The sequence below is a fragment of the Prinia subflava genome, chromosome 5 (genome assembly GCF_021018805.1).
Source record: "Prinia subflava isolate CZ2003 ecotype Zambia chromosome 5, Cam_Psub_1.2, whole genome shotgun sequence".
Classification (NCBI taxonomy): Eukaryota; Metazoa; Chordata; class Aves; order Passeriformes; family Cisticolidae; genus Prinia; species Prinia subflava.
The window spans coordinates 58,440,317-58,583,282 of NC_086251.1; the positions used below are offsets into that span (position 1 = coordinate 58,440,317).

Consider the following 142,966-nt stretch of genomic DNA (forward strand, 5'->3'; position numbering starts at 1 on the left):
CATTTGAGAGAGCTGCAGTTCTGGACTCAGTACCTGTCTCATCGCTGAAGTTGTTCATCTCAAAGGGAAGCACTCCCTACACAGCTGTTTGTCTGGGAAAGCTGGAAGGGTGGGATCACACCTGCACTTTCTGTGTTTCCTGGGCTTGGCCCATGTTCCTGGCACTGAGATGCTTGTGCCTTCAGAGCAAAGTTGGGTCTAAGATGCACTGGCTGGTGCAGACACTCCAAATTCCAAAGCAGCCTGGAACAGGAGCCTGTGGTGGGTCCCAGGAGGGCTGTGGGGAAGGGGGGGAGGTGGATGATGCCTTGAAGCTCAGGAGTTTTGGTGTACCTACTTCCAGAAAGACCTGAAACACTGCCACAGTTGTGGCAGTGGGAGGAAGAGATGAAAAGGACCTTGGAGAGGCTGCCTGGCCCTGCTTCATTGCCAGAGCTCATGGAGATGGAGAAGCTGTGAAGACCAAAGACCCAAAGGGCTCCCTGGGCAAGATCTCTGTGGACTGAAAGATGATGAATGGCTTTTGCTGTGGGGAGAGGCAGCAGCACCCACAGCCTTTTTTCTCAGGCCTTTTGCCTCTCTGTAGTGACAGCTTTGAGTGGTTTGGCTTGCCCAGGACGAGTTGTTATTCTCACCAGGTTTCCAGACTTTGTTTGCATGTTCTGATACCTCTCTATGTCTTGTAAGGTGGGTGTGTGCTGGATTAACCCGACAGCACTGGGGCTCCCTGGGTTCCTTCCTGTGTCCAAATGGGATCTGACTGGATGCTGCAGAAGGAAATTCATGCATGCTGACCAGCCCAAGGCTGTCACACTCTGCCAGAGGTTTGCCTGTGTGAGGGTGAGGATGTGAGACACATGGAAAGCAGGTGGTGAAGTGAAAAAGTGACTGTAGCTGCTTCAGCATTGAAATATTTTCTGTGGGGAAGGGGAGGTTGTTTTACTTATCTTAATTTTCCCATTTATGTCAAAAGCCTCTCTTTTTTTCCCCTTTCATTTTTCCTATTGCAATTCATTTATTCTAAAACCTCAATAATAAATCCTCAAGGAAGAGGAGATGATTTTTTTCCATTGCTGAATCCCTTGATATACCCTGCCAGGTCCTGTGCTCTTTGCTGGTAATGTTACATCTGAGACCACAAATCCCCTCGAGGTTCAAAGTCACTTTGTCCCAGCATTGTGCAGCATCCCCAGAACACAAAGGGCTATAGTGGAAAGAGAAGCAATTTGTGTGTCTGTGTTTTCAGACTTCATACATTCAGAGGTTTATGATGTCCAAAGGGTAGATCAAGATAATTAAATACCAATAAGCAGAGATAGATGAGCCCTGTGCATGACAGTTTGCTATACAATACAATACAAACTATCAGGAGATTTTGTAAATGCGTTGAAAATAGAAAGAATTCATTTTTGTTACTTGTGCCACTTAAACTCACACCTCTCTTAAACAGGTATTTGATTAAATCTTCATCCAGCCTGATCATCCTATGGGGACCTTAAAAAAACCCTGTAAATTAACTTCATGCAGGACAGCCCAGGTTGTGCCAAGTTCAAAGTTTCCTCTACAGCATGAACAATGGACTAATCAAGATTTTTGTCAAGATATTGTCTTGTTGCTCCTGTTGATTTTTGTTTTCAGTCATCCTGGCAAACCAAAGCTTTGCTAACAGAAATGTACGTACCACATCTGTGATGGTCAGTAGGAGCTCAGGGTTTGTATCCAAGGTTTGAAATCAGACTTCTGGTTTTTCCCTTGCAGTATTACTTGCAATATTGCAATGAATTACTCTGGTGATGAGCAAAGCTGATTGTATTGCATGAGACTGTTCCAGGTCTCCCAAGGACTGTACAGGAAATGGTGAAATAAAGTCCTGGGTTGCATTACATCTCCAGACATGGTGACTCCACCATCTCCCTGGGCAGCCCCTTCCAGTGCTGGACAACCCTTTCCTTGAAGAAGTTGTTCCTGATGTCCAACCTGAACCTCTCCTGGTACAACTTGTGGTCATTTCTTCTTACCCTGTTCCCTGGGAGCAGAGCCTGACCCCACCTGGCTGCCCCCTCCTGTCAGGGAGCTGCAGAGAGTGAGAAGGTCCCTCCTGAGCCTGCTTTTCTCCAGGCTGAGCCCCCTCAGCTGCTCCTCATCACACTTGTTCTCCAGGCCCTTCCCCAGCTCCCTTCCTTTCTCTGCACAAGCTCCAGCCCCTCAAGGTCTTTTTTGACATGAGTGGCTCAAAACTCATCCCAGGGCTTGAGCTGCAGCCTCACCAGTGCCCAGCACAGAGGGACAATCACTGCCCTGCTCCTGCTGCCACTATTTTTGATACAGGCCAGGATGCCATTGGCCTTCTCGACCACCTGGGCACACTGCTGCCTCCTGCTTGTCCCCGTTTCTATTCAATAAGCAGAGCACACAGCCCACACTTTTTCTTCTCAGCCTTTTGCTGCCTGTGTTGGTGGCAGCAGGCTGAGGCCACGATAACCCCTCTGGTCTGTGGAAATGAATCATTCCTGGCGGCAGTGTGCACACATCCTGATGATGCTGAGTTATCACAAGAGCTTTGTGCTGGCCCATTGCTCACACAGCAGAGCTGCCAGGGGCTCAGCGCTCTCACAGCCACTGCACACTCACACAAAGACACTCGTGGGGCATCCCAGAGAGCGGTGGATGCAAAAGAAAACTGGGAAACCAGAACAAGGATGTGCATTAAGGACTACGGGAAGATATATTTTTAAAAACAAAAATACTGTATATTAGAAATTTGATTAATATCAACACTGACATCATCAGAATCTTGCTGAAATCATAATGAGATGTTGTACATGTTGAAGGGGGAACCATGAATTTGAAAAATTAATCTCCTTTGCTCATGAGGTAAACCCTGATGGTATGGGATGGGATTTGGCATAACAACCATGATGAATAAAATTGTTGCTGCTGATCTGCAGCAAACGTCTTCTCTTGGAATAAAGAAATAAAGAAATAAAGAAAATCTAATTAGCCTGGGCATGTTCTTGACTGTGAGGGGGCTGAGGCCCTGGCACTGGTTGCCCAGAGAAGCTGTGGCTGCCCCATCCCTGGCAGTTCCCAGCCAGGTTGGATGGGGCTTGGAACAACCTGGGATAGTGGAAGGTGTCCCTGTGCATGGCAGGGGGTTGGAACTGGATCATCTATGGCCTCTTAGGCTCCTTTCATCCCAAAGCATTCTATGATTCTCAGGCAGCAGCAGGACAGAGTGAGGATAAGGGTGGCAATTCCCTGGGAAGACAACACAAATGGAAATCCTCAAGGCTACTTTTGAAGGCTTCTCTTCTTGTACTGTGGTCTTACCCTGGATTTCCTCCCCCCTTGTCTGCAAAAAAGTGGAAACATGTTCAGTTTTCAAACCCAAGCATAAGCTTGCTGCAGCTGGAGAGGGTCTGAAGCCTGCCTAGGGGTGCTGTGACACACAGATCACAGCTGGAGATCCACTGCTGCAGCAGGCAGAGCCAGGGGGGAATGAAATCTTCTGGCTGGGGCAATTACACTGCACTGTGTAGCTTGACCTGTCCCATGACGAGAGAGAGGCTCTTCTACAAGGCAGGGAACTTGTTTCCTTGACCTGTCAGTGCCAGGACCCTGTGCAAAACAGGAATGACCCCATACCCTTTACCTGAGACCATTTCCTCATCTGTAAAAGGACAGCAAGGAAACTGGTTCCTAGTTCACCTCAGAAGTGGCACAGATTGTGTGAAAGCACAGATCCTGCCCTGTGCTTTCACCTTTGCTGCTCTCACCAACAGCAAAAAATCCCTGACATCTCCCCTCGCCTCGGTACACACACACGCGACTTTGGTGAGGCAGTAAGCGAGCAAATATAATGGCACCAAAAAAAAAAAAAAAAAAAAAAAAAAAGGGAGGGGGGAGGAAAGCCACACATACACCTGCTGCGAGTTTATTTTGACAAGTGCCAATAAGCGCGGCTGCAAACAGAGAGGAGCCAAGTGGGTAAACAAACCCAGGGGCAGAGTGCGGCTTCTCCCGCTGGGGTCGGGGCTGGCGGAGCGGGGAGGAACGGGCCGGTGTGAGGGTGGGCTTGAGAAGAGCTCTGTCCCCTCCCGAACGGGCCGGTCTGAGGGGGGCTTGAGAAGGGCTCCGTGCCCTCCCGAACGGGCCGGTCTGAGGGGGGCTTGTGGAGAGCTCTGTGTCCTCCCGAACGGGCCGGTCTGAGGGGGGCTTGTGGAGAGCTCTGTCCCCTCCCGAACGGGCCGGTCTGAGGGGGGCTTGTGGAGAGCTCTGTCCCCTCCCGAACGGGCCGGTCTGAGGGGGGCTTGCGGAGAGCTCTGTGCCCTCCCGAACGGGCCGGTCTGAGCGGGGGCTTGGGGCTTGCAGAGAGCTCCGCGCCCTCCCGATCCCGGCGGGGCGGGAGGAGCCGTGCGGCGCCTGCGGGATGCTCGGGAGCGCAGGGCTGCGGAGGAGGGGGGCTGCGGAGGGGGAGGCGTGTGCCTGCCGCCGAGGGGGCATCTCCTCCCTCGCCCGCACAAGGCGATGCCTACCCTGCCGAAGCGGTTAAACGGGGGAGAGCAGCAGCAGCCCGGCTGGCAGATTCCTGCCCTGTGATATGCCAGCCACAGGGTGACGCAAGGGCTGGAAGGCTCCGACTAACAAGCCATTTTCACCTGCGTAATAAGCGCTGCTGGAGATACGGCAGCGGCGGCGGCTCCCGGTGCCCGCAGCCGGCCAGAGCCCAGCGCGGCCGCAGCATCAGCCAGCCCGCAGCGCATCCCCAGAGCCGGAGAGCAGCGGCCGCCTCGCAGGCAGCATGTCAGCCCCGCCGGAGCCGCAGGACCTGCTGCTGGCGGGCTCCGGGGCGCGCTGGGCTGCGGACGGGCCGCAGCAGTGCGCGGCCGGGGCCCCGCTGCGGGATGGAGACGGGGCTCGGCAGCGGGAGCAGCCGGGCTGCGGCCCCGCCAGGGAACACCCGCCCGTTGCCACGGCGACTGCATCCCCAGGTAAAAGGCGAGGGGTGCCCGGGGATGCTCAACAAAGGGGCCCTGGCAGCCGCGTCTACCGGTTGTCTCGTTGGTGATGCTTGCTCCGAGCCTGGATGCTTGGGAACATTGCTAACGAGTTAGTGAGTGCGTGTAGGGAAATAGAAAATAGCGAGGGATTGCGGCCTTTGCAAATAGTTATTTTTTGCTGATGTGGGGGAGGGGGCACGCAGGAGCCAGCCAAGTTCCCTAAAGCTCTTAGCAGTTTGTTAGGCACGAGACAACCGGATTTCAGGCAAATGTTGAAAGGCATTTGATTTCACCTGACTTGATGTGGACCTGTCCCCCTTTGTCGTACACCTGTTCACATCTGGAGTGGCAGATCTCAACAGAGTTACTTCAGTTATCCCCCCTGCACCTGGAATTCCTGCATGGCCCCCGATGTTATTTCAACAGGCAGCTTTTAGTGGAGTGCCCATTCTGAAGTGTTTGTACATTTTGTGCATGCTTTTGGGGCTTGTTCATTTATTTGTGGACTCCTTGCTTGCTGTGTTTTTCACCTTTTGAACACTGAGGTGTGTTCGACTTTAGGTGCATTCAGTTTAGGGTCTGCAGGTTCACTGATTTTCAGTTTATTTTTGGGATGTGTTCAATTTCCCTTGATTTAGGGTTGCTTTCTTTAGTAGTGTATTGATAGCAGGTGTATGTCTGTTAATGAACCCCAGGAGGCTTCAGCTCCCCATAGCTTCTGGTAGAAATGTTTGGGGAAGAATGACTCTCCTTCTTGGTGACAATTCCCTACTTTCATTCCCATTGCTGTCTGTCAGAGAACCCAAACAGCCAGAAACCCCAGCCCTGGGGGAGCTGACGCATCCCATCTCACTGGGAAGATGCTTCCATTACAGCGCCTGAAGTATTAAACTTGTCTTGAGTAAGTCGAGGGTCAGGGCTCGGGACGGGGATCGATCTCTGTTATGCAATAGCTGCAGGAGCATTAGGAACTGCGTTTTTGGGCTGAGCCCCTTCTAATCCCTCCAGTCAATCAGCACGAAGAGTGGCTGGCCAGGAGCAGCACGGTGTGTGTGTCTCCGTTTGCTGGGCTCACACCCACACGCGTGGGTCTGGCTGTGCCTGTGTGTGCTCCCGGCACGGATGTGTCCCTGCCACCTGTCTGTGTGCCTGGTGTGACCGAGTTCAGGGGTAAAACGGGCTCCAGCCCCCTCAGCTGATGTGGGAAATGCTTTGCTGTTGTGTTTTGTAGCTCCGGGCAGGCGGCTCCTCTGCTCGTTCGCTGTGCTGGGTTGTGGAACGTGACTTTCTGCTGGAGGCAGAGGGCTGGCAGTGTCAGGCTGCTGGAGTGTGTGACAAGAGGGGCAGGACTGGGGTCTCCAGGCAGGGCTGCCTCAACCATAAAATGGCACAAAGAAGGGGGGGAAAGAATCTTGTGAGCTGTTCCTGTTCGCTGATGGATAAAAATATGGCCATGCTGAATCTTGGTGTACAGAACAAAGAGGGGTGGTCTCTGAAACTGTGTAAATCACCATTTAATGGAATCACTGTGAAACTGCTTACATTTAATGAGGGCTTCTTCAGGCTTGACATATCTGTAGATTTACACTTAGAGAATGCAAAATAGACAGAAAGAAAGAAATGAAAAAGAAGGAAGAAAAGAGAAAAAAAGGAAAGAAAGGTGAAAGTAAAACGCAAAGAAAATTTTCTGCTTTTGGAATCCTCTGCAGAGGGGCTCTAGATGTGCTTGTTTGTGTCAAATTGTGGCAAGGTGGAGGCAAAGTGAGGGATACAGTCCATTTTTTGGTGTTTGCTGGCTGGTGCACTGTCAGGCTGTCAGATCAGCAGTACCATAAGAGCAGTAACGTGCTTTAAACATTTCCCATTTTGTTTTCCCTGCTCAATAAAGAGCCCTTGTGTGGCTGTGCCCGTGTCTGGCCGGCCGTGGCAGACAGAGCAGCATCCCAGGCAGTGCAGCCCTGTGCACGCAGTCTCCCTCTGTGTGTGGCTGCAGCAGCTGCATTTCTGTTCCACGCTACCTAGAGAGCCACGACTCCCGCCCCCTTCACCGGGGGAAGTAAATAATTTCCTTGTTCTCTCTGTGTGACTAAGTATTCATAAGTTTCTGAATAAGAAGACTGTCATACTGTTGAATATCTGAAACTGTCAAGCTTTTCTGATAACTCTTTATTTCTCTTGCTCGGAGTGAAATTCCTGCCTGTTCCTAAGCCACAGGAATGGACCCAGCAGGAGATACAAACCTTCAGCTTTTTTACAGCACTGCCACAGTAAACTCAAACACTCCTGCCACAATGGGCCATCTGGGGACACTTTAGACAAGGAGCAATCCATCCAAACAAGAGTGAACCGGCCAGAGTAATTTTCAGGTAGCTTCCCAACACATCCTGTATCTTCTCCCACACCTGTCAGACCAGTCTTTTTTTTTTTTGTGAAAACCATGGTTATGCTCTCCGAGGTAAGAGCAAGGTTTGGAGTCTGAGATATTCCCTCAGCATGAAAATAACTGAAAACAAATGGTGGGAATTCATCACAGGTTTTGCAGATATTTACTTATACAACCTAAACATTTGCAAACTTTCCCTGATCATGGCTTTTGTCTTAATTTTGAAAACCAGCCAGGGATTGTTGAAAGGTTCAGGAATATTTTCAAGCTGGCCGTGGGCCCGGCTTTGAGCCAAGCTGGCTTTGTGTCAAAACCTGGTGAGTGGTTTCTGAATGATGAAAAGCAATGGATTTCAGTCCCCATTCTTTGGATCAACCAAAATCAGCGGTGATTGAGACTGCAGAAAAAAATTCCCACGAGGAGTAGAAGGCTCAGAGATTTCTCAGGCAAAGTCAGGGCAGCAGGGAGCTGCAGATCCCACATCAGCCTCTCCTCTTGCAGGGCTCCAATGAAGATAAACTCCAGTAGCTTCTGGGCAGGGATAAGGCTGTTTCTCTTGCTTTTATCCTTGGCCCCTGAATTCTGCTGAAAATATCTCTCTTTCTCAAATGCAGAGTTGTCCTCCTTCCCAAAAATGAATTTGGTTCAGGGTTGAGAGGACCTTGCAGGCAGCTCCTGCAAGGGCTGGTGAGCAAAGCAGTCCTGGAGGGCTGGTGAGCAGTTGTTACACGTTGGTGAAGAGAGCCCCATGTCACCCAACACACCATCTGGTCACAGATTCTGTTATTTTATTTTCGTGCACCAACAGTGATTAAAATCCCTTGACAGGAATTATTTCCAAAAATATTACACAGGCTAACAGGTGTTCCCCAGGATAAATACATATGGTTTCCTCCAGAGAAATGGCAAAATGGAGGAATGGACTGTGCCTCCATGCTGGGCATGTTCCTCAGGGAAAAACAGCAGGGAAAGGGCAGGAACTCATACAAGTGGTGATTGGTGTGTAAGGATCTGGGAAATCCCATGGAGCCTGGTGCATGAGAGGGTATCAGTAGGGTGAGACAGTCAGTGGTGTTATGCCCCCATGCCCATGCAGCTGAGATTGAGAGAGCTGCCAGCTCGTGCTCACTGCAGGCCTCCAGGCAGGCCACAGCATCAGGACATCCCTGATGTCCCTAACCCTGGCCTGTTTCCAGCTGCCTCCTAAGTCAGGTCACACGTGGGGTCCAGTGCCACAGGGGCTGGCATTAATAACTGGGACATGTCTATGGGGACACAGTGGGATGGTGAGGATGGCCTGTGGGAACCCTGCTGGATTCTGGAACAGCATCCAGGGCTTGGCTGGGATCCCCTGGGCTGCCTCAGTGGCGTGGAAGCCCTGTGCTTGTGGGAACAACAGCACCCATCTGGTGTGTGCCAGTGAGGGACTCAGGGACTCAGAGCTGCTTGCATGAAGCAGACGAGTTGAGGAGCAGCCTCTGAGGAGCAGTGGGAGACCAAATCCCAGGAGTTTTCATGCTCTGATAGGTGCAGATAAAACACAGATCATGAGGGGTGTTGGCTCCCACTGCTCCGTGATGAGGACAATCTCTGATGTCAGTGCTTTTAGTAAAGCACCTTTTAAAAACCCTTGCTAATTCACATGATTTGTAGAGGCTGGGTTTGAAGATATGTGCTGTGTGTGTTCTTACCATGAACTAGCCCACCAACCCTCTGCTGCAAGGGACTGCAGTGAGGTGCTCCTGCCATAACCCTGAACTTGCATTGGGAGTGCTGCACCACTGAATCTCAGTTTATGGTTTCTCTCCAGTTAGTGGCAGCTCTGCACCTGAGCATGAAAGATGTTTCTGACAGTTTTCAGGCAGGTTGAGAGCCCCTGGGTGCAGAGGAGTAGGCATGGACATGAAACTGCCTGGCTTTGGCACTGACACTTTTTGGGATGTCAGATCACGGACAAATGCAGCAGATTCCCCAAGACAACTGGCTCTTTGTGGCCTTCCCACCCCTTCCCAGGGTTGCTCTAGGAAGATCTCCCTCTCCCCAAGCATCCAGAGCAAGGTGCTGCTCAAAGCCACCACACTGGAAAGGCCAAGATCCAAACCCAGATTTTTCAAGTTGCTGTAGAAAAGTCTCGACATGGTGGATTCCCTGACCTAAGAATGACACAGGGGAGCCTCAGCAGGTGTTTGGAAATAAGTCCTGAACTGCCAGGCTGTCCTGCTCAGATTGAACCCCCCCCGAGGCCAGTCTCACTTTGGAACAGTATATATTCATGCCAATTCTACTATCAACATTTTAATCCTTTCTGATTTAGAGAACTGAATTTAGTTTCTCTCTCCTGTCTGGATTAGCCACTCAAAACTTCTCATCTAGTGCTGTGAGTGAAGGGGACAGGGATCATTTGGTGGAGTTTTCCCCAGTTCCTGGTGTTTTGTTAGTGCAAGCAGATTTTGCAGAGGGACAGAAACAAAGCGGATTTCTTCTCGGGTCTTTCTGTTCTTGTAATCCTCATGAAGCCTGAAAAAGTAGCCTAAGCCCACAGTTAGCCATCCAAAAAAATCCTGTTGAAGTACCATCCTTCATTCTCACTTGGGTAAAGTCGGAGCAATGTCTCCTGTTGGGCTTCTCCAGAAATGCTCTGCATTTGGGGTGCTCTCAGAGGTGCCTAAAACTCCTGGTATAAAATCTGTGCAGCAGTGTAGTTCTCAGCTCCATACAGATCAAAATGCAGCTGGTTTTTCCCTGCTCCTCACAAGGATGCAGATCGTTCTGTCTGCCTTTACTGCCACACTGATGAATTTTCTTCAGCCTTTAGGGCTGCAACTGGGTTGAGGAAGAGGATGAGGCAGATGAAAGAGCAAAGTAGTACCAGGGAGGGTGACTCACCTGCCTTATTTTAATCTTCATCACTCAGTAATGAAATGTTTTATTTATAGGCGAGGAACAGAGGGGGAGAGTTTGGGGAGGAGGAGAATGGTGTGGAGGGGAGAGGCTTTGGGTGTCCCAGTTACTGCAAGTGTTGGGTTCTGTGAGTTGCAGTATTTTCTGGGCTGTGAATATCCCCCTGGGCTGGGTGGTTCATTATCTCTCACTGGTACAGGGGTCCCAGGAGGCACATCTGTCTCCTTTTTTCTTCAGCTCTGGAAATGCCACTCAATGACATGTCTTATGCCTTCTTTTTACCAAGAAACCTGTATTGTGCAGGTGTCAGTCTGTTTGGGGACAGCAACCCCAGAAAATGCCTGCATGTTGTCTCTGTTTCAATCCTCCCAGAAAAGTTTGGGCAGATCCCACAGGAGTGTTTGTCATGTTCTCACAGACCATCCCATGAAGGGATCCTGGCCCAGCTGCATGGCCTGGATTAGCCCAGGATGCTCAGGATTATTTATTAGTATTTATTATTACTTTCAGTCCTGAGGCCTGAGCTGGCCCTGAGACCTAAGGATTTTGTGCACAAGTATTTTAGCTCAAAGTTCCCGAAACTACCAAGGAGTTGTGCTGCAGGTCCCCAGCATCAACAGGGAATGGAGTTTTTTAAATGGGTGACTTCTTAGGAATTTCCTTCACTCTCCTTCCTTGTTATCTAGTACCTCTAAAATGGGCCAAGTATGCACTGAGATTTTTCATTTTTAATGTAGCATTTATATCTGTTCTTCATGTGCTATTCTGACTTATAAATCAGGAATTCTTACAAAATTCTGGGGGTTCTTGCTTTTCTTGGGTTGTTTGTTGTTCGTTTGGGTTTTTTTCAAAAAAGAAGGTGGACTCCACATAGCAAACCATGTTTCAAATAATGAAGCATTATTTGTAATTAGTTTCCTAATTTAGGAGAAGCTGTAGAGTTGGCATGATTCAGCACTCAAGAGCATGCCTCACATTTGGTGTTCTTATTTTTTAAGACATTTCTGATTTATGGTCAGTCTCTTCCTCCAAGAAACCTCACACCTTCAACAGTGAGAATAAATTCTTGGCACTCACCTGCAAGACAAGACTTGAAATAGGGAGGACCTAAATTACCTATTTCAGTCCTCCTTGTTTCAATGAAGTATTTAAGATTCTAATTTTATGGAGCATAAGTGCATTCTTAACTGCTATTAAAATTAGGATGGTCTTAAGCATATGCATAAAGGTGAGCATGTTTTGTTTAATTTAGGGATAAATGATGTAGAAGATATATCATGTATAAATTGGCTTTATTACCCATTAGAGCAGAGTGCTTCAGGACACTTGCATGCAAAATGGAAGCACCAGCACTTACCCATCTCATTACAGCACTGTGGAAATTAACCTCTTAAGAGATGGAAAGCTTAGGATGAAAATCATAATCACATTGCTGTGGTTTATTTTGATCTATCCTGTGTGTCTAGGTGAGAACAAAAATTGTTGGAAATGACTACATCCTTCATAAGCCTGTCCCTTTCAAATATTGAGGTGTTATCTCATAAACACTGCCTTTGTACTTGAATATTCCTTAAGAGCAGGCTTTCCCATCTTTATTTAAATAACAGCTGATAAAAGAGTTATTTGCATGTTTCTTCCACTGCTGTTAAGAGTTGCCTGCCCTTGATGCAGCCTCCTGCTATCATGAGATCTTGGATGAGAGAAGGTAGCTGGTTCTTGAGAGATGATTTCACCACAATTACCAGTTAGCAGCTGCAGCATTCCCAACACTTCCCTCCACAGCACATCCTGCATGCAGTGCAGCAGTGGGGAGTTTGCTTGGGTGCAGGTGATGGAGCAGGGAAGATGCTTTCAGCACGGGGGTGACTCTGCAGGCCTGCAGAGTTCTGTCAGCTCAAGGCTTCTCTGTGCCTTTCAGGACATGAGTTATGTCTTATTTTTCAGCACTGCTGGATTTATTAACTGCAGCTGATTTATTGCTGGTAGCTTTAAAGACTTTGAAGGGATTTATTAACTGGGGCCAGTAAAAAGCAAATGCATGGGGCAGCCTGGAAACTTTCCTGCTTCCAGTCCCTCAGGATCTTGTGTTTCTCATCTCTGAGGGGTTTTTTTGTGTGTTCAGATTATCAGTCCATGTCTTGGGTGTACATGTGGGTGCCCCTGGGTGAGCCCTGTGGCTCAGAAGGAGGAAACACCAAGTCTGGCCAGGGCTTTGTACCCCAAACACAGCCTTGGGTGCTATCCCTCGCCCCATCAGGGCACCCCTGGGCATTTCAAAGCCACAAATGCAGAGGTCAGAGATGCAGGTGACATCCCCAGCTCTCCCTGCACTGCATCAGCCACTGGCTGCAGGATCAAACAGAAATCCTCCCCCTGGGCAGGCTCTGCAGCACAGCTGTGCAGGGAAGGGCTGCAGACAGCCTGAGCCATCTGAGTTCATCCTGATGTTCTCCTGCTCAGCCTGGGCACCTCCACAGAGCTCCAAAACACTCAGGGGCACCTCTGAAAGAGCTGCTGGAGGGACAGACTGTATTTAAGGGTTGTGATGAGCAGATGAGTTCTGCCATTCCCAGGCCTCATCCGTCCCTTATGTAGGATGTCCCCCCCCAAGCATCATTTTGCATCCCAGGAAGGTGGGGGCTCCACCCCACACAGGTTTTGGTGCACAGGTAACCAGCAGAGTGGCTCTGCTTGGGAATTGTTTTAATGCCAAGCTCCTGGGCAGGCCAAAGGGCTGGATCCTGAGCACAGCCTAAAGGTTGCCCTAAATCTGCCACCACCGTTCAGGTGTTCACCTGCATCCAGGTCAGCTGCATCCCTCTCCCTGTGTGAGGCACCACGGCAGGGCTGGGAGGCGAAAACCTGCAGCCAGCAGAGCTGGGGATCAGTGTCTCCTCTCTGCTCTGATCGGTGGAGCAGCATTCCATGGGCTTTGTGGGAAGGGGGAATGGGGTTCCACATTCACCAGCTCTCTCTGGCTGCTGGAGCACGGAGGGGTCTGAACTGCAATCAGTCTTAACTGGGTTTTCATTTCCCTTGATGTCCTTAACGCAGGGGCAGAAGAGATGCACCTGCTGCTCCTGTGCATGGGAGAGGCTTTGCATTTCGTGGCATTTTCATTCCTGTTCACTTCAGCACTGAGGCACGATGCGACACGCTGGAGATGAAATGTGCATTTCAGCTGAGCTGGGAGCGGAGCTGCTCCGTGCAGCTGGAGCTGAGTGAGAGCAGCAGCAGGCATTTGTTACTTGCAGACTGATTTGAGTCCTCTAAAACCAGTCTGCTCATCCTGCTCCTTATGAAAGCCACAGAAATGTGTATTGCAGTTTGTTCATCTTCTGTTTAGTGCTCCTCTCTACCTAAGGATGAAGCATGTTTGTCAGTTTGCTGGGCTGGTTTTTTGTTTGTTTTTCCTTTTATTACACAGGTTTGTAGCTTTGGTAAACATCACTGAGCAAATGCTCTAAACTGCAATATTGCTGTGCACTAAATTTTAATTGAGACAGTTGCCTTTGACGTAGGGCTAACCTAAAGCTGAGGCTGATTCCTCTCTTTTGCAGCTTCTGCAGTTCTTTAAAAACAGACATAATGCAGCATTTATGTAGTTGCTGATTTCTCTGCTGCTCCAGCAAATTATCACTGGAGTGGAATGTAGAATTGATCCCTCAGAATTTCCTGGTTATCCTGAAAGTCTCTGTTTATAATTTGTGATTCTCAGAGCATAATTAGCTTGTAGGAGAGGTGTTGGGCCCAAAGGTGACACTCCAAGATGATGTGTGAGAGTTAAAATCCCAGAGGATTCACCCCCCTCTGAACACATTGTTTATGGGATAAAATAAAATAAAATAAAATAAAATAAAATAAAATAAAATAAAATAAAATAAAATAAAATAAAAAAATAAAGTTTGGAACCTCTGGGCAGTAGCTGTCTTTATCACTTAAACTAAGAAATCCTTATAACAAATTGGCTGGTAAGTGGCATCTTTGTTGCTTGCAAGAGAGGATTTTTGTAGATCCTCAGAGTTTTAGGTGGTATCTATTTTTCTACATAAGAAGTTCTGTGAGTGTTTAATGAGGGTACATTGAACACAGGACCGAAAAGTCAAATAAGCAATTAATTGATTGCATGGACAGATGCGGAGTCATTAAGTAAAACCTGGATTACATTTACATGGATGAAATAGGAACTCTGCCTATGAAATTACATACCTACCTCTGCTGCCAGGAGAAAGGACTGAATTTTCTGAAATCTAAATTTTTTTAGAAATTTGTCATCAGGCAGCAAAAAAATTACCCTTCTTCAAGAGATACATGGACTAAAATAGCATTAATAAAAATAGTGAAATCTTAGAAATAATTGCATATATTTTCAAATTGTTCTCAGATCAACTCATGTTTCACCTTACTTGGCTGGCAGCAGTGTTCAGAAAAGTACCTCTGCTTTTATTGGAAGCCATTTATTCCAAATACACATAAATTCCATTTCAAAAGCACTAATTCCAGGCTGCAAAGTTCTTTATTCTATTTTAGAATTGCCATGTCATGTACATTTTTTTCTGTTGTGACTTTTTTTTTTCCCTACCCTTAACAACACTGCTGGAGATTAGGGAGGATTATCTGAGCAGTTATCATAGTAAAAGCCAGTTGCCATTTTGGGAACATTTATATTTTTTTTTTCCTCAAAGTCCTTTTGACATTAGCCTTTATAATTCAGTGCTGTGTAGTAGAAGTTCAGGTCAGGGCTGAGGAGACAGGCCTGGGGATTAATGCTGTGTGAAATACATGCAATCTCCTTCCACTCTGAACGTGCTAAGCAGACCATGTATAATCCCTGGAATATTTGGTAGATCTGCCAGGCCTTGAAGATGGCATTTGTAATATTTGTCCAGCTCCATGTATTTTCACGTGCTTGTCCCTCCCTGTGCCATCCAAACTCGGTTCAAAAGTGAGGAGAAGGGGCTGAACAAAGACTGAGAAGTAAATGTACAGTTCCTAGGAGGAGATTTTAGAGTTTGGTCTTCTTTTTTTCCCCCCTCTCTCTGCTGTTGCTTTTTAATGAATCGTTCTTCTAACCTACTTTAAATTGAGCTTCTAGCATGCTGGATGTTTTGCAGATGAATCATAACTGTGCAATGCACTTATGCATATCTGCTGTGCAAGTACATTGTCAGCTTGTATTTGATAACCTACCAGCTAGCAGGATCTTTTTTGAAGGAAGCTTGGGATGCTAACATCATCCTCCAAGTGAGAATAATGCAACCACTGCTAATAAATCAGCCTGGGTCCGGGGATGTCTCACCACTTTGGCTGCATCCTTGATTAGCATTATCCTCAGAGGGATAAATTAAAGAGGAAAATATATAATCTGGGAAGCTTTCCAGCATCATCTTTGAAAATGAGAGCTCAGTGCTTTGCTGGGATTTCTTTGGTGGAGGAATGCTAATAGCAATGCTGAGGATGTGCCCTGATTGCACCCTAAAGGGTAGGAAGACACACAGAAAGGCTTAATTTTCTTTCCTTTGTCATCAAGATAACTTCTGATGTGATCTGCACTGGGTGAACAATTTTCTACACGGTTCTGTGGATTGATCCCAGAAGTGCAGCTTCAGTCACTCCCTTCTCTGCTACTTGTTCCCTTTTTCTGACATCTGCAGAGAATCTGGTGCATGTTTTCCCACCTCAGCCTGCAGACACTGCCTGCAGCTGTTGGAGAGTGGACACAGCCCCTCTGAGGCATTGGCCAAAGCCTGAGCTTCAGCAATAAAGACTTGAGGAGTTTCTCCTGACTGTTCCTACAAGGTGTCATCACAGCTGGATGGTAACTCCTGACACCTCCCTCCCCACCAAGGGAAGCAAACTGAGCTGCAGAATGTGCTGATTTGAAAAAAAATATAAATATCTATATATTTCACAGGGAGGGTTTGATTTTTTTGCAATGCTCCAGCTGTGCTAAATGAGCAGAAAGGAGTTTTCAGCATATCAGCAACATCTTGGAAATGGAAATGCCACATCTTCCAGCACTTTCTGAATAAGTTTTCCCCTTTCCTGCCCATAATCCACTTGGGTCTTTGGCACTGACTGGAACTCGGAGTTTGGCATGAGTTGTACTTGGAGTCTTGCTGTATATAATGTCTGTGTTTCTATTTGCTTTCCCTTGGCCAGCTCTCTGCCAACATCTTCCTTTGCTTTCCAAGAGATGGCAAAAAAAGCACAGAATGCAAGACAAAGCTGTTGTTCCTCAGGTTGCCTTTTGGGGAGGCGTAAGGTACCTTCATCACTGATTTCTTGATGGAACATCTACTCCACAGGAGGGTGGAGGGTCTAAAAAGAGCCCCCAGGAGCTGCATTTGAACTTGATCTGGGTCTGATGAGCCCTGGGCAGTGCCAGGCTCCTCCAAAGAGGTTTTTGGCTTCATCATCAGTGACTCAGTTTACAGGCCCTCTCAGGCTGAGGCTCCAAAAAGTCATTTCTCTACCCTGAAAAAATGTAGGGCAGTTATTTTTACTTAGCTCCTGAAGATAGTTATTTTTTTTTCCTGCATGTTATCACTTTTAAATTAATATTGAGGATCCTTAGTTATGTTTTACAAAGGCATTCACCCTTCCAGCTCAACAAAATAGAGGGAATACCATGTATTATTTGCCAGCTCTACTGACATTGGTAGATTTGCTGAAGCAATCGTGTTTCAACATTTCCAGACATTTTTCCTGTGGAGCTTTCTCTTCCATAGAATGGTTTTCTGTTTCCCCTTGATTTGAGATGAAAAGAAAATTGAAAATAATATGAAATTTTCCCACAGGACAGAATTTCTTTTGCAATAGCTCAGCTTCTGGGTAATGTCAGGAATAACACAAACCACTGTGATCAGTGTGCTTAATTTCAATTCTGCATTTATGACTTACTCCTTGACATTTCTCTCTGAAGAGTAACGACATAACCACATTTTACTCTCAGCTAGGAAATACCCATTAAACCTGAGAGCTACTGCAACAGCAAGTAGGGTTTGTGAGCATCTATTTAATGCATTCAGCAGGATTGTGGCCTGGGTTCTCTGTCACTGGAAATGGAATTGCCTCCTGCTCCAGCCCAGCTGTAACACCAAGCAGGTTTTTTTCTCTTTGTGGCAGGTGACTTTGCCAGCACTGTGGTGAAGAAGCCATGAAGTGTTCCCCAAGCCAGCAGCTGCTCAGAGTCTTTGGATTTAAATAATTATCATAGAATCACAAATCATAGAATGGGTTGGGTTGGAATGGGGCTTAAAGACATCCCAGTTCCAGCCCCCCTCTGTGGGCAGGGTCACCTCCCACTATCCCAGGGTGCTCCAAGCCCTGTCCAGCCTGGCCTGGAACATTTCCAGGGATCCAGGGGCATCCACAGCTTCTCTGGGCACCCTCTGCCAGGGCCTCATCACCCTTACAGCAAAGAATTTCTTCATAATACCTAACCTAAACCTGCCCTCCTGCAGCTGAAGGCCATTCTCCCTTGTCCTATCACTGCATACCCTTGTCCAAAATCCCTCTCCAGCTCTCCTGGAGTCCCTTTAGGCACTGGAAGGGGCTTTAAGCTCTCCCCGGAGCCTTCCTTTCTCCAATCTGAGCAGCCACAACTGTTCCAGCCTGTCTTTACAGATGTATTCCAGACCTGTGGCAGCTCTCTGCTGGACTCATTCCAGCAGGTCAACATCATTATATAGTGCTCCTTCTTTACTCATTTAAAAATGTGACTTGCCTGTTGATGCCAAGCTAGGGAAGGAAAGTGAGGGAAGACAGCAAACAAAACTCTTTCTTCTTAGTCTTTATACAAGACTTTCCTTTTAGAAGAGTTCTCCCCTTCTCATGCTGGGTGAACAGGAAAGCAATGCAGCTCCCCATGAGTGGGAAGTGAAACCTTTAGGAGCCATCAGGTTCCCTTTCCCCACCCTGAACTTGGAGCTGCAAGGACAACTGCTCCCTCAGGTTTGCTGTGCTGCTTGTTTTAGTCAGCATTTTGGAAAAAAAGAAAAAGAAAAGGTCTATTCCAGAAGTTTTCAACCAATTTTAGCACCATTCAGCTGCATGGCAGCAACTTCTAGATCACGTAAAATCCAAATCTTACCAGGAGTCTTCTGCTCCTGCCTGCTTCCAGCACCAGGTGTCCCAGGCTTTTGTAACTTTTAGAAAGAAAGAGCCAGATGTGAGCAAAAAACCACGTTGAGCAAAGAATCTGCAGAATTGCTCCCTCAGATTTCTGGTTACAGCTGCTCTGCTGTGCCAGGCACAAGTTTCTGAGAAGATTAATTGAAGAAGCTGGTTTTTAACCTTGTCCAGCATAAAGCTGAGAGGGAAAGGGGTGTTTCCTCCTGGTGCTTGGTGAAAGTGAGAGGAGAAATGAGCTACACTAAAAATCAGTGCAGGCAGAAGGGTAAAACTGTGTAAATGACACAGAAGTGTCAGTCCAGGGAGGTGAGGAAGTCAGCATGGAGGGGAAAATAGATAACAATAAAAGAAATCTCAACTACTCTCAAGAGTTTGGATTTCTCACCAGTTTATGAAGGGATCTAGTGGTGGGGGTTAAGATTATAAATTCACCAGATGCCTTTTGGTCCATATCTCTTTGCTCACAAGATCTGGAGGCGAAGTTTGCCTGCAAAACCATCTCCCTCCACCCTTTGTTCAGTCGGAGCAATTAACATAATCGCATTTGAAAAAAAAGCTTTTGAGTGCGTTTTTGTTTCTCAGTTCTTTCTTTCAGCTGAAAGGGCATGAAATGCCCCTTCTCCAAAGCAGAGACGGATCTGCTGAGCCTCTCACCGTGTGAGCAGTACCTGGAGGGAGCTGTGCTGCAGCAAGACCTGCCTCCTGTTCTGGGTTAACTTTCCAGACCCTTGGAGGCTGGCTGAGCTCTCCCAGCTCCTACGTCTAGCACTGGGAAACTGTGAGGAAGACCGTGAAAAAGCATCTTGGCCACCAGTGTAAACATTCAGAATAAACAGGAGGGGGTTATGCAGGGACACCTCAGCAGGAAGAGCCAGCTTCCTAAACACGGGATGAGAAATCCCAGACGAGCCCATCACAGAAGGACTGGGGTGTTGAGGGTCATGAGCCAAACCCGAGCCACTACAGGCTGCAAATCTTGAGCTGTTTTGCTGTTGCTAAACAGCAGATGCCAGGCTGAGATGTGGTGATGTGGTATTTTATATGCAAGATGCAATAAATGGCCTGGGGTGAGTGTGGTGTCCAGTCTGGAGCACAACACCTCAGGAGCAAAGCAGAAAACCCAGGGAAAAGGGACCAGAGCAATCTGATCAGGGAAATAGAGCCTAGGAGTGAAGATTGAAAGAACCAGGTTTGTATAAGCTAGAAGTGAGAATTGCTGGGGTGCAGAACAAGAGCAGTCTCTAAGTGCTTTGAGTTCATGAAAGCCCAAGCAAAGAGCCTGAGCCAACCTGATCTCCAGGAATGGGTTTGTCTTCAGCTGCAACATTCAGATTAAACATCTGGGAAAAAAAAAAAAAAACATTTGGAGAATGTGGAGCCGTGGGACAGAGAAGCACAGGCTGCAGTGTGGGGGGTGGCTGCAGCTCAGGTGCAGGAGTGGGCAGTGCAGAGGGACATCACCAGGATGGCAGAGGAAGGGATGCTGCTGCCTGGGCCAGCGATGGAATCAGGTCTCTCAGGTCTCTCTGGCCCTGTTTTTGGGGAATTTATAACCTGAGGTGAGGGATACAGGAAATACACTGATTTTTTTTTTTCTTTTTCCATCTTAGTTTGGTTCCCACCTGGTACAAACCAGCAGCCTCTCTTCCTCTTTGAAAATGTGCATCAACCACAAGTCACAGAAAAGTAGGAATGGCTGATATTTTTGTGTTTCTGTGCCTCTTTATGGTATTTTTTTTTAAAACAGAAAAATAGCTTTATATGTGTTTTGCAGGGAAAGGAGTGGTTGAATTGACAAATCTCAACTTAGCATCCAGTTTGCTGGACAAACAGCAAACTTCAGCAGAAAATAATAACAAGGACTTTTAATAAAAGCAGGCTTGGAAGAGAGAAATTACAGAAGATAAAGTGTGCAGTGATAGCTGGTTACTAAGACCACAGTGCCTGCATCCAAGGAAGGAGGAAATGGAAAAAGGTACAGCAACTACAGTCTTATTAAACTGATTTAATTAGTATTGCTGCAAACATAAAGGTAAAGGGAAAATGGGAAAAGTGCATCATTGATTTATAAATGTGGGCTGTGAAGACAGACTTGGTAGTTTACTTCAGTCAGAGATTGATTGTTTTCTGAGAGGGTTTCAGTGAAGTGAAAACCCCAGGACTGCTTGGAGCACTTCTGCTGGGGAGACAGGCTGGGAGATTTGGGGTTGTTCATTCTGGAGAGGACTCCAGGGTGGCCTCATTGTGACCTTCCAGTACTTAGTGGGAGCTTATATAAAAGAGGAACAGTGACTTTTTATGTGGGCAGATAGTGATAGGACAAGGGGGTGTAAATGAAAAGAGGGGAGATTCAGACTGGATATTAAGAGGAAATTCTTCCTTGTGAAAGTGATGAGCACAGGTTGTCCAGAGAAGTCTGTGGCTGCCCCATCCCTGGAAGTGTCCAAGGACAGGATGGATTGGGCTTGGAGCAACCTGGGATGGTGAAAGGTGTCCCTTATGTACCTGGGATGAAGCAGTGACAGCAAAAAGAGCCACATCAGAGAAAAAGAGTTGAAATGTTAAATACCTAACACTTGGTTCCAATGTTTTTTGATTTGCTTTGTAACAGTTTTAATTCAATTAAAAAAAAAAAAAAAGAAAATAGTCCAGTTTTATAGAAATTAATTTTCCCAGCCAATTCTTTTAAGTAAAAAATTTTCATTCTTCTGAAAGGGCGAGGAAATTAATCAATGAACATTGTTTGGAGAAATGTAGCACCTCTTCCCAACTGTGCTAATATTGGTGAGAAAACAGCATTTCCTCAGACCAACTTGTGAGACAAATTTGGAAATTATTCCCTTTATACTTGGACTGCTCATGAATATTAGAAGTGTGAGCTGTGGTGCTTAATTGTAGCTTCTTGTCTGAGTCACATGATTATTTAATGAGGATCCTTGATTGGAGGCATGAGCAAACACATCTCTTATACACACTTGATTGTGCCAATTTTGGGGCTCATTTTCTCTCGATGCTGATACATAACACATTTGTCATTGGCCTTGGCAAACACTTCTTTGCCAGAAAAAAAACATTTCTCAAGTATCAACAAAAGATGATACATGGACTTAGCTAATTTAAAGTGTGTGATAGAACAATAGAGTCATAGAATCATGGAATCATTTAGGTTGGAAAAGACTTTTAAGATCATTGAACCCAGCACTGCCAAGGCCACCATTAATTAACCCATGTCCCCAAGTGCCACATCCACATTTCTTTTAAATCCTTGCCTTCACCACTTCCCTATCATCTCCCCTGTAACAAAATTAAGAAGATAACATTAAGATTCCCTTGTGAGATACACTTGGGTGGCAGCTGTGGGAATCTTAGTAGGTGAAGTCAGAATCCTCTGCAGGAAAGGTTGATCCATTTGCTTTCTTAGCTCTGCTGTAAGTTGGGATCTTGGGGGATTTTTGGTGTTTGTTATGTTTAGGTTTTTCCTGGGCATGAGGGTGGCTGTTAATTCTCACCTCAACAAAAACAAGAGTGGGTGTTGCAGCTCCAATGCAGCTGCTCCAGTGCAACACCTTCTGCCCATCTCTGGGTCTCATCCTGCATCCAGCATTAATGGGATCCACAAGATCCTCAGAAGATCTCCAAAAATCACAGAAAGGCTTGGGTTGGAAGGGGCTTCAAAGCAAATCTAGTTCCAGCTAGAGGAGATGGGTAGTTTTTACCATTTGTGGTACACTGCTTGTGTGACAGTTTTCTCATGAAAGTTTGTTAAATTTGGGTAGAAAAACCTTTGTGTTTCCTGAAGACTCTATTAAAGCACACAGCTGCAGCAGATTTCAGGAGAGCCTTCTCTGAAGTACCTTTTTATTGGATTTAAAGCTGTGTTTCATGAATATAAAACATGACATATGTGATCTTCCCTCTGCCCAGCAGCAAAGGCTGATGCTGATGTAAGACAGAGTCAATGACCTGCCTGGATTGAAAAATAATCTTCATTTTTTTCGCTTTAAAGATCAGTGCAGTTGCACCAGTCCAGGATCCCTGACCTCCTTGATTGCTAAAGTTACAGATATTTTTTTTAAGAGTACAAAAATGAGATTATCTCTTTGGAAAGTGACTCCACAGGTACAATACAGTAATTTTCTCTTCCAGCTATAATTCCACCATTCCAAACACTGACGATTGTTTCCCACCTCAAGTGAATGTTGTAAATTCATTGTGGTGGCACAGTTATTTCCAAAATTCCTTGGTCTATGTGTTGGTTTAAATTATTAACAAACTCTCCTTTCAAACACACTGCCAAGCCAGCCACAACCCCTTGAACAACAAACATCATCAAAATCAAATTCTTTCCAAAACACAACATTGTTTTCTGAATAGATTCACTGACGAAAGGAATGACAGATTAAGGAAGAAAAAAAGAGAAGGGAATAACAGACTTGGAAATCTGAAGCTGGGCATGGATAAACAAGAGGGGATCATGGCAGTTCTTTGAGTATGTAGAAAACACATGTTTGGGAAGAAAAAATGGAGAATGGTTAGGAAAACCTGTGGAAGGAATGGTGCCAGATGGTTGTTTCCTTTTTGATTGGACCAGTATTTTTCTCATAAAATATGAAGACTCAATTTTCATGTTTTTCAACACTTACAGATCTCAGTCTGTATGTAAGGAGGAAAATAAGGTCTCAGATAGAACTCTGTGCATGCTTAAAATAATCTTGATATTTTCTGCCTTGCTGACTCAGCCTAAATGGCGTGAGATTGTGAAGTGCTGGGAATGCCCAAATCTTTTACCAGTTGCTGCTCTGGGAATGCTAAACCCCTATTACAGAAAGGATTTTATTTAGAGAGGCAAACTCTGGCCACTTCATGATTAGAAGATTTTAGCTCATGATCCCACCACAGCAAAATCTTGTTGAGCTGGTAGCAGGGTGGCATTGACTAGAATATTTTTCTGAATTTCTGATTGTGGCTGGTGCTGCAGTTCTTGCTTGAGAGATTTGGTAACATCAAAGATATTTTAAACTGCAGGAATACACCTTCCCCCGTCAACTACCATGAAATGCCAAGGACAAAATCAATTTTTAAAATAAATCCCTAGACTTTTGTTATGTGGCTTTGAGGTGACATTGTTTTCCCTACTTAGAAGGGAACATATGCATTTTATTTAACCTTGAGTAGCTGTAACAGCAAATTACGATGTTTTCTGCAAAATATTTGTGTTTTCTTTCACAGACCAATAGCCTTTAACTTGTAAAACCTGATGTTAAAGTGGTGTTGAATTGTGGGTATTTTTTCATTTCATTGTGTGCAATGCTGAGACAAACTTCCATGCAGCCTGAAATTCAGATGTAGGATGAGAGTGGGGCTGTAGTTAACATCATTATCCCATGGAGCAAAAACATGATTTCTGAGGAATTTAGAAGTTATTTTGCCATTATCCACCTGGGGATTTCTGGAGGATGCTCCCATCCAGCTGGATGTATTTACAGCACAAGATGCTCCCACATTTTAGGGACCCCCAGGAACAACACCACCTGAGAGCCTCAATTTTGGGGATCTGAGGAGAGGACATGGCACAGCTGTGGGTCCAGACTCTGCTGTTCTATTCCAGCCCCGAGTTACCCTCCTGCCACATACCTGGTCCTGCTCTCTGTCCCTGGTGCTGTGACTGAAAGAAAGTCAGAACTCTACTTTATGGGGCACTGAAAGCAAATCACTTCCTACTCAGGCATTAGAATTTTTAGGGTCTTTCTTAGGCTTTAATTTCAGTAATTAAAAGTTCACAGAACTTTTCTAGCATAACCTGAATGATGCATTTATTCAAGCAAACATCCTTGGGTACGCTGCAAACACGTGGTGCAGTTGTTCAGGCTGAATGATGAGCAGAGGTTCTGGTGGTCAGGAAGATGGGCTGGAATGAGCAGTGTGGGCTCAGCCAGGGAGCTGAGAGAAGAGGTTATTCCCTCTAGTCAGCCAAGCCTGGAAAGAAGGAAAATTGAGCTATCTTTGAAATGCATCTGCTTTGAGCAGGGTTTGGGCTGGAGCCCTCCAGAGGTCCCCTCCAGCCTAATTTTTCTTGAAATTCTGACTTTTAAGACTCAGGTTTATCACCTTTATCTCTGCTCTTTTTCCACCTGCTGTTCCTGACCACTTCCACCTGTTTTCCCATTATAGATATAAAGGTAATTAGGGTTATTTTAAAAGATGGCTGCTGGCCCTTGAGGCACTTCTGCACCAACAAAAGGCTTGGGTTGCTTCTCAAACTCAGCAGCATGTCTTGCTCTGCTGTGCAAGTCTCTTCACTCTTTCTGGCTCACAGACTAAATTAATGAAATAAAATATGTGTATTTCTGCCTGAGACTAGGAATTTTCACTTTCCTCGGGAAAACAAACAAACAAACCAAATAAAAAGTTGTTTTTATTAAATCCCAGGTGTTCAATTTTCTCCCTGCCACTTCCTTTCACTTCACTTTGGAAACTACTTATTACTTTTATGAAAAGTCAGCTTGGGAAAAGACACTGCACATAAATTGCAGTACAGTCTGCCACAGCCACTGCACAACAAAATCTTTCTTCTTAGCTAAAATAATTGGCTGGGTTTGGCAGAAACTTCCAAACACTGGGGTCAATCAAGTGTGAGCTTTTCACCCAATCACTTATCAAGACCCCAAACCTCAGCCATCTTCAATTCTGGCAGTGCAGCAGGGAATCCCTGTATTTGTGCTACAAAGGCCAATTTTTATCAGTGAAAAGCAGAGATTTGCACTGGTGAAGCTGCTCCTGGTTTCAAGGAGGAATAATCTGGCAGTGGAATGTTTTTTTCTTGTCTTATAGGAGTGGAAAGCTGGGCTGAAACTAAGGAGAAAGGTGAAAGTGCAGGGATGAGTTTTCTGTGAGGTGATTTGACTGGGCAACTGGAATGGGGACAGCCACCTCTTCTGTGCACATCTCTTTTCCTGTCTTTGTCCCTCTTTTCCCCATCCCCAGAGATGAGGAATGGTTTCCTCTTGGAGCTGGCACTCTTTGCCAGCAGCATTTTGTGCAGAGGGGTGGTGATAACAGAATAAGGGCAAGGTAGTGACAAGAGTGCTGATGTTTGCTCCTGTGCTGTGCTATCAGCTCATGGGTGGAAAACCTGATTAACACTTGAAGTCTTGATTTCTCCAGGGGAAAAGGTGTTTGGCCTTGAATCTGCTGCTCCCAGCTGCACAGTGGTGGGACCCAGCTCACACCAGCTGGTTTGGAGCAAGGCAGAGGGATGAGAGCAAGAGAGTCTGGCCACATCTCTCCTGCTGTGGGTTGGCTTGTTTATTTTCTGGCCTCATTTCCATGGGCAATGTGCACCTCTCCTGCTGTTCTGCTCTCTCTGAGGTCGTTACAACTCTTGGGCAAGGCAGGACAGGAGAAAAGAAGCAGCATTATCTATTTCAGTCAGTAGCTGCTGACACTGAGAGCATGCTGGACCAAGAAGTGATGCTCACTTTGCATTCCTCAGGCCTGGACTTTCTCAGGAGAAATTCCCTCTGTTGACTGCCGTGCTATGAGGACAGAGCGTGATGTGGGGTGGGCATTCCCAGGGAGAGCAGAAGAAACAGCACAGGGAGGATGTGGGAGCTGCAGATGATGTGGAGGCAAAGCAGGATGTTCAGACAGGGGAATTGGCAGGAGAGATGCTGTGTGCAGCTGAAAGCAGGCAGCAGCCAGCAGCTCACTGTGGATTTGCCACCTCTCCGAGCAGCCTGGGCAGTGCCACGCTCTGGGAAGGTGCCACCCTGGCCCTGTGAGCTGCAGTGCTCTGCTGTCTGCACAAAATGCCCCTCTCAGCAGGGCTGGGCAGCTGTGCCCAGGGACAGAGGGGGACATTTGCCACCACCCAGGCTGTAAAAGGTGGATGGGTTTGAGAACAGTCAGTCTCCAGCCTGTGATGGTGACTGGTCTACAGAAGGCTTGGGACACCAGAGGACACTCACCAGGAGGTCCATTTATAGAGGGTTACACAGAGATTATAGTCAAGTGGAAAGTGGGAATGGCACACAAAGGTTTGTAGGGTGAAGAGGTGAAGGTATTGACAGAAAACTCTGCTCTGCTTTGCTGTTGGTTTATAGAAGCTGTGAGCTGTGCAGCCCTGCTAAATAATGTTTATTTCCTAAGTGTTGTTTTCCAGAAGTCAAACTGTGCTGCTGAGCCTTCATTCCCAAGTACTCTAATGCAGTCTGCCCCAAATACAATCTGCTGTGCCATTTATCTGCACAAAATAGTCTTTTCTCATGGCAGAAACTCCAGCAACCCTTAATTGAGTGGAGTGGATGAAAACATGTATTTGAAACCTGAAAAAATATGAAGCCTGTTGTTAAGCCCTAAGTGTGTTTTGAAAGGAGGTCTAAACAAAGAATAACTATTTACCACAGATATTTGCCACCTCTTTTTTGCAGAATTCTGCCTCTCTGTTGTTCATTTGGAAAATCTCTGCTGGAGTTCCTCCAGTAAGACCAATGACATCCACAGCAGCTCTGTCACCCCTGCGTGGGCTGTGCCCTGCTGTGGGGGCCAAGGGTGACATGTGGGGTGGCAGACCTGGACCCTTGGCCACTGCAAGCCAGCAGAGCTCCACTGAAGCCTCTTCCCTGGTTCTCTGAGTTCAGGTGGGCCATGGATTTGCAAAGGCCCATTCCAAAACCCATCTCTGCCCCAAGACTATCCTTGGGAAGGGTGAATCTAATCCCCCAGTTTGCACTTTGTTGAATTTTCCCTGCTACATTCCTGTCTTGATTTTTCCAAGAACATATTTGGCAATTGCTTGGAGGGCTTTTGGACTTCTCTTTCTGTTTTCTTTGGATTGCAGGCATGGAAAACTGCATGCACAATATGCTAAATACTTGCATTAATTTCACACTGTTTGTGAGTTACTCTGTTTCCTGACCCCTCACAGCAGCTGATTAAGCTGGAGCTGAACTTCCTCTAATCTACAAATCGAGAAATTTGTCAGCTATATCCCTTAGTTATGAAACTGGGATTATTCCACTGTGGATAAAATCTGAAGGCCATCAACTGCTGTAGCTGAGCTTCTCCCTAGCTAGGAGGAGGAATACATATCCCCCTGCTATAAAACCAGCTGGGTGGGTGCATTGTTGGGGAGTGTACCCCACCTCTTTTAAACACTGCCAGGATGTCCTTTGTTGATGTTCTGAGCAGGAAAATGAAGAAATACACTCGTTACAGCAGGAGTTAATATGTGGTCTGGTATCCAGGCCATTTCCAAGGAGATGTGATGTTTGCAGGTCATCCCCAGTATCCAAGCCTGTCCTACTTGTGAGCAACCAAGCAGTTCTGCTCCTGCTGGGGAATGTAACCTCACCCTGCTTGCTTTGTAACCTCCCTTTCTCCTCTGAGCACCAGCTGGACATCCCTTTATTTCCTCCTGTAACTCCCCACACAGGAGCCAAGTCACAGGGACCCTGCTGGTCCCTGTTTGTCCCTGTGGTCCTGCTGGTCTCTCTTGGTCCCTCTTGGTCTCTGCTGGTCTCTGCTGGTCCCTGTTGGTCCCTGTTGGTCCCTGTTGGTGCCTGCTGGTCCCTGTTTGTCCCCGTGGTTCCTGCTGGTCCCTGCTGGTCTCTCTTGGTCCCTTTTGGTCCCTGCTGGTCCCTGCTGGTCCCATGGTCCCTGCTGGTCCCGTGGTCCCTGCTGGTCCCTGCTGGTTCCTGCTGGTCCCCATGGTCCCTGCTGGTCACCATGGTCCCTGTTGGTCCCTCTTGGTCCCTGCTGGTCCCTGCTGGTCCCTGTGGTTCCTGCTGGTCCCTGTTGGTCCCTTGGTCCCTGCTGGTCCCTGTTGGTCCCTGCTGGTCCCTGTTGGTCCCTTGGTCTCTGCTGGTCCCTCTTGGTCCCTGCTGGTCCCTGCTGGTCCCTGCTGGTCCCTGCTGGTCCCTGCTGGTCATGATGGTCCCTGCTGGTCCCTGTGGTTCCTGCTGGTCCCTGCTGGTCCCCGTGGTCCCTGCGGGTCTCTGTGGTCCCTGCTGGTCCTTGTGGTCCCTGCTGGTCATGATGGTCCCTGCTGGCTGGCACAGCCCTGGTGGCAGCCAGGGCCCCTCTCCCCCAGCCTGTCACAGCCGGCCCCTGCTGACACCACAACAGCACGTCTGGGACGCCTCCCGCTCCCCTCCTTCCCATCTGTGTGCCAGGGAAAAGCACAGGGAGCAGCCTCATCTGCTCTGACAGGCAGGGCTGTGCAGAGGAGAGCTCCTCCTGGAAAGCAGATGGGGCCAGTTGAGAGTGGACAGGGAGATGTGCTGAATGAATCTGGGCCAGCCAGTGCTTTGGGCAGGCGGTGGGGAGGATACGTGTGCCAGGCATGGGAAGGTAACCAGCACACACAGCCTTGGCTTTTGGCTGCTCTAATCTGCTAAAACTCCCATGCAGGAGCTCAGGGACACTGTTGTAAGCATAATATCTACTGCTGTCTCTCCTGAATGATAAAAACCCCTCCAGATCATCCTGTACGATGGTGTTTCCCTTATGGGAGTGGCTCCAGCTGAATACGTGTGCTGCTGGGTGGGATGTGAGGATTTGCTCTGCAGCTGGGAGCACGGTTTGTGTGACCTTTCTGGCACATCCAGGCACACACCTGAGGCTCAAGAAACAGTTAAATGTATCTTCAGGATAAAGTAGGAAAAATAAATGGGTCTCGAGCACTATGAGCAAGTTTCAGAAATATTTCTTCTTCTTCCTTTAATCTGTTCCAAAGAGGAATAAGCTGCTGTTTCTGTGTTTGGAAATAAACTGTGAGAATGGGCATCCTTCAGAAGATAAAGTTGGGCTCACTCTGGGATGAAGTGTGAAAGTTGGGCTCACTCTGGGATGCTGAAATTGAGGGAAAAACCCCAACACGGCAAAATTCCCACAGGTAGATCCAGAGTTCTGGAGAAGGATAATTTTTTTCATTTTTCCTGATCTTCTCCCCTGTCCCTGCTCTTAGTGAAACCGGGGGAGTCCCAGGATGGTACATGGCAGTACCTTGTAATGTGCACGGGGTCGCTGACCTGGCAATCTCTGAGGGCAACAAAAAACATCCCAGTAAATATAGCAAGGGAATGTTTTCCCTGTCCATAGTAGGGAAAGCTCCTGGAGGTGTTCGAAGAACGTGGAATATTTGCTATAACTTTGCTTTGACGTTTTCCCGAACATTTTTCATGTTGCTTGCAATCAGAAGCAAAAATCTCCAGGTAGTTGTTGCTACTAAAAAATTGATTTTTTTTTTTTTTATCTAGGGCTGTTCAAAGCAACAGAGACACAGTGCAGGACAGGGAGAAGGAGGAGGGTCAGGAAGGGACAATTGAAACAATTTCCATGTCATGAGATAGCAACATTTTCATGCTTGGAATGAAAAACAAAAGGCTTTGACCGAAAAAACCCCCTCTAAGTCCAGCCTGGAATAGTTTATTTTATTTTCTGTGTCGATAGGTTCTTGTCTCCATTCGTGTGTCCAGAGAAGGGCAGTGGAGCAGGGGATAGGTCTGGAGCACAGGTCTGAGGAGGAGCAGCTGAGGGGGCTGGAGGGGCTGGGATTGGGGGTGAGGAGGCTCAGGGGGGAGTTCTCACTCTCTACAGCTCCCTGACAGGAGCGTGGAGCCAAGTGGGGCTCAGGCTCTGCTCCCAAGGAACAAAGAACAGGATGAGAAGAAATGGCCTCAAGTTATACCAGAGGGAGTTTGGATGGGATAATAGGAAAAAATGACCACCCAACGCCTCGGGGTGGTCAGGCATTGGAGTAGATTGCCCAGGGAACTGTTGTAAATGCCATTCCTGTAAGTGTTCAAAAAAGATGTGGACGTGGCCCTTGGGGACCTGGTTTAGTGGTGATCATGGTGGGGTTGGGTTAAATGTGTGACTCAATTATCTTAGAGGTCTTTTCCAGCCTCAACAATTCTGTGATTGTGTGATTCTGTCCCTGTTAAGCTGTGATCACCTGAGAACAGCCACTGCATGTCTGTCTGCCCATCCCATGTCCACCTGCTTCTCCATCACTGGGATGCACAGAAAGGAAACTGCAACAACCAAATCTCCCAGGTCTGCTGGGCTTCAGCCCTTACTGCCCTGTCCTGCTCTGGACTCAAGTGCTTGTAGCAGCCTGTGGAAACCCCTCAGCCTTCTGCTTGTGTCTTTATAAACAGCCAGGCATCTCGAGGCAGACAGGGAAACCCTGCTGGGATGCTGCTGTTTCCCCAGTCCTCTGGATTTGAAGCATTTCCTTTGCTGTTCACCTTTAAAAGGAGAGAAATGCTGATGAGGCTGAGATCAGGCTGTGACCCCTGGTGACACTCAGGAGCCTTGGGTGGTGTTGATAATGAGAATCTTGCAAGCAGGGCTAACACAGTCCAGGGCTGCAGCTCTCTGGGAGAACAGGGATCTCTTGGAGCACAGACAGGGATGAGCATTGGTGTCTGCCTGTGGAGATGAACCTGCAGTGTTGGCCACTGACATTTATTCCCTGTGCGTTGCTCCTGTTAAGGTCAATAGGAGCCTCTAAAGGAAAATTTTAAATACCTTTTTAAAAGGAGTCACTTTTAGATCAACTGGTTTTCATTTGTCTTTAGGGCTGGTTTGCTGGCATTCAGTGGAAAGAGGTGTGAACAGGAGGGGACAGGAGGGTTATAATCCTGCTGACTTTAAAACATGCCCGTGGTGGGGTTTGCCAGGAATGGGGGACTGTTATGTGAAAAAAAGACTCCATCAATCACAAAATCAGAGCAGATGATCACGAAACACAGGGAGGAGGTTTTTTCCACTCTTTTCAGTAGGAAAGATGCCTTTTCCAGCAGCAGTTCTGCCAGATCCCCTGCAACCTGCAAGGAGCTGAACAGATGTAATAAAAAAGAGAATAGTGGAAGCACATCCTGTACTTTTGTTGTGGTTTTGCCCTCCTGGTGCCTTTGGAAAACCACTCTTGTTGAGGTGGGAGTTCCAGTGCAGCTCAGGGACTGCCCAGCAGGGCTGGGCTTTGTGGCCCCAGTGCTGCCTCCCTCCTCCATCCTCCCCACACTCTGTCTGAGCAGCAGGCAGGCCCTGACTGCTGACTCTGAGTGGGCTGGGGGTTCCCAGAGGTGTCTGACATTCCTAACTTGCAGCTTCTTCTCAGCAGCTGAGCATGCCAGGAGCTTCCATCACCTTCCTGTTGGCAAACACCCTCAATTGCTCTCTCCTAGGGTGGGCAGGGAAGGCTCAGGGGGTCAAATGTGGCCCACCACCCCCCTAGCCCAGGTCTGAGGGGACAGGGGAAATGCTGAACTGTTCAGAGCTGGAGGGTGGGCACTGGCAGGCATGAGCACAAAGGGGTTTTTGGGACTTTCTGCTGTTGGGAGAGCATCCTCCATGTGCAGTGGTGCAGGGAGGTGCAGCCTCCCTTTATCCATCAGGAGAGATCAGCCCAGCAGGCTTGGCTGCCTCTGTGATACCCCAGGGTGGCCTCTGCATCCCCAGCTGGTGCAATATTTATGCAGCTGCTCTGGTAAATGGGTTTTACTCTTTGTTAGGTGGGTGAGTGACCCCCCAGCTGTCCCAGCCACCTCCAGAGAGCCCTGGGGCTGCTTGAAGAGAGGTTGTGAAGCATCGTTTCCACAGCCTTGTGCAGGAGAATTGGGTTGCAGAGAGCTCACACGTGAATAAATGCAATTTTGAGGCACACAGGTTAGCAGTGTTGAGGCCTCATAAAACCTGGGGGGCAAAGACACAAGTGTTTGCTGAAACTGCAGTGAGTCTGTTCAAGCACCAAGAAAGGGGAGATCCGTGGGGAAAAGTGGCAGAGCTTCCCTAAAGTCTGGAAAATACCTGAGGAGAGAGGAAAGTGTGGCGAGCAGGACAAAACCGTGCCTCCAAGCCATGATCTGCTGCAGGACTGGGGTGTCCCCTGGAAGCCCAGGCTGCTGCAGCCCTGCAGGGAGGAGGAGGAGGAAGAGGAGGAGGAGAAGGAGAAGGAGAAGGAGAAGGAGAAGGAGAAGGAGAAGGAGAAGGAGAAGGAGAAGGAGAAGGAGAAGGAGAAGGAGAAGGAGAAGGAGAAGGAGAAGGAGAAGGAGAAGGAGAAGGAGAAGGAGAAGGAGAAGGAGAAGGAGAGGGAGAGGGAGAGGGAGAGGGAGAAGGAGGAAAAGATCTCCAAGGACTTCCTTGCAATGCAGTGGGAGGTGTGGGGAGGCCCTTCTCCAAGGGGATGTCCCCAGACTCCAGTGTGCCTCTGGCACTTCTCCTTTCCTGTGCCACACTGACAGCCCAGTTAAACACCAGTGTTCAGTCCCAGGCTGCTCCCTGCAGCAGCAGCAGCAGCAAATTCATCCTTGCCCCCTGCTAGATGTGGATGTGGGACAGCCCCTGCCCTCTCTGGGCAGAGCCTGAACTGCTAATTAGGAGCTCAGGCTGTCAGGACCACCCCAAAGAGGGATTTGGAGACAAGCCCTGCAGTGGTTCTGGTGTTGTTAAAACCAGTAAGTACCTGAGCCTATCACAAGGCTTCTGTCTGCATCCTAATCCTGGAGCTGGGTGTCTGAGGGTTGCCTCTCCCCCTCTTCACAGATTTCCCTCTCTAGCATCTTGCAGGCTGCACCAAACACCTTCAAACCCAGCTTTCACCCCTGGAGAAATTCGTGGGGTTATCTGGTGATGAGCAAAGTGACACACAGAGACCATGCCCTCCAAAATGTCACATTTAACAGTGCACTTGAGGGGAAGACAAGGAAGCATGCTGGATTTTCACTTGTATTTATTACTATTCACCCATGGAGCTGCAGGCCATGAACCAGTTTTGTGCGTAGGCATTCTTTTTTTTTTTTTTTTTCTTTTTTTTTGCAGCCTGGTTTCACATGACAGCTATAGCACAGATAATGTTGCAGCAATAACAATTTGTTGGCATGTGTTAGACCCCAAACCTGCTTGGTAGTGACTCCTCTGGCAGAGGGGGGAGCCCCTTTTTAGCAGCACACGGAGAAATGATGTCGGAGGGTTTCTCCTCAGCAAGCAGAGCCCTCTGAAGCAGAACCCTTATGCAATTATGTGTGGTTTTCTGACTCCAGATCCCAAGAATGTCTCTCCTGAATAGCGTGTTTCTTGCTGGTTCGTTCATCTGTGAATTTCCCTGGCAGGTAGCGTATAAATAGCTCTGAGACACAGGCGATCCACGAGTTCTTTTCAAAATACAGCATTGAGTCATTTTAAAGCCTCCTACTGTAGCTCTTTTGGAGATTAACTCATTATTTTAAGTGTAAGATTTGTGCCTGAGAAAGAAGGATAAAACCCTGGCTTAAGATGTTCTTCCAACAAAGTATCTTGTTTAAAAACCACTGAGTAGAATGTGGTGGGAGCTGGCCTGTGAAGTGAGCAGGGGACATCTGCCCATCCCCACCAGGCTGCTCATCACGCAGGGGCTGCACTGCTTTCTAGAGCCAGGAATAGAAACCAGAGTTCCTCATTCCCAGGAGCCCTTTGCCATGTAGGGCAGAGCAACCCAGCTGGTTCCCCCCAGCCTCTTCTCTCTGCCTGACCCCAGGCACTGCTCAGCTCTGAGTAATTAGGGCAGAATTAGGGCAGGATCCCAGGGGACTGAGGCTGCTGGAGCAGGGCTTGCACAGAGGGCAGAGCTCTTCTATATATCAAGCTGAGCCTCCTTTACCACCTGGAAATGTCCAAAGAGAATCAGGTGATTTGACACACTTGTACAGGTCTGGCATCGCAGCAGGTTACAGCAGCAGCTCTGCCCCTGGGTATCCAGAAACACCAGCTGTGTCTGCAGTGCAAATTCAGATAAACACCTGCTGTCAGGGCACTGGGCATCCAGAGCCTCCACTGGCACAGGCTGGAACACCAAAGTAAGCAGGAAAACCAAAAAGACATCATTTCTGTCGTGCCATTGCTCATGGTGTGTGGTGTTAGCAGCCTGAGGAACAACAGAGTGAGCCTGGTGCTGACTGCACACATCAGATGAACAGCTTATTTCATTCAAGCAGTAGGAGAGCACCCAAACAGACCAAAGTGTAGTGTCCTGCTGTGGAAACAGCACAAGACTCCTCTTCTCATGTACAAAATACCACAGCACTGCCCGTGCTTAATTAGTTAAGGGCTGTTTCATGCATTGTCTTTCACATGGATGTACCCCAGCACAGTTTCCAAGAGCTGGGTCAGGATTCACTTCGCTATTGAGTTACCCCAACTTCTTTCTCTCTCTCTCCCTCTTTTTTTTTTTTTTTTTTTTTTAAGGGAGTTTTGGCAGGAGGGGACAGCTCTGGGACTGTTTATAAATCTGTAGTGGGATATGTGACCAGATTAAACCTGCAAAGACAGTTTCAGTAGGACACCTGGGTGGAATTTTCCTTTCTTTTACCATCAAAACATGCCTGACTGCCCTGCCCAGAGCTGCTATCTCCTTTGCTGGGTGCACTGTGCACATGTATATTGGAATTAGTGCTGTGCCTTCAGTCCATCCTTCTGCAATGTGGCATCAGCATCCTGCCCTCAGCATGGGGTGCTGTGGTGACTTGTCCCTCCTGCAGGGTCGAAGGAACACAGGCAGATTCTGCAGACCATAAACATCTCTGACGTCTCTGAAAGTTCAAGGTGAAAATCAAAAATAGCTGTTTGATGCCTGAGACTTTTGATGCATCTTTAGCTTGTGGTTCTGCTGACAGGAGCTGTGTGAGTCACACAAGCCATCACACCCTGCTGTTTCCCAGGGCACTTTTAGGGGTCCTCCTTGGGACACTTCTGCCACGTCTGCCCTCAGCCAAGGCCCACAGAGCAGCAAGATGCAAAGGTGATGCCCACAGGGAGCCAGTTTATTTGGGGCTCCTGGGCTGGGACAGACACTGTGAGTGGGAATAATCTGCTGAAGATCAGGCCCTGTGCTGGGTTACAGATGGACCATGACACGCTGAAGTTTGCAGTCTTAATGGCTGCTGATGCTGTGATAAAGTCATACAGCAAAGTAAAAAGTGTTCCTGCTTAAAAACCATGAATAGATTTGAATCCATCTATTATTGAAAAGGCAATAAGCAATATGCTGTGCTGGGTCTCTTACAGAGGCTCCCTAATGCATTAGTGCATTGCTCCTTGGCACGGGAGGTTGCACAATTTGAAATTGTACTCACCATCCTGGAGAGTTCAAGTATCCATAAGGGCTAAAAATACCTAGGGAATTGTGGTGGCTGAGCGTGGGCACTTGGGATACAGCAGAGTTGAGATGGAAGTGCAGGAGGAGGAGCACGTGGCCTTCTCCATTCACTGGAACAGTTTAATGGAAAAAGAGAGAAAAAAAAGCAAAGCTAAAGATCAGTTGCACTTCATGGATGGAGGGTTACTGGTGGAAGGAAATGGTCCTCCTTGGATTTAAATCAGAATTTAAAATGGCATCATTTAATCTGACATCCTGCAGAACTCATGCTTAAAGATTTTATCTTATGGTGCTGTGGCAAGGTCAAACTCACTCTGTCAGTAATTGCCTTGGAAGTCAGAGTGTGTTTCTGTGCATGTCCACATCTGAAAGGGATGGGAAATAGAAGAACCCTTCCCATCTCTTCCTAGCTTTTGGTATATTTGAAATAAGTGAATTCCCTTGTGTGGTGTGGTTCTTCAACACTTTTGTTGGATTCTAATTCACACGTGCTGGCTCTTCCCATAGTGGGCATGGAAATATCAAGGCCAAGTAAGTAAACAGATGGGGAAATTAAGTGGAGTGCCCAAAGGCACAGACCTCTCCCCAGAGGAGGCACAGCATGAGAGTTTGCAGCCCTGTGCTGTGTGCAGGCTGCCTGACCCCATCTCTTCTGCACCATCCAGGAGCGTGAAAACACACAGAGACATTTTTATCACATTTTGCTCTGTCTCTCCAAAGCTGGAAACGGTTTCACAGCACTTCTTTTAATCTTCTTTGACAGCTTTTTTGTTTAAAAACAAAGGGGTTATGACAGTGGGATAAAGCAGCACTCACAAGTGTTTGCTGCAGTTCTGATCAAGTGCTAGGTGGCTCATCCAGCAATGCTCCTCTTCATTTCCACGGGGCTGTTCCTTGATAATGTGATATTTGTTATTCATAATCTGCTGCTGGTGACTCTCATCAGATGAAGGAGACAATATAATGTGAGTTAATTGTTTAGTTCCACAGCTTCTAATGAGTAGTGTATATATTCCAATAAAACAATTTGCTGTAGCTCCATGGGAGAGAGTATTAAGTGTTCAGTGACAACATGCAAATAATGAACGTATTTATAGAAAGCAGAACTGAGGGACAATAAAAGGGCCCAGGTTTATGGATAATTTATTCAAAACTAACAGTGTGATAGTAAAGGAGATCCAGATTAAAAAGCTAGATATGCCATTTGGGAACTCAGATGTAATTTGTAGCTTTTTAAAAGTTCAAGCCTTTTACAGATCCTACTGAAAGCAGTGGGAGGACATCTGTGAAAGATGTGGCTGTTCAGTGTTTGGTTAAAAGCAATCCATGCTTTTTGTCTGGCACTGGTGATACAGTTCCCTCCTAAGAAAATTCCTTGCCAACCTGATTTCAGCAAGGCAGTGCTTGATTCTTCCAGCCCTCAGAAAACCATGGATCTCAGGTGAGCACACTCACAAAATGTCTGTCTTATTATCACTTCTATCTTATGATATCAATCAAGGTCAAAGCACTATTGAGATTGGTACTCTGTGGATATGTAATAAGAGAGATCCTCCCTCAGAGGTGCACAGAACCAAAATAGTAAATGGTCCCAGTTCCACTGACATGACTTCTTTGTGTTCCCCATTTCTCCTTCATCTTCTGCCTCTGGCTTTTCAGGCTGCAGCCATTTGGGGCAACACTATCTTCTCAGCTTTCACCACAGAGCAGTATAAATCACTACTGGGGCTCCTATTTCAATGTATTGAAATTCAAATAATTGATAATAATAGTACATGCACAACAGTAATGGATTGTGTCCCTGTGTGTAAGGTTCCTCCATCCCTAAGGTACCAGTGCATCAGATGTGCACCACAGAGGCAGGTGACATTTTTAAGAGCATCTCTCCTTGGAAAGTATGGCTTAAAAGTCAGGCTTGAACCCAAACTGAACCTATTTTGGGCACCCTGCACTTATGTATTCTAGGAACAGTGCTGTGTGGAGACACTGTGGGAGACAATAAACCCACCTGCAATGCAGAGTGACTGAGCATGAGTGGGGAGCAGTTGTATCTCCTCATGCAGAGCAGCACCAGCAGTTGCTGCTGCTCCACCTCTGCTCTTAGCGAGCACAGCAGAGCCTTTGAAGAGCTCGTGAAATTCCCATGTTGCTTCTTAAGAGACAGGCAAGGCTTTCCAGGCTGGCTTTTTTAGAAGGGTATTTCATTGTAATTGTCTGTTAAATCTGGATTATTAGAGGTTTCATTGACCCCTGGACGCAGTGATCAAAGGACATTTGCCACACTTGATGGCTATGACAGCCACCGACTTCAAGTAGAAAGATAAATTAATTAGTTGGGTGATAGATTTCTTTCTTTTAAACACCCAAGCCAGAAATCAGTCCCTATAGTGACAAGGTTTCGTGTGCTAAATTCCCTTGGCATTACAAACTCCCTCTTTCTTTCCCTACCCTTAAAAAAGAAAAAGGAACCAGCCAGATAGAGCTGATGCTGTGTCTCATCCCACGCGCCCGTGTTGCTCCTGCAGTCTGTTGCTTTTTGGGATTCACACACACATTTGCATTTGCAAGCGCCACTATTGCTTTGCAGTAAACACTGCTCACAGCTCTCTCCTCAGAGAATCCAGATGTCTTCCTCTCAGGACTCTGCATTTCTCCTCAGGTTTCTCAGCCCCTTGCTGCCTGCACTGGATGTTCTTTGCTTCTGCGTAAAAAAACCCGATTCTCATCACAGAAATTACATTTCGTGGTGAGGACACTGATGGGGAGGGAAAGGTATTTATCTTCTGAAAACCCAAGTTTCAGTTTCATCCTCCTGATTCCATCAGGCCCCCAGGGATAGGTCTGTGCTAGGAGCACTTTTCCCATACAGCCAGCGCTGCCTCCATCAGCCCTGTGCTCCTTGATTGCTCATGGTATGTGCAGGTATTGCCTTGCTTTTGGGAGATGAATGAGAAGGATTTTATTTTTTCAGCAGCTCAGATGGAGTGGGGGGAGGGCAAAAGGAAGAAAAGACATGCAGCTCATTTTTAGCAAAGGAAGGAGCAATCTGAATGAACAAAGGGTCAAACCCCCTTGGTGGCAAAGAAATGAGGAACAAATCCCCATCACCCTGAACCCTGGTGGAGTTCCCAGTAGTGCAATGATCAGGATATCATCCTGTGCAGTGCTGCTGCAGGTCCAGTGAGATCTGGAGAAGGGTTCATGTGTTTATTCTCCCTCCCCCCCAATCTTTGTGGTGTTCTAACACCTCAGACTTGGCCTTCAGAGCATTTTTCAGAGTCAGAGCAGCGCTGCAGCTGTGATGGCCTGGGGACACGCGAGGCACAACTGGTAAGGAGAGATAACAACTTCTAATGGAGCAGCTAATATTGGTAGGGAAAACAGACAGCTCCCGGGCACAAGTGCTCCCTCCTGTCTCCTCCTGTCTGCCAGGGGCCGTCTCCAGCAGTGGGCACATTCAGAATGAGGATTTGCATCTCCAGGGCACAAAGTTCCTGCTGACCAGGATAAAGGACCAGCTCCTCCAGCTCAGCAAAGGCAGAGGGTGATTGTTGTAACTGAGCAATTCTATAATTCTGTTTGTATCCCTGAGTAGGAACCTTTTCTCTTTTTTTTTTTTCCACATGATTTCCCAAATCAGGACACTAATCAGGTTCAGATTGGCTACTGGGAGCAGAGTCACAAGCTGCCTCTTTCCCCGTTGTGCTACAGTAAAGGAAGAGTTTTCACAATCTTTAGGCTTTTTCTAATCCTTCTAGGTGAGGTGTGCAGGAACTGTATTTTCCCTAACCCCACTGTGTGTCATCCTGCAGGACTGAAGGTATCATAGAAGAGTGGAAGGTCTAGCAAAACAGTAAAAATAACAGCATTATAAAAGAAGCCAGCTGAGGGGTGGCGTTGTGATGTATGCTTGAAGAAGGTTATAAATACACGTTTATGAACATACCAGCAATAAAGTCTGCTGAATGAGAGAGGCATGAGTAAGGAGAAGATCAAGCCAAGAGGTGGTTGCACTCAAGGACATGTTTTTCATACAGGAGACATCTGCAGAGAAGGAGAAAGAGAGAAAAAAAAAGTCCCCATTACAAGATTTTTGGCTGCATGCAACCTCAGGGAAGGGTCTGTGGAGCCACCAGGGTGCTGCAGTCATGGAATGGGAAAGGGCTTTGGAATGCCTCCCCTGTGGATGGAAGCACTCCATGGCACACCTGCTGTGCCCTGTGTGCCCTCTGATCCCTGCAGTGCCACTGGGGCATCCCTGACCCCTCCTGGGCTGCTTCTCCTGGCCCTGGCACCCCTCACAACCCAGCACTAGCCACGGGGTTGGCCATGCCACCAGCATGTCCCCTGCCTCACTTGGACCCTCTGTCTCCTCTCTCCATAACTTCTTGTAGGAGGGAAATCATCTACTGGAGCTTGGCATTTTGCTGTCTTTTCTCCAGAGGTGGGTGGAGATGGGAGAATAGAAGTAATTTGATTTTTGATGCTCTTTCACCTTTTTTGTCTACTTTATAACCTCAATCTGCAGGAGAGGGGTTCCTGTAGGAGGAAACCAGGATGACAACAATGTTCATTACCAGGACTGTGTCAAGGGGAGATAGTTTGACCTGTAATGCAGGGAGGATTTATCTGGAAAATACTCAATGTCACACTACCAGAGGCCAGTGTTTTGCTCCCTGCACAGGCAGTGACTCAGCTGGTCTCATGCATGTGGAAGATCAGGGGCTCAGAAGGGATTTGATTTAGCATGACCTGCTCTTTCAGCTGGTACACATGGCTTCCACAAGCTCACAACTTACCAAAACATGTGCCTGCAATGAGCAGGGAATTCACATCTCCTCTGTCACTGGGTTGCTGGTTTGGAGATGGGGGATGCTGTTGAGGTAGCGTGGGTTTGGGTGAAGATTTATTACAGGACAAATGCTGAAACCATCCAAAAAAAATTGGGGAGATGAGGTTTTCAGTGCATTGCTTGTGGATAGGGCTGCTGACAGCCAAATACTCCAGCAGATAAAATGATCCTTTTCATTGCTGGTTGAGCCAAAGCAGAGGGAGCTCACCTGCCTTGAGTGGCTCTGCCCTCTTACTGCACAGTGTACCCCAGGGATAGTTTCAGTATTGAATTACATCTTCATGTCTTAAAACATGGAAGTTGCAGCCAGTGGATGTGAAATTTGAGATTTGCATTAGCATTCCCACTCGTGCTGCTTTTGGAGGGTGGATCCAATGTCCAGCAGCCAGGGCTGGGCTCTGGGCTAGTCCAACCTCCCCAAGCCATTCTGCCTTCTGCACTTTGCAGCTTCTTTAATGCCTGAAATGGCTGACTGCAAATCTCACTCTTTCCCCCTAACAATTACAGAGCACAGGGGTTTCAGAGCAAAAATCTGGAAACTAAAAAAACATTTCAGATCCTTTACCCCCCCTCCCTTCTTAAGTGGTATTGAGGATTACCACATGTGGTTATATAATAATTTCCTCTCAGCCTGAGCTTTTTAGCAATTAATTAGTCAGGGATTTGAGGGAAAATACATTTCCCTCCCAAAAATGGTTGAATATTTGCTTACTGGTCCACAAATGTGCCCTATTTTGTTGTAGCTGCTGTTCTAAAAGCCCAAAAAAGAGAATTTTTTTAATTGGAAAAATCTATGACAAAACATTTTTGCTTTCATTTTATGTATCTTTATTAAGTGACAATGGGTAGGGAGGATAAGGAAAGCTAACATACAGCAGGAAGAACATCACTGCTAGTGACAACAGGTTATGCAGAGCCTCTTCCACCCAGCCAGAGGTGATTGAAGTACTTCTCTTTCTCGAAATGCTGTTTCCTCACTGTGTCTCTCAGACAAAACACTCCTGTAACCCCCAGCGTGGCTCTAGAACTGCTCAGAGCTGAGGAGTGTGAGATCTGCTTCTTTCAGAGCCCAAGATCAAAGCCCTCCAGGCTGTTATCACCATCCTCTGAGCCATGACCTGCTGAGCCAGCCAAGCCTTTCAGAGCTGCTGGCTCACAACAAGCTCTGTGAAACCTTTGACTGCTTCCAGGTCTGTGAGTGAATTGTGCAAGGTAGGGGCTCCTTTATTTACTGGTGTCTCCCACCAAAACCCTTCTGACAAGGAGAGGAAAAGTCACTGAGATTGCTTGGCTCAGGGGGAAGCTTTCCTGTGAGCTGAAAATTGGGGATGTGCCCTGTTCCAGGTATTTACAGACAGCTTTCAAAGCATAGCTGTGCCTTTTTTCATACGCTTTGTTGAGATGCTCCTTATCCTTTGGAAGATACCACTGCCTTTTCCTCCAATCCCTCTCCTTTCTTTGTGCTAAAAAGGGCTGTAGAACATCTCTGTCCCTAACAGAGATCCCACTGAAGGAGTGTTTCCAGCTTCACGGGCTTCCCATCTTATTTCTGCCTTCAGACACCAGCTCGACGAGTGGGTGCTAATTATGGAGAGCCACATCCGACAACAGAGCCTTGCTGCTGGTGAATACAGAAAATTGCTCATTAGAGCAGCATGGTATTTAGTCAGATTGGCTTCCCTAGATATTAACATGCTGGCATTAATGCAGGCTGGCAGCGTGGTGCTTGGATAAAACCATCTCAGGGTAAGATGTGCAGGAGGGCTGGTGGAATGTTTGTCCCGCCTGTGGGGTTTGCAGGGCATTTATCCCATGTGCTGCTTTAGGAAGAAAAAAACCCCAAAAAACCAAACCAAAACAAACAAAACCCCCCATAAACAAAAAACCACACACACAAAAAAACCCCCACAAACCACTAAAAACCCCTTGGATTTCAGTAACTTGCATATATAATTTCTTGGTGGTTTTTTCTCTACCTCCCAGGACATGGAGCATCATACATGTGATTTATTTTGCTGGAATCAACCAAGCTGTGCTTGATTCTCTTTCTGGACATCCAGCTTTTCCCTGTGCTCTTTGGTGTGACAGTGGTGCAGGTGGCAGGGCTCTGTGCACAGCACAGTGTGTGTGACAGCAAGGCCACCCTGGAAAATGTTCTTTGTACCTGTTGTACAGAATAACTTGACAAAGGAGGCTCAGCCAGAGCTGGTTTGAACACAGCCAGCTGCAGGTGCCTTGTTTTCATGCAGGGGGGCTTTGGCATGAAGGTTTTCCTGTGCTGTTTTACAAGCAGCAAGAAGCAAAGCTGGGGGGGATGCTGCAAGCAGAGGTGCAGAATCTGTCCCTTTTCTTGGGCACAGCTCCTTGTTCCCCTTGTGCAGCACCAGGACACCTCCAGCTTGAACACCAGAGCTTGCTAATTAGCTCGGCCTTATCTAATTAGCACCCAAATGGGGGTGCCTCCCTCAGCTGCCTCTGTGCTTGCAAAGAACCCAGAGCCAACGATTTTTGTGAGGGGAAAGGGTTTTCCATGGAGTTTGCATGGTGTCTCCTCAAATGTCCTCAAATCTCCTCTCCTCTAGCCTGTCCTTACCCTGTTGGTTACCGGGTGTGCCTCCACTAAATTATCCCTCAATTCACAGCCTCTTTCTTGCCTGTGAGTTTACTGTTTTTTGGTTGTTTGTTTTTTTTTTTTTTTAATAATGGTTTCTTGCCTGTGACTTTACTGTGGGGTTTTTCCCTTCTTTTTTTTTTTTTTTTTTTTTTTTTTTTTTTTATAATGGTCGTGGTGTTTTGCCTGTAGTTTGCCTTGGGAAATAGAGTGTGTCCTACATCTGTGTCTATTTTAAGGCTCTGCTCTATTGCCTGCTGCCAGCTGGGGACATGGCTGGAAGGAGTAGTGGATTCATGTTGTAAGAGGGAATACTGGATATTTCCAGGAGCTTATAGCTGTGAAATATGTTTCTAGTCCAGGTTATTATTCTCTTAGGGACAGTACTCATTTCACCTGCCTGTAGTATTTTAAATGCTGCCATTCTGGCTTATCTTGATGGAATAAGATCTATTTACAGATGATGGAGAATAAGACACACCCAGAAAGCTAATTATTGTTTTTCTAGTATTTGTATTTAATTCAGAAGAATATTCTTTTCCTGTGTGTTAGTCTTGCTCTGACCTGTTTGGGTTTAGGGAAGCCAGTAGAGATTTTGTTATGGAAACTTTTAATTGTTGTGGTCTGTCCAAATTAAGGTATCTGGGGGCTACAGCAATTTCTTCCAAAATTAAATCAGACAGATAGAACCTCTGTTTGTCAGAAAAGCATGGGAATGTTTCCACACAGCTGAAATTCAAAGATTTGGAAGTAGGTGCCTTTCTTAATGTTTCACATCTTATGTTTCCCTTGAAGGTCTCCTAGTCCCCAGCTCTGCAGCTCAAACATTGGCTCATTTTCATCCTGACTGCTTTGTTGTGTCCCACGTGTCTTTTATTCAGTGAGTTGAACAGCACGGTTTGAGCTAAATCCCTCTTTAGGCAGGGATGTGGCTCAGGACCAGTTCCACATGGGAGTCCAGGGGTCTGACTCCATCCTCTGTGTTGGATCCTTCACATCCTGGAAGGTTTGATGCCCTCAGAAACCCCTGGGTGCTCTCCTGCCACAGCTCTGGGTGTGCAGTCGTGGGTGATGCTGCACAAACACCACTGTGCTGCAGGCCAGGGGGCTTGTGTTCAAAGATCTAAAAAAACTAAACAAAAAAATCAACAACAACAACAAAAACCCCAAAACAAAGAAAAACAGCCTCTGAACTGACCAACCAAAACAAAAAAACCCTTCCAATAACCCCAAAACCCCTCTCTATGTCCAGAGATGGCCTAGAGGAATCCCAGGGCAAGTGTTTTGTGGTCTCTCTGGATTACTTTTTTTAGTGTTTTGGCCTGGCTGAAAGAGGGACAGGGGTAAATAAATGTCACTTTCTAACTCAAAGGTGAGGAGCTGCTTGGTAAACCTGGCATAAACTGTTCCATGGTTTAGGGTGGCTTTTTCTGAAGTGCTTCTGGTTTGGTTGAAGAGCTCTTTGCTTCACAGAGCTGGACAGTTGCTGGGTCCACGTGCTGTTTGTGAATTACCAGGTGATATTCTGTTTTCTGAAGGGTCTCTTACTGCATTCAGTGATTCTCCAGTTTTTCTTCTCCAGGGAGGTCCAAAACCACTTCTAAACCTACAGGTCACATTTGACACTGAAGAGGAGCAGAACTTTCTCAGGCAGAGTTTTCCAGCCACTTCCATCTAATATTTAAGACACAGCATAAAAGTTACAGTTTATGCAGTAGTACCAGGGAGTGAATTTTGTATTGATTTTAAAATTAGTCATTTTTAGCTTACTGTTTTATGCATCAGAAAGTGGCTTCAGCTTCATTAAGAATGCTGTATATTATTAATATACATCATTAATTTAGTCTTGGCACTGGGCTAGTAAAAGCACTCAAATCATTGCCCTGTCCTTAAAGTTGGACAAGTGAGGCAGTAATAAATGTGATGGGAAGCAAAGCCACTTCAGAAAAAGCTGTTCCCCAGCCCTGCTTTCCTCACCCACCTCTTTTTTGGGGGGTCCCTTGCATCTCCAGCTGGGTCTGCACGAGAGGTGAGTCTGGAGGTGCTGGACCCACCATCTGCAGGACTGATTTTTTGGCACCAAGGCCACTGGTTCAGAGGCTGGGAAGCCCAAATAGTTGGTAAAGCAGCTGATTTGGGTTGAGGAAAAGGGATGGGGAAAGAATCTGCCTTTCCCTAGGACATTAGTGTCTTATCCTTGTTTTCAGGAGGGCTGGGCACAAGCTGCACCCCGGCAGGGTGAGTGCAGGAGCCTCTGTGCAGCCAACTGGAGATGGAAAGTACCAGTGCTGCAGGCAGGCCTCCAAGGCAAAGGACCCAATTTCAGTCCCTGTTCTTGTGCTGCTTTATTTATAAGCTGTTAAAGATGTATAAAGTGGTTTTTGGAGCAGGCAGTGGAGCCTGTGCCTCTCTGCTTCCCAGTGCATGGTCTGATGGACTGGTTACATGCTCCTGCTTGCTTTCCCATGTCCTCTTTTTGGTGTTAGATTCTCCTATATTGGACACTGCTGTTTCTCAACTGGCATAAAAATTAAACTTTTGCAGGGTTTGGACCCATCCTGGCAAGCCAGCAGGCCTTCTGTGCAGGGTGTTTCATGTGACACTTGCCACCAGAATTACTGATAGTTGTATTCCTGCTGACTGGACATGGCTCCATCCTCTCTGCCAGTTTTGTGGGCAAGTGGCCTTCACTAATTTAAAAATACTGTTGGTTGAGGTTTTATTTGGAAAACAGCAGTAATTTCAGCATTAGATGCACATTGATGGAATGGTTTGGGTTAGAAGGGACATTAAAAACCATCTGGTTCCACCCCCCTTCCATGAGCAGGGACACTTTCCACTTGACCAGGTTTTTCAGAGCCCTGTCCAGCCTGGCCTGGAACATTTCCAGAGATGGGGCATCCACAGCTTCTGTGGGCAGCCAGTTCCCATCACCCTCACAGTCAAGATTTTTTTTTTCCTAATACTTATCCTTCTGTTCTAAAATTATTTTGCTGCTCACAACCTGCTTGCTTTTATGGTATCCTGAAAATGAAGTTCTTTATCACTGTTCTGCTAATGCAATTAAAGGAAAAAGGTGGAGAGAGACCCTGCTGCATCTGATGAGTGCACTTGTTCTTCTCTGGCAGTAATCTGTTTAACACAAATGCGTGATTTTGTAGCAGGACCACCTTAAAAATGAAATAAAAACCCCTCAAAGCATTTTGTGGGCATCATTATTCACCCACTTATTTGCTGGGGTCTGTTGTTGCACAGATATTGAGGTGTGACATCTGAGTTGGACTGATGGTGCTTTCACCTGTCCCATCCTTCCTGGTGTAGGTTCAAGAAACACATCATGACAGATGGCATTGTTTTAAGGCTTGAATATGCTGTGTAAAGCACTGAAAAGCCCTGAACCTTAGAAAAAGCATTTTGTAAATTGGCATTCTAGAGTCTCTTTAGCCTCCTTAGCATCACTTACAGCTGGACACATGACACATACAAGCAATGTGGATGTGCCTTTAGGAAGAGAAAAAGAGAGATCATTTTAACCTCTTGGATATTTGAGGATGAGGCAGAAGGTATTGTCATCGTTTAATTTTTTTAAAAGCAATTGTAGTAGAAGTTGTGGTAATCCCTGGTGCTCTGCTTCAAAGCCCCTTGAAGTCTGCAGTAATGGCTCCACGGAATCCTGGCAGCCTTTGAGTTGGTTTTCCCATTGTAGAGTGGCACTGATCAAACCTGGAGCTCCACAGCTCTCCTCAGGAACACCTCTCACTCTCCCTGTTCTCCAGGCGCTCACAAACGCTGACACAACCAGCATTTAGAAAGTTTTCTTAGATCTGTTGATGAAAAGCACTCTCTAAGAGCTCGGTATTATTCTGCCATCACATGTCAGGTTACTGGGTTACAAAGTCTGTGCTACAGTGAGGAGCTGGCTGCCTTGGATGTCTGCATGAACCCGTTTACCTCCACTTTCATGCTCTGATGATGAAGCATTCCTTTTGGGACCAAAATCTATTATGATCAGTCTTTGACCAAGCTCAATAAATGCCTCTCCATTGCCGCTGCTTCGTCTGAATGCAAGAGTAAGGCCCTAAAAGAGGTTTTTAAATTTGAAAATGTGCTTTTGGGAAGACTTTGTGTCTGTTCTAACCGTGGTGCTGCCGTAGGGCTGTGTAAGGCCCCAGTGGTGTTTGCTGTGGCTGTGAGGAATCACCTGCTGAGTGCACACCAGGGAGGGGACACATGGCATACACTCATTTTGTGGGGTGAGCAGGGACCTGAGGTGGCCATTCACTTCCTCAACCCCTCATTGTGGCTTTGGGCACATTATTTAAATGTTCAATCTCACAATTTCTCACCTGGGGCGTGGGAAAGGTGGCTCCTCTCCTGGACTGGCCCCGTGCAGGGTGGCTCTCTCCAGCAGGGATGCTCTGCCCAGTGACTGCAGCACTGGCGAGGAGCAGGCTGGAATCTGTCCCTGCTCTGCCATGCCTGCAGTGCTCCATGGCTTTGGAAAACAGGATACAAACCTGCAGCACTGCCCTGCAGAGCTGGGAAATTCCACTCTCTGTTCTGAGCTGTTTGTGAGCAGCCCATGGAGAGCTTTGCTTCTGTAGCTCCCTCCCTGAGCAGCAGGTTGTTGGGTTTGGTTTTTTTTTTTTACTTTCTTGCTAGCATTGCCAGTCACTTGGTGACACCTAAAAATGCATTTTCCAATGTAATTGTTCTGACAAACCCCATTATTGGCTGATTGGGGAGCTCCTGCTCTGCACTTGGAGGTGCACCATTGATTCAGTGCAGGTCTTCCTAAGAGTGAATTTAAAAAGCAGTGAGCCTCTGCTCTCAAGGAGCAGTTCCTCTCCTTGTTTAATAATGTCTATAGGAAAATTCCCAGCACTTGGCACAGTCTTCCTGTCTGCCTGTGTGCTGTTCAGATCATCCCAAAGGGTCTTGTAGCTAGAAAGTGCCTTTTTACCAGTTCTGGGCTAAGTTCTGTAGAAATTTATTAATTCCTCCCCTGGCTGGTTCCTATAGGGGATGGAGGTGACCTGACTGAAAGCTTTATGTAAGTAGAAACAATTCAGGCTGCCTTTATTGAGTTTTCAGCTAGGTCTCAAATACGTGAATAGCTGCAAAACTGGGATATCCATTCCTAAAAAACTCGACAGGTAAAAATATGATTTGTAGCAGACCTGGACACAGTTTGCTGTGATCATGCAGCTGGGTGTGAAGAGCAGCTTGAGTACATAGAGAATTGTCTGTTATCAGCTAAATATTGTGCTGAGCCCCTGCACCCACATCCAAACCTGTGGCATTGGTGACATTTTCCATGTTCGAGACCCGCTGGTCAGGTAGTTCTGCACAAAATGCATCCCCAGCCTGTGTGCAGTGAGAGCAGAGCCCCTGGGGACTCCTGGGCTGCTTTGGAGGACAGTCTGGATTCAGGTGATACTTGTGAGTAGCTTTTTATTTACAGCTGCTCCCAGCACAGCAGGCAGCATGTAATGAGAGCAATTAAGGGAAGAGGGGACAACCTTGTTGAAAAGCATGTCAGAAAGGTGAGAAGGCACACGTCTGATGGGCTCTGGAAAGAGGAGATGAGGTTCTTGGAGAGGGAAGCAGGATGTGTTTGTATCTTGCCTTCATTATGCATGGAAGAGAAAGTACTGCATTAATGGGAAGGTATTGAACCACTGCTAACTGAAGCTTTTTAAACTGAGTTGGGAGGAGAATTGGCCAAAGAGATTTTTGGGAATGGGGAAAGCTGAAATTGAATCCACTCCGGAAAGCAGAAGACAGAAATGACTGGGGAATTAAGCAAACACAATTGTGGTACTTGCAAATAAGGTAAATGAAGAAGGGTTATCCTACAGCTGAATGGAGTGAATGCTCTGAAAATCCACGGGGAGAGGCCACAAATTTGCTCTGAATTTTGCAGGTGATTCCTATCTCTGTCTTGTCCATTATCCCGTGAAGAAAGAAAAGCTGCCTCTCTTCAGGAGGCAACTCTCCTGGGCCCCCATCCCTGTGTCTGCTGTGTTTGGCTGCTTTGCAGCTACTGCATGGGCAGGTCAGTGTTTGGCTGGCTGCCTTTGCAGGCCTTTTGCTTAGGACATTTTTGGGGCTTTGTTTAGGACTCCAGCCCCGGAGGTGGTTTCCAGCACAAAGATCTGTGGATGCCTTAGAGCATGAGGTTAGTGGAAAACATGTCAATGAGCCTGGGGACCTCTGGGGCAAGAGGGCAGTGAAAATGGCAAAAAAAAAGAGTTTTTATTGAGGCTTGCTAAGTGAAGAAATAGCAGAGGAAGAGAGAACTGAAGAGCAAGAAAATTCTCTGGGTGGGCTGGATGCTGGAGAAGGAAGAGCCTGACTAAGACTGAATTATAGACAGTGAAGGTGTCACTGTAACTCGTGAGTTGCAGCTTTTTGTATTTGCTATGACTTAGCAAAGCATGGGCTTGTATTCTGTCTATTCCTGTGTTTTATGTTAAACATGTAATTAAGAGGTCTGAGTAAGAAACTGTGGGCTCTGCAGAAGGAAGCAAATCAAGTCAACAGAGGGAGAAACTCCTGCAGAAAGATTGGAAGCAGGAGCAGGGCAGCACAGGCTGAGAATTGCAGCACACATTCCAGCCAGGGGTGTCACAAAACACTGAAAGCTTCCTGGGATCTAAGCTTAACATTTAACCTGTCTTGAGTTAAATAATCATGACAGGGAAGATGGGGTTCTGTTCCATGGAGTGCTGAAATCCAGGGATGGTGATAAAATAGACAGTGTCCAGAAGATGAGGGTAGGGAGCTTGTGGTGCCCAGCAGAGCTGAGGGGCTGATTCCTGTGCCCTGGATCTCCTCAGGGTGCTGCAGTGACTCTCCTGGATGTGGGCCAGGCTGCTTTGGAGCTTCCTGAAGTTTGGGATGTGAGAAACACAGCCCAGAGCTCTCTGCTCATGGCTCTGTGCTCCCCAGGCACCTGCTGCTGGCTCAGGGCTGGATATGGGCTGGGGTGAAGGACTTGTCCTGGTGCTGGTGAAATCCTGCCCAAAATGATGGCTTGTCCCAGGGTGTATTAACAAAATCTGGCTGTGAATGTTGCACTGATGCCCTCTGTGCTCTGGAAGTGGGATAGAAGGGAGCAGGGAGTGTGCATCACTGGATGGGCTCCGGGATCTCCAGGGATGCAGTGAGGGTGACAGGAGGCTGTGTCCCCTTGGGGTGGCTGTCCCCCCCAGCTCCTGGGGAGGTGTGTGGGGCTGTGAAGCTCATGCATGGGGATGTGAGGGGCAGGGCAGGCAGCCCCCCACTGCTGCCTTCCCTCCACCTCCTGCTTTCTTGAGAGCCAGAAGGGAAAACTCCTCTGCGTACCTTGGGAGGTGATGCTGGGGTCGCTGGGCCTTTCCCTGCAAATGAGCCGGTGGCTTTGCCAGAAATGACATCATTTGTTAGGCAGATTTCTTCATTAGGAGGCTCTCTGATCCCTCCCCGCTCCCCCGGCGCCGGGGAAGCGCTGCCAGGCTCTGCAGCACGCCCTGCTTATTTATCATTCATGGCATCGTGTTTGCCTCACGACAAATGAACTCAATCACGGTTTTCACACTGGAATACACAGGATAACCATAGCTGCAGGTACAGAAAACCAAACTTAATTCAGAAAGGATATACAGGAGCAGTCTAAGCAGCCGAAGAATTGAATTAATCTAATAAAAAGATTCGGCTGTACATAATTCTTCATGCTGAAAGAAAAGGCCCATGAGATAAGATTGTGCTCAGGTTCTGCATTAAACTTTTTTATTTTGTGCTTAATGCTCAGCCAAATCATTATTTGTTGCTGAAAAGTGCATTTGGGTTTGGGAATAATTTTTTTTCCCGCCTATGTCTTAAAGTAGAGGAGGGCAGGAATTGCAAATCATTTATTAATGCTCTGCTCCACTGTGGTCTTAATCTCCAACAGATGGGCCAGGATACTCTGGCTAACATTCAGTGTGAGCCTGCTGACTTGCACAGAGCTTCCCTTTTCAGGCACAGCGATGCAGGGCTGCAAAAGGCACTGAGTGTAGTGGTCATCCTGAAATGTGATTCCAGCAATTTCAGGGGCTGAGTTAATCCCTGTGCTTGGGAGGGAGGGGGGTGTGCATGTAGGTGTGTGTGCACACATGGATGTGCCTTCCTGTGGATGCTTTGCACTAGCTGGGTTTTGATTCTTTGATGTGGCATTTACTGTGTGGCCATGCTTGCCAGGGAAACTCTGAGAACTCCTTCCTTGGCTCTGGTAATACTGAATGCTTCCAATTTCAGCACCATTTCTGATCCTTATCAGTGTTTCTCTTCCTTTCATGACACCAGAGCAGAAATTATCATGGTTGAACCAGAAAGAATAATGCTTCAGGAGCCACCCTACTGCTAGCAGTGGATTTTTGTGGTGCTCCAGCCTTCTGAAATAATGGTGTGAGCTGCCTGCACTGCACTAAAACACATTTCTGTGTGTAGGAACATCATTAAAGAGTGGCTTAAAGTACACAGCATTAAAGAGAATTTAGGAAAATTCTAAGCAAAAAAGGAATTCAGGACAAAAAAAGAAAAGAAACTTCCTAGAGTGCAGCACCAGGCATCCCAGAGTCTCCAGCAGATTTATTGTCCAAGGGTTCAGAGCTTTCCTTAGCAGACTGGTGACAGTAATTTGTTCAGTCTAGCACAATGAGAGCTCCAAGGGAGGGACTGCTTCCTATGAATATTTTCAAGGGGCAAGGGCTGATGATGACAGAATAATTAATGGATGTTCATCAGTGATGAATAAATTTGGGCTGGAAATCTGGGAGACACCTAAATATCAGACAGGTTGTGTAACACCTTCCTAATGAATGTAAGGAATCAAAAGTCAAATTGCTTTTTAAGACAGATGTTGATGTCCTGAAAAGGGCCCTGTGACAATGTTTGTCATTTGGCAAGGGGATGGCTTTGTCTACAGACCCAAACATTCCCCAATTTAGCTTTGAATTTTATGGAAAACTGCTTCCTTTGCCCATGGAGCATCCTTAAAATGTGTTGGAAAGCAGCAGGGGCCTGTGTGAGGGAGCAGCTTGGTTACAGACATCTGCCTCCTTGGTTTAAAGGTGTGGTAGCTGGGGATAAAGAAGAAGACCCCAAAAAGTGGAGTTGAGAAGAAAGTCGTGGAGATGTCAGACATTGTGGGGATGGAAAGGGCAGGGGCTCCAAGTGTCTCACCTTGTTGTGTGCCAGCCCTTGCCTTGCATGTCTGGAGAGCATTTCCCTGCTTCCATTTGCTCCTTTGAAGAGGCTGCCACTCCCTCCCAGCAGCATCTCCTGCCAAGGGCTGATAGGAAATAGATTTGTTTTTGAGGGCTGAAGTGCTGATGGGCAGAAAGGACTTTCAGCCATTTCCAAGGCTGGCAGCAAACCTCAGATCTGAGATATCCATCTCCTCCTTTAAGTCTGGCATCAGGGCAGGCTGTGCTTGGAGCTCTGCAGCCTCTCCCACATCTCAGACCCTCTGAGGGTTCTGTTCCTGCACTGCCTGTGCTCTACATGGGATGACAGAGGAGCATCACAGGAGAGACTGATTCCCATCTGGACATTTGTGCATTCTCCACCTTCTGCATGTGCATTAGCAATTGAATTCACCAGGAAAATGTGCTTCCAACTATCCAGCAGCACTTCTGCTTCTCCACAGCCTCTGCTGCTGAGCCACAGCCCTGCCAGGAGTTCAGCACTGCTGCTCTCCTTCCACCCAGCTTTGCCTTCCTGCCATCTCCCAGCATCTCTGCCTTATTCCTCTGGCTACAGGACACAGCCCAGCCAGCTAAATTCATTAAAGCCATCTCTGCTGCAGCCAGCCCTTCTGGAGCTCCAATCCCAGAGACTTTGGGAATGGACCAGGATTGGGAAACATACAGATTTTCAAGCAAGGATATGCATCTTCAAGTTGCACATGAATTTAATGAGGATAAATTGTGCAGGCACTCAGACTGTGCTGCACATTACTGATATTTTTAGTGCCTGGACTCTCAGGAGGCTGCATCTCTGTCAGCCCAGTTGCTCTGAGAGGCAGCTGAGTCAAGTCAAATTGCAGATGGACTAAAGTCTTTTGTTTTTACCTCTCATAAAAGTGATGCCTCCAGTGCCAACTTATAAAATTCATCAATGCTCTACTTCATAAACTTCCAGATGAATGAGGCTGCACAATTTAGATAGCCAGTACAATCTAGCAGACAAAGAGAAGGAACATTAAAAAAAAAAAAGAAGAAAAGAAATAAAAAAGGATATCTGGAAGCTTGTTGCCTGAGTCCTGTCAAACAGCTCCTGCATCTCTGCTCATGGGTGTCCCCAGCCACCTCCCAGGGAGAGGGACATGCTTTTCAAAGCAGGCTGAATGTACCTTCTGGTCAAATGGCATGGGGCTGGGGAAAAGGTGGGCAGAAATGGCTTTGTGCATCTCCATGTGCTCCCACTTCATGTGGAGCAACAAGAGTGGCTCCAGCTGGAGTTAGGGCAGCCTTGAGGCAGGGCTAAGCCAGCCTCCAGCAGCCCTGAGGGGGAGAAACAGGAGGTGATGCTTCCTCAGACTCCACCCCTGCCTTCCTTGGTCTCCTACACGAAAAGGGATGGGTGTTTTTTTACAACTTCTGGGTTTTTCCTCTTGTAACTGCTTAAATCATCCCCAGCTGATGCTTACAGTGAGGGGCAGAGTAGCTGTAATGTACAGGGAGCAGGACACAGCAGCTTATTTGACTGATTCAAGCACAGAGATTACCCTGGGGGAAAGTTCAGCCTTAAATCAGCACATTTCTGCCTTAAGCTAGTCCCCTCCCTGCCCAGTTTCCCACTGCAGCACTATCCAGCCCTGCTGATGAGGATGCTCAGAGCACCCCTGCTCCAGCCAAGGTCCCCACACCTGATATGGAACAAAACCAGCATCAGGCTGGTGCTCCTGAGCCTGTCCCAGGCTATCCTCAGGCAGGGTGGCATGGCCATGGTGCAAGGAGCTGCAGCCCTGGTGCAGGCAGCAGGACCTGCCCTGCAGCTCACGTTTTCACCACGTTCCTCTGCCCTTGCACACGTGTTGCTCCTCGTGCTCTTTGCTGCTCCAGACTGGAAAAGCTCATTCCCTGCAGGAGGGCAGGTAAAATTCCATGCAGGGAGGCCACCAGCTCGTCATTCACTCCCAAACATCCTCCTCTTTGGGGCTGTGTGCTGCTCTGAGAATAGCTCCTTGCCACAGCCTCCTCCGCAGGAACAGCGTTATTTATTCCTAGGCGGTGGGTTTGCTCGGAGAGTCCTTCTGAATTTATTCTAAAAAGAGATCTGCCTTGTGCCTGGGAAGTGCCTGGCCCTTCCTCCAAAATGGAAGTGAGAAAAGCTCCTTGTGTGTTTTTTGTGCATGGTTAAAAATAGCCTCCCAGAGCTGTATGTTGGATAAATATGAATGAGGGAAGAACAAATGTAGTAACCTTCAGAGCCTGCAAATGGACAGGTATGTGTGTCTATCCTAGAGCTTCTAAAATTTCTTTTCACACCCATTTCATACTCCAGTCTCTGCTTTGTTCTCTACTTTTCTTTGTCCTTTGTTCCCATGGCTTTGTTTTAATTATCCTGCATAATTTTTTTTTAATTGATCTCTCACTCTGCTCTGCCTGTTTCTCTCCCTTCCCATCAGTGTCCTTCTCCCTGCCTCTGCTTTCCATCCTGCTCCTCCACACCTCACTTTTTTCTTATTTCCCAATAATTCTTCCCTGTATTTAGCCAGTGCTCCCTGTTCTCCATCTTGTCTCCTCTTCCTTTTCCCTCTGGGGACTCTTGATCCCCAAAGAGAGCCCTGACCTGGGCTGCCAGCACAGCCTTTGGCTCAGGAACAGGGATGGCAGCCAAAGGGAGGTGTTCATTGCATCCTGGCTGTGCAGACAGAAATACCTCACTGAAATGGCTGTTTACACCTGTCCTGGTCAGAATCAGACATAAAATCCTTCAGCCTGTATCTGATGTATTTAAATGGGTGAAAACGTTGGAAATGAAGAGTCTGCCCATATGTTGTGAGTGTCTTACAGTGACAGACCTGAATGTTTATCCACATGAAGACCCTTTCACACTAGGAAACAGTGTTAAATGGCTTCAGGGTAAGTGGATTCCAGCCAGAGAGGGTATAAATAGCCTGCTGGAAATGCTCTTCATGCTGTTTCCTGTCCTCAGCTTCCCTCATCTCTCCCATTTCCAGTTTTTAAAGGAGAAAAATGTTGGGATTTGGGATATTTCAGGTCAGCCTGGGAGCTGTGTGGGCCTGAGCAGCTCTTTCTGTGTTAAAACCCCATGGCTGATGTGAGCATCTGCCAGACTCGTGGGCTGTGAGGAAAGAGCCTGAGCCATGTGGCATTTGGGTAAGAAAGCCTCAAATGCTATTTCAAACTTCTTGAAATCCCTAACTTATGGTGGAAAGCCATTGCTTAACCAATTAATTGTATTTAGCCACTCAAAGCCACTTTTCCTCTTGGAAGAGGAATTTAATGGAAGGATGGAGTTATTTCTGTTTTAGAGCATGGGCAGCCTCGTTCTTCCTCCATCCAGTGCTCTCTGCCCATCCTCAGCTCTGTCCTAAGTTAATTTCACGTGTGCTGAGGAATGTGCACTGTTCTAACATTCAGCATTAAAAAAAAAAAAAGTTAATTGTCCTTAGTGAAAAAGAAGTGTTTGGAAAGTTCTACTGAAAAATTAAACCTCTGTAGCATCAAACTCTAAATTCTTGTCAAAAAAGCAGCAAAAAAGGTCTGAGTTTTAACCTGTTTGCTTAGGCTACCAAAAATCCTCATTGCCTGCATTTAATTTGGAGCATATTTTGTTCACTTCTGGAAACTTTGCTGTGGAGAGGCAGCTTTGGACAAGCTGGGCCCTTGGGAGTGGAGTTCCTTTTGCTTTTTGCCCTCCACAGCTCTGTGCCACAACTGAAAGCACTGAGGGGAGACAGGACGTGGTTAATGCAGTGCCTGGATCTTGGGGGCAATGGGAAATGCAAAGCCATTCAGGCAAAGATGTCTCTTACCCCTGCTGCACAGCTCCTTCCAATAGATGGGATTTTGGAGCAGCAATTTATATTAATACTCAATGGGATGTTGCTATAGCAACTATATGATGTGGTGAATAATTTCATGGGCTTAAATCCAAAATGCTGGGAGCTAAGATGGGTCTGAGCATGATTTAGGACTTTGGTCATGTGGGTGCTGTGCTGGAATGACTGGACTTGGGGAAAAGTTAGGGTGGAAGATGAAAGATGCTTCTCTGAAGGGAGCTGGACGCTGTTGGGTGCAGCTGGGGTGGGAGAGTGAAAATTAAGGACACTCCAGAATCCTCCCTGTGCACCAATTTGCATGTGTGGCCATGAGGGACTCTGATGCAAGGCAGTTCCCTTTTGGTATTAGAACTCTGCTGTAAACCAGATCTGACATTTAGCTTCAGGTCAAATGAAATCGATTTGACCTAGAATGATTTTTATTGGTTTGTTTTTGTTTCGCGTTAAAAAAAAAATCATTAAAAAAAATCTGTTACAGCTCAGTTCCAAGCAGAATTACTTCCCTTTAATTTTGTGTCTTGCCAAACTGAAGAGTCTCTTAGTTGCCCAGTTTTCATCTGCAGGGCTGAGTTACAAGGGGCAAAATCAGGCTGTTTATGGTGGTGCCAGAAAAGACATCAGGGACTGTGTCAAACTGGAATTCATTCCCTCATCCAGATGTGCTGTAAAGGGGAGATGCTCTATGGGCACCCCGTGCTCCCTGCTCCACTCCCCTGCCCTTTTCCATCAAGAAACATACCTTGACATGCAGCCTAATTTCATATATTAACTTAAAGTCACTTTTTCTCCCATCCTCTAAGACTGTGACTAATTCCCTCCCTTCACTTATACCTTGGGAATATTTATAGGCTGTGATCCTCACCCTCCCTTCCCTCTGCTGTGCAATATAAATTTATCTGTAATTCCCTCCCCCAAGCTGGCCCCAGGTGTCCTGCCCTCCAGGGCCTGTGCCATCAGCATCTTCTGTGGCTGCTCTGCATCTTTCTGTTCTTGTCCCCCTAAACAGGGAAAAGAAACCACAGAAGTGCTAAAGATTTCTGTGCTAAAGGCCAAGGTACAAACAAATAATGGGGGTCTCTTCCCCCTGCCCTGTCCATCCCTGTCAGGGACTTTCTGTTTTACCTTGCAGGATTAGTGCTTGAGCTCTTGTTTGTATTATTTCTGTCCCTGGGCTGGCTCTGTCCCCCCTCAGTGTCCTGCTGGGTGTTCAGTCGTGCTCAGCACTGCACACAACTCTCACTGCTGAGGGGGGTAACTGCACCCCTGGGCACAGAGGCATCCACTGATGCTTTGAGGTTTTTAATGCAATGAAGGATTGCCAGTGTCTGATACTGCATGTAAAGACCTCTCACTCCAGGACATTTTAGTGTCTTCATTCCCCTGTTATCACTTCATCCATCTGACTGATACCCTGGATGTACATTATGAGTTGATTACCAGAGGGAACTGAATGTTAAAATTACAAGAGAAAATGAAGTTTCCCTCACTCAGTATTTTTCCTGTGCTGCCTAAAGCCAATATTATAGCCAAGAAGGCTAATAGATTTAATTTTTAACACTTTTTTTTTTTTTTTTTTGGGAACACAAGCCAGAGGCTGGGCATGACTGAGCAATACTTGCTGGCAGCACAAAAAGTCAACTGTGTCCTGGGCTGTAACAAAACCAGAGTGGGCACCAGGTTGAGGGAGGGGATTCTGCCCCTCTGCTCTACTCTGGTGAGAGCCCATGTGAAAAGCTGCATCCAGCTGTGGAATCCTCAGCACAGGGAGGACTCTGAACTGCTGGAGTGAGTCCAGAGGAGGCCACCAAGACACTCCAGGGCCTGGAGCTGCTCTGCTCTGCAGACAGGCTGAGAGGGCTGGGGATGTTCAGTCTGGGGAAGAGAAGGTTCTGGAGTGACATAATTGCAGCTCTTCAGTACCTGAAAGGGCTACAAGAGGTCTGGAGAGGGGCTGGTTGTTTACAAGGACAGGACCTGGGGGAAATGGCTTCTAACTGACAGAGGGTGAAGTTAGATTGGAGATCAGGAAGAAATTCTTCCCTGTGAGGGTGGTCAGGCCCTGGCACAGGGTGCCCAGAGAAGCTGCCCCATCCCTGGCAGTGTTCCAGGACAGGTTAGAGGGGTTTGGAGCACCTGGTGTAGTGGAAGGTGTCCCTGCTCATGGCAGAGGGGTGGAACTGGATGATCTATAATGTCTCTTCCAACTCATTCTGTGATTCTAATGTTTAAGCTTATCTAGTAGTGATGCTCTTCCAAATGCCCTCTGGCTCATTGACAGTGATAGACTCTAAAAATGGGCTTTTCCCAGAGGAAAAACTGCTTCACTTGCCCTGAAGTTCTCTGGATCTCCTATATCTTTGAAAACAGCTCAGAAAAAATTGCTTGCCATATTTTCATATTCTCTTTGGACATTTTTATCATTGTGGTGCAAACCTGTGGGTGAATCAGCAATATCTGCAGAGATGTCCTGTCCAGAACTTGTTCTAGAAGCTGCTCTCTCCTCAGCTGAAGTGCTGTCCCTGGGATGGAAGGGTCCTTGTTGGTCATCAGAGATGTGATCCTGATTGCTGTGTAGCTGTTTTCCCAAAAGTAGCTCGTGCTGGAGCCTGAAGCAGGAGGACTGCCCTGGAGGTCATGTATGCACCCTGTCTCTTCAAGAGGTTGCAAGTGAGAGTTCCTTCTGTAACTGCTTTCAAAAACTTTTATTTGCTCAGGATCTGAAACCTTCCTGGGCTGCCTAGGAAATTATTTCGGTGCCCTCTGCCTCGTCTAGGGCCAGAGTGGCATCAGATTGGGAGTCTTGGCTGTTCCACTGGGGAAAGGGACATTCTTTGGAGGAAAACACACCTCCCTGTGACCGGGAATCTGAGTTTCCATTGCAGCTTTTCCTGGAAATCCTGCGGCAGCTGTGGGTGAGCGCTGCCGGCACACGGACGGGATGACAGGCAGAGCCAAAGGAGAGCTCTCTGCTCCTGCCTTTCCCTGCAGCTTCCACAGGCAGCTGGCACCTGAGGCGGCTGTGGTAAAGCTGCAGGAGGTGTCAGAGCTGTGTAATCATCCCCAGCCTTTCCCTGCTGGAGCCAAACCCCGGCTGTGCCAGGAGAAGCTCCTGCCGGGCAGGTTGGTCCTGGCGCTGCTGCCCCCCTCCTGCTTTAATAACACACCTCAGTTCCAGCAAATGGCTGGGTTGCTCCAGCCTGCTCTGCCTCAGCCTCAGAGGCTTTCAGGAATGCAGGATGTGTTGTGGTTCACTCTGCTGAAGGCTGGGATTTAGCCACCAGCCTCGGCTGTGGGGCGCTGGGTGCCCCTGCAAGGAAGGAAGGAGCAGGAGCATCTCCTGGGCTCCCAGGGAGGGCAACAGTCAAATTAACCTGTGTTCTTTGAAATCTTAATTATGCCCCTACTCAGATCTCAGAGTTCAAACTTTCTGCTCTCCTGGGTGGGTGAGTAGTTTTGGAGTCATGTATTGACACTAAAGAGAGGGAAGGACTTGTATTGGTTCTTCCATAATGTAGAATGAAGGGTGAGATAGGTCTGAAAATCATCCTCCAGGAGAGTGAGATGTCTGGGGAGGATTTTCCTGTCTCTGCTTGGAGTGAACTCATCTGTCACAAGAGAAGAGACGCAGTGGCAGGCAAAGAAAGGAGAGACCTTGAGGGCAAGGACATTTGTAGCATTAGTTATAGCACACATGGCCCAATCCTCCTCAAGCAGAAGCTGGAGCCAGCAGATTGATGCTGATTTATGACTGCAGTGGCTCTGCCCCAAATTCTGCACTACTTTGAGAGGTTTAACTTTTAATACACTTCTGAAAACTTCTTGATTGACTTTCAGGTGCATCCTTGGTGGCATCAGAAACAGAAAAAAAATCACCTATTGTGCAAGGAAACCCCATTAGCTCTTGGACCAGAGTCTGCTGCCTCACCTGCCTCTGCAGAACCTCCCCATTTCTCTTTTTTTCTTTAAATATTTTCTGATATTATGTATTCTGTATCCTGCTCAGTGCTGTACAGGGTCTTTTGTCCTGATGTCTCTGTTGCTGACTGTAAAGGCAGACACCAGGACACAGCACACGTGGTCCTCTGGCCTTTCTGCAGCAGGTCGTGTTGAGGTGGGAAAACCTTGGCTGGAAAGAGAGCTTGATGATGATTTTTGATATTTTTCTGTGTCAGCCTGGCACTGCCCTCTCTGACCTAGATTTTTCTGCTGTCCCCTGGGCATTAGATTTGATCCTGATTTATGGCCAGTAATGCCATAGAGTCTCCAGACTCTATTTGTTGGCTCCCAGGGCCTCGTACCTCCTTCCCTGGTGACAGATTTATTCAGGTGTAACTCTTGTACCTTTGGTGGAGTCACTCCTGATTTACCCCAGCCTGCAGTGCCTGACAGCTGGTTTTCTCCCTGAATTACTGTGCTTGACACATCACTGTAGGTGTTAGGCATTGTCACAAAATTAATTTTCCTCTTGAGAGCCCTCAGTGATTTCAGCTGAACCTCTTTGCAATTGTGGCTCTGTCTCCCTGGAAGATTCATGCAGCTGGAGTGGCTTCAGCCTTGGGGGATGGGGAGACAAGTCCAAGTGCAAGACAACCCTTTTTGCCTTTTCTCTCATTTTTTATACCTGACTTTCCATGACATTTCCATGATTTCTTGTGGTCAGATATGAGTGGCATGGAGAGAACTCAGCAGTCCCTCCAGATGTGCATCAGATTCTTACTAAAATCCTTATATTTCAGCAAAGCTCTTCTTCAGCTCTGGGTTTTCCCTCCCTGTGGAAAAGCCTGAACCTGCAGGGCAGTGATTTCTGTCCCAGGTTTATTTCAGCATCAAAAGCAGCTGGCATTGGAATTTCTCCCTTTTCCAGGCTGAGTTGGAATCTGAAGCTCTGTGGCTGGGGATTGACTTGGAGCAATCATGAAAAGCTGAATTTACAAGGAACTGGGACCTAGCAAAGGTGGGGCTGGATGGGCTGGGGGTGGCTGGGACAGGGCATTCCAGGGATGGAATGTGGCCAGGAGAGAAGGTGATTCTTCAAGGGAGATTGCAGGACAACCTGGTCTGCTGCAGGGGTAAAAGCAGTGAGCAGCTGAATTTCCTGAATCATGCTGGAAATGGGATTTCGGTATTTTAAAACTTTAAAGATGAATGAGACACAGCCAAACCCACCCAGATTTTGTGAGATACTTTGGAGTCTGTTGCTCTAAAGGGAGTTGGGTCCCATTTCAGGTAATGGAAAAGCATGATTTAGGTGCTAATTCACTTAGTGCTTGGAGTATTTTTGTTGTGGAGCTCAGTGAAGTTTTATCATTCCAGGGAAAATGTGACTACAGTGAAATAAGAGAGAATTAATCTTATAAGTGGGCTTTAATTATCCCCAGGAAATTGCATTTGAAGGTATTTTAGGTAGTATCTTGGTATCATTGAAACCTATCAACCAGTCATGTTACTATCACTGGAGTGAAAACCTTTTTACAAGAACCAGATTTTTGTTAAATCAATAGATGATTTTTTTTTTAATAACGCTGGACATCTAGCTGCATTTGCAAATTTGTGCACGTTTCAAACCTCCTTCTCAGACCTCCTTTTCAAATGCTCTGTATTTTTCATGCTGTCCAGAGTACTGTGCCTTCCAGTCGTGTGTGTGTTGCTGTATTTGGGCAATATTTGTTTTGTTAAATGTGGTTTATGGGGCTCACTTCTCTCCTGGTCGTGGTTCTGTGCTCCCCTGCTGCTGGCTCTGAGCTAGATATGGCTGTGACGATGAGGTGGAACGTGGGTTTGGAGAAAGAACCATTGGACAAGGATAGAAAGAAGGGCAAATGATGATTGTTTATTGACTATCAGATATATCAGACCCTAACTGGGAAAGAGATCTACCTTTCCCTGGTCCCAGACAACTGCTGCCTCCACCCGAGAGAAGAGGCTCTGGAAAAAGATTCAACAAAATCTCCTGACTGACTGGGAAGCAATGAGACACAAGGCAATAAAGGAAAAAGAATTTGATTTAGTGAGGAACCTTTGTTTTGTTAGCCATGCCAGTCAGATATGGTGGGGGTGGTGCCAATCCGAGGTGGGAACCAATAGATCATGAGGACATCAAAGATTTGAGGAGGGCGGTAAAAGAATCTGGGTTAGGCTCCCCCTATTTCAAACAATTACTGAAAGGAATATTTCACACTGTGATTTTAACACCATATATTATTTGATATATTTCCTCCTTAATACTGACAGAATCATAATACACTTTATATATCTGTATATATCACAATACAAAATTATATCTTTGTTGAGACAGGATTATGAGGGTTCCGGAGGAAAGGAAGCTGCCAGCCTGTGAATTGGGTTTGGGAATCCCGAGCTAGAACGAAGAGCACCATCTCCTGGCAGCTGGGAATGGCTGGTGCTGCTTCCAGGGATGCTGCAGTTCTCCTGCAGGGAGTTTGCTGCTCTCTGTCCAGCCCAGAGCATCAGGGAGAGCTGGCTCTGAGCAAGGCTGATCCAGGGGACACGGGGAGCTGAGCCAGTGGTGTTATCCACAGCACACTGATGCCTCTGCTTGGTGTGAGAGCTCTCAGCCATTTGGGTTTCAAGCTCCACTCGAGTTGACACACAATTAGTAAAATACTTTTGAGCTCTGTTTGGACATTGAAGTGTTCGGAGTTAGAAAATTCATGCAGGAGGGGCTTGCAGAACTGAGAGTGTGACTCCCAAGTGGTACACTCAAATAAATATCCCTGAGGGTGGCCAGATCCTTTTGGAGCAGTGTATGGTTTGGGTTGGGGCTGAGAGATGCCTCTGCCACTCGTGCAAGCTGCCCTTGCCACTGCTAGGAAGGTGCTGGTCAAGGACACTCAGAAATCTGAAGCTGTCCTGAGGTTTGGGTTGAATTTGAAATCAAGCAGAGAGAGAAAACCAGCTTGGTCTGGATCCAAGAAAATGGTGTTCTTTGAATTTGGAGACAGACTTGGGACTGCTGTTCTGTGTGGGTATGGTAAAGAGGAGTGTAAAAGTGATGAAAGACCGAACATCTGCATAAAGTAGTGTATGGCTACAGATGAGAATGCAGGAAGACATTATGAGTTTGAAAAAGGAAAGTAACTGAGTTGAGGAACTGAAAGGACACAGTGAGACATCATGTGTCAGGGTCAAAAACCAGGAAAAAGTCTTTCCCTTTTTCCCCCTCCTTTTTTAAGTATGAGGAATAAAAAGGAGCCAAGGTCAGGCAAAGGCTTTTTACTAGTAACTGATGACAAAGTTGTAAATTTGGTACAGAAAAAAAGGCAGGGCTGTTTAATAGCTACTTTTGTTGTGCATTTGGAAGAGAGCAGGAAGATCCATTTTCCTAATGGTCATGGCTGAATGACGAAAATGAAATGATATCTCTAATTGATTAATTACTGCAGGACAGGGATTGTTGAAATGGAACAGGATGGACATGGGAGAGAGCTGGGAAGATCCTGATTTTTTCATCCCTGCAGTGCTGGGGCAGCCAGTAACAACTCCTGAAGCTCAATATCCAAAGCAGAAAGTCAGAGCCAACTATTGAAAAGACTTACAGGAATGTGCTGGAAGCTGCTTGCTCCCACCATTCTGCTTTTGTCTGAAAAGGTCGCTGAAACCTTGATTCCTCCCATTGCAACCAAAAAGGTTTTGTCTTCTCTGCACAGCTCCAGGCTGTAAAAACTGCATCACCTAATTAAAAATTAGTTCTCCTCTCTCTTCTTCTGAAAAATTATTAATTTTGAGCAAATCAGTGACACACAATAAATAAAGAACCTTGCACTGGGGAGTTGCCAGCTGTTTTGGGGAACTGAAATTTCGTGCCACAGAATCATGGAACAGTTTGAGCTGAAAGGGACCTTAAAGATCATCTTGTTCCAACCCTCCTGCTGTGGGCAGGGACACCTTCCACTAGAGCAGGCCCCTCAAATGTCAGTCTGTCTGTGCCAGTGAAGATCACCAGAGCTGCATGTGAAGCTTGACAGGTTAATAATGAGTTTATTTTATTGAAATTTGAGCTCAATATTCTGAAGTGATCAATTTTAATAAGGCCAAGAATAGTCAAGTTGGGGGAAAAAATAATCAGTTTTATTTAAATCAGTTCTTTTTCCTCACTGTGATCCTCAGCTAACTTTTTGTTCCCTGTTCCAGTGTGCTGCAGCAGTGCAGCTCGCCTTGATCCAAACTGGTCTTCAGCTGCCTTTCTTAAATTAAGAGCTCCTCTGCATGGAACCGATGATTTCCAAATTATTTCCTGTGTCAATTGCTAAATAGCTCTAAATCCAGTTCCGTAGCAGAGGATTTCTGGAGCATTCACTTATTCTGAGCAAACAAAACAGTCATTTTCCAATATTTCCCTTTGCAGTTGATGAGAACACATGTAACTTGCTGAGCATCTCAGCTGGGCTGGAGTGATTGAATCAGACCCATTACTCCTTAGCTGGTCTCAGGAAGTGAAATTATTTCCCGAGGGCTCATGTTACCACAAAGCACAACTGCTGCTCTCAGGAGCTGAATAGCTTTCCTTCACCTGAATTGGCAGGCAAGTTTTTGGGCAGTTTTTGAGGGAAATCCAGATTAAAAAAAAAAACAACAAAACCCCAGCCTTTGTAACAAGGGTAAATTCAGACCTGATACTGTCATCTGTTACCGGTGCTATTCAAGGCTTCTCCTTCCCACGGATATTGAACCAAACAAACTTAAAAGTCAGAGAGGGCAGTGCTTAATCACCAGGCTCTGAGCACACTATTCTTCAGCAAAAACCTGCTCAGCTATTGTCAGATTCCATGTCTTTAATAGCCAGTCTAATAGCTGAGAGATTCACACTTCCCAAATGAGAGGCAGTTGTAGCAATGGCTTTAAATCAATCCCAGTGGAAATGGGGAGTTACATTAAATCCTATTAATTAGGCAATTTCAGCTGTCTTCAGTGCTTCTGACTCTGCTGTCGCCTTGAGAGTTGGGATCCCCATATGTCCTGCTAATGTGAACCCTCCCTTTGCTGTCACTCTCTCTCCTCCTCAACCCCAGTAAGAAATGCATTTTCTATTTTCATTTTGATTTGCAAAACTGCTGCAGGAAAAAACAAAAAGGTTTGTGATTGGCAGTGATTCCATTCTAAATCAGCTCCTGTGTTAACATCTGCTACAGTACCGGGTTTGTACTATTTGAAAATGTGATGTTTTGTGTCGGTGACTATTTCAGGGTCATTTATCTTTCTGCTGAGGAATAACCTAAAGAATAGGATGGTGTTTTCTCAACCTCTCCTTAGCACTGTTGCTGTCCTGTAGGCTGCCCTGGCCATAGCTCCTGCTATGAAGCACCTGACACAAATGCATTAGAAACCATTTCACTGCTCTGCTGATCAGCACTGCCAAGAGCTGCAAATGCTTGTGCATCTGGCTCCCATGTACTGTGGACAAAGCACAAATGAAAGCTGTGAACAGCATCTGTGAATATTGCTTTGGCAGTGACTTCAATCTCCTCTGACTCTGTTCGTGCTCCCTCTCTCCTAGCAATAGTGGGATGTTTGTAGGAATGGGGTTTTGCCCTCTGATGGTGTTGTGACAGCATTTTCCTCATGAGCAGAAAAATATTCCACAGGCATCTTGAGCTGGTCCACAGCCACTCAGAGTCAGTGGGACCTTTCTGGTGAATTCAGTGGGCTTTGGATCAGGTCCAGGAGGCACTGAGGAAGCGATTAATGAAAGAGCAGCCCTGAAACCCTGTGATTTAGACAGCCACTCACCCAGCACAAATAGTAAATTACAAAGAGCAGATAGTGGCAGCAACAGGCACTGTAGTCAGCAATTCGCAGTCTGGAATATGTTGGCGTAAACAATGCATCAGATAATTCCAGCTAACCAACACATTTGTGAAAATCCAAGCCTGCTTATGGATAATTTTCAAAAAGGCAAGTTCAGCAAGAAGAGCACTAGCAAGGAATGGAACCTTTCCCTTTTTGCTTACTGCTGATTTAGAAATGTCTTCTGGGTATGAGCTGTCCTTGCAAGGCACTGGATGACCTCAGGTGGAACCTGGGTGTTGGGCAGCCCAGTTTATCCCTTATTCTGCTTTGGTTTTGCTGTGGTTTTCCACTTAGGCTTCATTCTCACGTAGCTTTGCTGTTGGGACTGAGTTATTTGGAGCAGTGAGGATGGGAGCTGCCTGCAGCAAGTTACAAAACATCTTGGAGCCCTGAGTGAGCTGGCAGGAAAATAGAAGGTGAAATTTGGAGTAGGTAAACGTAAAGGTGCACAGATAGAGAGGGGGAAATAAGCCCCAAGTTCCCATCTCCACAGTGACCCTCACCACCCTGAGGCAGGGGCTTGCCTTGATGAGAAGTGTTCCTATGAAAAGCTCTATGCAGTGCTACACAGCAGTGAGAACACTCAGCTGAAGGCTGGGAATGGCTGGGAATGGCTGGGAATGGCTGATTTTCCACCTGCTGGCTGCAGCACCCTTTGCTCTGTGCTCTCCTGTGGCAAAGGCTGCTACAAACCCCTGGCTGTGGGGATGGAGCTGCTGCCAGCGCTGTCTCTGCAGGAGCAGATTAGCAGGGAGGAGTGGTGGGGAGCAGAGCACCCAAAGCCAGGGAGGATGGGGACACAGGAACAGGTAGGGAGGCTGAAAAGCAAGGAGTGGCAATTTTGGGTTGCTTTTCCCCTATACTACCAGGTTTCCCCTTGTAGTAGGAGGGGCACGTTGTTCCCAGCCTAGAGGCGATCCAGGGAAAAGTTGCTTGCAAGGCATCACAACACTGAACAATGCAGAAATACGATGAGGGAAAGGATCACCCTGCCTTTGTGCAGGGCTTGGGGTGTGTCTGTGTCAAACCCAGTGAGGCTGTGCAGTAAAATAAAGCCTTCAGCTACAACACTGAAGTGTTAGAGGATGGAAAATCTGCTTCAGGGCTCGCTAAATGAGCTGCACATGCCTGGTGCATGGAGGGCTGTGGGGGAAAGCAGTTGTGGTGGTGTCTGGAGATGGTATCGTTCTCTCTGTGTGCAAGCAGGAAGGAAATACTCAAATGCAAGCAGCTCAGGAGCCTTCTCATGGACATTTTCCAGCTTCTGGCTCTGCAGCTGCAGCAGTGTCCCTTCAGTATTGTGATGAAACCTGCACTGTGTGTGGTAGCCCAGGCACCTGTGGAGCAGGTCAGGAGCATCACATCCTTCCAGGTGATGAGCAGAGGTCAGAGAGAGCCAGCCAGGCCCTGAGATGCTTCAGCACACGAGGGGTTAATAGGCAGCTCCCTCCCATAGGCACCAGCTCCTACAGACATTGGCTTTGTTCCTCCTCATCCCATTCCCCCAGCCCCCACAGAAATCCTTCTCTCCCACCTCCCTCGTGGGGGATCTCGCTGTTCCCATCGTGAGCTGTGCTTTGTATGGATGCTGCAGAGAGAGAGTGGCTGCTGTTTCTAATTTAATTAGCATCATCCCCAGGAACTGAGAGCGTGGCAGAGGGAATTAGAGGCAGTGCATGAAAATGATGCATGGGTTTAACCACCTTCATGCCAGCATGATTTCTAGATGATGCACATGGGCTACAGCTTTCTGAACATGCGGAAATCACTAAATGAGGGTGTTGAGTCTCTGCCTTGGTGTTTCACAAATGTAGGGTGGCTACTCTGAAAAGAAAATGTATTCTAAATTGCTTGCCAACTTTCCCTCTCAATTTCTGTCCAGCAGAATTTTTTTCACAACAAAAAGGATGAAACTCCTCCAGTTCTATGTATTTAAAAAGAAATAATTGGTTTAGTATTGGACATTAGATTTCTTTTAGGGATAGTGAATGCTGATCCTCTGGGTTGAATTGTGAGAGATGTTGTGAGGTTGCAATCACAGGAAGTTTTTATTTACAGTCTGAGCAAACACTGGCCAGGAATGCTTGGTTGCTATCAGGATCCCTATAGCTGTTTTAAGATGAGGCAGCAGCTGGAAGCCTTGTGTGACAGATGTGCCACTATATTGCCCAAAGGTACAGAAAGGGACAGTCCCCAAGAGCTTGCAGGCAAAGTCAAGTCTGGTTCACAGATTAAATCTAAAATCAGCAGGGGTGAGTGTGGCTTTGCAGAAAGCTTCCTGAAGGGTGGCTGTATCAGGTGGGGTTGGTCTCTTTCTCCAGGCAGGAACTGACAGAACTAGAGGACTCAGTCTTCAGCTGCACCAAGGGAAATATAGGTTGGATATTAGAAAAAAAAATTTACAGAAAGGCTAATAAAGTATTGGAATAATTTACCTGGGGAGGTGGTGGAGTCACCATCTCTGAATGTGTTTAAGACTGGATGTGGCACTTGGTGCCATGGTTTAGTTGAGGTGTTAGGGCATGGGCTGGACTTGAGGATCCTGGAGTTCTCTTCCAACCCAAAGATTCTGTGATTCTGTGTGAGAGCATGCAGGCATTTGTGTCTCACCGTGCCTCGTTTTTGTGTTTGCTCCAGGTGTCACAGGCTCGTCACACCTCTTTGACTACGGCTCCACTGCCAACGGAGGGGACAACTCCTTCTACACCTCTCTGATCTCGGATGTCCACTACACCACCCCGCGGGACTCCACCTATTTCACGGGCATCTACCAGCAGGAGAACACCTCCATTCCCTGCTCGGGCAGCACGGAGGGGTTTAACGCCCTGGGCCATCCCGTTCAGGATGTGACTGGCTTTGAGTCCCGCGGCTTGTTTAGCTCAGACTCGGGAATAGAGATGACTCCTGCAGAGTCTACTGAAGTCGACAAAACCTTAGCAGATCCCATGAAAGTAGAAGCTTACAAATACATGGACATGAGCAGATCAGAAGAAATAAAGTACCAAGGAAAACACGACTCTGACTCAGAAGATGAGAGCCCAGGCCTTAGCGATAAGTACCGGGGAACACCCGCAGGGTCCAACCACGCCGCTGAACCTCCACGGACGCCTTCGGAGAGCGCAAAGGCAGCCAAGGAGCAAGACCTGCTGGAAGACAGAAAATCTGGGGGTCAGCACAGTCCCTCTGTGGCTACAACCCCTGTCAAGATCACGCTCACTGAGACAGAGAGCACCAAGGAAGCTGCCAGCAAAGATCCGAGCCCGACTCAGGCGGACACTGGCCTGAAGCCCAGCCATGAGGTGGTGCCCACGGTGACGGTGTCGGAGCCGGAGGATGACAGCCCAGGATCTGTCACACCACCCTCCTCTGGCACAGGTAATGCTGGTGTTGCTGCAGGGCACTGAGGGATTTGCTGTTCAATGTGCCCTGCACATTGGAGGATTGCCATGGATTTTTGGAGTGTCTGTAACAGGGTGTGAGAGGGCACTGAGAAGTCTCCATGCCGGAGGTGTTTGTGCTCTGACACCAGTTTGTGTAGCCAAAGTGGAGGCAAACTGTGCTCCCCATCACAACACTCTGCTCAGGATGTGCTGTGCTTGCTGTAGGGGAAGGGGTCCAGGCCTGCTGAGCCCAGTCCTCAGGGATCTCTCCTCCAGGGGAAGCAGTGTGCCTGTGGGCATCACTGGGGTATCTTCATCAAGGCCGTGGTTTGAGCTGGATCCTGGTGGTTTGGGGGTCTCTTGGTCACCCTAGCTGCCCTGATTCCCCAAGTGTGTGGGACCAGGGCAGTGCAACTGACTGAGTTCATATTATTAACATTTTAATGGCTGGCTTAATATCTCTTTGCCCCTGCAGAAAATCAGGTTCAATTGGTAAAATCAGTGCTGTTTTCACGTCTAAGTGCTGCATTTATAAAGTGCTGAGGAGGGAAATGCTGTCACCTCATTTACAAAGGGGACTAGAGGGACAAAGGGCCAGTCTCTTTAAAAGACTCCTGATTGCTATTGGGGGGTCACCAAAACCTCATGTTTATACATTTTCCTATTGTCTGATGACTGCAGTAGTGCATAATACCTATTCTTCATTTTCCCATTTATACACTGCTAAAATATAAAAGTAGCATAGTCCTTTAAAAATGACTAAAGTTCTGTGACAGAAAACAGAATTTTTAGACTGAAAATTGTATTTCAGTGTCCTGGAATCCTTTAATCAAAATCCTTTAACAATGAACATTTGACAAAGAACATCCCCAAACTGAAACTTCTATTGCTTCAGTTTCATTTAGAAGCATTAAAAAAAAAAATTAGACTTTCCTTAAAATCTCAGTCTGGCACCCACACTAATGCCTCCCTTTGGAGAATATTTGATTCCTACAGAAAAGGGAGGGAGCATTTGTGCACTTCCACATAGGAAAAGGAGATAGAGTCCACCACAGCTGTGGATTTATTCTGCCTGCATCAGCCAGAAACTTTAATGAATAGAGTTCAGAGCCACATTTTTCTTCTTCTGTTTGACTGAGTGAAATCACACACTGCTCCTGAGATGTGCCAGTTCATCAATTTACACTTTTTGCTACAAGGTAATTAAGGACTTCGGGCACTGTTAGTTATTCAATCCGGGTGACTGTTCAAGGCTGCCTTGGGGATGCTCTGTATCTGTATCCCATCAAAACTGCTTATCAATTGTGTTAAGGAAAGAAGAAGGCATCTTCTTCTCGAGGCTGGCTCCCAAGGGGTGTTTCCTCTGGATTTTCTCCCCTTTCCTGCAGCTGGGAATGTTCCATGCCCAGACCCCACATTCATAAATGAAGAAGAACTTTAAAACCTGCCCTTGCTATTCCCATGCAGTGACCCAGCAAAGCCGTGGCTCCTAGCGACCCCTCAAGCATTCTGGCAAAGCTGCCAGACCCTGCTTGGATCAAGACTTTTGAAAACATTTTGCCTTTAGTCTCTGGCCCTCATCTTTCTGGGGAAGGAAGACACGCTCTGTCTCTGCGCTGGCGCTGAAGGGCGAGGGTATTTATCCACTTCCAGTGCCAGGGGTGAATGTGGCACCCTGCTGCTGGCCACAAAGGACTGTTTTATTCCCAAGGGGAGTGCCAGGGCTGGGAGTTCCACTCTGCCAGCACAGGGAGGAGCGGGGTGAAGCCCAGGGATGGCGCGTTGCTGTTCTACAGGGGCTGGAAGTCCCATGTCCCTTTGGACTCAGTCGTGGCTCAGGGAGAAAATGCTCACATGTGGTGATGCAGGAGGGCAGCGCAGCTCCCTGCAGCCAGAGGAGGATGCACGAGCTCCCAATGCACCTGGAAATTCCCAGCATCCAGACAGGAGTGTGTTGTAACAGTGCCAGCACCTTAATCCTGTCTGCAGCCACAATCTGGGGTGCAGGAGGACTTTCGTGTGTCCTCTGCAGCCACGGGGGTGGAAACCTTCCTCCACTCCACTGTGGTACCCAGCCCTGTGGATTCCTGCAGGCACTGTCCTGTCATGGGCCTCTTCACCAGCATCCACTGGAAGATACCTGGGGATTTATTTTCCTTTCTTGACTCCTCACAACCTGCAGTGCCATGTAGTGACTCCCATCACATTTATAATGACTTTAAATTAGGGAATGAACATATAAATCAGGATTCCAGAGCACAAATTTCCATGTGTGCTTAATGGCTGTTTTGATGTGACTGGGGAACAGCAGTCAGAAAATGCAGACTAGGTTGTTCATCTTTTTACTTTTCTTTGTTTCAAATTTTGGGTGGCGAGATAGTCATTATTTTTGTTACTATAGTTCATAATGATATTAAGAATTAGAGTGGAAAAAACTGATTTCATTCTTGGACCCAACTGAGCTAAAAGCAAACAGAGAAATTTTGCCACCGATATGCTGAGAAAAAAACAAACAAAAAAACCCCAAATTAATAATAATAATAAAAAAAAATCTAGTCAATCAACAACAACAACAACAAAAGAGAGAGGGGAAAAAAAAGAATAAATAAAAGTTTCTGATCTTATATTTTCCACACCTGAAAGTTAAAATTAGACAAAACTACAGGTGGGTTGGATCAGCAGAACGTGTGTATTTGTCCCCAGAACAGATGAATATCTGTTGATGACAGTCTGATGCTGTCATGTGTGTCCTGAGCCCGTGTTCCTCTTCACTGATTATTTTCCTGGTAAAAACCACGTTGTTGAGCCACTGGTCAAGCAGTGACCAGCACTGCCCTGTACCTCAGCTTTTCCTTCTTTTATAAGGAGTGCCTGCATGGGAAATGCTGTATAGGGTCAAGCTGTTATCAGTGTTAGTCACGCCACACTGGGAGCCTTTGTGCCTGTGCTCCCAGCCACGCTGGAGGGACACGAGCTGCTGTGAAATCTATTGTGTTTGTTCCCTAAACTGCTAGAAAATAAGATTAATATATTTTTTTTCTCCTGTACGGCAGAACCGTCCGGCTCGGAGTCGCAGGGCAAAGGCAGCCTGTCTGAGGACGAGCTCATCAGTGCCATCAAGGAAGCGAAGAGCTTTTCCTTCGAGCCCCCGGAGGCGCAGCGGACCCCGGCGGCTCCCGCGGACCGGAGGGAGCAGCGGGCCAAGCCCGGCCGCCCTCCCTCCTCCTCCTCACACGCCGACCACGAGGCCAGCAGCGCCGAGTCCGGCGACTCGGAGATCGAGCTGGTCTCGGAGGACCCGCTGGCCGCCGAGGAGGCGCTGCACTCCAGCTACATGACCTTCGGCCACGCCGGGGGCCCGCCGCCGTCGCCAGCCTCGCCCTCCATCCAGTACAGCATCCTGCGGGAGGAGCGGGAGGCCGAGCTGGACAGCGAGCTCATCATCGAGTCCTGCGACGCCTCGTCCGCCTCCGAGGAGAGCCCCAAGAGGGAGCAGGACTCGCCGCTGATGAAGCCCAAGGTCATGGACATCATCAAGGAGGAGAACAACTCTCGCGCTGACGAGGCCAGCAAGGTGGCAGAGAGCAGGATGAACAGGGAGAACCTGGCAGAGTCCTCGTCCTACCTGAAAAGCTCCTTTGTTGCACCAAAAATAGGAGCCGAGCCCCCGACCTCTGCCGTCAGCACCGAGGAGCTGAAGGAAAGAGTAACCCTGAAGAAACCCATCGAAGAAACTGTTGTTAACCAAAGTAAAGTGTCTTCCAAGGACTTGGGCAAAAAGAGTCCGCTGGCTTCGTTCCTGCTGCCGTTTTTAAATAAGCAGAAAGGTAAATGCAGGTGTTTTGTGGGGTTTTGCAGTGCTGCTGAGAGGAGGGGAGGGAGAAGTGCCTGCTCCTTGCTGGGGGATGTTTGGAGTGTGGAGCAGGGGAGCTGCTGGCACAGGACACCCTCAGGTGGAAGCTGGGCATGCCTGTGACAATCCACACATCATCACTGACCTGCCCATCCTCTTAGGTAAAAAAAGAAATACCAGCAACAATAACTTCTAGGCTTAAGCATAGATACAGCATGGTGTAGTACCATAAGGCTGATGGGTACATCAGGCATCTGGAGAACAAAGAGGAACAAATTATCATTTTACTTTTTAAATACTACTTGCCTTGTCCCAGGGAAGGGATGCAATCAGGGATGTGGCCCTGCACCTCTCAGAAGTGTAAGGATAAAGATTTTCAGGATGCATTTATGAAAAAAAAAAAAAAAAGCAAGATTTGGAGGAGGAGATGAGTTGGATTTGGTGAGTCTGGGTGTTTCTGGAAGTGTTCAAGGCCAGGCTGGACGGGGCTTTGAGCAATCTGGTCCAGTGGAAGGTGTCCCTGTCTGTGGATGTGGGGTTGGAACTGTATAATATTTAAGGTCCCTTCCAGCCCAAACCAGTCAGTGATACTGAAGCTGGTGCAGTTTAAACAAATCTCTCTCATGGTGGCTGACACCCTCCATTCTTAATAATGAGGATGCTTCCAGTGCAGGGAAGTGGGTGGCTCATCCCAGCTCTGCAGGACTTAGGGGACATCCTGTGTGCTGCTCTGGGATCCCCTTCCTGAATCCAGCAGTGCGAGGAGGAAGGGCAGGACACTTCTAGGTGAGCTTAAGTTGTCTCCTCATGGGATCTCTTCAGAGCCAGTGCAGAAGCAGCCAGGTCCAAGCTGGCTGTGCCAGGCACTGTGATCTAACAGGACCCACCAAACCTTTAGAGACACCACCAGGTTTTAGTCTGAGCTGAACCCTGAGGACCAAGAGGCAGCGTGTGGTCACTGCATGCTGACACTGCCAGGGTCCCCAGAGCCTGTAAGGGGCTTGTGTCACAAACTGCACACACACACAAAATTATTCTTTGCAAGATGCCAGCTTTAAATAGCACTTTAATTAGGTGTGGGAGGGAGGGAGGGACACTGGGACTGCCCCACACCTGCCTTGCTGCCCCTCTGCCATCCCCTGGCTGGGCTGGAGGGCAGTGACTGCCCACGTCCCTTGGCAGATGTGTTGTTTTGGGAACTCAGGGAGCTGCTGCTTCCTTGCAAACAGCTGGATAGAGATTGGAGGAGGGGCTTAAAGAGCATTTTTTTCCTCTGTGTTCGTGCAGGCATGTCCCACATGATGGCCCGGAGATGTGGCAGGCGTGTGTGAGTGGCACATTTAAAACCCATTTCCTCTGTGCTGGGAACCCAAACATGCAAGTCTGGTCAGGAAACAGCCTGAACTCACACGATGTGCTGAGGGCTGCAATCTGCAGCACAAACAAAATATGTTAATACTGGCTCTGAGTGGTAATGCACTAATGACATTAACAGTCTGAATAAGAAACATGATTATTGCTTGTAAGTGTGTTTTCCTGGCAGACTCTCAGAGCTCCCAATGTCATGCTGTGCATCTCATCTCCCTCACAAACAGTCTGAGCTTGAAGCATTTCTATCCCCCTTACCAAATTCCTATTTTTCAGGACTAGACAAGCCTCTGCCCAAATCCTACAAGTTGTAGGGCTGATTAAATTAAGTTTAAACACTGCTCCTTCAGTCTGGCATTGGATCTCTGCAAATCCCAGTGTGTGTGTGTGTGTTGTTCTGGACAGAACACTAAAAATGTGGTCTTGGATTTGGGAAAGTAGTTGGGGACTATCACGTGGACAGCTATTGTTCTGTACCTCAATTTTGAGATTTCAGGATCTGTTACAAGTGTTAGTACCCCTCTGTCATATTCAGATTTTTTGGCCTAAGTTTCACGACTCTGTTTACTTCTGTCATTGCCTAAAGTGATGCTAACATCCCTAATCTCATATGGTGGTCAGAGAAAATCCCTGTGTATGTGACTTTGTCCCTAGGCATGTTTCCTATCTTTATTCCCCCAGGACAGTAGAGGCAGGAACTTTACTTCACAAGACAGCTAATTACTGCTTGGTGGTGCAAAGAGGAGTAATTCAGCGTGTGCTTTTTTGCTCTCAAGACACCCTGGTGCCTTAGGCAAGGAAAACAAAAACATAGAGCATCTTGAGAGTATTGTTGGTAAAACTTGTGTATCTTTTTAGAAAGCTGATTTCTAGGTATGGGGAGGCGGGTTCAAGATCAGAAAGTTTGGATGATGGTAGGATTCAGTTTACAAGGCCTTCTAGTCATGGGTGTGTTGCTATATTTGGGCAATATTTAAATTGTTGTGTTAAATGTGGTATATGGGGCTCTCCTGGGAAAGGAGAGCTGGTGCCTGTCTGGGAGAATCCACATGAAACCCACAAGAAATCCATGTGAAAGCCAGCACTTTATCAGTTATCAGAGGTGAGCTGAGGGATGTGTTAACTGGCTTGGTTAACTTGGTTAACTTGCTCTGGAACCAGAGCATCCCTGTGGGTCCTCCCAAGGCACATTGTCTGGCAGGGAAATGATGTGGCAGAGCAAGTCCACTGGGACAGGGACTGCTTTCATGGCATCAACTTGAGGTCTTGGCAGAGCTTGACATCACAGCATCATATTTTTGTACCACGTGCCAACTCAAAGGCACCTGGCAGGCATTTGGCACAGGCCACATTGAGCCAGAGTGACAAGAACAGGGACAGAAGTGGCAGTGACACACAACAGAGGTGCAGCAGAGTGATGTCACCCAAAGCAGGAACAGTCATCATTCACTAATTAGGAGAATTATCTTAGTCACAGTTATCTATCATTAAGAGAATACTAACAAGATGCAACTATGTACTTGTTAGCTATAGAACTCAGAAAAGCCTTGGTTGTTTCCCATTACTTGTCACACAAGATCAAATGAAGCTGTTCAACACACCTGCCTGTGTTTTTGACACCCTGCTGTAGATCCTTCTGGGGCCCTTGGCCAGCTCCTAGCCAGGTATATGTAATTTTAAAACAGTCACCCATCAAAGTAAGCCTTAACCATTTCACAACGTGGTACTGGGATCCCACCAGGTGTTTTTTCATCCTTATCCATGCCACTAATGTATTTTGCATTGCTCATCAGAATAGTTTGCTCTGAGCTGGTGAGACAAAAGTTGATTTTGGGTGCAGGAAAGGCTGTGCAAAGGAAAAGCCCAGCGTTCAACCCAGCCTCAGGAACAGTCCTGCTGGTTGTGTTGCTGCCAGCCTGTGGGCTCTGAGCCTCTCTGGTGTGTCTGCTGGGCGTGCTGAAAGCACACAGGCCATCCCCCTGAAGAGCAGGGTGGAGCACAGCAAGTGCATGTGTGGTTTGCACAGAGATCTCTGCTGAACGTCTGTTGCCATCCAGTGGCAATAACAAAAATGGGCAGTGACTTCCCACCTCCATTTCACTGGAGCTGCCAGGATCTGGTGGAGGGGAGCTGTTCCCACGCTGGTGATCACCAGCAGCCTCTCCTGATCTCTGGAGGATGGCTTTGCTTGGCGCACCCCAGGCTTGGCTTTGGCCCGAGATGTGCAGTTGTTACCTATGTCAGTGCTGCCAGCTCCTCCTCCTCCTGCAGAGCACACAGGGGAAGGCAGAGCTGCAGCCCAGCAGCCCTCACATCACTCCTGGCATGCCCTCCCAGGGGTGGGCACAGCCTTTACACAACAGGCCTTGGAGCATATCTGACTGTGGCACTGCAGGAAGGGAGGATGCCAGCTCAGTTCCTTCTTCCTTTTTTTTTTTTTTTAATTTTTTTTCATTATTATTATTATTATGTGCTAGACTTGCACATGGCTTGAGCACACAGGGAATTTCAGAAAAGACCTGCTGTCCTGGAGACACGAATCCTTTGGCCTGGGGCATTTTGCAAGAAGCCCAAAAGAAGCCTGGATCAAGGCAAGCTGAGAAGGAGCTTTTGGCTGAGTCCTGTCCTGTCTCCTGCTGTGGTACCTTTTGGCCACTCTCTGCCAGGGTGGCCTGGCTTACCTTGTGCTGGTGTCCCAAAGCCTTGGGAGCTGGTCTTGGGAGGAGATCTCCCTTGTGCTGGAGGATCATGTCTCTCCCCAGCCGCAGTAGTAGAAAATTCCTTCTTCTTGATCCATTTAATGAAATATGCAGCAGCTTGTTACCTTTCAGATCAGATGCCTGATCTCAGGACATAAAAGAGAAAGAAAGAGATGTGGACATTCATAATAATAGCTATTTTATTTTCTTTTTTGCTTTATGGCAGAATTTCACTTAAGAAAAGCAAAGCCCAGGCCTGAGGCTGTGGGCTGTCACTCACAGGTTAGGTGACACCATGGGCAGGACCCAGGCTCCAGGCAGGATCCTGCTGGACACACAGTCAAATAAAATTAATCATTCCAAGTGCATTATTCTGCAGCACAATCCTGTGCCAACCTGCCATGAAGCATGTTGATTTTTATGCCTTGTGAAAGGCTTTCACAGCACTGCTCCAGTCAGTCCCCTACAAATGTGTGCCCTCACCACACACCCCTGGTGGCTGCTGTGGCTCTGGGCACCCATGAGGGACACCAAGGTTCAAGGCCACCCATCTCTGTGTGGTACCCTGGTGTCTCCTAGGTAGTGTCACAAGCTACACTCAGGGTCACTTCTGGTTTTGGGGTGACAGTGACAAATGCCCTGGGTTGAAGAAGGTGTTTTCCCTCCTTCCTGGTGCCTCCTGTGCTGTCCCATGGTGTCCTGGGACAGCATGTATCCTGCCACAGTGGACAAACACTAAGCAGTGTGGGCTCTTCCCCCTTTTGGTGCCACAGACAAACTGATTTTACAGAGTTTCTCGGGGAAATGGTTTTCCAGCAGGGAATCTGGGAAAGACCTGAATTTGCTGGGAATGCTTTTTTGTTCAGCTAAACATCATCTGCATTGAGTTAGCACATCCCTGCTGTTGGAGGAGCTGCCAGTGAGGTATTTTTCCATGGGAAAGGGATGTTTGGTTGGGTGCTTTAGCAATCTAAGGCTTGTTTCTCATCTGCATCTCTCACCAGGCTGGCTCTGCAGTCAGCAGCAAGCCAGGCCAAGGCTTAAGCATACGGTAATGTTAGTTTAATATTTTAGTGCCATCTGCTGTAAGTGCCTCCACACTCTGGCCCATCTGTTTTCTGTGCTTCAGTTTGCTTTTTATGGGGCTCTGGTAGCTTTGCATCCTTTGGAAAGGCCCTGCTTGGAAAAGGTCTAGGGGAGAGGGATGTCCTGCCTGGGGGTGGAGTGTCTGCACCTTGTGATGCTCCAGGAGGAGTGGGATAAAAACCTGTCCAGAGAAGTAAACATGTGAACCTAGTCCTGGTCTTGCCATGAAATCTTGGAGTAGTTTTGTGAACCTCTGTGGACTTTCCTCTCACATGGAACGATGCAGGTGGGAAGGGGCTGTGGAGGCTGCTGGTCCGACCCCGTGCTCTCAAAGCAGTTTGGCCAGGTGGCTCAGGGCCTCCTCTGCCATCTCTGTCATCTCCTGTCCATCCTCTCAGCAGAGGCAGAGGTTTGGGGGAGCTGAGAGTTGGAGCCTGGGCCAGCCCTGTGCTGGAGAGAGAGATCTCAAGGAGAGATCCACTCAACACAGCCCAGACAGAGCAGGCTGGCAGGAGCTCCACGAGGTCCCAAGAGCCCATCTCCTGGCCCACAGCCACCACTCCTGGTAGAACACTCTTGACAGATGCTTGTGACTCATTTGGAAAGGCCTCTTGGCCTTGGCAAGATGCTCCACTAGTTCCCAGGTGCCTCTCAAAAACTGTTGACACTCTTCCATCCTTTACTTTAGGCTAAGCAATTCTGCTTTCTTCATTTCTATTTCCTCTGTGGTTACGTTTTTGAGCTTCCTGACCTTGTTCCCACTGTTCTTTCCTACCATGGGGCCCCAGACACCATTTCCAGCCACTATGACTGGAGGAGTTTCCCCATACCAGCCCTGGCTCTTCCTCTGCCCGTGGAGGAGGAGAGGGAGAACTTCACAGATGCATTTTTCTGCCCCACCTCCCCACTTCTGGCCATCTCACGCAGCTCAGCTGCCACCTGACAGCTTGTCACCCATCAAGCTGTGGCAACTCAGCCAGAGCTGAGCTGGAGAAGGCTGGGGATGTGCAGGCCCTGGTGGTGGAAGTGAGCAGTGTGCACGCCAGCTGTGCAGGATTTGTCCTTCACTCCTTTTCTTTTTCAGGAAACAAGGAGTGAGTTTGGCCCCTTCTGCCCTTAGGAGTGGTTGCAGTATCATCTGTGCCCTCTGCAGAGGGGACACGGAGAGCTGAAAAATAGTCATGTGCTGTGTTTGGAGTTCTTCCTGGAGTCCTGGTTTGATGGGAGCATAGCAGGGTCTCCTAAGTGAGGAGCGGTCACTTAGAGGAGATGCCTGCACCCTGGAAAGGATCAGAACAAGGCAAAGAACAGGGGATTTTCTCTCTAGATAATGGTTTGCTTAGGCAGTGGCTGGGATCAGTGGTGATTACTGCAATAATCCCTCTCACAGTGAGCACCACGAACATGACCAGAGCATGACCTTTATATGACCTTCAGAAATGTCTCAGTAAATCTCACCCCTTCATTCCACAACCTGTGTTATCCATAGCCTGAGTATTTGGCCTGCTTCACCTCTAGCATCTCTTTCCTTCCCTGATTTTTGTCTCTGTCTGTAAAAACTACTCAAATCTATTGGGTAAGGTCAAACTTTTAATGCATGTGTGTCAAAGCATCTTAAACACAGCGACTGGATGCTCAGAGGGGCTTTGAGAACTGGGTATAGCTCTAACGTGGGAGGATCACATGTCTTCTCCTGGGACTGCTGTCTACTCCACTGCCTGTGAGTGTTAAGGACTGAGCTATAAAAAATTACAGCTTTATCCTTCCGTTTTTATCCATCTTCCCTTTGAGAGCAAGGGACAGCCTCTGAAGAGCTGTCATCAGTCCCAGCACTCAGACAGAAGTGTACCTTTCTGACAGAAATGACACATGGTGGTGTTTATAAACTCTTCCTGCCAGATCAGGATTACATAGTGACCAGCAGAAAAACAAACAAAAAAAAAATACAGAAAGCTACTTGTTTAACTGTATGCAGGGACCTGATGGTTGTGTCAAATATTTAAGTGTCAAGGCCAGGAATAGCAAGGTCCAGGCCAGGCACAGAGAGGTGGGAGGTATCTGTACACAAACAAGGACCTGCTAACAAGAGGGATGGAGAGAAAAGATGTGTTGTGTGCAAAGATTCTGTGAGTCCACAGCTTGCTATATCCATATCCATGTCTGTGTCCACGCCACACCAAGCCGAGCACCCAAAGCTGGCTCAGTTCTGCTCCTGGGAAAGGCTGCAAGGAGACAAGTGCTCTTTACATGAGTGATTTTTGTGTTAATTCAGGCCCACCTCAAGTGCAGAATCATCATAAACACATTTTAAAAGCCAAAATCTTGACACAGGGTCCCTTTTGGTGTCTCTTTATGTCAGGGATCAATGACTCAGCTTTCAGACAAGGCTGTGACACTGACAATCTGAGGGTGGCCAGATTCTGCAGATGCCTGGATGTAAGGATGCTTTCCCTGGATATTCCAGCAGATTTGAGAGATTTAATGGACAAAGAAACATCTAGCACCTATGAGATAGCAATGATAGATTTTCTGTGGCTGACACAATATATAGGTGAGAGGCTATGTGTGCTCTGGGCATGCAGAAACAGGAAGAAACCCAAACCCTAAGTCATAAATAATGAAAGGGTGAAAGTTACACAACCTGTAAGGGTTTTTGTAAATGATATTAAAAGATTTTTTGTAGAATCACAGAATGGTTTGGGTTGGAAGGGATCTTCAAGATGATCTTGTTCCAACCCCCTGTTCCAGGGGTGAGGCATCCATACCAATTCAAGGGTTTAGCTCAGAAGGTGCTTAGGGAAGTTTTTACAGTGGAATACAGATTAGATGAAGGAAAAATCAAATATATTTCTTTTGTTAACACAGAATATTTTTGTTATTAATGCAGTTTTCTCATGAATTAGTGGTTTGCAGGGAACTCCTGCAATGATTTGTTTTCTGATCTAGAAATGCTGCTTCTTAACCTCTCCAATGCTCTGTGAGCTGAGAGTGATTTTTTTTCACCAGTTTAATTGATTAATTCATTTGAAGAGTTTGGACTCATTCCAGGACAGATTTAAATTTAAGATTAAGCTACAGTGATACAAAATATACCTCTTGGTCTCACTGGGAGGTGGAATACAAATTCCTGAACCTGTTGGCTCTAATTCCTCAGATGTTCAGCAGAATAAGGACTTCCTTGGGTATTGCTATTTGTGTCTGGTAGATGGCATGAAATTAAAATTAATGTATTTGACTGTAGTGAAGGGCGTGCATGTGATAGATTTCCAGTGGGAATAAAACCTGGAGGTGGGTATTGATTTTCCTGGTGTTTTTCCTTACCTTCCGAGGGTACACTGCTGATTGGGGCATAATAGCTTCATTGACTGAAAGGGGGATTTATTTTTCTGTTTTCCTTGGGGAGCTGCTGAGTTCATGTCAGTTCAGAACAATATAGAAATTAAGGGACCTGTAATGATCCAACATTCAATCCAAAGGGCTTGAATTCCCCCCTGAAGGAAGCATCTCATGTCCTCATCACTTTAGCTCTCAATCTTACCTTGGTACCACATTCCTTTGTTTTATTCCTCTGCAGTATATATTTTTTTCTAACTCTCTTGACCTTTACACAACCTGGGCAATTTAGTCTGCTAGTCTGCTATTTTTTTTTTCCAGAGAGATATCAGAAATACTCTCTTTCCCCTCTGGCTCTGGGAGCAGCTCGGTGGTTTCATGGGAATGTGGCAGTGAGAGGTCATTCTGGTGTTCTGGTTCTGCTGTGTTTCATTTGTGTGTGAGGAATACAAACAAGTGTGGAAAAAAACCCTAATGCACACAGAAGACAGATTGGTTTTGTTGCCAGTTATCTCCTGCTCCCACCACAGGTTTGCCAGATGCAAGCCTGCCTGTGCTGGGAATGTGAGGTTTGCTTAAATCAGCTGTAGAAACGAAGGTGAAGGTTTGTCTTTTCAGTGGTGATGACCAATTTCACAAGTGCTCTGGGTCTGGGAGGGACCAGCTGAGCCTTGTTGCTGAAAATTTGGCATACAAAGCTCCTTGTGCTTCTGAAATAGGTGTCTCTCCACTCAAAATGGCTGAGGGATTGTTTCCTGCATGTCAGAGCTCAGAAGACACAAAACATGATGGATTTGCAGTTAACTCACACAGCAGTCATTTTTTTGTGGGGAAAACTCCCTGCCAGTTGGGTTGCTTTGGTGCCAGAACCTCTGGTTTTGGGGTTTATCTTCATTGCAGCTTCCACTTGACCCACTGTTCAAGTCTATGCACCTTTGATATCACTTGCTCAGAGAAACCTTTTCCCAACTGATGCCATGAGATTTTATATGGAATTAGTCCTCCAACACTTTGCTGCAACTCTCCAACATCACTGGAAAAGCTGTACAAGATTTCTCCCAGTTCATATCAAAATAATTCACAAGTCAGCTTATGGGAGAGCAAGCCATAGTAAGAGGTGACCTCAGGAGTCCTCTGAGCTGGGGTAACTTGAGAGGCACTAAAAGGACACAGATAATCAGTATTACCTTTGCAAAAAAGCCATGTCTTAGAAAGGGAGATACAAGGCTTCCAAGGCAGCAAATTGAGCTTGCCTTAAGGATTTGTCATTAGACTATCTAGACTGCCAGGTCATGTAGGAATGTCAGTAAAAACTGTCCTCTTTCGAACTGGATCCTAAAGAATAATTTGCCAGGGAAACAGCTTTTGATGTTGCTACATCATCCAACTGGGATGAGAGCAATGCATTTCATAAAAATGAGGAAAGTGTAATTTTTTTCAATAGCTTCTTATCTTTAGAATAGAAGGTGCAACGAGACTGCAGAATTCAAGGGATAAAACTAATCCAAATTTCCAGGGTTTGGTACCACCATGGCCTGGCTGTTACAACCTCTCTGCCTTGCTTGGTGCTATTTGGGATCCACACTAAGATCAAAATCCAGCCTCTGACAACCCCAGAGACACAAAAGCAGCTCAAGACCTCTGCTCTCTCTGTTGGGACAGGCAGGCATTGCACAGACAGGTTTTTCTGCCCTCTTTTAGGAATAGGGACAGTTCCTTACAGAGGAGTGTGTGAGGGGGTCCTTGCAAACATCCCCATGAAATGCTGATAGCATCAACAAAACAAGGTCTGTATCTGAGCAACGAGCCAGGGAGGGGAACCTGAAGAAAAGCCAGCAGAGATTAATAGCCAGGATTTCTGAAGGTTACTTTATCAGCTAATGTAGCATTGAGACACTGAAACACAAACAGCTGGGCTTACCTGCTTAGCTTAAATGTGAGCATTCTTCCAAAGAATTAAAGTTACTTCCCAAAGAGGGAGAACAGGCTGTCTTCCCTGTTTGTCTGGGATCCCTGCACTGGAGCTTTGCTGCTGCAAAAACAGGGCCATGCTTCACCCTTAGCTGAAAGGGAAAGGCTTATTACTCCAGCCAGGGAGGGATAAAATGAGTGGGATTTAATAAAAGCCATAGTAGCAATTGTGCCTTCTGAAATGAGCACTCACCTTGACCTTCATGTGCACAATTATTGCAGCTGGATGTCACACACTGACTCCACTACACACGCACACCCCTTTTGTCTTGAAAAGCTGCTGAAAAAGGACTGATTTGTTGTGTGAGTAATTGATTTGTTGGGTGCGATGAATTGCTTTCACTGCAGTAACACCAGGAGCACACAACAAAACTGGGAAATTACCTCAGGTATTTTTTTTTCTCAATTCTGGTTTGTGAGATTATCTTTGTTGCATGGTTACTGAACCTTATATGCAATAGATGTCTGTTAAAAAAATAGCTATTTTTTTTCCATCATTAACAGAAGCAGTGAGCAGCACGGCACCCAGCAGAATGATTAGCAGCACACCATTCCTATCTAAGAGGGAATTTCCATATATATTGTTATATTTCCATATAACTATGGCACTGTGCTCTTTACTCGTAGATCTTGCTCCCACAGCAGCATTGAAGGGGAGATTATGTTGGAATGAAGTTTAAATGCAGAAAACGACCAAAGGACTGATCCTGCTAAGAGCTGAAACAGCTTTGGCACGTGTTTAATGTTGCTGAATTATTCATCGAGCTGGCTGGGCAAACTGACATTGCAAAAGGAAATAAATGAGGGTGCTGGAGGAAAAATGCTAAAGGATGTGTTAGCCAAATGTCCTGGTGTCACAGAGGTGACAAATGTCCTGGTGATCCCACCCTGCAGTGCCAGCAGCTGTCAGGTGCAAGGTAAAGGAGAGGGTGGATGTTTTGGCTGTGCACACAGAGGTGATTTTAGTGATGTCTGTGGGCCCAGATGAGCTCAATTTGTGATGTGAGACCTTCCCTTTGAGGGGAGGCATGGCAAAGGGCTGGCCATGGCCAGCAGGACACTGCTTGGGGTCAGAGGTGTTGATGGATGGGGCAGCTCATGGAGCACGTAGAGCCATGCAGACTGAAAGATAGACCTTTGTCAGACACACCTGGCTGGGGAACATTCCACCTCTGAGCCCTTTTAAAGGAGCCTTGCTTCCTTCTGTTCCTGCACCCCTTGTTGTGTCATATCCACGCTTTCCCTCAGTGCTTCTTCTCCAGGTGGGAGGCCCTTTCCCTGACCAGTCTGGGCAGTGTCTGCAGCTGTTCCCCCTCCTCCTGCACTCCAAATCCCACAGAAATAGAGCAACAATGGCTCACCCATGTCCTGCATGGCACCACTACGTGTGAAGGAGGGAGGGAACTGAACCATTCCTTACCGTGGTTGGGATCTGGCATTTCTCAGAGACAGTCTGAGCAGGGGCATTGCCTTTGCAGTGTTTGATGCCTTGGAAGGCTGGCCTGGAGCAGAGACTGGACAGAGCTGGAGAATAAAGTAGGGATTTATTGAAAGGCTTTTAGGGTACACCTTGGGCAGGACAGGGCCTGACCAGGGCTGCACCCAAGATGGACCCAAAATGGCCACAAAATGGACAAATGGTCATGAGGTCTCACATTTTTATAAGTTTTGATTCAATTTGCATATTGGGGTTTAATTGTCCAATTACAGCTTCAGGTTGTGAGGTCTCATCCTTCTTGTTCCTCTCTTCAGCCCTCCGTTGTTTGTGCTTTTGGGCCTGAAAGTTGTACCTGTTGTCCTTGGTCTCCAGCAGGAAAAGGATTTGTTTTGTCTCCCTGCTCCCTGAAGAAAGCTCACTAACACTTAATATGAGGCTCAGAACTGCACCCCTGGGCAGCACAGAACCTGAAAAACACGAAAGCTAAAACTTAAGGCATCGTGCTCACTGCACTACAACCCACAGCAGCAGCTAACAGGAGTGTCTGGATGAGCAGTGGTCACTTAGCTCATGCTTGATGCTACATGAAGGGGGGTTAAAATGATCAATGTGATAATCGTGGCCTCCCAGGCCTGCCTGTGCTGGGGTTTGAATCCTGCCCAAGGAGCAGAATCATTTCCTGGCACCTCTGTGTCTGTTAAGAGTAGAAATGCTGCTTCAAACACTCTGTGTAAATATCTCTGTTACATATAGCTGTGCTCTCCTGGGTATTCTGCAAGGAAATATTCAGAGCACTTGGCTTGAGCTCCTGTTGCTGCTGCACTGGTTTGGAGATGCTGGCAGATGAGATTTTCAGGATTTATTCAGATGAGAGCTTTGCTTTTGCCCTGTGGGCAAGGCTGGAGTTCAGAGCTGCAGACTCTGTGGATTTGAGTCAAGCACAGACCCATATCATACCTGTATGTATAAACCTCTACCTGCAGATTTTAAAAATCAGGGTTAACTGTAGGGGTTTGAATCTTTCCAGAAAGGTGAGGTTGCAACACACTTTCAGCTGTCACCCCCACAGGATCTCACTTTTGCTGACCAAAGTGAAGAAACTGTAAAATGCTGAGGCATCCCCTATGTGTCCTTTTAGCATATTCCAACCCAAAACAGGAAGAGAGGGGATGTAAATGTTTACTGGAATTGTGTCTCAGGGAGCACCCAGGGATCTGCATTTGGATAATCTGCATTGCAAGGGAAGTCAAGGGAATAGCAGATGACTTTGAAAGGCCACAGTGCTGGATGTGTTTCTTAACACGCACAAATTGCTCCCTGATTTCTAAGGAAAAAGCAAGCTCTGGGCTGATTATTGTTTTTAGATCTTCTTTTAGATGTAGTGCCTGGAGACCCAGTCAAGATCAGGATCTTTTGTTAGCCAAGATAAGAGCAGGCAGTAAGGTCCATTCCTTGGAGAGCTTGCAGGAGGAATCTCAGTGTGAGGAGGATTATTAAATGCAGGAATCATTTTTTTAGTGTTGTCTGAGGGTCAGCCCTGCTTTGCCTGTTGCCTTTTCCTTTTTTCAGTCCCCTCACTATGGTGTTACCCTTTGGGTGAAGTGGTGGGTGGAAAGGTGAGGGAGAGGGGAGAAAAACGAGGGGTCTGGGGATCTGCTCTGCTCTGTCCCCAAACCTTTTCCCTACTTAGATGCATTTCAAAGGTGAGAATTGGCAGACTCGTGTGTTAGTGAGTCAGTGCATGCCTGACAGTGCCAGTCAGCCCCGTGTGCCCCAACAGCACTGTCCCATCACAGAGAGGAGGGATGCCAAACATTTGCTCTATAACAGCCATACAGAAGTCTGCCCACTGATGTTGAACACAGAGATGTGTCTCTCCTCCTTTTCAGGAGCTGTTTTGGCCCGTTGCCTGCAGGTAACAAAGACAGGACATTATTTCCAATCCCCACATCCCAGGCCTCTGATCAGTCTGATTCGAAGCTGCTCCTATTCCCATTTTATTTGAACTCAGCTTTAAATATAGCTCATGGAGAAGGATGCAGTGGGTTTGGTAGGAGATGAAGCACAGCCAGCCCCTGTGATCACAAGATTCCTCCTGCCACAAACTATAAATGATGCTTCTGCTGTGCATTAGAGGAACGGAACTACGCAAGGGCCTGAGGACTCAGTGCTCTGCTTTAATTATTCATCATTAGCAGTAGCTATTATTATTTAAGAGCCTGACATATTAACTGCTGGCCAGTTTCTTTCCTTGGTTTCTACCATCCAGTATCCTCCTCTTTTTGCTCTTGGGCCAAAGCAAAACCCTTCTCCTTCAAGCCGTCTCCAACCCTTTGCCATATCCCACACATCCAGGCCCCCTGGACCTCCTCTCCAGGCTGTTGCTTGCAGTTTTTCATCCCAAGCCAGGCAGTGCTTTGCTGCTGGTGTTAATCCCAAGTTTGTGCTGGGTTTCCCATCAGTATCCCCCTGAGTCTGACTCAGATGTTTCACACAATACATTCATGGGAACTGTTCCCACCGGCGGTGCCAGCACGCCTTACTATCATCCCCATGTCTTCCTGAGAGGCACAGGACTTGTTTACTCCTCTTTTAATAACACAGATGGTTTTAATAGTTCTCTGTCTTCGCCCCCAGTTCTTTCTCCTTGTCTGTAGTCTGTTTAATGCTTCCTTCTAAGTGATGGCTTTGTCACTTAATCTCATTAAAACTTCTCTCCATCGAACTCCGTGAGCTGCTTATCAGACTGTAAGCCTGATCTCCCGTTTGTAATTAATTTGTTCTGTGCCTCCTACAATTTGGCATCGTTAGATAATGGCACCACCCTCAAGGTCACTGATGCACAGGGTGAGGTAAACACCCATGGCTCCAGCACAGGCTGCCCTGCTGGCCTCCCCCTTCCTCCTCCTTCCTCTTCCTCCCTCCCTCCTCCCTTTGACACAGGGCTTGATTTTATTGACATGTTTCTCCCTTTCCCTCAGCCAATTTCTGATGATGCTTCCTGTCCAGCCTGTGCTGCTGTGTGACTGCAGATCAATATCTCTGGCTGTCTAGAAGCAAATGCTTTTCTGATATCCTCCTAGTGCAGGCTCATCTGCACCAGTTTTCTGCTCACCTTTCAGTTCCTTCCTGCTTAGTCCAAGAATTTATTTGCAGCGTTCTTCCTTTCCTTACATGTTTTTAAAACTTGCACATCCTTTTCATAGAATCCTAGAATCACAGAATCCTAGAATCCTAGAATCCTAGAATCAAAAGGGACCTTGAAGATCTCCCCGTTCCAACCCCCTGCCATGGCCAGGGACACCTTCCACTAGACTAGGTTGCTCAAAGCCCCATTCAGCTTGGGCTTGAAAATTCCCAGATGTGTCCTGGTGGGCCTGGAGTTGGGAACAGGATACAGAAGCCTTTCATCTTTAGGATTTTGGGCCCAGTGGACACTCAGTGGCTCACTTATCAATAGCATAGTTAGAAACAACCCATAAATCACTATTATAGTTTGATCAAACCATAATAATGCACAAACCATATTTTGAAAAAAAAGGAAAAATCCCAGATTATCTCAGTTTGTGGCACCAGCCAGTACCACCAGGCCATTTCCACTGGTGAGATGAGGAATATTAAGCACTAGCCCGAGATGAAAACCAATCCAGTGCACCCTCCCTTTAAGCCATGTGTTCACAGGCTTCTAAAGGAAGAAGGATACCTTCTGTGGTACTGCCATCTGCCCACTGGGATTTGCTGGTGTTGAGTTCTCTGGGACCCTTACAGGCTCTGGAAATAGGGTCAGTCCTGGTACAAGCTCAAACTCTTCATTTTACCCAGCAGATTTATTTTTATCTCTCATATTTCCCTGTTTGCATGTAGCTTCTAAGAAACTCAAATGGATTTGATCCATCCTTTCAATTTTTCTTGCCTCATTCTCTGCCTGAGAACAATCTACTAAACCTAAGTCCTAGATGCCCACAGAGCTGTCATTAGATCATAGGTATCGTTATTCAATACAGTATTGACCACAGTATTCAGAAATTCAGCATTCAGGCAGCTACAGAGAACAGCTCCAAATCCATTGCACACAGAGCTGTGGGGAGGAAATCTCCAAAACATAAAAAAACTCAGGATTTTTGGCTCACTGGAGTCTGCAACTCTGTTTCCTAATTGGCAGTTTTTATAAGTATTCCTAATTTCTCCTGCGTGATAGCCAAGAAAGAAAAGAAACCCAAGCCTGGTGGGAGATTCTGCAGCCTTTTGGGATGAGGCAGGCTGCTGTAAAAGAGATACATGTTTTTCTGAGGGGGGTTAAGTGCAGGAAGGACATTCTGCATTTGATCCTGTAATGGCTGCACGCAGATCAGCCCTGGTGCCTTGCTGGGAGCTGCCACGAGGCCACCAGGTAGATCCAACTTTGTCACTCCAGAGCAGCTACAATCAAGTCACCCAGTGCCACATTTGGGGCAAGAGGCAGCTCTCACCTGGGCATAAATAGTGATTACTCCCAGAGAAATGGGCCTGGCTCAGCAGCAAAATGTATTTGCAACTGGCCTGCAAAATGTTGTGTGCTTTCTTTGATACCTCAAGGTGCTCATTTAAGGCCAGGAAAACTTCATGGGTATGGTCAGAAACAAGTTCATACTTCCAAAGACATGTTGATGAGTGACTGACTGACAGGTTGGCTTCAGGAGATTAACTCCTGAGATCAGAATCAGGTTTGATCAACAGATAAACTTTTCCTAAACAATCCGTATTTCCTAAACCAGCCTTGGTTTGGTCTCTCTCACTCCTCCAAACCATGCTGAAAACATGTTTTTTTATTCCATTTATATAACTGCCTTTGTGTGCTGCGCTGCCATTCTCTGTGCTCACACAATCACTACACCAGTGTGACCAACAAAGGAGCAAAAATCATTTTATTTGGCATATCCTCTGTTTCCTCTGAGAATGAGCCCAAGTTTGGTTTCATTCAGCTGTGATGCACTTGAAACCCTGTCCCTGAAGAGAACGTTGCAGCACTAAATACCAGCTATCTGCTATCAAAAGGGATGTTTAAAATTTCAGGTGTTTTTTATTTTTAATGATCCATTTATCTTTTCAGGCTCATGAGCAGGCAGTGAGATTGCTGTGATTTGCAGCCACAGGCTGCCCGTTTCCTCCTCTGCTTCCATGGAAACACATGCTGGATGAGGCAGAACCAGGCATAGGCTTAAAGTACATTATTTCCAAACTATTTGCCTTTCCTTGCAAGGAGTCCTTTACCTCCTGTTTCTACAAAACTCTGTGTGAGGAGGAGATCTCTCTAGGGAGACGCAGCTTTTTGAGGTGTCTGGTGTTGATGCACAGGTTTAATGAAAGTATAATCCCTGAGCATGTGAATGTGCTGCTCAGAGGTGAAATGCATGAGACAGAGCAGGGACGTTTTGGAGCTGGTGTCACTCTGGCTGTGGCATTTGGGATCAGAACAGTTCTGCTTTTATGTAAACTCTTTGCTTTAGTTTCGTCTCCTCCCTGGGGAGGTGAAGATTGTACATTCTTCTGCACTTCAGGACCCCAAAGATACCCAATTTGCACATGTAATAGCTCCATGTGTTCTCTGGGCAGCCCCTCTCCTCCACAGTAAAAACCTCTCTCCCTCAGGGTAAAAACCAGATTATTTGCAGTTTGATGGTAAAACGAGGCAGGGCTGGGAAAAGGGCAGCAGCTCACTCAGAGCTGCTTGTCACAGCTCAGTACAACTTTCTGGTGTGTTTTGTGTGGGGAATTGGTTCAGAAAGAAAGTGTAGGAGGAAATGGCCCTCAAGTGACATCCAGCAGCTCTTCCCAGAGCTCCCATGCAGCAGCCTCTTGTTAGAAGGGCTCTCACCCTGCAGGGACACCAGGCTGCTCTGCCACCCCGTGCCAAGCTGGAATCCCACTGCTGTAGGAGCCAGATCCTGCTGTGGTTCCTGAGTCTGCAGGATCTGAGCCTCACCCCTGGCACACCTGGTACCTTCTGGTTGACTCCTGTTTGTCAGTAAGAGGGGAAAAGAACCCCTTTGAGATGTGGTGGCTCTAATGAGGCACTGCGGGAACGAGCTGGGCACTACATTTTCAGGATGTCTTTCCTGCATGGAAAAGAAATGCATTTTATCTCCCACCACTTGCAAAGCATTCATATTTTGAAGGCTGCTCGTGCCTGTGGCAGCAAAGCACAAAGCAGGGCAGAAAACTTTTTTACAGAACAAGCCCCAGGGCATGCCCTTTCAGCTGCAGGAAAGGATGGAAGCCTCATCACAAAGCCCTGTCTCAGGCATCAAGAAGTAAATGTCACTCCACGCTGTCTGATGATGCCACAAGATTTACACTAATCAGAGCCCTTCATTAATTATTTAGCTTCAGGGAAATGTGCCAAAGGGTTCTGACACTTCGGATGTACAAAGTAATTTCCACTTTTACTTCCCAGCTAATGGGGAGGCCAAAAGAAATCATACCTGGCTGAGTGGTTATGTGTGTGTGGGAAGGGGCAGGACCTTCCTGCCCTTGCATGTGATTCCATCCATACCCCAGAGCTTCCCAGAGGGCTCAGGGTTGTCCCTCTGTGTGTCAGCGTGGGCTGGACATGTCACCACGCTCTCCATCTCCATCCTCCCCTCCATGCAGTCTGTCTCCCTGCATCATGTCTCCTTTGCCCTCTGCCCACTCCAGGGCTGCCCTGGCTCCTCCAGCCAACAAGGGGGCTGCTGATGGGTTGGTTCTGAGTTGCCAGAGCAGGACTGGACCCTCTCCTGGGAGCAGGGCAGAGCCACACCCTGCACAGAGGGCTCCTCTCCCTCCTGGCTGCTGAACACACGGTGACAAACCAGCAGCTCCCCCTTCTCCAGGATAAGTAGGTCTCCACTGCAGGTTTGCAACCTGAGAAAAACAAACAAATGCAGAGCAGCGTGGCTATATTTATCTGAAATTTCGAAGCTCTGGTTCACAGGGAGCTTTGATCACTTTAAATGTCAGGCAGTCTGGGAAAAGAATGAGGGGGGGGGGTAAAGCACAGTTAAAAAGAAAGATAAGGTTTTGGAAAAGGTAAGAGCTGCTGCTGCTTCCAAGGCTAAGTCCTTCTCTTCTGGTCCCCAGTATTATTCATCCTCATCTTCAGGGCTGGTGTCTCTCAAGCTGGGGTGCTCAGAGGCTGAGGTTTCCAAGGCCCAGCCCTACAGGTGCTGAGGACCAGCTGGACTCAGAGTCCTGCCCAGAATTCAGCAAATTCACATTCAGAATTCACATCTGCTGCACCTGTGAAAGAGAAGGTTCATCCAAAACAAACCACAACAATTGAGTTTGGGGTTTGGGATTATTTTTATGGTTTGCAAACCAAAATTAGATTGTGGTTTTCTTGAATTTATAATAATTTGAAATGAATGTCATGCTATTATGGTTTATCTCTGATTCATCAGCAAGACATTAATTTTAAGTACCTGGCATTTGAAATTCAAGAACCTCACATGGGACACAAGGGATATTGTGCTTTGGATCCCTGGATGGATTTATTAAGAATGAACCAACTGATAGAATACAATGAGGTATTTGGTGGTACCTACCTCAGTCAGGGAGTTTCATCAAAGCCCCACGTACTTAAATGTTTGCAAGGAGGGAGACACTTAAGGAAAGCAGTTCTGAAATCCCAGCACGCCTCCTGTGAATCTTGCCCAGACCTATTTTACTGTTCACTTTGGAACCACCCCATTTCTGCAAAAGCCAAACCTGTGGCAAGGGAATTCACTATTCATGCAGAATATGTAATATGCTTCCTTCCACCTCACACTGCTCGTGTGCAGTGCTCTGGGATACAACTATTTCTGGATCTCTGCAAATCTGCAGCTATCCTGAAATTCCTGATGCTCCTACCATATCCACGTCCTGTTATCACAGCAGAGTGGTTAAATGTGCTGTCAATAAGGAAAACACCTTCTCTTGTTTAGTTTTGTGCAGTGGACTTTCAAGCTACTTATTAATTGATAAATATGTAAAAATAATTCTATTTTTCATGTATATATTCAAATGCATCCTATACCGTCTATTTTGCTCACACTCATCCCAGGACAGAGAGCTCTCAGTCCTTCTGCAGATGCAAACAGGAAAATGTGGTTTGTGGTGTTAAACAATATCGTCAGGGAAATCTGAATTCCTCAGGCTTTTTCGTTTGGTTTTCTAAATGTGAAATAGTTTTGCTGATCTATCTTTAATCCTTTAGCCTTGAGAATGGGAAATTAAATTGTCTTTTCTCAGATACTTGATGTCAGCATCCAAATCAGGCCTTTCTCTCTGTGTGCAGAGAGGCAGCGAGGTTATATGATAGTCAAGTGCTCAGAGATAGGATCTGTTCTTCAGAGAGAAACTCATTTCTACAAATTCAGTGGGTTCAGCTGGGTTCTGCATTTTTTTTTCTCCTCGTTTCCCCCATTTTGCATCTGTTAGCATAAGATAACTGGGTTTAGGGATGACTGATCTTAAGTTCCTAATGAGCTAGCTCCAGGGTGTGGATTTTCATGGCATATTCTCCTGATTGGATGCTGGAAGCTTGTGTGACCTTGCTTATGGTACCTTCCATAAGATATATTCATATGATCTGTCCTCTTCCCTGTACCCCATGTGAGGGGATGTGCTGATCAGGGCCAGCCCCCCACTGCTCAAACCATTTCTGCTTTTTTGTGTTGCTTCACTTCCAACTGATGTCCTAAAGTGCCACACAGAACCATTTTCCCTGTTCGTTTCCCCAGCAAACACAACTCTGACCACTTTTCAGCCAACACTCCTGGCACATCATTTCCTGATCTAATTCTTCTAATTGCCCTAGAGGCCCATAATAACATTTAAAACTCGGAGTGCTGCTTCGCCGTCCAAAGCATTTCTCCAGCCAGTGCCCACACTCAACAGAAGCCTGCCCTTGTTTTCCCCTTCTCACAGCCTTGCACTGGCACTTCTGCCTTTCACATCACTCTTTGGTGTCCTTCACTGCTCCTTTTGGGTTCTTCCCCCACTTGGTGCCACGCAGCACCGCTGGCATGGCTGCAGTAAGCAGCCACCTCCCTCCTCCATCATTTTTGCAGGCACTTCAGGCTGTGTTTGCTCAGGACAGGAGCAGCTGCTCCTTCACCTCCCCCTGCCCCACCTGTCCTCCATTCTCTGCAGCCTCAGCCAGGGTTTTCTCAAATCAACAGCCAGCTTCCCAGGCTGGGGGTGACTGGAGCTGTCTCTTTGCAGAGAGCATCTTGGTACCCAGGTGTCTCTCATCCGTGGAGCAGGCTGTTGAATCCAGCAGTGTATCAGAGATTTGCTCCTGTTTTCCAGGGAAAGCTGGGGTTGCCATGACAATTGTGTGCTGGCCAGCTGCTGCATGGCTGCAGTATCCACACACCTCCAGCACCAAGGCCTTTTATCCTCCCTGCAGGGCTGGGGGATGTACTGATGCCCAAGGTGAGATGCTTGAAGCAGCTCTCCTGCATGGTGAGAAGCTCAGACCCTTCTGGGGAGCACCTTTCCCCAAAAAATATTATTTTTAGGAGCATCTGAAGCTGGGGAAAGAGGCTTGATCTACATTAAATTATTCTGCACCTTCTCCCCTGGCCTGAGCTGGGCTGGCAGCAGGAGTGCCAGGTACAGGAGCAGTGGAGCCAGCTGCAAACCCCAGCTCTTTCTCAAGCACCCCTGGCTGCTTATGAGCATCCCAAACTCAATTAAGGGCTTGTGGCACTGCTGCAAATGTAGCCTCAGTCTCGTGAGCCTCTGCCTGCAGGCTGTTCGTTTAATTTGCGGTCACGTTTAATTTGTAGGTGCATTTTGCACTTGGGCAGAGCATCCCAACCTCTGAGTCAGCACCTGGAGCTTCAGAATTTGGGTCTGATCCCAGCAGAGCCAGAGCAAAGGATGGCCCTGCAAGCTGGAAGCAAGGCTTTGGCATTTTTTATGGGAACATCTTTCCTGGGGTTGCACCAGAGCTGCCTGAGCTCAGGCCTTGGATGTGCAGAGGAGCAAAGGGCAGGACAGGGCTTCTCCCTGGTGGCTTGTGGCACTGCCATGTGGCACTGCCATCCCCAGCTCAGGCACTGGATACTAGAGCTTGCTTCAAGAATTTGCTAAAAATGCATCATCATCGTCTCTTTGGGGCATGCTTGGCCAAAGGGGAGAGTCCTCTGTGCCCCTTACACACCACCAGGCAGGATTTTATCATTTCCAGGGGTGGTGCAATAATCCAAATTCACCTTTACAGCCTTGCTTGATCTCCAAGAATGGCAGCCAGTGACACCAGCCTTGCCAGCTGTGCTGCAAAAATGAGCAAGGCTCCTTTGCTGGAGCCACAGGTGTTGTGCTGGGTGCTGCAGAAACAAAGATCAGAAAGCAGAGGATGCCCCAAATTTAAATAGACCAAGCAGACTGGAGACCTCAGAGAGATGATTCCCAAGGTCATGTGGGGAGCCTGTGGCAGACGTGGGGACTGAACAGAGATCTCCTGAGGCTCAGCCACGCCATGGTCTCAGGACTGCCTTCTCTTTTGTCTTGCAGTACATTAAGAGGATCAGTTAATGAAATGGAATTAATAATGCCAGCTGCAGCACCAGCAATGCTGTAGGAGAGAAAAATTTCACAGCACAGGCTTAAAAACAGAAGGCTTGAAAATGGGAATGAGCTGCAAGCAATTCCCTTTGTAATGGGGGAGTGCAGGAGGTCAGAGAGAGTTTTAGGGTCTCTTCAGCTTTGCTGATCAAATCTTAAAGGAGGAATGAAGATGTAGCAACCACCTCCCCCAGAGGAGAGAAACTCATGGTTTTAAGGTTCCCAGCAACTGAAAAAAGTAGTCCCACTGGAAAGAATCAAAAGACTTTTCTAGGTCAATGGCAGGAATAGAGCCTTTATTTCTATGAACCTCACAGTTCAAAAATAACATTAAAGAACCAAGAGAAATTATTCACCTCTGAAGAACGAGGAGTAAATCAAAACTGATTGTTATGTGTTAGCTGAGCTGCTGCCTGCAGTAATCAGGGAGCTCAAATGGCACCACAGGAGCCCCAGCCACCTCTGGGATGGCTGCTGACGTGGGTCTGAGCCTGTTCACTGAGGAACAGCAGAGGCTCAGAACCCACAATTGTTTCTTAACAACACCACTGAATCTAAGGAATTCCCCCCAAAGGGCTCATTTACAGGATTCAAGGAAAGGCCACCTCATTCCCAGGGAAGGAAGCAAGCACAAAGCTTGTCTCACCTGGGTCTTCTCACCCACTCATTTGTCACTGGCTTGTTGCTGAAAATCTCACAATAATAAGGTTTTATTAGACATTAATGTATGGTTATTATACAGTTATATGTGGGTTTTTACAGTTATGTATAGCTATTATACAGTCCTCTTACACATCTGGGACTCAAACCTGGAGAAGAGAAGGGGAGACCTCAGAGCACCTTGCAGTGCCTAAAGGGGGCTGACAAAAGGGCTGGAGAGGGATTTTGGACAAGGGCATGGGGTGACAGGAGAAAGGGGAATGGCTTCATCTGACAGCAGGCAGGTTTGGATTAGATGTTGGGAAGAAAATCTTCCCTGTGAGGCCCTGGCTCACACTGCCCAGGAAAGCTGTGGGTGCCCCATCCCTGACATGTTCATGGATGCAGCTCTGACCAGCCTGGTCTAGTGGAGAGTGTCCCTGCCCATGGCAGGTGTTGGGAACAGGATGATCTTTAAAGTCCCTTTGAATTTACACTTCCATGATTAGTTATATCCATATATATCTATATATAGATACATACTTCTATAATCTCAGCCTTTGAGCAAAGATGGGTATGAAGAACAGTTTTGCTGAGCAGAAACAGAGCTTAGCACGTCTCAAAATCACACTTCTTGTCCTTGTGAATAGCCCAAATATTTTGACTGATGATTAAAAAAACCCTATAAATCCAGGCATTTCAAGACTTAAAAAGAAATTGCAGAGAGGCTGGAACATTATGTGACATGCCAGGACATGGGGCTTCTTTTATTGTGATTGTTCAGCTTCAAACTTTAAATCTGCCAGTTTAAGACTGTATTGTCTTTTTTTACCAGCTTATTGATTCCTTTTGTGGTCTGAAGACTTGAGAAAAAAGGTAATTTCATCACTGCATTACATCTTCTAAGAGAAAGTAGCAAAGACCTGGGGCAAAAGGCAGCAAGGACAGAGCTGTCTGTGTGCTTCCTGTACTGTGAGAAGTGATGGACCTGAAATAGCCATCAGCATCTCCTGGCCTTGCCATTTGAGCTGCCTCTGAGCAGCTCTGCAGACCAGAAAATGTGCAAGAATGAGCACAAGACAGTGAAAAGGATGAGAGCAGAGCCAGGATTTGGCCCATCCTTCTGCTATTGACAGCCTCCTCACGAAAATGTAATTGCTGGCTGCCCTTGCTTGGAGAGCTCAGGCGAAAATTCCCCGTTGCTCTTTAGAGCTTCGAGACATATTAATGCAACTTTTAAAATAGCATCCTCTCTATTTTTGTTGCTGATGCTACGAACAAATTAGCTTGGAAAAATAACCCAAATGATCTCCCTTAATGCTGTTGTTCTCCTAAAGTGCTAAGTGTCAGGATCTTTCAGCACCACGCCGCAGAGCTGGCGCTGCCCTCAATGTGTCCCACGGAGCCTTGACGTGGAGTGATGCAGGAGAACACAGTCAGTCCAAAGTGCCTTCAAAGTCACTGCACTCCAAACAGTGGTTTCAGCTCTGTCTTTGGATTTTTAATCTCTAAATAATCTTTGAAAGCAGCTGACTTCCACCCCTGCCCTCCAGCGGGGTTGTTAAGGGATGACCCTGAAGTTTAGTTCCCGTGGTAGAACAGTGGGTGCTTCTGAGCTCTTACAGACTGTTATGGTCCATTCAAGTGTATTTACCTAAAAAGCCTTAAATGTTGCTAACTCTGACCTCATCAGAGCTCATCAGTGGTGCACAGGTGGGTTAGGTCACCGTGGAAGGACTTTTGGAGGGAGACAAAGTAGGGCTGGAGCGCCAGTCCTGCTGCAGGATTTCCTGTGTCCCTGCAAGGGGCACAGGCCTGGTGGCAGGGTGTCCCTGTCCTCTGCAGAGCTACAGTCTCATTTGGCCATCCAGAGGTGGGTGTCCCGTGCCTGGAATTGTCCCAGGCCAGACTGGATGGGGCTTTAAAAAACTTTGCCTAGTGGATGGCACCCCTGCCCATGGGCAAAGGGTTTGGAACTAGATGGCCTTTAAGGTCCCTTGCAGCCCAAATCCTTCTACGATTCTGTGATTCTGTGATCTCCGTTGGAGTTGGAGGCATGGAAAGAAATTAGGCAGATAGCAATGTGTTCACTTGGCCAGTGGTTTCCTGCAATGACCCCATAGGTAAATTTATTTTATTTACCCCACACTCCCTGCACACACAGGTCGTTATCTCCACCAGAGCTGTGGAACAGGGAATTGTTGCTGAGCCCTCTTGGCTTGTGGGTGTGCCATCAACACTGAGCTTCGTGTGACCTCACTAACACACCTTGAGATGTGTAATAATTTCAATAAAACCCACAGGAGGCTTTCAGTGGACAGTGCTCTGAAGGGAAGCAAATTCCACTTACTGCTTTTCATCCTGCTCCTGTTCATGATCACAGGAAAATTCTCCTCCAACACTGAACTTTCCTGCAGCTTATGCCAAGATCTCTGTGCATGTCTCACCCTTTTAAGATCCAGGCAATGCAATGTTTATTTGTGCCTTCCAGCCTAGTCCTGGTTTAGTTCTGTGTCATAGATGCAGTTCTTAACCTCAGAATTGATGGCCAAGTGCTTAGTCCTAATTCTGGCTCACTACTTACTGAATGCATAGTTTAAAATCTCATTGTGGAAATGCATTTTTTATCAATGGTCGTTTTAGTGCTGGATCCACCCAGGGATTGGGATTTTGTGCAATTTCTGTAGTCACACACAGAGTTGCTCCTGTCCCCCACCTGCCTCAGGTCCTGGGGCAGGTGAGTGCACACTGGAAGCTCTTTTAGCCCATGTGCATTTTCTAAGTGTCTTCATCTCCCTGCTCCAGTTCAGTTCTGTTTCTGACACAAATGCAGTGTTCTTGTTACCGCTGGTAAAGCGATGGGTTCTGGTGCCTGTGGATTAAAATAGTTCTGGAAGTAGTGTGGGAGAGTCCAATCACATGGGCCAGGTCTGAAGAGACACTTTTCCAAAGGAGAGTAAGAATTTAAACAGGAAGCCTGACGGTCTGGTTCGTTTTGGTAGCTGGAAAGAAGGAATGCAGACATCAAGTCTGAGGCAAGAAAAATTTCTACCAACAATGAAGGCAAGGAGAAATCATTAGTGAGAAGTTAAATGTACATGGACCACTATTCTGTCCAAAGGGAATTTGTCCTTCATACTTGACTGAGAAATTTGGGTTACATGAGACCAAAGAGAGATCTTTTGCCTTCTCACTGCTGTGTTGCTGGTGGTACACACCCAGCAGCCATGAATTTGACTTATGCACCATGGTTGGGGTGTCTGTGGCTATTCCAGGGACAGGGATGCAGATGTTTTATGAGAATTATGTCTCTATTTTATACATACTGCTTGTAAGTATTTCATATTACACCTTGGTGCTGGTAACACCATTGTAGAGCTGCAAAGAGTTGGCAGGGCCAAATGTATCAATAGGGATATTTTCTGCTCTTGCAAAGGGTCTAAACCGATCAGTCCACGCATAGAAATCGTTCCTTGCCAACCTCTTCCTTCTTTTTTTTTTTTTTTTTAAACAAAGCCAGGAAGAACACAAAACCCAGACTTGTAAAATTATAGGTGGTTTAATCTCACTGAATGCAATGACAGCTGAAGCCAGTTCTGCCCCAGTTGGTTAAGGATTTCCCTGTTAGGGGAATGAAGATGCTGGGTTGAAGCCTAAGCAAGTTTTATTGGGGATCTCAAGGATGGTTTATAAACATGAATAATAGCTGTTGGTCTCTGTAATCCCAGCAGAGTTTCCTAGGTAAAGAGTAAGATAATACTATGGTGAATCTCCTTATATTTTGGCTTTCTCCTACAAGCTACCTGAGGGAAGGATAAGTGACCTACTACTGCCAGTTAGAGGAGATATCTGTTAACTCAAGTATTAAAGACCTTTTCTTTTTGGAGCCAGAAGAGCAGAGGGATTCAAACTCTATTCCCCATGCTGATGAGTATGTGACCCATTGTGTCTGTATTGGTGCTGTTCCCACATAAAAAACCAAAATTCAGTAAAACTGAAATTAAAGTGAAATTATTTCATGAACTGTCATGATCTAAAGGTCTAAATCCAGCCTCAGAGCTGAGAGGTGCCCAGCTGGGGTCATTCTGCTCAAAATGGACATACTCTGATATACTGGTCACTCTTCAGTGAAATGGGGTGACTTTTTGGGGAGTTTCCTAATAATACTAGGAAAATGCAAACAGGTTGAGTGGCAAAGGATTTTCTTTCCCAGTGTTTGCCAAATATGACCATTGCATGGTTATGAGGTCCCTGCAAGGCTATTCATAATAGTTTATTGGTGGGGAAACTGAGGCAGGGGCTGTGTCCTGCTAGGGAAGGAGTGATGGGGCCCATGTTAAAATTCAGCTATCAGTGGGCTTTGCACGAATTGGCCTGTATTCCTGCACTCTTACACCTCAAATCCTGATTTATGCAGCATTTTGGGCTGGCAGCACTCGTTCCCTGAACACCCAAACCTGGTGCAACTGGGAGTCCTCAGCATCCTGGTGTGGCAGGGCTTGGCATGGGGGTCACCCCGTGCCAGCAGGGTTTTCAGAAAAAAAGAAAAAAATTGCAAACTATGGGTTGGTCTGCAAGGCTTGGATCCTGACCTTGTTTATTTTCCTGCCTGCTCCCCGACCCCACCCAGCTGGGCAGAGGAGAAGGGAGGCACAAAAACCTGGAGGGTTTGCGTGAAATTTGGCCTTCACAAAAAAAAAAAAAAAAAATAAAAGAAAATGAAAGGAAAGAAGAAAGAAAAAAAAAAAAAAAAGGAAGAAAACACCAGATTCCATCACTGTCAAGAAATTTCTGGAACACGAACAGTCACAACCATACTGACACAGAGGAAACACTGCTCACCCCCCCGCTTTCACCCACACCCAATTTGTTTTTATTTCTTTGCCATCAGGTTGCCTTAACCATTTCCATGGCTTGAGCAGGCTAAGCCGCCCGAGCGCAAGCTTTTTTGATTTGAAAAAGGGACCGCATCCCCTTTTGAAAGGAGCCTGCTCCCTAGGGCAGCCACATCACACTGCTGATTTGCTGCAGTGGAGACCGCAGCGCGTACAATATGCCCTCCCCCTCCGCCCGTGCTGCTTACAGCATCAGTCCGGAGCCGAGCGGGGAGAGACGGCGGCGGTACCCAGGAACCCACCCCTGCTCGGGAATGCCTGACTGCTAACGCAGTGCCTCCCACCAACAGCACCGGCAAGCCCCCAGCTCTCCGAGATGCAAGCCAGTGCCGATTCCACCAAGATGGACTGTCTCTGGAGCAACTGGAAATGTCAGGGTATTCTATCTGTTCTGGTGTTGCATGCTAGGGCTGCATGGCAGAGGAGGAGAAGGCAGGATCCATCCATTTTTGTATTGTTCACCTGTGGGCCTTTGCATGCTGTTTCCTCTCCCTCCCCGCGGAGCATTTCTTTGGGGGTGATTTAAGAAGGAAAGGTGAAAAGCCCCTATTTTGTGTTCTAGGGATGCGTTTCTCCCATCCCCAGGTGTCTCCCTCTGAGAGCATCCAGGATACAGGTCCTCCCTCCCCACCTCACAGCTCATCCCCGGAGCATCCGCCCTTGCCCTTAGCGGCGTCATTCCTCATCCTCGCCTCTCTCCGTCGGGATTTCGCTGTGGTTCCCGTCCTTTCGGGCTCAGGGAAGCCGGGTGGCGGTGCCCAGGGTTGGAGGTGGCGTTGTTGGGCTCCCGGAGCCTCCTGCCCACGGACACACCCAGAGCCGGGCTGAGCCTTGTGGCACACAAAGAAAACGCAGCTTGGGCGAGGATGGGGACACAGCGGGGGCACCGCGGGGTGGCCCCCCGCTCCCCTCTTCGCTTTTAAAACAAACCACAGTAATCCTTTCATCCCGCTGCCGAGCCCTCCTTGGAGGGTGGAATATTGCGGTGATGCTGTCTGGCGGAGGGAACAATGGCATCTCCCTTTGGGGCTATTCTCGGTGTCTGGAGCGGGTCGGTGTGAGCAGGGTGGGGCTGCCCACCTTCCCCGCTGCCCTGCACGGCTTTTCAGCCATTTTTAGTCGGCTTCTCACTCCCCAGCCAGCATCCAGCCTTTGTTTTGATAAAAGACAGCCTCTGTGACGCTGCTCGGTGGGCAGATTAGAGGGAGGAAAGCTAGCGGCTGATCCTGCCGGGCAGGCTGAGGCTGCTTCGGGCAGGCTTTGTTCGGGTGTATTTTTTAAATTTTAAGGTGCGTGTTTAGGCTGAATAGTCAGTTCTTGGTGCTGATGCTCACAGCAGGTCCCTGGGAGAGAAATTACTCCACAGCATCATCTCATTAAAGGGTCCAGAAGCCTTGCAGACAGAGTTTCATAAACGCAGCTCGATACAACAGAGGCTGGAAAACCTTCCTAAAGTGTTTTTTTGGGGAGGGGCGGGGATGGAGAGACCTTTCAGACGCTTGTGTCTAGGGAGCTTGATATTTGTGCCATCTCGACTCAGTATTTAGGAACTGAGGGGGTTTTTAAGGAAGATGAGTAGCTGGAAAGTAAACAGATGCACCTGTTAAATGCCAGGCTCCAGCAGCTCGGCTTTCCACACCAAAATGAAGGGCAAAGGTTTTCCAGGCATTAAGCTTATAAGAGAGTCACAACCAAACTTCGGGGTCTTTTCATTTGAGCTTTGAAGGTGAACTCCCTCGTAGGGTGGGGTTTGGGTTTTTCCTCAAAAATGCTCGGTGTTTTGCTGATCCTTATAAAAGCATTGACTTGCTGAGTCAGATTGCTGAACCACCTGTTTTTAGAACCAATCTGAGTATTTTCCTTCTCATCAGAAAAAAATAATGAATTAAAAAAGGGGAATAACGAGGGGCATGCTGCTATTGTTTAATTAATAATAAGAGTGGGGTTTCTGTCCTTCAGTGCTTTCCTTTTTGAAAGTGGGGTAGAATTGATGAAAATTGAATGGCACAATATGTCCCATGCTGATTGGAAAAAAATCCCAGGTCTGAAAAAATCAACGCAGTTAAAATAAATCACTTGCCTCACTTCCACAGCATTTGCATATTTTTTCTTTTCATTTGGGTGGTGCATTATGATTCCAAAATGATCCTGCAGAAAACATGAAATAGCCATAGAATATTATTTCTGTCATCAAAATTCTTTGATCAGTCCCAGATAAAATAGAGGAAATTTAAAATTCAGGAGAATGAAGACTAAAAACGATTCATTGATTCCTTTAATATCTATTATTCATGTTGCCTCTGTCTCAACCTGGAATACCAGTTTTGTGCAAATCTAGAGTTGTATAATTTTGCCAGCTTGGTTGTCAATTGGATTATGGTTCCTCCCTGAAAAATCTGGAATGTGTCTGTGAGTGTAACAGATGCAGAGAGAAACCTCAGTAAATACAGAGCATATTTTTATGGAAATTATGGGGATTCAACAATGAGGTTAACAAAAGTTTTGATTACTCAACAACCAAGCCTGCAACTAGCTGTATCATTGAATTGATCCCGTAGTACTTACAACTGGTGTAAAATGGGGTGGGGATCGTGAGAAGCTGCAAAGACTCTTTGGTGAAGCTTTGACTTTGCCCCACTCAGTCGAGGTGCTGTTGTTTCCAATATGGAAATACTGGTTTTTACCTGCCCATCCTGCAGGTACAGCAGGATTAGAGCAAAGGTAGATCATGGTCCAGCCCTTGGGTGAGCAGGACAGTAATTTGCCCCTGCTGGGTGTCTGCTTTATTCAAAATATTAACATGGGTGGCTTTGGGGGATTGCAGCGACATCCACGCCCAAATCGTCTCCGCAGGGGCAGGTGATGCATTTGAAGCAGGCTGGGATGGAGCCATGCATAATGCATGAGTGTGAGGAGAAATGTCCCCTCTGGGCTGGGCGTGCTGGTGGCTGTGGGCCTTGGAGGAGCAGCCCCCAGCCTGTGCCAGCCCTGTGGGTGACACCAGAGTGTGACAGAGTGTGCAGCTTCCCGCTGGGAGCTGCTGGGCGAGGGCAGCCTGCAGGTGAAGGAGCAGGTCCCTGTGCCTTCCCCAGGGACTCAGCTCAGCAGGACACAGGCTCACACCCTGCTGGAGAGGTTCTCTGGGCTAGGAAGGACATAAAAGCATAGAATATCCTGAGTTGGGAGGGACTCACAAGGTTTGTCAAAGTCCAGTTTGTGGTCCTGCAAGGGACACCCCAACAATCCCACCCTGTTCCTGAGAGCATTGTCCAAACACTCCTTGAACTCTGCCAGGTTTGGTGCTGTGACCACTCCCCTGGGGAACCTGTTCAGTGCCCAGCCATCCTTTGGATGAAGAACCTCTTCCAAATATCCAACCTAAACCTCTCCTGACACAGCTCCAGCCATTCCCTCAGGTCCTGTCACTGGGCACCACAGAGAAGAGATCAGGAGATCAGTGCCCAAGTTTGCACCCCAGCCTGGAGGAGGTGTTTGGTGTCAGCACACAGGTCCTCATGTGTGCATCTCCTTTTTCCACTCTTCCTTCTGAACGCCAGCTCTTGGCTGGTCATACGTGTCAGGCTTCTATTTTCTGCAGGACTTACTAAAAAAGATAAATGTAGAGATCCAGAGACACAGGCCCGTGAATTGTTCATAGAAATGATCCTAAAGATTACCCACACTATAATTATAACTTAATGTGGGAAAGGACCGCAGACTTCATCAAATCCATCTAGTTGACATAACTCTGCTGGGACTGCAGTTATTGATTATCATTTTCTTGGCAGCTGTTTTCAGAGAGCCAGCTTCCTTACTTGACTGATATGCCCATTGGTTTCCAAAGGGTGGTGGGAAGCTGCAGCAACTGCTCATGGCCATGTTCCTCACTTTAAGACTGATAAAGAATTTCGATGGCAGTAACACAGTTGAATGCTGTTAATCTGTAATCTTATTGACAGTTGTGAAGTCTGCCTAATTACAGCTTTATAATGAGAATGAAACTTCGGCCAGTTGGTACCTTCAGTGCTTTACTGAAAATATTATGGGCTGATCTCTCAGCTGGGATGCACTTGATAGGGATCTGTCCCAGTATTTGGTTTTTGTGTTGGATCTTGGTAGGGCTAAAACCTTGGTACCAACTCAACACCTGCTGTAACCAATTTACCTCATAGTTTCATAAAACTGTACCAGCTTGTGGGGAGTTTATTTCTCAGTTTCACAGATGATTTCCCGTGAAGTTTGAAAGAAATTTGTCAAGATTGTTTACCACTTTCAGATTTGCCTTTTTTTTTTTTTTTGTCATTGATGCAGAAATTGTACTAATTCTTCCAGAACGTTCCTGTTGATAAAAAAAAAAATAAAATCAGTGAGAAAATGTGCTCTGCACACCTGCTGTACCACTACAGAAACACAGAATGGTTTGGGATGGAAGGGACCTTAAAGAGCACCCAGTTCCAACCTCCCTTCCATGGACAGGAACACCTTCCACCAGACCAGGTTGCTCAGAGCCATGTCTTTTAAGAACTGATGGACAATATTCTTTCATTGCCAGAACTAGGTGAAAAGTTCCCCAAAGTAAGAGTATATTGAGGTATTCCCTGAGGATTTATTTAAACTCCATCAAGGGGGTGATGGGGGGCAATAGCTGAAGGGCTGCTTTTGTTTTCATTACGCCTCTGGGAACCGAGTTTGACAAGGCTTTTATGATATCAGAAGAGGTACTTTCTCCACATCATATTTAATTATAAATAACATAGGTCTGAACCACTCATTTTGAAAATCTGCAGATTTTCGAATGTTTGCATAGAGTCTAAGACAGAGTCCAGGTCTATTCCTTTGGTCCAGGAGCATCTCAGGAAAATCTTAACATTTCCATAGCATTATGTCCACTCAGAGCCTGCATTCAGGGACTCTGCTTGTTCTCCTTGGTTTCTGCCCATTTAAGGTGAGAGCCAGAACATCCTCCCCAGAAACTGGCCAAGGCAGGCAGTGATACAGTTTGAGGAGCAGGAATTGTGTGTTTCTCCTGCTACTGTGCTCAATCCTGGTCTTAAAGCATCTCTCAAGTGAACATGAAAAGAGCAACAGCAAAATCATTAATAGCAGCACCAATCACATAATAATTAATAATTAAAGATAATAAATGCTGCAATAGACTCGTGTGTGGTGTGGTTGTCAGGGTTGATTTTTTTACTGACAATCCTCTTTTTACTGCTGTTCCTTTCCTGTCTACCCAAGCCTACTCTGGTGCCTCACATGAGGCAATCCATCAATAGTTCTTTGCTCACATCTTGTAGGATATAACACAGAGGGCATCCTGTATCAATATTTTCCTTTTCCCTGATCCTAGTCTTCTTCCTGATCTCCTCTCATCAGACTCTGGGGACTAAGAAGGTCTGAACTTTCAAGTTAAACCTTGAAACAGGTGGATGACAAAGTTATAAAGCTGAACTGGGGACAGGAAGTTAATGGTCAGAGTGTGTACAAGAGGTGGAGGTATGGAGAGGTTCCTCAAGGCTGGAGATGAAGGATCAGGAGATAACCTCATGAAACAGCACAGATATTCTCTCATCACAGCAGTCTCCTGGAGGCAGCAGACTGCTCATTAAACTGTGTATCCATCTGTATTATGTTAGAATCAAATCTGTTGTGGGGAGGGGAGCTGTGTCCACATTGGATCTTTCATTGGGGAGCAGAGGGAAAGGCTGGTCCTGCAGCCTGTGGTTAAACCTGCACACCGCGCTTGCTTCGAGTGCAGGCAGTATTTATTCCTACTCAAAACCTACAGCATCGTCTCATTTGTTGTCAAATGCTTTCGTGGCAGAGCTGTAAACAAGATTGTTCTTCTTAAATTGTGTTTCTTGGTTTTTTTCACTCCCAGAAGGTCTGATAAATGCCTTTTGAAATCATTTATATTTATGAAGTTGTAATGTTGCACAGTGTACAGAGGTAAATGCTGTGTTCAGACAGGCTTTTCTCATTTCTCTTAAAAACTATTATTAGATAGGGAGTAAAGCAGTACAACCTATTGATTTTACCTCCTAAGCAGGGCTGGTGGTACCTCCATGGTGGGAAGGGCAGCTTGATCCCTTCCAAAGGTGTTAGTAATGTACTACGGAGTATACAACCTCTTATATAATCATCAAGGCCCATGGGCTTCATTTCTAGGCTGGGTACCAGGGGCTTGCTCACAATTTTTGTACTAACTTCCATGGAAATGCTGCTTTCTTCATGATCATTTTTTCACACGGTTGTTGCAGTAGGGGAAAAACTTGCAAAGTCAGAAGGAGAGAACAGAGATTTTTCGGAGGAGAAGCTGTGGAAGGTTTGAATTGTCCAGTCTCTGCTTGGTTGATCATTAATTTCCATTCTAAAATGCTTTCTCTGAGACATGGAATGGAAAGATCCCCATGTTTCCCACAGAAGTGTTTTTGGAAAACATACCCATGTAGGAGGACATTTTAGCTACAGGTTGGTTTGGATGCTCTGTTCTCCCTCGGGGATCTCTGCTCACACAAGGTTTCTGGGGACCACAAAAACCCCCAAAGCCCAGTGTTTCCAGATCCTAGCAAGAATGGATTCAGGACCATTTTTAATCATTCTGCCTTGGCACTGCCCTTTCCAGCCCCCACATGTGTCTTCTGGCTTTTTTGATCCCAAGCACAGAGGAGCAGAAACATTTTCTGCTGCAAGCCATGGTAAGAGCAGTGGGAGCCTTTAGGCACTAGTGAGCCATTACTGGCTGCCACAAGCACTGCCTGCTGCTGCTGTTTCTTATATTTGTGAGGTTAATTTTAGCTTTCCCCACAAATATAGGTATTTACCAGCTGTTCATATTAACAGGTGGTTTCTTGTACCACAGAGTTCACCTTTGCTAATCTGTGACTTGGCCCCGAGTGCAGGATCCCATTAGTTTAGTCAGGTGAGGTTCTGCCACAAAAGTATGGCTTTAAAGCACTGTTTTGGCACCCTGGAAAAATCTTGCAACTAGAAGACTACTTGAGTAACATTTTGCAAGGTCTGCTGTGAGGCAAAAAGCACAAGCAGGCGACACTTGCAGATAAACAGCTCATCAGACACGCTTCTCCAGAAAAATTCTTCAAAGGCAGTGGCAGTGACCTGCAGCACTGCTGTCTTAAAGATGGCTGGTAAGTCTTAATAAATGCAAATAGTTTTGAGTCTGAGGCAGTTCTGGCAAACCCCAGAGTCCTTTCATACCTCCACCAATGACTCAGACCTTTGGTGAGTTGCACTGTTAAGAGTGCAAAGTGAGTGATGTTGCTTCCCTCCTTCCAGGAGGCTAAAGGGAGACCATGGAAAGCTACAGCAGAACAGCTTCTGCATGTTAATGGGCACGGGTAGGATTTTACAGTAGTGATTTTCAAAACAGGAGGAGCCTGACCCTCAAGTGAAGCCAAGGCTGATTCCAGTGCCCAAGCCCCTTTTGCAAATCCTGGCTGCAAACTGGGTGGTTTGAAGTTGGCGTTTTGGCTCTTGGAGGTGGATCTCGCTTAGCCAAACTGGCTGAGCCCCTGTCCAATTGCATGCACATCACACATGGACAGCCTCATGTGGCACCAGCCTCCTGCCTCATGAATATGCAGTGTGCATTGCTCAGAATTGTGCCATTGTGGTGGGGTCTGGGCAGCACCCTGCACACACACCCCTTCCCGGCGTTTGCAGGACCCTACACCCCACCAGGAGCTTTTATCCTTTCCCTCCTGATTGGCCAAAGCACTCGATTATTATGTGGTTAATTCATGCTGTGAGGTGTCCTCTGTCCTTTAGTTCATCTGGGGAATGCTGTGCCCACCTCAGAGCTGGGCTGGAGGCTGTCCCAGCCTGGCTGAGCGTGGGGCAGGTGCGTGCTGGCGAGTGGCTCTGCAGAGGAGTGTGTGTGTGAAAGCTGCGGCTCCAGCTCAGCTCCTGGCCCTGCCATCCCCATCCCCACCACGTCCCCATGTGCTGGGGAGGCTGCTCTGAGCCTGGCTGGTTTCTCTGCAGCATGCCAAGGGAGGGGTGCAGGCAGGAGCAGGCAGCTTCAGCAAAGGCTCAGGCACTGGTTGTACATAGCTTGTTGAAAGACATCAAACTCATGGGGTCAGAGAGCGTTTGGGAGGAGTTGTTTGGTGTCTTAATCAGTTTTACATGACTACAAGGTGAGATAAAACTCAAAGAAGACATACAAATGTGGTGGACAACCTCATCTTTAATTTTCATTCCTGTTCAGAATAAAAAAGAAAGGGTGTGAGGAGGGTTGATGCAAGTCTGTGTTCACCTGATGGTCAAGGAGAAAATTCCTCGTTTGTTTGCCTCTTGGTCTCTATTTACAGCACCAGACACTGATGTGGCAGGTATTTTGGCTCTGGTGTAAATGGTTACAGGGGAAAATGGCACTCTGAGGAAACCAGGCAAAGGAACCCAGCTGGGGCATTCTGCACTCAGAGAGCCTCTCCCTGCTTTAAGGGAGGTCTGTTTAAGTAAGGAAATGTAGGAGAAAAATATGTTTGACAACTGTCTCAGCAAGGAAGCGTATCTTTACCAAGAGGGTCGTAAAACTCTGGAACTGGCTTCTAGAGAGAGTGTCAATGCCCCAAACCTGTCAGTGTTTCAGAGGCATTTGGAAAATGCCCTCAAAAACATGCTCTAGCTTTTGGTCAGCCCTGAATTGGTCAGGCTGTTAGAGGGGGTGATGGTTGTAGTCACCTCCCAGCTGAATATAGTCAGTCCTATTCTAGTCTAGTCTAGTCTAGTCTAGTCTAGTCTAGTCCAATAATGTGAAAAAGCCTTTGAAGAGACTGATGGTGCAACTGAAAGAGAAACCAGAGCTCTGACAGGTGTAGCTCAGGTGTTTTTAGCAGCATTTAATTCCAGGGGAACTGATACAGCTCAAATCCCTGAGGCCTGTCAGCCAAAGTCTTCCCAAGTCTCCACTGATTTCTAGTTCTGGATTCTCCTTCTTCCCCTTCCCTGGCCAAGGTGAGGTTCACCTCCCTCCTGTATCCCCTTTTGCAAAGAGGTTTGGCTCAGCCCCTTCTCCTTAAGGGAGAGGAGGAGGAATGGCTGCAGGAGCATCAATTCCCGAACAGCTGGACAGGGCAGCAGTGCTGCAGCTCCCTGTCCCTTCCAGGGAGATGAGGAGAAGGCAGATGTTCTTCTGCCCTCGAGAATCCTGACAGACCTGACAGGCCGTGGGTGAGGGGAATATGTTCCCAGGCTGGACCTGAGCACTGGGAGAGCCATGTAAAAATCATTCATCTCATCTCTCCCTTTTCTATGCTGAGATTTTCCAACTAGCAGTTGGCACTTTTTTTTTGCCATGCACATGGGAGTATTTGCCTCAGGTCTAAAAGACACAGGATCCCTCTCTCCCAGGTCTTCTTTGGCTGGAGAAAGAGGCCAGATGCTTTTTCATCTCCTCCCCCATGCACTTGTTCCCAGAACTGTGTCACTTGGCCTCTGTCCATCTTGCTCTGCTCCTTTCCTTACCTGATGCAGCTGAATAAATATCCCAGTCATTCCATGGCAGGAGCAGATGATTTTCAGGACATACACATACCTGGTCAAGTCTGTCTTGAGTAACTCAGCATCTTCCCTGTTGAGAAAATGCAGTTTGGCATCTCTCTGCTCGAGAATGCAGCCCACTGCCCGTCTGCAGGGGTGCAAGTTTGAAGATCATCAGAAGAAAAAGGCTTAGTTGGTCATTTTGGATCTTATCATTAATTGGGATAGACTCAGGGAATTCTATTGGAGTTCAATTTGTATTTTTTGGCTCAGTTCTCATTTTTTTGCCTCCCTACTGCCTGTGTCCCAGGGAGTGTTTTCCCCTGGCATGTGTCCTTTTTCTGCCATCAGCAGATGATGTACCACATACACCAGCTCATCTGTGCTTATTTCATTTAATCTTGAGGGTTTGTGTGATAGAAAACTTAAGCATCTCAAAGTCAGATTTGCCTAAATTTCCAGTACTGTCCTCTGACAGAGTAATGTTTGAGCACAAAAAATATCAGGTTGTGAGTAATCACAGGATCTTAGAATGTGTTGGGTTGGAAGGAACCTTAAAAATCATCCCATCCCTCCTGCCATGGGCAGGGACACCTTCCACTTGTTCCAAGCCCCATCCAGCCTGGTCTTGAACACTTCCAGGGATGGAGCAGCCCCAGCTTCTGTGAGCACCCTGTGCCAGGGCCTCAGCACCCTCACAGAAAATATAATACCTCCTGTTTAAATGCTCGATGGTGACAGCACCCAGTTGTTGTGCTGCAGGATTTTGAAATACCTTAACTGCAAAAGAATATGAAAAATGTCCAAACCTGCTTGCTTGTGTTCTGGATGCCATTTTGTAAGGATGGAATTGCATGCTCCAGGACCTGGTCACTGTGAGCAATCTGTGGAGCTCCAGCTGTGTCCTGCAATACAGCTGTGTCTGCTGCTAAACCTCCTCATCCAGCTGCTCTGGCGATGCTGGAGCTGCATTTTGGAGCATTCCCCACTCCCTGCCCTGGGATTTCTGCAGGAAATCCGTAAAAGACTGGTCCCTGTTTTGTGGAGTCAGCACCCAGGATCCCAAAACAGGCACCAAGGTCTCTTGTCCTGTGGCTTCCATGCAGCCCACAGGATCCAGTCATGTGTGCTCATGATCACAGGTCTGGTGCTGAATGCTTAAAAATACTAAAAGGTTATTATATAGTGTATATCAGTGGAGGATGTAATTGGATGTGAATGGTGCATGAAGAGAGGAGAGCTCAGTAATACAACAGCAGTTTTTGCATTCAAGCCCATCTGTAAGGCAAGGCTAATATGTGTAATAGTAATGAGTAATGTAACTCATTGACTCAAGGCAAACACGCCGATGACTCAGAGTTTTTGGAGATTAGATGATAAGGACTAAGAGGCTGGATTAATTTTGTTTCTCTTAGTGTTGGTGACTTCTTTTTTTTTCCTGACAGATTGCAGTTTTTCCTGAATTTACTCTTTGTTCAGAATGATTTGACAAGTGGCATCTCTCAAAGCTGTTTGGCTGGTGGGGTGTTCAAGCTGTTCTTGAGGACTTGTGCAGTGTGTGAAATTAAAGCTGTTTTGTTTAGCTTGTCATGAGCACGTTCTCTGGCTGGATGAAGAGTACTCTCAGAAACAAGTTGTGGGTGTAAACAGATTAAACTCACCTTTGTGGACTGGATATTCCACGATCTTGTGGTAAAATTTTGCTATTTTAGCGGCTGTCTCCGATGCTAAATTTTTTTGCTGGAAAGGTTGAATTAAAATATACAAAGTGGGTGGAAAACACTGTAAGAGTTAAGTGCTTTACAAATGTAAAAATGCACTCGTTGAAAATGGTCTTAGGCAGTTGTTTTGTTCTAACCAGCACCTCCCATGGACAGGGGAGGTTATATAACAAGCAGAAAGCTTTTATTTTTTCTTTTCTGTTTTTTTGTTTTGTTTTGGGTTGGTTTGTTTGTTTGTTTGTTTTTTGTTTTTTGTGGGTTTTTTTGTGGGGTTTTGTTTTTTTGTTTTTTGTTTGGGTTTTTTTGTTGTTGTTGTTGTTTTGGTTTTTGTTTGTTGTTGTTGTTTGGTTTTTGTTTGTTGTTGTTGTTTTGGTTTGGTTTTTGGTGTTTTCTTAGTATTTCTGAGATGGTTGGATTGAGTAGCAAGAGAGGTTTATTCTGTATTTCAAGGCCTCATCTGAAAAATGGTTTCCTGCTCATGGAATTATTAAACAGTGGTAAAACCAGGAATCTTTCCCTTTCTCAAAACTTATGAAATAACAAAACTAAATTGTCAAATCTTTGAATGGGAAAGTAGTTTATTGTGGCTAGCCCCAAACGTTCTCATTCATTTATCAACAACTGAAACTGGAAAACGCTTTGATCAAGCATTTGGCATTTGAACTTGTGAAAAAAGAAAAAAAAAAGAAAAAAACAACACAAAAAAAAGGAATTTTCAGACTGAGCAAATACAAGGTAGGTTGAAATCTTCCGTAGAGCCCTAGCAACAACACAAACCCCAGCTCACACTTGCCTTGCTGCTGCAAGAGACCCACCCACCGTGCTGCGGTCGGAGATGCTCACCCATCTTACCTAACCCAGGCACGGGGAAAACAAGGATTTCAAGTAGGTCATCGGTGCCAATTTCCTCAACACATCACTCGAGCCCCTTGGCTGCTCCTGCTGAGGAGCTCGTGCGGGTGCTGCCGTGAGCAGAGCCCTCCCTGCTGCCTGGCCTCCGAGGCCCACACTGTGCCAGATATCCCCTTCCAGTCCCTGCCTTTAGCAATTTGGTTTTCTCCCCCCAGCTATCGACCTGTTGTACTGGCGTGACATCAAGCAGACGGGCATCGTGTTCGGCAGCCTGCTGCTGCTGCTCTTCTCCCTGACCCAGTTCAGCGTTGTCAGCGTCGTGGCCTACCTGGCCCTGGCCGGCCTCTCGGCCACCATCAGCTTCAGAATCTACAAATCCGTCCTACAGGCCGTGCAGAAGACGGACGAGGGACACCCCTTCAAGTGAGTGCCTTTGTCGTGGTGCCCGAGCAATGCTTTTTGTGGAATTCTCACTTGTAAAGCGGGAAATAATCAGTGCTTTCACAGCGTATTGTGTAGGCTGGATGGTAGGAGAAAGGTTTTTTACAGAAAGGGTAATAAAGTATTGGAATGGTCTACCTGGGGAGGTGGTGGAGTCACCATCCCTGGATGTGTTTAAGGAAAGACTGGATGTGGCACTTGGTGCCATGGTTAATTGAGGTGTTAGGGTTGGGTTGGACTCAATGATCCTGGAGGTCTTTTCCAACCCAAAGATTCTGTGATTCTGTTGGCTTAGATCCTGGAGAGAGAAGGCAAAGCAGCACACCACAAAAATCATCATCTTCCAAGTCATGGGATTTTTTTTTTTTTTTCTCAAAAAGATACAGGAAATTTTAAGCAGAGGAAAGGAGTTTCTTTAGAGCTAGTGATAATACAGCACACCTGCAAGAGGAAAGAGTGTTGTTCCTGAGCACAAGCTATTGGTCATAGAAACAAACTATCTATATTTTTTCTGCAGCAACCTGATATCAAAGTGATGGTGCCAGTGCCAATGTACTCCCCACTCTCCACAGGCTCGGGGGGGTTTGCTCCACGAGAACAGTGAGCCCTTCTCCTCTGCTGTGCCCACCAGTTGGTAAACCAGGTCATGGAACTGGTGTGGTTTACAAACACACACACTAACACAGAATCTTGTTGGGGTGCTGCTCCTTCTGCTCCACTTGGGTCACCTCTGAGCAGCGACTCAGGATGGGGCGTGTAGCTCAGAGAACAGCACAGAAATCTGTGGGGGAGACTCCCAGGTCAGACTGGTATCTCCTTTTGGGTGAAAAAAAGAGAGAAATCCCATCAAGACCAGGCTCTGAGTGGGCAGAGGGCGAGGCTGGAGGCAAACAGCCCCAGCTCAGCCATCAGCCAGAGAGATGGGTCATGCAGGGTGAAGGGGGTGTGCTGGTGGCCCTGTGCCTGCAGGGAGGGGAACACCTTGCACCCTCCATCTCCAGCACAAAGAAATGAGGTCTGGGAAGGAGGGAGTGATGGGGTGGATGGATATGAGCCTGAACACCAGGGGAAACTTCCCAGGTTTGTAACGAGACCTGTGTTTCTGGCAGAGCCTACTTGGAGATGGAGATGAATCTTTCACAGGACCAGATCCAGAAATACACAGATTGTCTCCAGCTATACGTCAACAGCACAGTCAAAGAGCTGAGGAGACTCTTTCTCGTTCAGGACCTTGTGGATTCTTTAAAAGTAGGATTGCTTTAAATATTTTTAACCCCTCTCTAGAGGATCAATCTACATTTCAAAGAGCTGCTTCCCATGTTGACAGGGTTGTCATGAAACCTAGTTTTGTGTAGCTCTAAATATGAAAGCTGCTCTGCTTTTTGATTTAAAAACTGTTTCCAGCACTTTAGAGGGTTGGCATTTGAATTTATTGATAGGTAATAGAAGATGTATAAATTTGCAGAACCAGCTTAGCTCCACCTCAGTTCTAGAAGCATCTCACCATTATGCTTTCTATTGCTTTGCTATAAAATAATGTTCCCTTCCTGTTAATTTGGATTTCCTCTGGTGGCATTTTCTGCTATGGAAGAAGATCTTCTTACACTCCCTGCTGAAATAATTATTGATTTTTAGCCTTACATTCAAGCAGGTGTCCTTTGGAGCAAAGGGAAGATTATTAAGAGAGCAGACATAGGTTAGGCTCCTAAATTAGTAAAGAATTTTAGGAAAATGTACCCATTTTCCAGGCTCAAGTGTTATCAGTCCCTGGGATTATCACTTCAGGGCTCTGTTTAACCTGCTTGGGATGACCCCTGCCATCATAAAAAATTGGATGCAGAAATCTGCCTGTGCCATTCTCAATGCAGAGTCCTGCATGGATGCAGTTTAAGCCTTAAATAGACATGAAAGCTGAGCTGAGAGGGCAAAAAGCAGAACGGAGAATGGGGTTTATACACCTGGAAAAACTACCTCGTTCCTAATGTGCCTTAACCACTGCCTTCCACATTAAAAAAGGCTAATGTGCTGTTATGTTAGCTAGTTAAGCAAACTGCCTTCTTATGCTGGCACTGGAGGTGATGTAATGATCCATCTTTAATTTAGTTTGCAGTACTAATGTGGCTGCTGACTTACGTGGGAGCCCTCTTCAATGGCCTGACTCTTCTGATAATGGGTAAAAACCAACGTTTCTTTTAAAAATCTATTTTTAACTTGAACTTCCTCCAGATTTCAACATAGACAAAACAGCCTATCCCTGGCATGCCTTCCCCTCAGTTAAACCACCACCATTTATTTCCCTTCTGAGTAAATATTCGTTGTTCTACTATACTGTCCCTCCTGCTGGAGCTGCTTTGCAGTTTATGGTTTTGCAGCTCCCAGTCCCAGAGCAATGGGGGAATTCCATATTTGGGAGGCTCGAGCAAAGTGCATTTTTAATACAAAGCTCCCTAGTGGATCAGCTGACCAAGTGGCACGGTAACGTGTTTGCCACCAAAGTAGGTCTCTCCCCTGGAGGAATCTGATCTGCAGGAACGTAACACTGTGCTCTTTTCTCCTCAGCTGTGGTGTCCATGTTTACTCTCCCCGTTGTATATGACAAGTACCAGGTAGGTCTGCCTGCAAGACACATTTGGGGTGGCTGGGTGGCTCTGCCTGGTTGTGGCCTCATTGCCTGGGTCTCCTCTTGCTCTCTGCAGGCACAGATTGATCAGTACTTGGGGCTGGTGCGGACCCACATAAACACCATCGTGGCTAAGTGAGTTCAGCAGCCGCCTGCAGGAGGCTGTGGTGCCCTCGGGGGTGCCTGGGACCTGGCTGGGCTTGGGGACACCGTGTGCCATCAGGGTGTCCTCCCCAGATCCTGGAATGGGGGAGGCTGAGGGAGGGCAGAGCCCTGGAGAAGCGCAGACCCTCCCAGCTGGGTGCAGACTGAGGCTCTCCATCCTTCTCTCCCCTCTCCTGCCACCCGGGGGAACAGTGGACACAGCAGCCCAGTCATGGACTGGTGTCCACACTGGTGCCAGGCCAGGACAAACAGCAGTGAGTGAGTTCTCTTCCCCACTGACCACTCCAAGCCTGGGGTTTTTTTGCTTTCAGGGAGTTAATACCATTAATGAACAATTAGGACCCCACCCTGTTACAGAAAGCACATACTGGAGGCACCATGATCTTCAGTGTTTTAAGCCCCCATTAAAGAGGTGAAATTCTGAAATTTTGTACTGAAAATTCGTCTTTTAAGCTCCATTCTTGGCTTTCTATAGACTATAGACCATGGAGAAATAATACTGAGGAGAGAATATCACTGAACATATCCCAAGATTACAGGAACCACCAAAAACCAGGCCTGTAAGAATACCTAGATGGGCATCACCTCTGTTTCTCATGGCACTTTAATTCACCTGTTGAAACAACACACTGACCATGGACTAGAGATTATCCCTAGATAAAAGTCCAAGTGGGAAACCACAGGAATGGAATAACTGCCTCACCATATAATCATTTTTCTTCTTTTTTTTTTTAGGATTCAAGCTAAAATCCCAGGTGCTAAGAGAAAGGCAGAGTAAAGCAGACATCAAGAATTCATTGACTACAGTAGTGCATAATGGGGAAATCTGGAGTGAAAAACAGCTCTGTTCTTACACTTTACTGCAAATTTATCATTCTTTTTTTTTTTCTCGACACCATAATCTTAGAAACATGAAACTCAGAAGCAGTGCTTTTCCCCTGCTGCTTCTGCACTTAGAATATTTGCAATCACTTGTGTCAAGCACTAAAGTATAGTAAAGAGAAAAGTGTACTAGATGTGGTTTTTTGTGTTGCTTATAAAGTGCATGATGGTGAGAGCCTAAATAATATTGACCTCTTTATTTATTTTTATTTTTATTTTAGTGTTTTTCCTTCTTCTATTGGCATTGCTTCTATAACTTTTAATGTTACATGTGGCTAGGGGCTTTCCTGCTTAGCGCACTTGATGCAATAGTTAAAATTGCTTCTACGTCACTGGGTTGCTGGTTGGATTCATCTTTATTAACTATATAGAATTGTAGACTGATGTTTTAGTGTTTTCCAGCACAAATAAAATAAACAGTAATCGGTACTTATGGTAATCAGTTTTGTATAACTCAAAAGAAAAAAAAAAGGAAAAAAAGAAAACGAAACCCAGTACTTTTGTCGTAAAGGATTGACAGGCTGATTTACATGTATGGTAACTGGAAAGTTCCAGCATGTTCAATTTATTACGATTTGTATTACATTCTCTGTAGTTCCTAATGGACTTAATTATGGACTCTGAATATTTGCACTTATGTACTTGATACCGAATGCAGAAATAAATGTTACTAAATGTACAAAGTTCTCTGTCTTGTCACCACTGGGATTACCTTGACATTTGGAAACTGGGCACATACTGTGCAAAAAGAAGCATTTTCCCTTTTCTCTCTCCTCTGGACATCTGCACACACTTTGTCCTTACACCATGGTGCAGTCCAACAAGTAGTACCTAACTAAGAGTAAGAAGCTCATCTAATATTCTTATATCTTTATGATCTTTCTCAGAACAAAAGGAAAATCTCTGCACATAGTTTATTTTTGTTGGTGGTGTAGCAAATAGCAGGTCCATGAACAAGTGTCTGTTCCTCTGCTCACTGTGCAAACCACGAGCAGCACAGTATGGAGGTGTCAGCACAGCACAAAGAGCTTTTCAGTTTCCATGTCACCAATTGCTCTCTTACCCAAAGCCCTTCTCTGAAATCTGCTTTAAACAGAATCAATATCAAATCCAGAGGCTGGGAGCTGAAACAAGTGTTTACTCTGGTTCAAAGGTGAAGGTTTTTAAAAATTGGAATTTAGTGTTTGAGAGCCATCAGAGGAAACAGCTGTTAAATGTTATCCAAAGTGATTCAAAACAAATGGCTAAGTGCTTGATTTGCCCATTGGTGGAACACACCCGTGGGATTTTTTTTATATTGGTATATATATATTTTTTTTAATTGATATAATAATGTGAACATCAAAATATCTTCAGCCAAATTGCTGGTTTCTCATTTGCAATCACAAAGGTTTTGTGAAGAATTTCTTTTTATACAAAGAACTGGATTTTTAAACACCCCAACTTTTTAAATTTGAAGTCTTTCCTTAGACTCATTCATTAATTCACCTTGGCTTCAGTTCCACATGGCCACAGTGACACCTCTGCAAGGCCAGGCTGCAGTTCTGTTTGTATCTAAATGTAAAACCCAAATGTACATAAAGAATGGGTAGAAACATTGCTAATGCTGTGGGCTAGTTAATTCTTGTGACAAGTCTCAAATACCCTTATTTTCATTCAAGCTTTATATCTAAATTTTAAAAATACTAGGTTGGGTTTTAAATGTCACCTGCAGATAGATGGGAACATTTTTCCTCAATGAGAAACTGCATGTCTTAAAAGAACATACATTGGTTTTGATCAAATGGAATATGTTTGCTTTAGTATTTGCAGTTTGCAGCCAGGAGTTAAAATTCAACTTGAACCCCCAGCTTTAACTGCTTTGGAGTTCCCTGTGTCTCTGAGGAAGGGAGTGCAGGCTATACAAAACATCCTTGAGGATAAAGACTGACCACCAGAATTCTTATTGCTTGCAAGATGTGCGTGTGGGCCCACCATGTTAATTTTGAAAATGAGCTCATTTAATGTCCCATCCCCCTGGTCCCATAAATGTGTTCTCCCCTCACGTCCCCAGTGCAGTAATATCCAAGATTGGCCTTTTGCAGTGCTGAACCCTAAGCACAATTTAACAGCTACATCTCCTGAATATTTGGAAATAAAGCAAAATGAACCTTCTGGAAGAGTACAAGTATTCTCAAGAGCCTTAATCAATAGAGACCAAGACTCCCATTCTTGTCTCCTCCAGCATCACCCTCTCTCAAATCCCATCATCCTGACTATGCCTGCACACTCACCTTTCAAACCCACATCCTTTTCTCACATCCCACCTTGCCAAGCAAACTGCCCAACTTCCTCAGAGGTGCTCTGACTTTCCAAATATTTGGCAGTAACAGCCTGCAAGTGCTGCAGAGCAGCTGGGGTGGCTTAAACTGGTGGGTGGGACCAACTGGGAAGGCCACGCTGGGATGTGGGAGAAGCAGAGGGTTTCAGGCAGGGTTTGAATTGCTGATGCTGCTCATGGCCACCATCCCCTTACTGGGATCACAGCAGCACTTTCTGTGGTACTTTTGAATGTGGGAGCTTGGAGAAAGCCAGCCTCTGCTGATTCCTGGTCCTGCTGCACACCTTGCAAAACAAGAGTCCCTGTGCATAATGGGAGTGAAGGTTTGTGGCACCCTTGGTGTCCCTGGTAAGTCTCACTCATAGAGCAGCACCCTGTGGAGGGGTTAGACATCCAATTTTTTTGATTTTCAGACAAATGTGGGGAGAAAAAGACAACACTGACCTCTACTTAATAAAATATTTTAGTGTGGTTACAGTAGATGGCTGAAGAAAGCAGAATAACACATTCATGAGCTGTGCTCTGAGATACACAGGCTGTGAAGCCCTTTCCTTTCTGATCTTCATCTGCCAAGTAAAAAGCAGCAGTAGGAAAGCTTGACTAGTAAAAGCAGCAAATTTGTGGATGTTTCTAGGCAGGTGAAACCTGGGAAGTAGCTCACTCTGCCTGGGTAAAATACAGGGGAAGATGTTAAACCATTCATTTCTCTTCAAAGTGTCCCTTGGGTGAGGAACCTGCACATGAAATCACCAGGGATTCAGGGGTCAGCTTTTCCACCTGCTTCAAAGGCTGCTTTAATGAGATAAACCAGGGTGTTTTGAGGACCCACCTCCAAAGGGAGCTTGTTCAGGTGGGTGGAGGTAGGTGTGTGCCAAATCCCTGGCCTGGGCTGTGCCTCCCTCCTGATCTCTGGATGGTTTGTGATGCTGATGGTCCCTTCCTGGAGAGGAAGCGGAGAGGTCTCCAGGGTGAATGTCACAGGCTTGTTCAGATGCAGGGACAGGTACAAACCAGGCCTTTCCATGGCTGGGAACTGGCTGGATAATGGATAGTGGATAATGTAAATCCAGCTTTTGATCTGCTCGACATGGTGCTGCTTTTCAAGGAAGGTAACAAGTCCTCCTGCTGAGCTGAGCTTTGAAAGCCAGCCCAAATGACTGTGCTAATTTGAACTGAATTAATTCTGACTTAGGGATATGAAATCAGGAGTGCCATGCTGGCAGGTGACAAAACTTTGTCAGAACATCTACATGAGTCTTTTCTCATCCTCTCTGACTTTAAAATATCTTCTCCATGGTTTCACTTGTAAATTGCAGAAAGTTTATAACCCTGCTCCTAAACTGCTGCCTGTTAAGTAGAGGCTCAGTGGTTACTTAAATTTCTGTCAGAGCTTTATGTCACTTAAATGTCTGTTCCTGTACCTTGAAATGAGTACTGCATTGGTATTTCATGTGAAATGTGAATATTCTCTAAGGTCACTGGTGTTGATTCCCTGGTTCTTGGTGCTTCAGCAGCATTTCACTCCTCTACACATTGTATTTTCCTCTGTTACTGATCTCTTCTATGCTCCCTCTACTCTTAAATATTTATCTAGTGAGAGTAGCACATGAGTGTCAGGAAAACCCTGAAACTGGGAGGAGATAAGGATGTTAGAATATTCTGTGAGCAGCTAATCCATTTAAAGAGAGTCTGGCTGCTCCCCCATAGCTTTTGCTCGCTCCCTGCTTGCTCTCAGATGGCAGCTGGCTCCCATCCCTGTCCTGGTGGGTTACAAATCAGTCAGCTGGGAGCTTACCAGCCTTTCCTTCTCCATATGGGCCCAGGGAAATGTGTGACAACACAATATCCGTGTGTTTGCTCAGTGCAGCTTTGAGAGGACCAAGTGTGGTTTATTTCTTCCTGACTCCTCTTGACACATTTTTAGGCACAGGATTAGGTGGTGTTCCATCAGGGAGTGTACCCGTGGGGTTCCTGGGATGCCAGGAGGGAGTGGGGTGAGGCTGCTGGCACGGGGAGCCTGGTTAGGATGGCTGGTGCATGCAGCCCTGCAGGACCTGGGGCATTTGGGTCAGGGTGAGAGCTGTCCACTGACAGGAGTCAAAGGCTGCAGTGCCTGGAGCAGAAGGAGGAGAGGGCTCTGCTCATTTCTGTCAGGCTCCCTTGGTGCTCAGCACCTGCACAGGAGAGAGTGGCAGAGCCCTGCTCCCTGACATTACATGGCAAAGATGCTGAGAGTGGGGGACCCTTCTCCACGGGGAAATGGGAGTGGATTCTAAGCAGGTAAATGGGCTTGACCTGCTCCTCTCGTTTATCTGAACTGCTCATTTCCTTGTCTTTGGTCACAAGGGAGGAGCCAGATCGCTGTGTGCTGGAGCTCTGCTCTGGTCAGCACCTGATCCAAGTGGCTGCCACGTCTGCAGCTCCCCTAGAAAGAGTTATAAATCTTTGAGTATGCCAGATTTGTAATCTGGGGACACCACCGGGTGTGTGCAAGGCAGAGTGAGGTTACCTGTGCAGTTCTATCCAGCATTCTGGCAACCCCTCTGCAGCTGGGACATGTTCACCTCTGCAGTGCCCCATTCTCCTTTTCCCTTTCACTCCTTCTGCCCCAGAGATCTGCTTTGGCTGGGGCAGAAGGGAGAGAAGAGGGAAGAGGAGAATGGGGCATGCTGCAGGCACCAGGGTCTGGATTAGAGGATGGATGGAGCTGCAGAAGGAGTCTGTCTAAGAAAACAAAAAGATCTAGGAAGCCTGTGCTCTCATGCTTTCACTCCTTTTCCCTCCACCAGCAATTCAGTCAGATTTCCCTTGTTCATTGAATATTAAAGAGGTTCAGCCTCAAGGTTGCAATTTATGCCTCCTCTTGAGTCTTTTTGTTTTAGCTGAAAAAATAATTCAGTCCAGCTAAGCTAATTGTCATTCACACTAAGGTCCCTCTGCACACACTTCCCTTTATGAGGGAGCTGTAAAGAGAATTTAGTGATGTTTTTACTTCTTTTGCACAGCCCTCTAATTTAAATGCAGTGATATAAAGTACCCCAGACCGGTATAAAAATTACAGAATTATAGAATCCCAGAATGGTTCGGATTGGAAGGAATCTTAAAGCTTATCTAGTTTCAACCTCCTGCCATGGGCAGGGACAACTTCCACTATCCCAGGGTGCTCCAAGCCCCATCCAACCTGGTCTTGGGCACTTTCAGGGTTGGGGCAGCCACAGCTTCTCTGTGCCAGGGCCTCCCCACCCTCACAGGGCAGAATTTCTTCCCAATATCCCATCTAACCCTGTTCTCTGCCAGTGTGAAGCCATTCCTCCTTGTCCTGTCACTCCATGCCCTTGCCCAAAGTCCCTCTCTATTTCTCTTGCAGCCCCTTTAGGTTCTGGAAGGGGCTCTGAGGTCTCTGTGGAGCCTTCTGCAGGCTGAACAGCCACAGTTCTCTCAGCCTTTCCTCACAGCAGAGGTGCTCTGGCCCTCAAAGCATCTTTGTGGCCTCCTCTGGACTCACTTCATCAGGCCTGTGATCTACAGTATCAGGAAAAATTCTTATAACATTTTATAGGTGTGCCAAAACCAACAAATATAAATATATGTAACATCTAAGCAATGGAGTGACTTCAATAGCAGACATCTTTACACAAAATATTCTTCACTTGCCAAGTTAGACATGAGGTCTAATTTCATTTCTCCTAATTCCACAGATGCTTGCTTGGAGAAACCAGCATCCACACAATGGTTACACTAAGTGAAAAAGGATCACTTTTGGCACGGGTTAAACACAATTACTGAACAGTTACCAGCAGAACATCAGCCTCACTTCTCAGCGTTCAGAAAATTTGGTGTGCTTAGTTAGGAAGAGGTGGGCTGTGACCTTCTTAGAAGCACCTGCCTGGGGCAGCACCTCTTGTATTCCTTCTAGCTGGAAATCTTGAAGTCCTGGTGATGCCTTAAGTTTCAGCTTTCATGTTTTTCAGGTTCTGTGCTGCCCAGGGGTGCAGTTCTGAGCCTCATATTAAGTGTTAGTGAGCTCTCTTCAGGGAGCAGGGAGAAAAAACAAATCCTTTTCCTGCTGAAGACCAAGAACAACTTTCAGGCCCAAAAGCACAAACAAGGGTGGGCTGAGGGGAGGAACAAGAAGGATGGGACCTCACAACCTGAAGCTGTAATTGGACAATTAAACCCCAATATGCAAATGGACCAAAACTTATAAAAGTATGAGACTTCATGCCCAATTGTCCATTTTGTGACCATTTTGGGTCTACCTTGGGTGCAGCCCTGGTCAGGCCCTGTCCTGCCCAAGGTGTATCCTAAAGGCCTTTGAATAAATCCCTACTTTATTCTCCAGCTCTGTCCAGTCTCTACTTCAGGTCAGCCTTCCCAAGGCATCACTGGAAACCTTCCTCACAGCTCTCTCCCCTCAAAAACTATACAATTTGCATCTTTTTCCAGATGAAATACAGAAATACGATGAACTGCGGAGAGAAAAACTCTCAAAAACTACACCCTGGGTCTTCACGTGCCAGCTTAAAAAAAACCCTGAAGGAGTGTAAAATTCTGGTAGTACTACTGTCTCTTTAGAACACCAGACTTTCAGGAAATCAGCTTCAATTTTAATTCTGACATCATCACATAATCAAGAAGCTCTCTTCATCTCCAGTGTTTTCTCCCACCCACTTTCCCCCCGGCAGTCACACGTCTATGACTCACATACTATACCAACAGTGCAAATGAAAAGAAAACATTTTCCTGCTGCCATGTAGCCAGAGGTACTCCCACAGCTCCCCAGTCACAAGAGACTTGAGTAAGTCAGCCCTCTAGGGAGAAATGGAGCTGCCTCTGTTATGCAGGATGAACTGAAGTTCATAACCAAATTTTGCAAAGAAAAAAAACAGCCAGAGAAGCCCTTAGAGTACCTGGAGTCAAGGTGTCATGGGTATGGTGCCATTATGAGTGAAATTATGAGAGAAGCAGATAAAACCTTGATTAATGGAAGATTTTTAAGGAGATCTCCAGGAGCAGATGGGAATTGGTAATATAAAATGAAAATAAAAAAGCTACTGAGCTTTGCTAAAGGTACAAAGTGTTGAAGTGTCGGGAGGGGATGCCATAGGGTAGGAGAGGAGTAACCTTGACACCCATGAGCAGCAAAAATCAGATTGTGTTTTGCATTGCAGAGTTCTGTCCGCGATTGAGAACTGAATATTACCTTGTTGGCTCAAAGGCTGCTGGTTACAAACAAATACTGATGAAAAATTCTGGTTCAACACTGAAAATGCTCAGTGGGACAGAGGAGTGCTCTTAGAGTTATACAAGGGAGTGTGGGGACATTGCAGGACTGGAGTCCAGAGGAGTTCAGCTTTGTTACTTTTAGCAAACCAAGGGCTGGGAAGAGGGAATAGAATTGCTCTTTACCTGTACATTGGACATAAATACAGGAAAGCTAAAATCTGTCTAAGCTGGTGCTCAATTAAAGTGCTAAATGATGACATAGGGGAAAAACAAATTGTATTCCATGGTTTTTTCTGTATGTTAAAATTTATTATTGCTCAGAGAAATTAACACTGGCTCCCAAACAGGAGTTAAAACAAGCACTGTGAATCTCTGAGTCATTCAAGGTGGGAAATAGTTCATGTTAAATGCAGAGTGTCTTGTTGATAACATGCACAGGTGGCAATTCCCCGTGTGGCTCTCCTTTGTGAAAGGTGAATTTACAAAAGAGTTTACTAGAGAGGATTGAAGGGAGCCACACACATTTTTCCCCCCAGCAATTATTGCACCAGTGCATTCAGCCATCAGAGAGAGGCTGTGTTTATTTATCAGGAAGAGAATATTACATGGATGTGGATATGAACAAGCAGATCTGCTGGAGCTAGAGAAACTCTCATCAGATCACATGAACCTGAAATTTGGCCCATTCTCCTTGGCAAGAAAAGATTGCTCTTGTCATTTGTTATTTACTGGCAGTGTTTGTGATCCCAAGAAGAATGTTCCAGGCTCAGCTGAGGTGCTCAGAGAGGCAGGAACTCACCCAGGTACCTGTGAGGCCATTGTTAGGCTTCTGACAAAATATTAAAGGCTTGTGACAAAATTTTAAAGGTTTGTCAATTCTTCCAAGTGCAGATGGTGCCTCATGACTCCTCTTGTTTCCTGGGAGTCAGAAGGATGCTATAAAGGCAGACTGGCCCGTGTCTTCCCCTGTAAATCTGGTTTGCTGTGACATAATTTTGCAGGTGGGGAAAAGGGTAACCAGATTAGATCCAGGCTGTGATGGATAGGTTAATAGAAATGAGTGCAAACAAACCCACAGGGGTTTTCTGATTGGTGTAAGTAAATAGAAATGGAAAAAAAATCTGCTCGAATTCCCTTCATAGTTTGTAATAAACTTGTCAGGATGCAGGTGATTTATGTGAGATGGAAATTTCCATTCACAGTGAACATGCACTAGTTCAGACTGAGAGTTGTAGAGTCAGGAAGGAGGGAGCAGATCCTCCTACACAGAATTACCTCTGCTAACTCAGGCCCAGCACCCTGGGCTCTTGTAGGCTGCTGCTGCATTTCCCAGCTACTCTCACCTTCAGGCTGGGCAGGGATTTTTCTGTCCCCATTTGATGATCATTTCAGTAGAATTGAGCTGAATTTATTTCAGATGCAGGCCAGCAATAAATCCTTAGAAGTCTGGGGCTAGAGATCAGAGCATTTCTTAGCTTAAATGTCCTGTGGCAGCAGTAAAACCATCCCAGTTCATGACTTATCCTTTGCTTTTACACTTTATGTGTCTGTACCTTATTTAACACCCTCATCTCTGACAGGAGTTTGAAAGCAAGACTTGCAGATAAGGTTTTATTGGACATGCAGAGGCAGCATGATGGCAATGCAAAAGGCATTTCTCTAGGAGAGGAGAGAGACCTGTGGAGGGCCTTTTGTGCAGGAGTCACCAGATATCTTCTTTTAAGTGTAAAAGGACTGAAATTCCTGTGCAAGTCTGCAGAGCTGTTTGAAGTGAAGCTCTGGCTTGAAATATCTGCTGGAAAAACAAGTTACTATTTCATATCAGAAGTTCTGATTTAGAGACTGTTAAAAAAAAAAAGTTTATATAGTTCATAAAGAAAAAGGAACGTTACTATTACTTTTCCATTAAAATCTGTAATTCCACTGATGTATTTGTACAAAGTTGTGCCACCACAACTGTGGGACCATAAAATATTTTGAAAAAATGAAGAATAGGTAAATATTCTACCTAGAAATGTTTTATTGTTTGAAAAGGAACCAACCTATAATTCTTCCTCAAGAATAATGTCTAGTTGAGGGGCTAAGCTCACCAGGAGAATGGAGTACTTTGGTATTATAGTGCTGGGTTAATGGTTGGACTCGATGATCTTAGAGGTCTTTTCCAACCTCATCAATTCTGTGATTCTAAATCCATTTGTTTGCTTGGCCCAGAGCTGCCTGAATCTCAGTCAGGTACAGAATTACAACTACCAAGTTCCCTGAGGCCTGAGTCCTGTGTAAAACTTGAAAAGATATTCAGGAAAAGAGGGCCTGCTCTTCTTCCTAGCAAAGTTTAATTGTTAATTATTCAATTGGCTGTCATGCAATGAACACATGACTTTTTTTCCCCTCTATAAAGCTAGGTAAAACAGGTCTTCTGCTATTCCAGGGATAACTGTGTTCATCCAGATGATGGTATTGTGCCTGCAGGGCAGTGAAGATGTGGATCCATCTGTTTTGGGGGTGAACTGGGGACACTTTGCACATTCAAACCATAAAAGAGAGTGCACTGCTTTCCCCCATCCCTTGCAAACGTCAGGAGGAGGGATGGGAGGATGCTCCCCTCTCCTGGGATCAGGACCTGTGCAGGTGCCCCACACACAGATCATTTAACACCTGGCTGTTCTTGCACAGTTCCATTTCCAAGGCAATTTCTGGGAGTGCTGGGGGTGAAGGATGTCCCCACCTTTGGTGCTGGTCCCTTGCTGAGCCATAAATCGATGCTGGTTTGGAGCAGGGAAGGTCTCCAGGAGCAGCCTGGCAAGGTGGCAGCAGCTGTAAATATGATGGAGAGGAAGGGGCCATCTCCCATCAAGCTGATTGTCTGCAGAGGAAAGTTCCAGCACTTTTTATTGGACTTTTTTTAGATAATTGAAAAGGGGTGAGGCTATCCTGCTGGTTCTTTGTTTCTCTGAGCCTGTTTCTCTCAGAAATAATCAGCAGTGCCTCCTGATACTCCCTCCTACAATCACCTCTCCATCTTCAGTTCTGAATTGAAGGATGTTTGTACTTAGACCCCCCTGTGAAAACTGTAACACACAGATGGCTGCATTTAAACACATCCAAGGGAAAACTCCAAAATGCAACTCAATTGCAATGTGCAGGCTTGGAAGAGAAAATGAACTGTGCAAAGTTTATCACTAATATTTTTTAAACTTTCGTGTTTTGAAACTTTGGGATGCCAGCATAGTCTCCAAGGCCAGAAATTATTTCTTTTAACTGCTAGAAGTATTGTATGCACTGTGTTCTCTGAAATGACCATCTCCTTGGATTGTACATGTTTTCTCATGTGGGGACATTTGGAGCCAGGAATTAATAGGGAAAATGGGTCTTATTTTAACTTACTACTTTAATTTCTTTTTGTTTTTGTTGAAAGGTCTGCCTAAAGAGTTATCCCCATGGCTACAGTGGCCATGGAGTGTCTTTTCCTGTTTTCTGGGGAAATGTAAAAGAGATAAAATCCAAAGGGAAGAGCCACAGCAAATATTTGGTGGGGAAGGGCCAATGTGAAGGCCATGTGTTTCTAGATGAGGTGGCTGCCGTGGTTATTGGTGCATTTCCTCCCTGTCTTTTTGGTTTTACTCTCACATATGGGGCCATCTGGTTCCTCTGTGGGACTCCCAAAACATTTTGGCAAGCACATATGTGAACATGTCTAGGGTTTTTCCTCTTTGAGCCTTTCTACTACATCTTATTTGTGGAAACCATGCTCAAAAAAAAAAAAAAAAAAAAAAAAAGAAAAAGAAAAAAAGAAAAAAGAGAGAGCTGCAGTCTCTACCTGTCACATAAAGCTGGCTGTCAGCAGTGTTGGTGTTGTAGGGCAGCACTGGGAAAATCCTCCTTCCCTGGCAAGTCTGGTGGCACATTCAGGAGGTGGCTGTGCTTCAGTGGCAGGTGGTGAGAGACAGATGCTCCTTGTCCCCTCGGCCTCTGAGGTGACCACATGGCCTGGGGTCTGAAGGCAGAAGGAAATTTAAAATATGCTCAGAGCACAAATTCATTCTTCTCAGCTCTTGAGAGGTTAGAAGCTCTTGAGCTGTCTCGAATGTTAATTTTTCCCCCCTGTGCCATATCAGGCAAGAACCTGGTTATGGAGCTGTTGGGCTTTCTTGGAAGATAAATGTGCCCTATTGAATGCCATTTATCATGATTGCTGTAAGAAATAGAGCCTGCTGTCAGGGTACCTGGATGGATTACAGGGATGCAAAACTGGAGCAGTTCAGCAATCAGCATCTCGGTGTGAAGGCCTTCCTGAAAGAGATGAAGTAATGGCTAAAAACAGAATAAATTTGTTTCAGATGGCAAGATTAATCATCATGCAGGAGAAGGATTTCTTCAAGTACAAGCAAGGAAATTGCACTATGAGTAATAAAGTTGCCCAGAGAAAAGAGCACCAAATAAACTAAGTACCAGGAGACAGATTTCAAACAAGTTTTATCTGTCTCTAAAATGCCCCTCTTTGAGATGTAGGGGCAGACGTGGCTGAGCAGTCTCCAGGGGTGGATTCCACACTGCCTTTAGTTATCACTCCCAATTCTCCAATTTCAAAACGTTCAAAATTTCCATTGTTGTCAAATCTGCTCAACTGTAATGGAAAGTTATTCCTGTGTAACAAAACTGGTTTCTTATAAATAGTGAGGCACAGCTTGTGCTTATAACATGCACAGCAGAAAACATCCACTTCTGGAGGCCTCAGCTGTCAGAATAAGGACTGGATGGGATGGGGCCTGAGCTGCCTTGTTGCCTTTAGGATGAGTTTCAGGGCAATTTGGTTTCAAATGCTGCACATTTATAACGTCCTTCAAAGAGCTTTGAACCAGGAGGTCAGAAAAAGGCATTCACAGAGCAGACAAATGGCTTGGGGTGGCAGGAGCTGATTCATGAGATGTAAGATGGTCTGGAAACACTTTACCAGTAGCTGTCCATGATCTCAGCACTCTGCCCTCCTGGCCACTGTCAGGTGCTGCTCATCCCGTGCCCAAAGGAGCCAGGGGGGTTGAGGAGGGGTTTCAAGTGGGGCAAAGCAGTGGCTCTGCTGTGTCCATGACAGTGATGCCAGTGAGCAGGGAAGGGATGGAGCCAAAATCCCTGCAAGGGTTTAAAAGAGATGTGGATGTGACACTCAGGACAGGGTTTAGTGTGGCCCTGGCAGTGCTGGACTTGATGATCTTAAAAGTCTCTTCCAATCTAAATAATTCCATGGTTTTTGGGGACATGGTGTGCAAGCAGTGCTGTGCTGTGCAGGGAAGATGAGCTGGTGCTGTTCTGAAGCCAGAAGTTTGTGCCTGTGGCAAAGAGTGAGAGAGCCCAGGAGGGATAGAAAAGGGTCAGCTGACATTTTTTTGCATATCACCTTAATTTTTAAGCAACTTTTAAAAGGATTAAAGGTTTGATTAGGAGAAAAACTTCAGCAGTGAAGAGGTTGGGATAAAAGGCTGGCTGGATTTTGGAGGAGCATGTAGGAAAAAATTACTTTCCAGAGCAATCTTTTTCCTTAATAAAACCCCTATATTTGAGAAAGCTTTACTTCACTAATGTCAGTTTATGGCTGCCATTTATTTTTGGTTTAGAAACAGGCGTAGAAGGAAATTGAAAACAGCTAAAAGCTTTATCTCAATTTTTTTTTTCTTTCTGAATGAAATGTTTGATTTGGAAACAGAGAGAAAGCAAGTGAAAGAGACCTTTTAGTGCCTTTCAGTCCCTGGAAGAGGCCTCAAGAGACCTGCAGAGGGGCTGTGTACAAGGGCCTGGAGGGACAGCACCAGGGCCAGTGGCTTTCCACTGACAGAAGGCAACACTTCAGTTAGATTTTATCATGTATCTTCATTTATGCACAATATGCCTTCAATTTGGTGATGTTTCTGGGGAAAATAACTCACAGCTTTATTGATTCGAAGGTGCCAAAAAAAATATTGTGATTGCAGATTGCTATTTTTAGAAAGAATTGCCTGGAATTGCTACAAATTGGTGAAGCTGAAGCAAATTCTGCCCTTTCCAGAACAGCAACTCTGCCCTTGCAGAGCACCCACTCTGCTGTTTCCTGCATATATGGGCTTGTTTTCCAACCTTTCTCCTGCTGATATTTCACAGAAAATGCCATGGCAGTAGCTGGTCACCATCAGGGATGAAGATGAGCAGGTAAGGCTGAGGTGGGGCAGCTGCTCATTTTCTAACAAGTTGGTGGATCAAATTAAAACCAGAGCTCTCAGCTGGTGCCTCATCTTCACTACAAATTCACTTATTCATGGATTACAAATTTTCTTCTTCCCTCTCCTATGAGGATTTAGGCTCTGTTACAAAATCAGGATATAAAAAAATTTTCACGCCACTGTAACAGGTACAATAATATTTTGGGTGAATTCAAATCCCTGCAGTTATTAGTCCAGCTCAAGCTAAATTAAAATTTGCAACACAAAGAGCAGCTTCTGGACTAATGTAAATCTCACTTCAGGCTTTGACGAATCCGGATTAGTGGTTTTGGTTATAAAAATACGTAATGAAGGCATGACTGCCTGGAAAAATTCTAAAGATTAGCTACACCCTGCTTAAGGGGAAGTTATTTTGATCCACAGCTCTTAATTCAGGTTAATAACCTCTGTAAACTTCTCTGAATGACTGTTTTAAAAGAGTAACTCAGCAGAATTGAAGTTGGAAGCATTTTGTCACAGAAAATTTTACCAGGTCCTGTGGACCTCAAATGCTGCTTGTGCATCTTCCTCTTCTGTGCACCAGGAGGAGGAGGAGTGTGAAAGATGCTGACCTACTTTAGAACAAGGGAAAGCAGCTTTAGCAAATAGTTAAAAAAATCCTTCTCTTTCAGAGTCATTCTTGCAGAACAATAGAGCAATATTCGACACTTAGAAACCATACATTCTAATTTCATTGTGTTTTTCATTTACGAAAAACACTTGGAAAATGAAGGCTCCGCATTCAGCAGGGAAATTGTGCAGTGTCTTGAAGGTACTATTGCTGCTATTAAGAAATTGGTACGGAAAATTTAATATTTAGGCTCGAACATATGGGAATAAATTAGCTGGTAACCGTGGAATTAATCTTTCACAGTTGCACTATTAGAAGTGTTCTCTTGTGTGAATTAAGAGAGCGAGAGAGAAAGGCATTTTGGGGAGATGGGGGGTGCTTGCCTGCAGAGGCTTGGCTGTCACAGAAAAAAATCTAATTGGGTATCTTGGGTTGCAATGCAAGATTTATTCTATTCCCATCTGTTGAAACCAGTTGAAGAGGTGTTATTTTTTGTTCATCTCAGGGGGAGGGGGGCAGGTGTCTTTCTGTTAATGTGCCAGCTGCTGAAACCAGGTGGGGTAGTGTTCTTTATCTCTTCCAGGACCCATCCTCCCTGCAGGGAATCTCTGCTGTCCATGGGCCATCGAGGTTTCCTGCAGGGCTGATACAATTCCATCATCCATGGGAGATGCTCCACCCAGGGGGAGGAGCCCAGCATTCCCACCTGGATAACATCTGAGATTCAGAGCACAGCACAGCCTGCTGGTACTGCATTCCCAGGGGAAGAGCAGACCCATCTCCCCACCACTGGACCTTCAGAGGAAAATGCACCCTCCTACAGGATCATTGCTCCAACAGAACCACATCTGTCACTCCAGGAGGGCTTGACTGGACTGCTCCCAACACTCTGACCAACAGGGTGTCAGGTTGTGTTCTGAATCTGTCAGGGTTTTTCTTTTTTTGTTTGTTTGCTTTTTTTTTTTTTTTGTACTACTACATTTTCAATATTCCTAGTCAAGAACTGTTATTCCTATTCCCATATCTTGGCCTGAAAGCCTTAATTTCAAAATTATAATAATTCAGAGGGAGGGGGTTTACATTCTCCATTCCAAGGGAAGCTCTGGCTTTTCCCTGGCAGACAGCTGTCTTTCCAAACCAAGACACCAGGGAAGATGGCAGAGCTGATCCAAGCTTTAGCTCACCTGGAGTGGTTTTATTGGGGGAGCAGAAGATGTCATTTACACATTATAGGGGCTGGGGAAATCTGATGAGTGCCTGCACTTCTGTCTAAGTAAAAAGAGTCAGGGTCCTATGGTCAGTGAAATAAATTGTGACTCAGGGCTGAAGTTCTCCTCTCAAATGTGTTGCAATTTCATTGCTTCATTGCTCTGAATCTGCACTGACTCAGCAGGAGCACCATGAAAATCACGTAGAGCTTTTTACATCATAAGGATCTGTACAGTGCCAGGGCAAGGGAGGAAAACCCTGCTCCCCTCCCTCAGTGCTGCTGTGAGGATGCACCCACTGAGATGCACAGAGTGCAGCAGGAGTGTGGTTTGCCCTGTGACTGGGTGCAAAGGGAATTTTTAAAATAATTTATCTTCACTGGAAACTTTTGCGTAGTTTCATAGAATCATAGAATACCTTGAGTTAAAAGTGAACCACAAGGATGATGGAATCCAACTCCTGGCCCTGCACAGGGCATCCAAAAATTCCACCATGGGCCTGAGAGTGCTGCCCAAACACCTCTTGAACGTGACTGCTTGATAATAAAAGAGCTGGCAGCAATTATGAGCTGGGGGTGGCTGCTCACAGGCAACTGCTGTAAGACGTCTGAGGCCAATGATGCCAGAATGGCTTCAAACAGAAGGTGTTTTAAAAATATCTCCATAATGTATTTATCCATGCAGGTGTAAAACTTCTAAAATTTCCCTTTTTCCTTCTCTAAATCATCTGTTTCAGGCCAGCTCTGCATCAGTCTGTCAGATGAGTGTTTTATGCAAGGTACTGAATTCATAAAGCTGTTTTCTTTTTCACCACTTCAGCTAATTGAGGATATAACTCACAGGAAAATTAAAACCTCTTACACATTTATTTTACACCTCTAAATATTCCACCTTGCCAAGGAAAGGAGAGTAATTTAGATGCATGCATGCAGAACTGGCTCTGCAGACAGCAAAGTTCAACAATATAATTTCTTTCTACGTTGTCTCAGCAGGTGATTGTAACTCCCAGAAAAACTGAAGGAGAAAAACTGAATTTGGTTTATGCATCAGTTGTGATGCCTGAAAGATTATCTTGTTCCAACTCCTTCTACTATCCCAGGTTGCTCCAAGCCCCATCCAGCCTGGCTTTGGACACTTCCAGGGATGTGGCAGCCACAACTTCTCTGGGCAGCCTGCTGAGCAAGGTGAGCAAGCAAAATGATTTACCTAGACATGGAAAATATCCATTATCAAGTAACTTTTTAAAGAAAATATAAGGAAGATGTGCTTTTTTCATCAGTTATAATACTTCATTGTCACTTGTGGATTTTTTAATTGTCAGAAAGAAATTTGAAGGCTTATGCTTGAATGTCTAGGAGAGACTATAAATAGCAGCAGTCTTTGCTTCAGAATGCAGAATTTTCCAGGAGAGATTGTTGTAGAGATGACAGGTAGTCTTGACTTAACCAGCCCTGAAAAAAACCCCAATGAGATAACTGAATTTTATATGCATTGAAACAATTTGAAGTATTCTATTAAATAAATCTTACTGCTAAAATTATTATTAATCATAATAACTAATAAGTTATTAAACGAATAAGCTTGGTGTTTGCTGATGTGTGATACTGTGAGGGTTAATCTCTCACATGAGGGTCTAAATGAGAGGCAATTTGACTGAAGACCCTGCACAAGCAGTAGAGGAATGACTGGAGAACTGCAGCATTTCCTTCTGATCCCAGCTCTGGGCTGCAACTTTCTTCTGTGTGAGGTAGGGATAATGACACTTACTGGGATGTGACATTGCTTCTGGGTGGGGTCCACCTCTCCAAGTGCTTGTCACCTCTCCCTTTCAGACAGGGAAGGGAAAGAGGCTTTTTTGGGCATCCTGCATCCTGGAACAGATGTTTAAAGCAAGTCAGAAGAATCACAGAATTATTTAGATTGGAAAAGACCTCTAAGATCATCAATCCAACCCTTCCCCCAGTACTGCCAAGGCCACCTCAAAACCATGTCCCCAAGTGTCACATCCACACATTTCCTGAGTCCCTCCAAGGATGGTGATTCCAGCACTGTCCTGGGCAGCCTGTGCCAGTGCTTGACAAACCCTTCAGTGAATAGATTTTTCCCTAATTTCCCCAATCCAAACCTCTCCTGGCAGAACTGGAGGCCATTTCCTCTTGTCCCCTGCCTTGTTTCCTGGGAGCAGAGCCTGACCTGCACCAGCCCAGCCCTCGTGCCTGGGAGTTGCAGAGGGTGAGAAGTTTCCCTCTGAGCTTCCTCTTCTCCAGGCTGGAGCTGGAGCTGATCGTGAGCTGGAAGTTCCTCTTTCTCTCCATTGGCATGACAGGAGGCTGAAGCCTCAGCTCACATTTAGATATCCACATGAAATAAAGTTTGAGTTCTGTTTCTCTTTTTTTTTTTTTTTCCCTGAGATATGGCTTGACTTGTAGGATGACCAAGGCATGTTCTGTTACCACCCTTCTCTTTGCACTGTGGCCACAAAACAAATTGTTCAGGGAGCTGATAGGGATGAAAATCAGAGTTTCCTTTTCTTGGGAGAAGCAAAGGAATTGCAGTTCTTTATCCAGCTAACCATGGCATGACTGTTATGGTGGCACAGGAGGAAGGATGGGAATGTGGCAGGGTGGCCAGGGAGAGTGGGACTGGCTTTTTTTTGAATACTACTGAGTTACCTAGCTTTAAATTCATCAAGAAACAGCAAGCAGGCCTTTTCTTTTTTCTCTTTTTCCTTTTTACCCTCCCACAGCTGCGTTTGATGTTTGTTTTTTACTTTCTTTTATGGCCAGTTCCCTGCCTCACCTCTCTGCCCACAGCATGTGTCTGCTTTGCAGCCAGAAGGTTGTTTGGACTTTTTGCTCCCATTCTGGATACCCTGAGTGGGGTTTTTTGTAAGGGTGGATGGAGCCTGGTGTGCCTCTTCTCTCTGAAGCTGAAGAGATGCTGTGGTAAAACACCCCTGCACAGAGGAGCTCCATCCCCAGTGCCTCCATGCTCTTCCCTTTCACACAGCAGTGGCTCTTCTGGGAGAAAAACACTGAATTTCAAGCCAGGTTATCCTACTCCTTATCCTTGGCTGCCAGAGCTCGTTGTGCAGAAGATTTTTTTGGGAGGAAAGGAGTAATTTTTATCAGTTCACTCTGTATCTAGTGAGTTTCTTGGATAAACAGCATGAAAAAGAGGAGCTGTTCTGTGAGGACACAGCAGGCTTCTCCTCCTTGATAAATGCAGATGACTCAGGGAAAACGTGGTAAGACTAAACTACTGGAATAAGTATGTGATTTCTGGGATGTAGGAATCACAGCTACCCTCTCCCAGCTGACAGCAGCAATAGTAGAGAACTGGAGATTAGAAATCAATCCCTTAATGCATTATCTTATCTATCTAAATAGCTCTTTACACCTAAGAGGCTTCAGCATGTTCTGCATTTATTTTTTAGCCCTTGTTACTGCTGCACATGAATCTAGTGCTGCTCAGACACATCAGCTGCAGCTTGCTGTGCTTATGCAATTGAATTCCTGAGTGAGGGGCAAAAAAACCCTTTGGAAAAAGAGAATACTGCACCATGGCATGCAGGGAAAATTGCACTGGCAAGATTATTGAGGAGAACAGAAATATTTTCAAAACATGGTGAGCAGTGCTTGGCCCTCACCCCTGCAGCTCACTGCTGATGTTCCTAAGCAACTCTCTGCTGCAGCAGCAAGAGGTTTTTAAGATCTTTTTATTTTCTGGAGCAGCAGATCCTGCCTGCTGTTCTTGTCTTCTACAGCCCTGGTGAGCTCGCTGGGGGAAACCTGGAGTTTTAACAATTAATGTTAAGGAACTGCTGCAGACAAAAATCATAGAACAGGATCACTAAGGATGGAAAAGCCCTCTAATATCTAATATCTAAGCCCATCATTAAAACACAGCCCTAAATGCCATATCTCCACACTTTTTAAATCCCTCCAGGGATGGTGACTCCACACTTCCCTGGGCAGCCTGTGCCTGCTCACCCCTTTGGTGACAACATCTTTCCTAATATCCAATCTAAGCCTTCCCTGACACAACTTGAGGCTGTTCCTTCATCAAAAATCACAGTTTTCAGCCAAAAAACAGAAGAAGAAATTGAATCAGTAACTGTGCTAGAGATCCATCTTCTTCTTCAAGAGATGCTCCAACAGAGACTGGGGAGATATTTGTTTTCTCCCTGCCAGATTTCATGTCACTGTCACCTTCTGCCACGCTGCTAGAGCTGTTCAAAAATAAATCACAATGCCCCTTCTTTGGGGAAGCCTCTTCCTGCTTTCTTTGTTCTTCCAGTGCTTGCAAGCAACCCTTCCAGTTTTGATGAAACTGGTGGGAAAAAACTGCATCAGAAAAAGCATGACTTCCTAAAAGTGAAGATATAAATAACTGGAATCTCTTTCATTGGAACACAAAGTCAGATGCTCTTATCACAGCTTTATTGTATGTATGCTTGTCATGCTTTATTGTATGTATATGGATTTTGTTCATGTATGGATAATCAAGAATTCATTTCAGCAAACACAGAATGGTGGAATCATAGAATTTTGGGGCTTGGAAGGGACCTTCAAGGCCATTTTGTTCCAACCCACCTGCCCTGGGCAGGGAAATCTGGAATGAGATCATCTTGAAATGAGAAATCCAAACCATTCTGTGCTTCTGTGATAAAGAGGTAAAGGCTCTGAAACCTACTCCCAGTTCTGCAGATAGTTATACAGTGCCAAAAATGAAATTACCTTAGAAATCAGTCCAGATGTTGAATTTTCCCTTCTCATATGGGGCTGAGGGGTTTCCACAGTGGCAGAAAGGTGACTCCATTGGCCCTGGGTGCACAGGTGCAGTTTTGACTTCTGTGTGTGTGGTTTATACAAATCAATGCACTCACAGACATGGAATGTGAATTCTTTTCTGTATCAGAACCTCTCAGAATGCCACACCTCACTTACAGACTGTGAGACAAACAAACACACACTTGGAATTCACTCCCTCCAGGCAAACTGCTTAAAATAAAGGTACCTGCATTTCCCAGCAAGCTGTGAGATAAGGTTTTACTTGTTTTTATGCTCTGTCCTACTTTCTGCTGTGTATATTTGATTTACTTTCTGAATGATAACATAAAGACAGATTACCAGATTAAAAATTATTTAGATTTTTTTGCTAAATCTGGTATAATCAGGTTCCTGCACTGGAATAAAATCCCATGAAATTTGATCAGGTCCTAACTTGCATGATATATTAATTAGTCATGGTTTCTTTATCTTACAGAATTTTGTTGTTTGGTATGTTGCTGTGGTTTTTGCAGAAAATTATTTTCTTCCAGCCTCAGTTTCGTGCTCATTTAATTTTGGAAGGCTTCAGATGTTTTAATTTAAAGTGTTACACATTACACAGTACATTGCTCAGTTAATTGCATTATTTTTAATATAGAAGAAAGAAATTAAAAGAAAAAAAAATCCTTGATGCTCATCTTCCAAGAAAAAGGTTGAATTTGAAAACCCAAATATAAAATTTTTGGACTTGCAGCACTTGATAAATCTGAATTCAATGGTACATTATACACAAAATTCTTTGGGTTCATTAGTGCAAAGGTCAAAATTCAACTTCATAACTGGTCAAAGTGAGGAGCATTTATTAAATGCAGTCCCTACCTTTAAGAAGAAAATGAGCTTTTTTTTGATGTCTGACCTTATTAACTGTGAATTACTTGGTTAGAAAGTCACTTTCAAAAACACAAGGTCTGTACAGACTGTTTTTACCAGATTCAGGGAACAGTTTGCCACTCTTTTAGTCAATTTATCAGGACATTTTTATGAGGAACATGAAAAAGAGTCAGTGAGGGGCTGATTGGGATCCCAGTCCCTCCCGTGCCTCTGGTGGAGCTGCTGGGAGGACCAGCTGAAAAGGAGAAATTAAAATCAACAGACATGTAGTGGATGCAAATTATGATGTGAAAGAGGAAGAAATTTAGGAAAGAAGTCTGTTCAGACAATCTGAAAGAATTTTTAGTCCTCCAGAATTTTAACCTGAGAGTCCCTCAAATAGTAGATTTCACACATTAACATTTTAAAGGTTTTTTTCATTACCAAGCTGTATTGGTTATTTTTCTAACTCTCTCTGTGATTAAATGGAATTAAATACAGAAAATACAGCCTTAACCACTGCTCCTTCAGTATTCTTTCTTTGCAGGCTGTTGAAATTCTAACTGTGAAATCTCAGAGGGGCTAGAAAATAGTAAATCCTCATGCAGATATTATGAAAACTTTTAAAAAAACCCACCAGTGGCAGTAAAGGGATTCATTATCTGCTGTTCTGGAAATTTCATTTGTTTTAACATATTCTGTTTTATTTTTATAGGCTATATTTAATTCTCATAGAAAAAAAAAAGCAAAAAAAACAAGAAAAAACAAGAAAAAACAAGCAACTAGAAAAAAATGGAATTTAAAGAGACAGACATTTTGGGATTCTCAAGAAAGAGAATCTGTGGCACAGAGGTTTCTCCTTCTGAATGTCACCTGAATTGCAAGGCATGGCAAAAGGTGTGAACAAGCAAAATAATCCAAACATTCTGAGGATTTACCCAGGTTACATTCATGGAGCTCAATGTGCAGATCCTCAATTTAGTACTGTATTATTATTATTATTATTATTATTATTATTATTATTATTATTATTATTATTATTATTATTATTATTATTATTATTATTAGTTGCTTCTCTCCTGATCTGCCTTTTGAAGAGTTGTAGGGCAGAAGTAAAGGGGGAAAAGCTGAGACTCTTCCTGGTGAACCAAACCCCACTTTTGAACCCCCTCCCCTGTACAATCTGAGCTAAGAATCCCTACAGAGGAGAAAAGATGAGTTCCTGGAAACTTGTGTAAAACCATTGCTCAGAATTCTACTATTTTTCTTGGTGGCAGAACTATTTCATTACTGTCCTCATGAAATGAATGTTGCCATTAATTAACAATGTAATTACTGTAAAAAATGAGCTGCAGCCAGCATCCAGCCATGGCCCTTGATCTTGCAGGCAGTTATAAATATCTTATCTTTACTCTTCTGAGCATTAACTTCAGCAGAAATATTTTTGCTGGGGAAGTTGACCAAGTTGTTTTGAGGGTCCAGGGAGTTACAATCTGATGATGACCAGAGAGCTGCAGGCCAGGATTTCCACAGCCTGAGTGGAAGAGAAGCATCGTCTTTCTGTCTCTATTTTTGTTTCTTTTTTCTTTTTCTTTTTTTCTTTGTGCTGTATTTTACAGCTGCTCAGCTGAGTTGAGTTAAAGAAAATATCTCATCAATTTATTTTTCCCTTCACATTTTTTGCCACATAGTCCCCAAGCCTGGTCAAGATGGATTTCTGGTTCTGTATTTGTTTTCTATAAGTCTGTTAGGGTAATGGGGTTTCTTATTCTTTTTTTCCCTTTGGTTTATCTTCTCCTCCTTTGTATCAGATTTCTTTCCTCAAACACTTCTTTAGGTAGGCTTGTGCTTCTTGCACAACTCCTGTTTTGTACAGGAAATTAAAAAGGAAGCAATTATCTCTTGTTCTGTATGCATCCTGTAAAACACATAAATGCACAATTTTCACCCAAGACAGAAGTGTGAATCTGAGCTCAAACTTTTATCCTGTAGACCATGTCTTGGTTTGGAAAGACAGGTATCTGTCAGGGAAAACTGGAATTTCCCTTGGAATGGAGAATGTAAAACCCCCTCCCTCCAAATTATTATAATTTGTAATTAGGAGCTTTCAGGCAAAAATATGGGGATAGGAATAACAGTTCTTTACTAGGAATATTAAAAATACAAATACGGAAATTAAAAAAAAAACAAAAAAAAAAAACCCAAAAAACCCAAAACAAACAAAAAAACTCAACCAAACAAACAAAAAACAAAACAAAAGAAAACAAACAAACAAACAACAACAAAAAACAAAACAAAAAACCAAAACCAAAACAAACAAACAAAAAAACCACCCAAAAAACCAACCAACCAAACAAACAAAAAAAACACCAAAACAAAACAAAAAAAACCCCCAAAAAACACAAAACCAAGCAAGCAAACAAAAAAAAATCCTAGAAAACCCTGATGGAGTCAGGAATACAACCCGACACCCTCCTGTCAGGGTGTTGGAAGCAGTCCAAATAAATCCTCCTGCAGTGACAGATGTGGTTCTCTTGGAGTGGAGATGATCCTGCAGACAGGTTCAGTGGTGGTGAGATGAGTCCAGTCTTCCTCTGGGAATCCAGTGGAAAAGAGGCTCCCTGGGGTCCCTGTGTCCCCATTTTTATCTGGTAGGGAATGGTTGGCTCCTCCCCACTGGGTGTTCCATCTCCCAATGGATGATGGAATGTGTCAGGCACTGGTGAGCCTCAATGGCCCATGAACAGAAGATATCCCCAAGGGTGGGCAGTGGTGACAGAGATCACAAACCCTGCCCCACCTGGTTTAACAGCTGGGCTGTTATCAGAAGGCATCCACCCTCCTCCCCCTGGAGTTACAAGAGATAAAGAAAAAAGAAACCACCCCCCAACTGCTTTCTACAGATGAAATAGAATACAATTCTTTTTTTTGGTTACATAACCCAAGACAGACCAGCAGGTTGGACTTACCTACCTGAAAGCATCTGTTTTCTCCCTGTGTACTTTTTCTATGGAAAATATTGCCTTTCCCCACAAGCCCTGCCTTGATTTGTAGTTTAAGACCTTGCAGCAGAAATCTTACTAGTTCTGTATGTCCTTGCCTTCTTTGCCAGTTTTATTCTCATCAGCTATATCAGAGGGAATTAATGAATAAAGATGAAATTGGAGACAGCTTAAAAGCATATAGACAGACCTTATATTCACATGAGACACCTGAAAATTAGAATGCGTTAATTTTTGTTTGTTTGTTTGTTTGTTTTGGTTTTTTTGTGGTTTTTTTGTTGTTGTTGTTGTTGTTGTTGTTGTTAACAACCTCCTAAATATGTATCCATTGGTTTTGTTTATTAGGATTCAACTTGATTCTGAGTTACTGCTTTTACAATCAAAGATTGCCCAGGAAAAGAAGGATTTCAATAAGGAACCTGGAAAGGTAAGAGAAATACATTTATCCTGGCTCAGAGTTTTTACTAATGGGGCCATGGGCTAATGTTGAATGACTTGAGAGGCATTGAGAGGTCTGATGAGCTTGAAGAGAAGTTTTTGTGCTGGGATGCAAGGGCAGAGAGGGTGCTGAGGTCAGGATGTTGATTTGGGAGGGACTAAGTGTGCAGTAAGAGCACGGGCAGACAGATGGATGTGGGAGGATTGTGGGGAGGTTTGTCAGCAAGGATGAGGTCGGGTTCCTGGTCTGGAAAGGTGAGTGTTCAGTTTTCAGAGCCATCCTGGCTGCCTTGTTCCATGCTTTTTTTTTATCTTATTATTGACTTCCAGTGTATGTGGGGAAAATCTAAATCTGGTGGGGGCTCCACACACATCTGTCCTTGGGGGCTGTCCTGGCTGTGTCCATGACCTCTCCTCCAGAGGTGTGCATCTCAAACAAGATGTACATCTCAAAAACTCTGCCATGCTGGCGTTGGGCAGCACGAGCTGGGAGCCACATTCTCCCCATCCATGGCCCTTCCAGCTGCTTTTCTACAGCATTCACAGGCATTACCCCAGTCCCCATATTCCTATTTCTTGTGTCTCTTTCATTTCCCTGCACCTGCCTCCATTAGCCCAGACCCACAGCTCCTGCCTGCCTCCACTGATATTGAATTCCTACCATCCCATCCTTCATGGTCAAGGCTTCCCCATTTTAGGCACTGCTGGAGGTTTTCTCTGAATTATTGTGGTAAATCTGTTGGGGTGAGTGATGGTGGTCAAGACATCCCCCAAGGCTGCTGACTGTCACTGTTCCTTAGAGCAAAAACCTTCTTTCCCAAAGGAAGTAGGGAACTGAAATGCTGAACATGAACCGTGCAGCTTTCAAAGATTCCAGGAGCTCCTCTGGTCTGTAGCAGATGCTCTGTCCCCAGGGAAATTGTCTGGTTCTTTGTCAATAGTCTGATCTGAGACAGGATAAATCAGGTGCCAGGAGTGCAGGAAAGATCCTCTCTGCATGTCTGACCTTAGAAAAGGGGATTTACA

General features: G+C 46.1%; 1 protein-coding gene across 2 annotated transcripts; it reads left to right on the plus strand.

The window, feature by feature from the left end:
* Positions 1-4,257: 4,257 nt before the first annotated feature.
* RTN1 (reticulon 1) lies at positions 4,258-117,989 on the plus strand. 2 transcript variants are annotated; one of them, XM_063399580.1, is made up of 9 exons: positions 4,258-4,991; positions 68,522-69,259; positions 72,318-73,091; positions 113,414-113,621; positions 114,749-114,887; positions 115,743-115,812; positions 116,199-116,245; positions 116,336-116,394; positions 117,160-117,989. In XM_063399580.1, exons 1-9 carry the CDS (start codon positions 4,802-4,804, stop codon positions 117,200-117,202), a joined length of 2,268 nt encoding a protein of 755 aa, XP_063255650.1. In that variant the 5' UTR covers positions 4,258-4,801; the 3' UTR covers positions 117,203-117,989. The 2 variants fall into 2 exon arrangements, with proteins under 2 accessions (XP_063255650.1, XP_063255651.1); XM_063399581.1 differs by lacking the exons at positions 4,258-4,991; positions 68,522-69,259; positions 72,318-73,091 and adding an exon at positions 99,726-101,498.
* The last annotated feature ends 24,977 nt before the right edge of the window (positions 117,990-142,966 follow it).

What these genes read in the sequence shown, in the direction of transcription:
- RTN1 (XM_063399580.1), top strand. Translation starts at nt 4,802, where the DNA reads ATGTCAGCCCCGCCGGAGCCGCAGGACCTGCTGCTGGCGGGCTCCGGG. An exon ending in ACCACCCTCCTCTGGCACAG is followed by an intron (nt 69,260 to 72,317) that starts GTAATGCTGGTG and finishes CCTGTACGGCAG; the next exon opens with AACCGTCCGGCTCGGAGTCG. An exon ending in GACGAGGGACACCCCTTCAA is followed by an intron (nt 113,622 to 114,748) that starts GTGAGTGCCTTT and finishes TGTTTCTGGCAG; the next exon opens with AGCCTACTTGGAGATGGAGA.